Source organism: Symphalangus syndactylus, chromosome 13 (genome assembly GCF_028878055.3).
Source record: "Symphalangus syndactylus isolate Jambi chromosome 13, NHGRI_mSymSyn1-v2.1_pri, whole genome shotgun sequence".
Taxonomy (NCBI): Eukaryota; Metazoa; Chordata; class Mammalia; order Primates; family Hylobatidae; genus Symphalangus; species Symphalangus syndactylus.
In genome coordinates, this window is record NC_072435.2 from 46,404,766 (window position 1) to 46,527,992 (window position 123,227).

At 42.5% G+C, this 123,227-nt stretch overlaps 3 protein-coding genes across 11 annotated transcripts; 2 read left to right on the forward strand and 1 right to left on the reverse strand.

Annotated features, from left to right (window-relative positions):
* The first annotated feature begins 9,208 nt into the window (after positions 1-9,208).
* LOC129459430 (small ribosomal subunit protein uS9-like) lies at positions 9,209-9,696 on the forward strand. The gene has a single exon (XM_055236155.2). It carries the CDS (start codon positions 9,212-9,214, stop codon positions 9,662-9,664), a length of 453 nt encoding a protein of 150 aa, XP_055092130.1. The 5' UTR covers positions 9,209-9,211; the 3' UTR covers positions 9,665-9,696.
* A 35,159-nt stretch (positions 9,697-44,855) lies between these two features.
* On the reverse strand, positions 44,856-46,116 carry LOC129459313 (endogenous retrovirus group K member 5 Env polyprotein-like). The gene is given in 2 exon segments (XM_063616432.1): positions 44,856-45,017; positions 45,019-46,116. Coding segments are annotated over 2 exon segments (1,065 nt in total). The 5' UTR covers positions 46,051-46,116; the 3' UTR covers positions 44,856-44,984.
* A 26,970-nt stretch (positions 46,117-73,086) lies between these two features.
* Positions 73,087-101,510, forward strand: LOC129459400 (zinc finger protein 486). 9 transcript variants are annotated; one of them, XM_063616370.1, is made up of 5 exons: positions 73,087-73,263; positions 81,292-81,418; positions 82,914-83,009; positions 96,315-97,492; positions 99,019-101,510. In XM_063616370.1, the coding sequence occupies exons 1-4, from the start codon at positions 73,234-73,236 to the stop codon at positions 97,451-97,453; spliced, it is 1,392 nt and encodes a 463-aa protein (XP_063472440.1). In that variant the 5' UTR covers positions 73,087-73,233; the 3' UTR covers positions 97,454-97,492; positions 99,019-101,510. The 9 variants fall into 9 exon arrangements, with proteins under 9 accessions (XP_063472440.1, XP_055092097.1, XP_055092092.1 ...); XM_055236117.2 differs by lacking the exon at positions 99,019-101,510 and adding an exon at positions 79,711-79,853 and having other exon boundaries at positions 73,140-73,263; positions 96,315-98,331; XM_063616371.1 differs by lacking the exons at positions 73,087-73,263; positions 99,019-101,510 and adding exons at positions 75,148-75,266; positions 79,711-79,853 and having other exon boundaries at positions 96,315-98,331.
* Positions 101,511-123,227: the final 21,717 nt, after the last annotated feature.

Genomic DNA, 123,227 nt, shown 5'->3' on the forward strand with positions numbered 1-123,227 from the left:
AGGCATGAACCACTGTGCCCAGCATATTATATTTTATTTTTGAGACAGTCTTGCTCTGTTGCCCAGGCTGCAGTGCAGTGATACAATCTCCACTCACTGCAACCATCCTCTCCCAGGTTCAAGCAATTCTTGTGTGTCAGCCTCCCAAGCAGCTGGGATTACAGGCTCATGCCACCATGCCCAGTTAATTTCTGCGTTTTTAGTAGATACAGGGTTTCACCATGTTCTCTAGGCTGGTCTCATGCTCCTGACCTCATGTGATTTTCCCACCTTGACCTCTCTGTGTTGGAATTACAGGAATGACCACCAACCCTGACCTGTTCAATTTATTTGGAATTTTTAAAATTAATTACTTTATATGCTTTTTATAGTTGCTTTTGAAATTTTTTTCATTGGGCCATGTTTCTCTAATATTTTGTGTACATTGTAATCTTTGATTGAGATTTGGACATTGACAAAAAGCTACCTGTTACAATCTTTTTATAATATAGCTTTGTCCTGGTGTAGTCTGAAATCAATAGTCTTGGCTAGAGATTCTGGGAATTTCTCAAACATGTTCTTAGGATGTGTCTTGTCTAATTTTGTGTTTATTGTTTAGTTAAATTGGCTTATTAATTTTTTTTTAATAATCAGTAACCACTTGCTGCAGCCATTCCTTGTTTGGGTTACTGCAGTTTCTCTGCTTCTCTAACATTTATCTTTAGATTCAGTAGACTCAAACTGTCATTCCAATGTATATCACCACTTCTTTCAGCGTTTTATGTCATGGGAGACATTAACCAGTATCTAAAAAGCACATAGAAGCCAGAAATAAAGATGTATGTGCCAATGTTTTTCTTTTTTTAAAAAAAAAAAAACAAGAGTTGGCAACTTACATTTGTGTGTGTATGTGTGTGTGTGTGTGACAGAGTGTCACTCTGTTCCCTAGGCTGGAGTGCAGTGGCATGATATTGGCTCACTATATTCTCTACCTCCACAGTTCAAGCAATTCTCCTGCTTAAGCCTCCCAAGTAGCTAGGATTACAGGTACCTGTTACCATGCCTGGCTAATATTTTGTATTTTTAATAGAGACGGGGTTTCACCATGTTGGTCAGGCTGGTCTCAAGCTCCTGACCTCAGGTGATCCACCTGCCTCGGCCTCCCAAAGTGCTGGGATTAAAGGCATGAGCCTGGCTGGAAACTTTCTTCCTTTCTTTCTTTCTTTCTTTCTTTCTTTCTTTCTTTCTTTCTTTCTTTCTTTCTTTCTTTCTTTCTTCTTTCTTTCTTTCTTTCTTTCTTCCTTTCTTTCTTCTTTTTCTTTCGTTTTTCTTTCTTTCTTTCTTTTATGAGATAGTCTCGCTCTGTTGCCCAGGGTGGAGTGCAGTGGTGTGATCTTGGCTCACTGCAATCTCAACCTCCCAGGCTCAAGCAATTCTCTGCCTCAGCTTCCCAAGTACCCAAGTAGCTGGAATTTGCCCACCACCATGCCTGGCTAATTTTATTTGTAAATGTAACCTATATTTATCAGAATCTAGCAACTGAAGTAATGTGTTTTATTGTTTCTTTCAGTTATGTGTTTTAATTTTGCCCAAGACCTTTGTCCAGAGCAGAGCCTAAAAGATTCCTTCCAAAAAGTGATATTGAGAAGATATGAAAAACGTGAATATGGCAATTTAGAGTTAAAAAAAGGTTGTGAAAGTGTGGATGAGGGTAAGGCACACAAAAGAGGTTATAATGGACTTAACCAATGTTTGACAACTACCCAGAGCAAAATATTTCAATGTGATACATATGTGAAAGTCTCTCATATATTTTCAAATTCAAACAGACATAAGAGATACTGGAAAAAAAACCTTTCAAATGTATAGAATGTGGCAAAGCTTTTAACCAGTCCTCAACCCTTACTACAGATAAGAAAATTCATACTGGAGAGATACCCTGCAAATGTGAAGAATGTGGCAAAGCCTTCAACAGGTCCTCACACCTTACTTTACATAAGATAATTCATACTGGAGAGAAACGTTATAAATGTGAAGAATGTGGCAAAGACTTAAATTATTCCTTTACCCTTACTGCACATAAGAGAATTCATATTGGAGAGAAACCCTACAAGTGTGATAAATGTGGCAAAGCCTTTATTTCATCCTCAATCCTTTATGTACATAAGTCATACTGAAGAGAAACCCTACAAATGTGATAAATGTGGCAAAGCCTTTATTTCATCCTCAATCCTTTATGTACATAAGTCATACTGAAGAGAAACCCCACAAATGTGAAGAATGTGGCAAAGCCTTCAAGTTCTCCTCAATCCTTAGTACACGTAAGAGAATTCATACTGGAGAGAAACCCTACAAGTGTGATAAATGTGAAAAGCATTTATTTCATCCTCACTCCTTTATAAACGTAAGTCATAGTGAAAAGAAACCCTACAAATGTGAAGAACGTGGCAAAGCCTTCAAGCACTCCTCAATGCTTACTACACATAAGATAAGTCATGCTGAAGAGAAACCCTACAAATGTCAAGAATGTGACAGTCTTCAAGCGCTCCTCAGCCCTTAGCACACATAAGATAATTCATACTGGAGAGAAACCCTACAAATGTGAAGAATGTGGCAAAGACTTTAAGCGCTCCTCACAGCTTACTAGTCATAAGTCATGCTAGAGAGAAACCCTACAAAGGTGAAGAATGTGGCAAAGCTTTTAACTTGTCCACAGACCTTAATACACATAAGAGGATTCATATTGGACAGAAAGCCTACCTAGTGAAGAACATGGCAAATCTTTGAAATGTTCCTCAACCCTTAATAAACATAAGATAATTCATACTGGAGAGAAACCCTATAAATGTGACAACTGTTGGAAAGCCTTTGACCACCCCCAACCCTTACTAAATATGAGAATTTATATGAAACATAACTCCTACAAAAATAAAGAATGTGACAAATCATTTTAAGGAAGTTCTCAACCCTTATTACACATAATTCATACTGGACAGAAACTCTACAAGTGTGAAAAATGCAGCAAAGCCTATAACAAGTTCTCAATTTTTTTTTTTGAGAAGGAGTTTCATGCTTCTCACCCAGGCTGGAGTGCAATGGCACGATCTCTGCTCACTGCAACCTCTTCCTCCTGGTTCAAGCCATTCACCTGCTTCAGCCTCAAGAGTAGCTGGGATTGCAGGTGCCCACCACCATGCCCAACTAATTTTTGTATTTTTAGTAGAGACAGGGTTTTGCCATGTTTAACAGGCTGGTCTCCAACTGTGATTCGCCCACCTTGGCCTCCTAAAATGCTGGGATTACAGTCATGAGCATCCACTCCCAGCCACAAGTTCTCAGTTCTTAAGAGACATGGAGATAATTCATGCTGAAGAGGAGCTCTACAAACCTGAAAGATGTGACAGTGCTTTTACCACCACCTCCAACTTTTCTGTACATAAAGATGATTATACTAGTGTGAAACCCTAGAAATAATAGAAAATTTGACAAATCCTTTATATGATTGCAACACTTGATTTTAGGTAAGATAATTCACACTGGCAAAACTCCTACAAGTGTGAAGAATGTGGCAAAACTTTTTAATCAGTGCATACACCTTATCTCACAGGAAAGCTAGTATCGTTGAGAAAAATTTTACAATTATAAAAAATATGGAAAACCCATTAATGCCTACTCGCATCTTACCCAACAGAAGGTGGTTCACAGTTAATAAAAGTATTTAAAGTGCAATTACGTTCAAAAAATCTTCCAGAAAATAAAAGCCTTTAAAGTGAAGAAGAGTATTCTGAAGACAACCATTACACATATAGAGGGGGCTGTAGTAGCTTTACTTGCATCACAGAATTCATTGCACACATTTGTACTAGAGGAAAACCCTGAAGCAGTTGCTCCAGCTTTGTTCAACAACAGGGAATTTTGTTAGAGAAGAATCTTGCAAATGTAATGAATTTGGAAACATATTTTTTTTTCAAAAACTACAGCTTAGAAAACACCAGAGGGTTGATACTAAAATATATGTTTGCAGAAACAGTAAATATAAAAAATATTTAATTCAAAATGAATTCCATGTAAATATCAGAGAATTTACAGTAGAATAACTAAGGCACTGACACTTCAGACATTACACTAAATCAGTGTTGAGTATAAAAAAGAATGCACAACAAAAATTGTTAGATAATTTATATATGACTTTAAAAGGTTTTTTGAAGTATTGTAATTATATTGAAAGTATACTTGCTTTCTTGAAAAAAATTTTTTGAAAAGTGAATAATGATGTAATAGAGCTTTCAAATTTATGCTGTTATTTTATTTCTTTTTTTTTTTTTTTTTTTTTGAGACGGAGTCTTGCTCTGTCGCCCAGGCTGGAGTGCAGTGGCGCAATCTCGGCTCACTGCAAGCTCCGCCTCCCGGGTTCACGCCATTCTCCTGCCTCAGCCTCTCCGAGTAGCTGGGACTACAGGCGCCCGCCACCATGCCCGGCTAATTTTTTGTATTTTTAGTAGAGACGGGGTTTCACCGTGGTCTCGATCTCCTGACCTCGTGATCCGCCCGCCTCGGCCTCCCAAAGTGCTGGGATTACAAGCGTGAGCCACCGCGCCTGGCCTATTTTATTTCTATTGTATTCACATGTGAAAGCATGTGATCAATTGTTGCTGCATCAGAGATATTACAGATTCTTTATGGGGCATTCTTTATAACCTTTTCTGTTAAAGAGAAAGGATATTAAAATGTAAGATGCATGATGAAAATATAAGTGGAGAGTCTCTTTGTATTTGACCTATATTAAGTAATGTATAAGGTAGTGTTCAGAGTAATACTTTTCTACATTATAGTGAGAGAAATTGTGAATTATAGTTAAAGGTATATTAAATTACTGTATTTTACTAATTTTACTTTTTTTTTTTTAGATGGAGTCTCACTCTGTTGCCCAGGCTGGAGTGCAGTGGTGCGATCTCAGCTCACTGCAAGCTCTGCCTCCCAGGTTCACGCCATTCTCCTGTCTCAGCCTCCCATGTAGCTGAGACTACAGGCACCCACCACCATGCCTGGCTAATTTTTTGTATTTTTAGTAGAGACGGGGTTTCACCATGTTGGAGAGGATGGTCTCAATCTCCTGACCTCATGATCCACTTGCCTCGGCCTCCCAAAGTGCTGGGATTACAGGTGTGAGCCACCGCGCCTGGCCTAATTTTACTTTTATGTAATGAAATACACTACATTTAAAAATCGTTAGATTGTGTGTGAAGTTAATTTTGTTGTGTCCATTTATTTTTTTTTTGAGATGGAGTCCGCTTTCTCACCCAGGCTGGAGTGCAGCAGTGTGATCTCGGTGTGATCATTGCAACCTTAACCTCCCAAGTTCAAGCCATTCTCCTGCCTCAGTCTCCCAAGTAGCAAGGACTACAGGTGCATGCCACCATGCCTGGTTAATTGTTGTATTTTTAGTAGAGATGGGGTTTCACCATATCAGTCAGACTAGTCTTGACCTCTTGAGCTCAAGTGATCCACCTGCCCCGCCTTCCCAAAGTGCTGAGATAGGCCTAATTTTATTTTATTTTTTACCATATTAAGACTATTTTGAATTTAATGAAGCCATATTATGCCACTAACTTTAACCTATCCCACCTTACTCAAGGGTGTAGGTAAAAGATGGTAGCAGTATACTATTTGGTATATAGTGGAATAATATCATTAGTAATCACTTTGCCAGTGGCTTTAAACTGTAATTGAGTTGAAGAATATTTTTCCCATAGGTTAAATTTTTATTCTTACAGAAATTTATTCTTAGTATTTGTGGGTATATAGTATGTGCATATGTTTATGCTTTATATGGCATATTGTGATTCAGGATTACAATATGTAGTAATTACATTAGGGTAAATAAGGTATCCATCACCTCTAGCATTTATCCTTTGTATTACAAACAGTGTAATTATACACTTGTAGTTATTTGAAAATGTACAATTAAATTTTAATTGACCACAGGGTTATTTTTATGGTCATAATAAAAACTATACAGAAATATAAAAAGAATATGGTCAGATGCAGTGCTCATGCCTGTAATCCCAACCCTTTTGGAAGCCAAGGCAGCTGGATTGCCTGAGGTCAACATTTCAAGTCCAGCCTGGCCAACACGGTGAAACCCTGTCTCTACTAAAAATACAAAAATTTGCCAGGCATAGGAGCACCTACGTGGAGGCTGAAGCAGGAGAATAGCTTGAACCTGGGAGGTGGAATTTACAGTGATCCGAGATTGCACCACAGCATTCCAGCCTAGGCAACATTTCTGAGTCCTGAAAAATTATTAATAAATATTTGTTATGTTACACAGTTTTCTATAAACTTGTGGTCTCTCTGCCTGCAAACACAGAGTTTTAGTTTTAATTTTCGTAGAGAGAAATATACACATATCACTCTGAAGGTAAACCTTAGGTGTAAGAAAAATATAAAGTGAGTATGTATGTTTGTGTGAGTTTGTGTTGGTACATATTTTCAGAAGAAAAGCACAATTATTGAAACAAAACAACTTATTTTAATTTGGTGAATAACAGAAAACGCCTTCAAAATGTTGAAAGCAAATCTATACTTTCTGCTTTGTATTGAATTTATTAATGTAAAATTTTATGGCTTATGTTTCCAATTCTTTCCAGAATCTGCCTATTGAAGCACAGGCAATTTTGTCTCCATATATAACACTCTTGAGTACAACAATAAAAGTCCTCTTCAAACAAACAAAAAAATTATTTATAACACTTATTTTAATGAAAATGTAACCAAAATTATATAATTGGATATATTTTTGTTGTTCTATGTGTGTGCAAATGTATAAATTGGTACATAAAGAAAAAATAATTTAAGCCAGAAAAAAAGATGTTAGCTAATATTTGTAATGAATAAAACTGGAAAGTAGTTAATTATTATTTGCACATGATGTCTTTGTTTATGTAGATAACAAAACAGCAGAAAGGCTATTTTAAAATTTTACTCAAGTGGGTAGGTAACATTCTAAGATAATAGCCTGGATTCCCAGTCTGTTGCACACCTGCTGTGTAATACTTTCTTATTGAGTGTAGAAACATGTGTGACTGTGGTGGGAAATCACTCATGAAATTAGGTTACTCATGTGTTGCCTTTGTGTTATCAAAATGGAGATTATCCTGATTGTGCTAAACTTAATCAGAGGTGCTTTTGAGAGAAAGAGACACATCACAGAAAAACACCCCTGCTGGCCTGAAAGTAAGTGACTTCTAGGTGGAATATGTTGCAAGCTGCTTATGGTGGCCACATGGCAGAAAACATATTTGTACATTGTTATCATTCCTGCTCTTCTGCATGTTGCTTCCAGTAGGGAGAATATAAGGATCCTATGACAGGGAAAAAAAGAGAGTCTCATTCACGCAAGAAATAATCACCTCTCACCTGGGATAGCTTAAGAGAAGCAGGAGACCACAACAGAACCACATTAATGGGAGGAAATGGTAACCTGGGTAAAAGTGCTCTCTGGCATTATGGAACTACATTTAGTAAGCTGTAGTGAATGATCAGCCTCTAGGATACCAATAGTCTACCAACAATGCTGAACTCATTCTAATTCAATCAGCATGTCTGCATTTACACTATCCATTACAGAAATACCATGAAGACCAGTGGGTAATGTCCTAGAATTGAACTTATTTCAAATCATACCTAATTGTTTGTTTTCACATTTGAAAAACCTTAAGAACAATGAATTCACAAATAATTAACTTCTAATAATAGAGGATTCTACTATACTGTAATACAAGATTAAAGTGTAAACACCTTAATATGAAGATTTCTTGAATGCATGATTTGTTATGTAGTTTCTTTTAAATTAACATGATAAAAGTAACAAATAGATAAAACATTTGAAATAGATAAAATTAATAAAAACCACATCTTTTCAACAGCTTGGCATAATTGCCATGCTTTTGGAAATGGCCAGATGACTAACAAGAAACAAAAACAAGATTTTGACTTTCCTCAGTCATTGTTTTTGACCTTCTGAAATCTAAAATTCAGGCCAAAGTGTTGAAAGGGAGTATTTTATAGGTGGCTTCCTTGGGTTTCCAATACAATGAAGGGAAAATTTTGATAGGCTGGAAAATGCACACTATATACACACATTGCTCTTCTCTGATTTGCTTTAACATTGAAAAATTGAAGATCGTAAATTTAGTCTCAATTAGAGTAAATTAACAAAAGATTTGTTTTTCAAAAAGCAAATGTATAAAATTAATGGGTAACAGATGCCATTAGCTGCTAAAAAATAGTATGACTAAATTCAGTAAGTATCTAGCCATGCAAATAACAGCCCAATTAAATGAAAACCTTAATAGGTGCATGTGGAAAGCATTGCTGTGCAGTGTGGTGCCTCCACTCAGCATTTTCTTCTGCCTCTTCACAGAGAAACCAATTTCCCCTGAGTGACTCAGGGTGCCTACTGGGAACTGAGAATGCTGTGCTCAGAGTGATTAATGAAAACATGGTTAATACACTTCTTCCATATGATAATAAAATGATATAAATCTTACTCTGCCTCAGAAAAGCTTTTAGTAAAAGATTATAGTATTCAATTTAGGTTCACGAAAAATTTTAATATTCCAGATAATTCAGACACTTAAATGTCAATGAAATCCCATAAAACATATTTGAATAAGATAAAGTCTTCTTAGCTAAGAATTTTATATTACTGGTAAATTTAGAAAAAAACAGAAAACCAGCACTTTAAACCAAATAACTGTGTTTCACACGAGTCGCATCCAAACAAGTGCGCTTCTTGATCATTGTTAAAATAGCAATAGCGCCGCGTGCTTTCCTGGGAACTGCTGGCCTGTTTTCCACTGATACGAAGTGGAGAAGGCTTTGAAATAGCAAAGGAGGGTGACATAAATTGAATACTTATATGAAATACAATTTTAATTAAAAATAGCATTTGATGTTGTATAACTATAAGTGAGACTATTAGTGTGATGTCATATTCTTAATTATATTGGCAAAACAACCATTCACAGTATTCTTATTTAAAATAATATGTTTTGTCTGCTGTATATTGCTAGCTTTTGGTTAAATATTACCGGAGCTCAATAGCAATCAACAAAATGAATCCTTATTTTACCGCAAGCATTAGTGATGCATATGCCTGTTTTTCTTAAAGTTCATTATCTTTTTGCCTTTTTTGGTTGCAGCGCTGCGCGGTGAGCTTCTCTAGTCCATGCTCGCAGCCATGCAGTCCAAGGGCCCGCTGCCGTCGGTGCAAGTCTTGGGACGCAAGAAGACAGCCACAGCTGTGGCGCACTGCAAACGCCGCAATGGTCTCATCAAGCTGAGCCGGCGGACCCTGGAAATGATTGAGCCGCGCACGCTACAATACAAGCTGCTGGAGCCAGTTCTGCTTCTTGGCAAGGAGCGATTTGCTGGTGTGGATATCCGTGTCCGTGTGAAGGGTGGTGGTCACGTGGCCCAGATTTATGCTATCCGTCAGTCCATCTCCAAAGCCCTGGTGGCCTATTACCAGAAATATGTTGATGAGGCTTCCAAGAAGGTGATGAAAGACATCCTCATCCAGTATGACCGGACCCTGCTGGTAGCTGATCCCCGTGGCTGCGAGTCCAAAAAGTTTGGAGGCCCTGGTGCCCGTGCTCGCTACCAGAAATCCTACCGATAAGCCCATCATGACTATCAAAATTCACCTGTATAATAAACAGTTTTTGAGAGATTTTAAAGTTTCAAGGAAAAAAAAATTCATTAGCTTTTTATGAAGGATTTATACTTTTTTTTTCAGTGAGCTGTTTATTGCTGAGAAGTGGCTGTCCTGCCAGAAAACTGCTATTCTCAGCTGTAACCACATTGACTAATAGTGAGTGGAAATGAAGTGGATAAAAAGCAAATGTGTCTTCTCTGTATCTTTTTTCATTTATTGGCTGAAGAACGGGAGGATGCGGAAGATGGAAGGAAATATAATCCCTGAAAGATCATGAAGAAGCTTTCCTAACTAGACAAAAACCTCATAGGGGATTTTTTTTTTCATCATTTTACTCTCTGCTTCTATGCGTTTAAATGTTTTTCTTTTTGAGACACAGTCTCGCTCTGTTGACCAGGCCAGAGTGCAGTGGCGTGGTCTCGACTAACTGTTACCTCCACCTCTTGGGTTCAAGCGATTCTGCCTCAGCCTTCCGAGTAGCTGGGATTACAGGTGTGTGACACCATGCCTGACTAATTTTTGCATTTTTAGTTGTAGTGGGGTTTCCTCATGTTGGTGAGGCTGGTCTCGAGCTCCTGACCTCGCGATTTGTTCACCTTGGCCTTCCAAAGTGCTGGGATTACATGCGTGAGCCCCTGCGCCTGGTGAGTTTAATTTTTTTTTTTTTTTACACTTTACATAGAAATAGGATTATGTGGACTGGGCACGGTGGTCTGTAATCTCAGCACTTTCAGAGGCTGAGGTGGGTGGACCACTTGAGGTTAGGAGTTCGAGGCCAGCCTGGCCAACATAGCAAAACACCGTCTCTACTAAAAATATAGAAATTAGCCAGGAGTGGTGGTGTGTGCCTGTAATGCCAGGTATGGGGGAGGCTGAGGCAGGAAAATCACTTGAAACTAGGAGGCAGAGGTTGCAGTGAGCCGAGATGGTACCACTGAACCATCACGTGCCTAGGCAAAACTCCATTTCAAAAACAAAACAAAAGCAGTTTTTGTGTTTTTCTGTGCTGGCTTATTTTACTTAGCATAATATCGTTCAGGTTCATTAATGTTGTTGCAAATAACAAGACTTTCTTATTTTTAAGGACTGAATAGCATTGCATTGTGTACATACACCACATTTTCTTTTTCCATTCACCTATTGATGGACACCTAGGTTGATTCAATACCTTAGGTATTGTGAGTAATCTGCTTCTTTCCTTCTCTTTTGTTTTGTTTCAGATGAAGTCTCATTCTGTTGCTCAAGCTGAAGGGCAGTGCCGTGATCTTGACCCACTGCAACCTCCGCCTCCAAGGTTCAAGCAATTCTAGTGCCTCAGCATTCCAAGTAGCTGAGGTTACAGATGTACACCACCAAACCCGGCTAAATTTTGTATTTTTAGTAGAGGCAGGCTTTCACCATGTTGACCAGGCTGATTTGTTTGTATATTTCTTTCTTCCTTTCCTTTTTTATTTCTAGAAGCATTTTAATTTTAAAATATAAATTATGACATGTAAAAGCCTTCATTTCTCTGTTTTTGATTACTATTATGGCTGATGAAAAAAATAAGTTTTTTTGAAATTTCCTGGATAAACGTTATTACTTCATATTAACATAACTTGAGACAGTGTAAAAATGAAAATGAACATTTGATAGTAAAACTGCAATTATCTAGCTCCTGGTAGTCATTTAGTCTCTCACCCGCTCTTTAGAACTTCCACCAAGACAAGACCTCTATTTTTTTTTCCAAGAGCGTATGATGTAAAATCACACTCTTATCTTTTTGTCTTTGTGGCAGAAGTTGGATATTTATGGTAATGAAAAAAAAGTCTAGGTCTCCTTTTAGTAGACAGATGGTGATGATGGAAACAAATATAATGGTACATCGTACTTGGCCACATTTCAAATGGGTGATAGTGAACATTCACTGAAGTGTCATACGTGGCTCTTATTTGCCAGGTCAAATCTTGTTTGCAAGGAAGGCTCAGCCAACTGTTGTCAAGCATTTCTGGCAGTTCCTAGATACATGAACAAAACCTCACTAGGCTGGTTTACTGAGACCAGAATTAAAAACACCCAGGTGCCAGGTTATTAAAAACATTTTTACATTTATGGAAAAAAAATGTGATGTGGTGTGTGGCTTGGTTTGAATAAATCTTCACTGAGCTAAGTAGCTGATTGAATTTACCTAACCTGAAGGAAAAAAAAAAAAAAGAAAAACTACACTGAAAAAACACACTAACATGGAACTGCAAGACAGTGATAAGAAAAATGTTTACTCATAAACTCTGGTATGCAACATCGAGGTATCATTAAGAAAATTTGTCAGTTTGGACATGGTGTCTCATGTCTGTAATCTCATCACTTTGGGAGGCCAATGCAGGTGGATCACCTCAGGTCATGAGTTCAAGACCAGCCTGGCCAATGTGGTGAAACCCTTCTCTACTAAAAATACAAAAATTAGCTGGGCATGGTGGCACATAACTCTAATCCTAGCTACTTGGGAGGCTGAGGCATGACAATTGCTTGAACCTGGAAAATGGAGGTAGCAGTAAGCCAAGATCATACCGCTGCACTCCAGCCTGGGTGACAGAGCGTGTCTCTGTCTTAAAAAAAAAATATATATATATATATACGTATATATATATACAGTCTAGGTAACTGCAATATGTAACTGTTACCGTATACTCATCAAATGCAGATCTTTTGAATCATTGGCATGCACTGTGTGGCAGTAAAATTTCAGAGAACATGCAGTATATTTATAAATAGAAGATTCTAATGAGAAACTTTCAACAAGTAAGCCTTTAAAAGAAACTTGAGTTACTTTTTATGTTTTAAATATATGCTATTCTTACACAAAATGAAACTGCTGCAATCCAACTTTAGAAGCAAAGAATAGTCTTACATTGTTAAATATGGAAAATATATATATAACTATTTTACAGAATAGGGTTAGAACCTCTGATATGTAAAACAAATATTAGGAAAAAAACTATGGTATTATTTGGTATAGGCTGAAGTAAGTAGATGAAAATTCTATAATTCCTTTTTGTCTGCAGCAAACTTAAATTTATAAGTAATTATTTTAGTAAATATGGAGTGCGTACTAATTATCTAATTTACTTCAGGCATAAATTCTAGCATATTGTCCTAAATGTCTGAATCTAAAATTACAGACAAATTTGATGGAGAAAATAGAAAGTAAAAATGTATAGGGAGAGTGACATCAGTAAGATGAAAAGACTAAAAGTGCTCATTTTCTTTTTTTTTCTTCTTATTATTATTATACTTTAAGTTTTAGGGTACATGTGCACAATGTGCAGGTTTGTTACATATGTATCCATGTGCCATGTTGGTGTGCTACACCCATTAACTCGTCATTTAGCATTAGGTATATCTCCTAATGCTGTCCCTCCCCCCAAAAGTGCTCATTTTCGTATCCCCTTACAACAAAACAATGTCAGCCTTCCCTGACAAAAATGCCTTTATTAGAGAACAACACATTATGGCTCACACCTGTAATGACAGCTACATGGTACATTAAGGTTATGGAACTGCTTCAGGCCAGGATTTCGAGACCAGCCTGGGTTATGTAGCAAGACGCCATTTCCAAAATAAGTGTCTCTAAGAGAGATCTGAGATCCAGGGAGGGAGTTGTGAAACGCTGTTAAAGCTTAAGATTGAGAAGTGTTCTATTCAGAAGGCAGGCCCTTATTTAGGTGGGAAACTATAGGACCCCTCTTACTGGCTACAGACCAAGACAGGGTTCACCCAACTTGGTCCCAGTAAGAATTCAGAACTTACTCTGTAACCATCCCAAATTCCTCCCAAGCACAGTCTGGCAGAGGTCCTGCCATTCCAGAGACTTGGAGAAAGGTACTCATTTACAGCCATGTAGGCAGGCCTGCAGACCTTGGCCTTTACTGTGGTCCTTGAAGCAGTTTAATTACTCAGTTTCAGTTACCTGAGCCACAGTTCATGGCCAGTTCTGCCTACATAGAAACCCACCCAATTACCTCAGGAAATGCTCTCTCATATGCAGTGAAAGCCACACTCATCCACATCCTGATACAAGGCCCACCATATGCAGACCCGACTGCAAAAACATGCCCTAGCGTCTGCCCTACAGAGCAAAGTCCTGAAGGATATGCAGTCTGTCCAAAAATAAAATGGGAATTACAACAACCCAAGCCCCTGTAACAAGCCAACTAAAGGTGGACCCTAGTACAGACCCAGCAGCCTTGTGACCAAGCTACAACCCCTCTTCACTACAAATTCAGAGAGAATCTCATCACCCTAAGGGCCCAACAAAAGAAGATCTTTACCTTCTAAAATCAGTTTATGAAAGCTTGAAGAGGTGTTTGTTCCACCAAATTCAGACACCAATACAAAACTATATTGTGCCCATTGTCAATGCTTCTATTTTAATGCAGCACTGGAAGTATGTGGCAGAATAATTAGTCAAAGAAATAAAAAAATCCAGGCCGGGCACGGTGGCTCACGCCTATAATCCCAGCACTTTGGGAGGCCGAGGCAGGTGGATCACAAGGTCAGGAGTTCAAGATCAGCCTGGCCAACACAGTGAAACCCTGTCTCTACTAAAAATACAAAAAATTAGCTGGGTGTGGTGGCAGACACCTTTAATCCCAGCTACTCAGGAGGCTGAGGCAGGAGAGTTCCTTGAACTTGGGAGACAGAGGTTGCAGTGAGCCGAGATCATGTCACTGAGCTCCAGCACGGGCAACAGTGTGAGACTCCGTCTCAAAAAAAAAATAGAAATAAAAATAAAAAAGAAATAAAAAAATCAATTGAAATTGTAAAACTTTGCTGTTTGTAGATCATACAATCTTATATTTAAAAAATACAAACTACAACCTGTCTAAACTAATCAATACACTCAGTAAATTAGCAAAATATAAAATTAATGTACAATTATATATATGGTTTCATACACTTAAAACAAACTATCTGATAAAACAGAGAAAGAGGCTGGGTGCAGTTGCTCACACCTGTAATCTCAGCACTTTGGGAGGCCAAGGAGGTTGGATCATCTGAGATCAGGAGTTTGAGACCAGCCTGGCCAACATGTTGAAACCCCATTTCTACTAAAAATACAAAAATGAGCTGGGTGTGATGGTGGCAAGCTGCAATCCCAGCTAGTCGGGATGCTGAGGCAGGAGAATCACTTGAACCCGGGAGGCAGACATTGCAGTGAGCTGAGATAGAACCATTGCACTGCAGCCTGGGCAACAGTGCAAGACTTTGTCTCAATAAATAAATAAATAAATAAAAGTAGAGGAAGGTAAGCATCTTAAATAATAAAAATAATAATAAAATAATTGTCACAGGACGAGCTGCAGACAAAACTCTTTAGACACTGGGTTAAAGAAGGAAGAGGTTTTAATTCGGCCTGGAGCATCGGCAGACTTGTGTTTCAAGAACCAAGCTCCCCAGAGACTTTATTCAGCTGGAGTGTCAGCAGACTTGCCTCTCAAGAACCGAGCTCCCCGAAGAAAGAGTTCCTGGCCTTTTTAAGGGCTTACACCTCTAAGGGGTCTACATGACAGGATCGTGATAGATTGAGCAAGCATGGGGTACGTGACTAGGTGGGGGTAAGTAAGGCAAGTATTTCTCCATGCCATTGTCTGTGATCTATAGAGAGCACAAGCGATTAGGGTGGGGGCTAATCTTTACCCTACAGGCCTGGCCAGAGGCACGGATCTGTCTGTTATTTTTCATTTTTTACTTCCTCCTTTTCTTTGGAGAGAGGAGACAGTAAGAGAAATGGCCTCTCTCCTCACAATAAAAAATAATAAAATAAAATAAAGTAATTATAAATAAAAATAAAATAAAAATAAAATATAATACAATAATAATAAAATAATGAATTTTTGAGAAAAAATTAAAGAGGTAAAAATTTTTATAATAGAAAAATCAATGAAAAAAGTAGAGAAGATTCAAATAAATTTTAAAATATTTTATGTCCATGGATTGAAAGAATAAATGTTATTAAAGTGAGATATTATCCAAAGTGATTCAATAAACTTCCTATCAAAATTGCAGTGTTTTTTTTTTTACAGTAATGGAAAATACAATTCCAAAATTTACGTGAAACTAAAATAAACTTTGAATAGCCAAAGCAATCTTGAGGAAAAAGAACAAAGCAGAAGGATATCATAACTTATAATTTCAAACTATATTTCAAGACTATATAAGAAAAACAGAATGGACTGTGCAGAAAAATGAACAAAAAAATGCAACAGAAACTACTACTCTCACACATTTTAGACCTGATGAAGAAAAAAACTTAAAAAAATAGTTTTGGTCTCCAAAAGTGTGCAGATATTTGTGTACTCCCCAAACAATGGAAAAGCAGCCAGATCGTGCAGTCTCTTATACGCCATGAAGAGGACTTTGGCTCTCACTGTGAACTTGAAGAAAGCTCACCAGAAGAAAAGTAGAATCCTTAGAGAATTTAAAATCATAAGACAGAAGAGAGAAAAAATAAAAATAAAAATAAAAATAAAAATAAAAATAAAAAAAGCTGCCCAGGAACTATTTCCTTTGGAACACAGCTTCCCAAATCACACTTTATGGACTGGCGTTCTCTTTGACCTTGAGACCTCTATCTGTGTCATCTGTGTATTCATTTTCACTCGCACCTACCTGGGGGTTTGGCAATCATCTCATGTCTCTTCATAGTTAGAGGTTTTTTTCCTTCCTCCAGACAGGTGATCAGGTCTGGCTTAGAGACAATAATACCTGTTTTATTAAAAATAAATAACATGGGCACCTGTAGTCCCAGCTACTCGGGAGGCTGAGTCAGGAGAATGGCGTGAAACCAGGAGGCGGAGGTTGCAGTGAGCCAAGATTGCGCCACTGCACTCCAGCCTGGGCGACAGAGTGAGACTCCGTCTCAAAAAAATAAAATAAAATAAAATATAAATAAATAAATAACATGAATCTTGCTCATATTCTCCAATTACAAGTTAGTAATGTGCTCAGCAGAGGGGATGTAATAAAATATCCTAGTAAATTAATACCAAAATACTAATTTATAACAAATTTTAAAATATTTAGAAAACATTTTCAGTTTGTAGGTTTCTTAATTTTGCTAGCTGGTACTACTGAATCAAAAATTAATGGTTGAAATTAGATTTTCAGGTGGGGGCAACAATATTTTACGCCACTAAATTTCTGGAATTACCACTAATTTAGAGTGAAAAAACAGCTCAACTCAGCAATGTGGAACTTTTGGATTAAGATAAAACATAAAACATTAAGATAAATTCATTTCTAAATGAAAAAATTCTGAAGGTTTTCTGGAAAAAGGGGATCTGAAACTCTTTCATGCAAAGAATAAATGACTAAAAAGCAAAGCTGGCAAAACTTATACCCCTTTCGAGAAGCAATTGTTAGCTTGCTATTGGGCTTTGCTGGAAACAGAACACCCCTGTTTCAACCATGATGTCTTTATGAGGCCTGAAATTCCTACTATGACTTGGGTCATGAATTCCCTCAAAACTCACCAGATACGGCACGCCCAAGAAAGTAGCATCATAAAATGGAAATGGGCCGGGCGCAGTGGCTCACGCCTGTAATCCCAGCACTTTGGGAGGCCGAGGTGGGCGGATCACGAGGTCAGAAGATTGAGAGCATCCTGGCTAACATGGTGAAACCCTGTCTCTACTAAAAATACAAAAAAAAAAATTAGCTGGGCGTGGTGGCGGGCACTTGTAGTCCCAGCTACTCAGGAAGCTGAGGCAGAAGAATGGCGTGAACCCGGGAGGCGGAGCTTGCAGTGAGCCGAGATTGCACCACTGCACTCCAGCTTGGGCGACAGAGCAAGACTCTGCCTCAGAAAAAATAAAATAAAATAAAATAAATAAATAAATAAATAAATAAATAAATAAAATAGAAATGGTACATACAAGACCAGGCTAAGCCAAAACCAAAAGTGTTTCTTTTTTTTTTTTTTTTTGAGATGGAGTCTCACTCTGTCACCCAGGCTGGAGTGCAATGGCGTGATCTTGGATCACTGCAACCTCTGCCTCCCGGGTTCAAGCCATTCTCCTGCCTCAGCCTCCCAAGTAGCTGGAATTACAGGCATCACCACCATGCCTGGCTAATTTTTTGTATTTTTGGTAGAGATGGGGTTTCACTATGTTGGCCAGGCTGGTCTCAAACTCCTGACCTCATGATCCGCCCACCTCAGCTTCCCAAAGTGCTGGGATTACAGGTGTGAGCCACTGCGCCTGGCCTCAAAAAGGGTATCATTTTTACACGAGGATGTACAAAACTTGCCAGCTCAGGAAACCACTGAGGAAGTCCTGCAGATAGAGAAGGAAACCCCCCTTGCCCAATGGGAAACTCCTTTAAAGAACTAAGCCCAGAGGATCGGAAACATGCTTCGTTTACTGATGGATCCACCAAATGCACTGTTGGGACCCAATGCTGGAAGGCTGTGGCTTATAATCCTGTTAAAAACAGGATTCCTTCTGATGAAGGAAGGGGTGGGAGCAGCCAGTTAGCTGAACTAGTAGCTATCCTCCGAGCTATTCAGGAGGAAGCCAGAGGGATTTGTCACTTGTATACCAACACTTGGTCAGTAGCAAATGGTCTTACCTCCTGGATGCTCCAATGGTAATGAAACAAATGGTTAATTGGGAATAAAGAGGTTTGGGGAAAACAATACTGGGAAGATGTCTGAATCCTGGTGCACACACTACCATTATCACTGCTTTCCATGTTGATGCTCATGCAACTCTGCTTTCTCTTGATAGACTATTTAATCACTAGGAAAATCAACAGGCCAAAATTTTTTTTTTTTTTTGAGACGGAGTCTTGCTCTTTCGCCCAGGCCAGAGTACAGTGGCACGATCTCGGCTCATTGCAAGCTCTGCCTCCCAGGTTCAAGCCATTCTCCTGCCTCAGCCTCCGGAGTAGCTGGGACTACAGGTGCCCGCTACCACACCCGGCTAATTTTTTGTATTTTTAGTAGAGACGGGGTTTCACCGTGTTAGCCAGGATGGTCTCGATCTCCTGACCTCATGATCTGCCCGTCTTGGCCTCCCAAAGTGCTGGGATTACAGGCGTGAGCCACCGTGCCCGGCCCAAAATTTTTATTATAACTGCAAACTTGAATGCGGATGAATGGATTACAACGTGTTTCAAGCCTTGCAATGACAGGCATTATAATGTATGGTGGTATAATGCATAGTGAATACTGGCCTAGATGCCTCTAATTTAGCAGCCTAAATGCTCCATTTAAAAGATACAGAATGGTAGAATGGTTAAGAGTTTACCAACCAAATATCTGCTGTCTTCAAGAGAGTCACCCAACACATAAAGACTCACATAAAGTTAAGGTAAAGGGTTGGAAAAAGATATTCCATGCAAAGGTACCCCAAAAGCAAGCAGTAGTAGCCATTCTTACATCAGACAAAACAGGCATTAAAGCAAAAACAGTTAAAAAAAAGACAAAGAAGGACATTAATATAGTAATAAATGGACTAGTCCAATGCGAAAATATCACAATTCTAAATATATATGCACCTGACACTGGAGCTCCCAATTTATTAAGCAATTACTACTAGACCTAAGAACTGAGATAAATGGCAACACAATAATAATGGGGAACTTCAATACTCTACTGGCAGCACTAGACAAGTCATCAAGACAGAAAGTCAACAACAACAAAAGGACTTAAATTACACCCTAGAACAAATGGATTTAACAAAAATATTTACAGAACATTCTACCCAACAACTGCAGAATATACATTTTATTCATCAGCACATGAAACATACTCCAAGATAGACATATGATAGGCCACCCCTAGTCACCTGCCTTGTAACTATCTTTCCCAATGAAACTACTCACCCTGCCACTCCGGCTCTCTTTAAAATAGCCAATTGGAATTAGCTTTGAGTGTGCAGTCCAATTCTACCCAATGGGAAAAAACACAGCAGTAGGGACTAGCAGTGTTAGGGATAAGACCCCCTTCCCCTCCTTTGTCCAAGTGTACTCTCACCATTGTTCCATCTGTGAGACGCACCCTTCTATAGAAGTAAATTTGCCTTGCTTAGACGTTCTCTGTTTGAGTGCTCGTTTTCTCTGTGACTCCGATCAATTGTTTACAACACGCAGTCGTAAAAATGTTCCCTTTGTGGCTGTTGAACATGGAAAGATGTGGATATTCAAGGTTTCTATTGGGGAAAACTGTGGTCCTTAGTAAAGATGGAGAACATGTAATGTTGAGGATCCATCTGTGTGTTCCATTAGCTCTATTGCAGAACAGGATTAAGAAAATGCTTATTTAAATGGGATGGCATTTACTACCCAGAAAGTTCTGAAAAAAATTATTAGGAGATACCTGCTCTCTAGGGTGCTAAATGAAGCCTACTTAAAATTATTACTAAAAATTACTGAACATAGGAGATATCTGTACTTTGAAGTTTGCATAACACATTTCTTTATGGTTAAATTCAGATTTTATTTACTTTGTGAGAGGAATATTTCAACAGTGATGCTGTGTTCTTCTGTGCATTAGCACATCATAAAAATTTGTCCTAGTGCAGTTAATGGTTAATGATTCACTTGGTGAAATTGCTCTCTGATAGATTTTTTTCACTATAATTATTTTTCTCTTCATTATTAAGTATCTTTATACAGATGATGTGCATAAACCATCACATTTAATCTGGCAGCTGTCTTTTTTCTTATTTTTTTTTTACATATTTATCTTTGAAAAATGAAGATGGGTGCAGCACACCAACATGGCACATGTATACATATGTAACAAACCTGCACGTTGTGCACATGTACCCTAAAAGTTAAAGTATAATAAAAAAAAGAAAAATGAAGGTATTATTTTTGTTTACAGGCCACAAAAACTGGCAAAAACATAGGCTCTTCCACTTAGTGGATATTGGACAAAATATCCTTCTTGGGCCAAAAACATTGACATTATTGGCGAGCTTGTTAGAATTCCAAAAAACCAGACGTTATTCCAGATCTTCTAGGAAAAAAAAAAACCTGCATAATAAGGTCTTCAGCTTATTGTAGATATTAAAATTTGAGAGGTGCCTTCTAACTCAACATGTCTTTTCTGTCTGAAAAATATTCACATCTCATTCTGTATGATGTAAATATAGCCCTCAAAAATGTACATATTCGTGTTCATGTCCTTAATTTTATACTTTATTATCTAGAAAAATATCATAAATAAACTGATGTTGTGGATCTTATGCTGCTGTTTTTTCTCAGAGTTAGAGAGTACATTACAGAATATTTCTGTGTTGAAAATTATTTTATTGGATAATTTTAGTCAGTCCTGTAAGTCAGAACCTGTTGTCTTTACTCTCTCATTTCACCTTAAGTTAAATTAAAATTCTGCTCATAGACACTTGGTAAAAATGTGTGTGTGGGCCGGGCGTGGTGGCTCAAGCCTGTAATCCCAGCACTTTGGGAGGCTGAGGAGGGCAGGATCACGAGGTCAGGAGATCGAGACCATCCTGGCTAACACGGTGAAACCCCGTCTCTACTAAAAATACAAAAAAAATTAGCCGGGTGCGTTGGCAGGCGCCTGTAGTCCCAGCTACTTGGGAGGCTGAGGCAGGAGAATGGCGTGAACCAGGGAGGCGGAGCTTGCAGTGAGCCGAGATCGCACCACTGCACTCCAGCCTGGGGGACAGAGAAAGACTCCATCTCAAAGAAAAAAAAAAAATGTGTGTGTGGGTGTGTGTATGTGTTTATCAGGGTCCATTGCAATTTAGAGATGTGGCCATAGAATTCTTTCTGGAGGAGTGGCATTGCCTGGACGCTGCACAGAGCAATTTGTATACTGATGTGATGTTAGAGAACTACAGAAACCTGGTCTTCCTTGGTGAGAATAACTTGAATACATAATTCATAATATACCTTAAAGGTTTTATTTCTCCTCATTGTGGAATGTTTTTTTAGTAATTTTTTCTTTGCATAAAAGAGTTTCAGATGCCCCCTTTTCCAGAAAATATTCAGAATTTGTTAATTTAGGAAATAATTTCTTCAAGATATTTCATCTTAATCCAAACTTCCCACATTCCTGAGTTGAGCTGTATTCTTCACTCTAAGTCGGTGGTAATTCCAGAAATTTAGTGGCATAAAATATTGTTGTCCCCACCTGAAAATCTAATTGCTACCACCAATTTTTGATTCAGTAGTATACCAAGTAGTAAAATTTAAAAACCTACAAGCAGGGCCAGATGCAGTGGCTCACGCCTGTAATCTCAGCACATTGGGAGGCCAAGGCAGATGGATCACCTGAGGTCGGGAGTTCAAGACCAGCCTGACCAACATGGAGAAACTCCTTCTCTACTACAAATGAAAAATTAGCCAGGCATTGTGGCACATGCCTGTAATCCCAGCTACTCCAGAGCTGAGGGAGAAGAATCACTTGAACCTGACAGGCAGAGGTTGCAGTGAGACGAGATTGCGCCACTGCACTATAGGTTGGGCAACAAGAGCAAAACTCCATCTCCAAAAAAAAAACTTACTACAAGTTGAAAGCATTTTCTAAATATTTATAAATTTCTATTTTGAATTAGTATTTTCATATTAGTTTCCTAGAATATTTTATCACCTCCTCTCTGCTGAGCACAGTACTAGCTTGTAATTGGAGAATATGAGCAAGATTCATGTTATTTATTCTTAATAAAACAGGTATTGTTGCCTCTAAGCCAGACCTGATCACCTATCTGGAGCAAGAAAAAAAACTTTGACTATGAAGAGACATGAGATGATTGCCAAACCCCCAGGTAGGTGCAAGTGAAAATGAATACAACGGATGACACAGTAAGAGGTCCCAAAGTCAAAGAGAGAGCCAATCCATAAAGTGTGATTGGGGAAGCTGTGTTCCAAAGGAAATAGTTCCTGGGCACTTTTTTCTTCTTTTTTTAAATTTTGCTGTCACAAAGGGACATTGGATTCTACTTTTCTTCGGGTGAGCTTCCTTCAAGTTCAGTGAGAGCCAAAGTCCTCTTCATAGCATATAAAAGACTGCACAATCTGGCTGCTTTTGCATTGTTTTGGGGACACACAAATATCTGCATGATTTTCAGAAACTAAAACTATTTTTTAAGTTCTTTTTTTGCATCAGGTCTGAAATGTGTAAGAGTAGTAGTTTCTGTTGCATTTTTTTTTTGCACAGTCCATTCTGTTTTATTACTATATAGTCTTGAAATATAGTTTCAAATTATAAGTATGATATCCTTCTGCTTTGTTATTTTTCCTCCAGATTGCTTTGGCTATCAAAGCTTATTTTAGTTTCATGTAACTTTTAGGGTTTATTTGCCATTACTATTAAAAAAAACCACTGCAATTTTTATATGAAGTTTATTAAATCTATAGATCACTTTGGATAATATGGCAATTTAATGATATTTATTCTTTCAATCCATAGACATAAACTCTTTTAAAATTTACTTGGATCCGGTCTAATGTTTTCATTATTTTTATTATAAACATTTTTTATCTTAATTTTTTCTCAGAAATTTATTACTTAATGCTATAGTAAATTAGATTTTTTCTTCCTCTATTTTATCAGATAATTTGTTTTAAGTGTATGAGACCATACATATATTTGTATGTTAGTTTTATATTTTGCTAATTTACAGAGTGTATTTGTTAGTTTAGGCTGGTTTTAATGTACTGTGTATGGTTTTTCAAACATATGATTGTATGATCTACAAACAGCAAATTTTACTTATTTTTCTTCAATTTTAATGGATTTTTTTATTTCTTTGACTAATTCTTCTGCCACATACTTCCAGTGCTACATTAAAATAGAAGCATCAACAATAGTTTTGCATTGGTGTCTGAATTTGATGAAACAAACACCTCTTCAAGTTTTCATAACTGATTTTAGAAGATAAAAATCTGCTTTTGTTGGGTCCTTAGGGTGATGAGATGCCCTCTGAATTTGTAGTGAAGAGGGGTTGCAGATTGGTCACAAGGCTGCTGGGTTTTCACTAGGGTCCACCTTTAGTTGGCTTCTTACAGAGGCTTGGGTAGTTGTAATCCTCATTTTATTTTTGGACAGACTGTATATCCTTCAGGACTTTGCTCCGTAGGGCAGACACTAGGGCATGTTTTTGCAGTCAGGTCTGCATATGGTGGGCCTTGTATCGGGATGTGGATGAGTATGGCTTTGACTGAGTACCAGAGAGCATTTCCTCAGGTAACTGTGTGGGTTTCTATATAGGCAGAACTGGCCATAAACTGTGGCTCAGGTAACTGAAATTGAGTCACTGAACCACTTTAGGGACCACAGTAAAGGCCAAGGTCTGCAGGCCTGCCTACATGGCTGTAAATGTGTGCCTTCCTCCAGGTCTCTGGAATGGTAGGACCTCTGCCAGACTGTGGCTGGGAGGAGTTTGGGATGGTTATAAAGTAAGTTCAGAATTCTCAATGGGACAAAGTTGGGTAAACCCTAACCTGGTCTGTAGCCAAGAAGAGGGTTCCTTTAGTTTCCCACCCGAATGAGGGTCTACCTTCTGAATAGAACAATTCTCAATCTTAAGCTTTAACAGCGTTTCCCAACTGCATCCTTGGATCTCAAATCTCTCTTAGAGGCCTTTATTTTGGAGATGGCGTCTTGCTACATAACCCAGGTTGGTCTCAAAATCCTGGCCTGGAGCAAAAAGGAATTATAGGATTTTCGTCTACATTTTTCAGCCTATATCTAAATAATAACATTTTATTTCCTAACATTTGTTTTACATATCAGAGGGTCTAACCCTATTCTGAAAAAAATATATATTTTTCTTTTTTTATTAATTTTTTTTGCACACAAAAACAATAAACATTTTCTAAAAATACCTACAAACAAAAAGATGCGTATCAAACATATTAGGAAGGTTGCACATGGGAAATCGGGGAATAAAAATGGGGGGTGGGAGTTAAAACAAATGAGAGAGGGACTTTATGTGGATCAGTGATAATAACTCAATCCTCTATTTGACAAAGAAGAGGGAGAAGGAAGAGGAAGAAAAAGAAAGTGGGATAAAGGATCAGAAAGGGAGGAAAATAGAAAAAATTAGAGTATGACTCCAGGGTAGACCTGTTTTGTTGTCACTGAGTTGGTTGGTTGGTTTGTCTGTTGTATTCTTCATGTTTCGCCAAGTTGGCCAGACTGGTCTCGAACTCCTAGCCCGAAGTGATCAACCCGCCTCGCCCCCCAGAGTGCCGGGACCACAGGCGTGAGCCACCACGACCAGCCCCTACATTGCTTCTGGCCTCCGTGGTAGACCTCCCAGACGGGGCAGCCAGGCAGAGACGCTCCTCACTTCTTCCCAGACGATAGGTGGCCGGGCAGAGGCACTCCTCACTTCCCAGACGATGGGTGGCCGGGCAGAGGCGCTCCCCACTTCCCAGACGATGGGTGGCCGGGCAGAGGCGCTCCTCACTTCCCAGACGATGGGTGGCCGGGCAGAGGCGCTCCTCATTTCCCAGACGGGGCGGCCGGGCAGAGGCGCTCCTCACTTCCCAGACGATGGGTGGCCGGGCAGAGGCGCTCCTCACTTCCCAGACGATGGGTGGCCGGGCAGAGGCGCTCCTCACTTCCCAGACGGGGTGGCCGGGCAGAGGCGCTCCTCACTTCCCAGACGGGGTGGCCGGGCAGAGGCGCTCCTCACTTCCCAGACGATGGGTGGCCGGGCAGAGGCGCTCCTCACTTCCCAGACGGGGCGGCCGGGCAGAGGCGCTCCTCACTTCCCAGACGGTGGGTGGCCGGGCAGAGGCGCTCCTCACTTCCCAGACGGGGCGGCCGGGCAGAGGCGCTCCTCACCTCCCAGACGATGGGTGGCCGGGCAGAGGCGCTCCTCACCTCCCAGACGATGGGTGGCCGGGCAGAGGCGCTCCTCACCTCCCAGACGATGGGTGGCTGGGAAGAGGCGCTCCTCACTTCCCAGACGATGGGTGGCCGGGCAGAGGCGCTCCTCACTTCCCAGACGGGGTGGCCGGGCAGAGGTGCTCCTCACTTCCCAGACGGGGTGGCCGGGCAGAGGCGCTCCTCACTTCCCAGACGATGGGTGGTCGGGCAGAGGCGCTCCTCACTTCCCAGACGGTGGGTGGTCGGGCAGAGGTGCTCCTCACTTCCCAGACGGTGGGTGGCCGGGCAGAGGCGCTCCTCACTTCCCAGACGGTGGGCGGCCGGGCAGAGGGGCTCCTCACTTCCCAGACGGGGCGGCCGGGCAGAGGCGCTCCTCACTTCCCAGACGGGGCGGCCGGGCAGAGGCACTCCTCACCTCCCAGACGATGGGTGGCCAGGCAGAGGTGCTCCTCACCTCCCAGACGGGGTGGCCGGGCAGAGGCGCTCCTCACTTCTTCCCGGATGGGGCGGCCAGGCAGAGGCGCTCCTCACTTCTTCCCGGACGGGGCGGCCGGGCAGAGGCGCTCCTCACTTCTTCCCGGACGGGGCGGCCGGGCAGAGGCGCTCCTCACTTCCTCCCGGACGGGGCGGCCGGGCAGAGGCGCTCCTCACTTCCCAGACGATGGGTGGCCGGGCAGAGGCGCTCCTCACTTCCTCCCAGACGGGGCGGCCGGGCAGAGGCGCTCCTCACTTCCCAGACGATGGGTGGCCAGGCAGAGGCGCTCCTCACTTCCCAGACGGAGTGGTCGGGCAGAGGCGCTCCTCACTTCCCAGACGATGGGTGGCCGGGCAAAGGCGCTCCCCACCTCCCAGACGGGGCGGCGGCCGGGCAGGGGCTGCAATCCCAGCACCCTGGTAGGCCAAGGCAGGCGGCTGGGAGGCGGAGGCTGCCGCGAGGCCAGCCCACGCCACCGCACTCCAGCCCGGGCAACACCGAGCACCGGGTGAGCGAGACTCCGTCTGCAGTCCCAGCACCTCGGGAGGCCGAGGCGGGCAGAACACTCGGCATCAGGAGCTGGCGACCAGCGTGGCCAACATGGCGAACGCGTGCCTGCAGCCAAAGGAGAAAAAGCAGGCAGCGGTGGCGCGCGCTGGCAGTCCCAGGTCGGGCAGCAGGGAGCCGAGGAGATTGCAGCCTGGGCCACAGAGGGAAAGGAAAGAAAGAAAGAGAAAGAAAGGAAGGAAGGAAGGAAGGAATATTTTTCTATATTTAACAATGTAAGGCTATTCTTTGCTTCTAAAGTTGGATTACAGCAGTTCTATTTTGTGTAAGAATAGCATGTATTTAAAATATAAAAAGCAACTCTAGTTTCTTTTAAATGCTAATTTATTACAAGTTTCTCATTAGAATATTCTCTTTATAATTTTACTGCATATTCTCTGAAATGCTACTGCCACAAAGTGCATGCCAATGATTCAAAATACCTGTATATAATGAGTACATAGTAACAGTTAAATATTGCAGTTACCAAAATAAATTTTTGTTGTTGTTGTTGTTTGTTTTTTGAGTAGTTACCTTCTCTCACACAGGCTGGAGTACAGTGGTTCGATCTTGACTCACTGCAACCTTCACCTCCTGGATTCAAGCAATTCTCATGTCTCAACTTCCCAAGTAGCTGGAATTACAGGCATGTGCCACCATGCCTGGCTAATTTTTGTATTTTTAGTAGAGATGGGGTTTCACCATGTTGGCCAGGCTGGTCTTAAACTCCTGGCCTCAGGTTACCTGCTCACATTGGCCTCCCAAAGTGCTGAGATTACAGGCATGAGCCATTGTGCCCAGCCTGACAAAGTTTTTAAAATGATACACTGACGTGGCATACCAGATTTTATGAGTAAACATTTCTCTTATTATTGCTTTGACGTTCTATATTAATGTGTTTCCTCAGTGTACATTCCTTTTTTTTTTTTTGAAATGGAGTCTCCGTCTGTCACCCAGGCTAAAGTGCAGTGGTGCAATCTCAGTTTACTGAAAACCCCGCTCTCCATGTTCAAGCCATTCTTCTGCCTCAGCCTCCTGAGCAGCTGTGACTACTCACCACCACTTGCTAATTTTTGTGTTATTATTAGAGACGGCATTTCACCATATTGGCCAGGCTGATCTCGAAATCCTGACATTGTGATCTATCTGCCTCAGGCTCCTAAAGTGCTGGGATAATAGTCATGAACCACAGTGCCCCGCCTCAGTGTAGGTTTCTTAACATCAGTTTATTGTGTCTGTTGGTTTTACTTATGTAGTATAATTTTAGAGATTTTGCAATTCTTTTTGTATGCTGTAAGTCAATTTGAGGTTTAACTAAGAGATAAATTATGCATCTCTATCACAGTCAGATTACATATGTATGTGTGTTTATCTATAAATATGACCCCAATTTTAGTTACGGCTTATCTCATATTCTTTCTTAGCTGATTTCCCATGGTAGTTGTATCTTGTCTAAGTGAGTAGTCATAGAGATAGTCTTATTTTCACCATGTGTTTAATGATTAAAATATATTTTATTTTGTGAGAGAAACATTTTTGTGATTTGAAGGTAATTTTCAAAAAGATTTATAATTCTGGATGTTTTTTAGTTTTTCTTTAAAAACATTGTTTTAAAAACACATAACATAAAATTTACCATCTTAAATTTATTGAAGTGTACATTTCAGTGCCAGGTGTGGTTGTGGCTGTCATCTGTAATCCCAGGACTTTGGGAAGCCAAGACAGGATTCCTGGAGCCCAAAAGTTTGAGACCAGCCTGGGTAACATATGGAGACAACTTTCTGTAAGAAAAATTTAATAATAGCCAAGTATGGTGGTGTGCAGCTGTGGTCCCAGCTACATGGGAGATTGATGGGGAGTCAAAATTGTGCCTCTACACTCCAGCTTGGGTGACAGAGTGAGACCCTGTCTCAAAAAAAAAAAAAGCTGTTTATTTCAGGCACGTTAAGTGTATTCACATTGTTATTCAAAAGACTTCTAGAAACTTTACATCTTGTCAAACTGAAACTCAATACCCATTAAATAACAACTGCTCATTTTACCCTCTCTCCAGCCCTTGACAGACAAACCTTCCACTTTCTATTTTTATGATTTTGACTACTTAAGATACCTCATGTAAGTGGAATCATATGGTATCCATAATTTTGTGACTGGATTAATTCAGGTGACATAATGTTCTCAATGTTCATCTTAAAATGTGACAAGATTGTTCTTTTTAAGGTGGAATAATATTCCATTTTATGTATATGTTACATTTTTTGATATGTTTATAAATCAAGAGACATTTGGGTTGCTTCGGTTTTTTGGCTTTTATGAATACTGGCATAATGAAGATGGATTTCAAATATGTCTTCCAGGTCCTGTGTTGCTTTTTATTTTTTTAGATGGAGTCTCATTCTGTTGCTCAGGCTGGAGTGCAGTGGTGTGATCTCAACTAACTGCAACCTCTGCCTCCTGGGTTCAAATGACTCTCCTGCTTCAACTTTATGAGTAGCTGGGATTATAGGCACCCACCACCATGCCTAGCTAACTTATTGTATTTTTAAAAGAGATGGGGCCAGGGTGGTCTCAATCTCCTGACCTAGGTGATCTGCCCGCCCTTAATCTCCCAAATTGCTAGGATTACAGGCTTGAACCACTGGGCCTGGCCTTTGTTACATATTTTGGATATAGGTTTATAAATAAGGAACATTTATAACATTTTAAAATAATGGTTGCATCTTTGTTTGCCACTAACATTCAACATGGGTTTCATTTTTATTGCATCATCAAGAGATTTGGTGTTTTTTAAAAAAATTATAATGGCTATTCTAATGGGTGTGAGGTGATTTTGTTTGTCATTGTGTTTTTTTTTATTTCTCTACAAATTGGTAATTTTGTGTGTCCCATCAAATGCTTTTTCTCAACCTTATCTAATGAAAATTTTGTTCATTTCTAAATCAAGTTATTCAACTTTACTGTTTTTTTTTTTTTTTTTTTTGAGATGGAGTCTCACTCTGTCACCCAGGCTGGAGTGCAGTGGCGCAATCTCGGCTCACTGCAAGCTCCGTCTCCCGGGTTCACGCCATTCTCCTGCCTCAGCCTCCCGAGTAGCTGGGACTATAGGCGCCCACCACCACGCCCAGTTAATTTTTTTGTATTTTTAGTAGAGACGGGGTTTCACCGTGGTCTCGATCTCCTGACCTCGTGATCCACCCGCCTCAGCCTCCCAAAGTGCTGGGATTACAAGCGTGAGCCACCGCGCCCGGCTTTTACTGTTTAGTTTTAAGGGTTGTTTATATATTTTGAATATTAACTCCTTTCACATGTAATTTGAAAATGTTTTCACGCATTTTCTAAGGGATGTTGTTACTCTTGAATTCTTTCTTGGTATGCAGAAATGTTGAAGTCTAGTGTAGTTAAACTTTTCTGTCATTTCATTTGTTTCCCATGCATTTAATTTTGGATCTAAGAAAATGGTGCCAAGACCAATGTTACATATTTTTCCCATATTTTTTCTAAAAGATTTGTTAGTATTTTTATGTATTTTATTTAAAAAATATTTTTGTATCATTCAAGGAAATAGTACAACTTTATTTTATCAGCATTGATTTCAGTTTTCAACACCATTTAATTTTTATTTTTTGGAGATAGAGTCTTGCTCATTCATCCAGGCTGGAGTGTGGTGGGATGATCTCGTCTCACTGCAACCTCCATATCCTGGGCTCAAGTGATTCCCCTGCCTCAGCCTCTGAGTAACTGAGATTAAAGACACACATCACCATGCCCATCTAGTTTTTTTTGTATTTTTAGTAGAGATGGAGTATCACCATGAGGGTTAAGCTAGTATTGAACTCCTGAACTTAAGTGATCTGCCCACCTCGGCCTCCCAAAGTGCTAGGATTACAGGCATGACGCCCAGCCTCAACATCATTTTTTGAAGAGATTATTTTTCTCTATTTTATGCTCATGGCAACTTTGTAGAATATCACTTGATCATATACAGAAGGGTTAATTTCTGAGCTCTATTCTGTTCTTTCATCAGTTTAACTTTGTGTCAGTATCACATTGTTTATGTCCTGTAGCTTTTAACCATAGTTGTATTGACGTCTTTGAAAAATGAAAATTTTTGACCCCTGAGCAAGAGTATGTTGAAGAGTGTTTCATATTTTCATAGTTTTGAATTTGCCAGTTTGACTTTTGCTTTTAGTTCCTAGTTTCATTTAGTTTTTGTTAGAAAACACAGTGTATAATTTTAGTCTTTTAAAAATGATTGTTGTTGTTGTTTTGAGACAAGATCTTATCATCACCAAGGCTGGAGTGCATTGGCATAATGTTGGCTCACTGTAGCCTCAGCCTCCTGGGCTCAAGTGACCCTTTCACCTCAGTTTTTTGAGTAGGTAGGACTGTAGACATGCACTACCATGTCTGGCTAATTGTTTGCTTGTTTGTAGTGTTAGGACTTCACTATGTTGCCCAGGGTGGTCTTAAACTTTTGGCACCAATGGATCTTCTTATCTCAATCTCCCAAAGTGTTAGGATTATAGGCAAAAGCCACTGCACCCAGTCAGTATTTTTGAATTTAACAGAACTTGGTATGTTTCAGAACAGAATACACCAGATGCAAATAGGAATATTGTATATGATCTTGGTTTTGACTGGAGAGTTTTGTATGTGTCTGTGAAGTCTAGTTGGTCTATAATGTGGTTTGGATGTCCATGTTGCCCAAACCTCATGCTTCAATATAAATGCTCAATGTTGGATGTGGGATCTGGTGGGACATGTTTGTGTCATGGGGGCAAATCTCATGAATGGCATGGTACCTCCTCTTGGTAACCAAAAAATTTACATTCTATTAATTCAAATGAGAGCTTGTTCATTACAAGAACCTGGCTTCTTAACCTCACACTTGCTCTGTCTCTTACCATATAATATGTCCAGTTACTCTTTACCTTCCATCATGATTTTAAATTTCCTGAAATCCTCACCAGAAGCAGATATGGGTACACACTTCTTATACATTCTGCCAAACTGTGAGCCAAATAAATTTTTTTTATTAAAAATTATGCACTCTCAAGTATTCCTCTATATGTAAAATAATGAATATAGTCTATAATGTTATCTAAATTTTGTTTCTTATTTTTATCTGAATTTTCTATTTATTATTGCAAATGGAGTCTTGATGTCTACAATTTTTATGTTGCCATGTATGTCTTGCTTTACATTTGTCAGTATTTTCTTTATATATTTTGGATCCCTGATGTTATATACACATATACATATGTAATGCCCAACCTTGTTTTTACTAACCCTGTTTTTAGAGTCTCCCTTTTCCTTTAATCACCTAGCCTTGTTTCCACCTGAATTGACTCTCCCTTAGCTAAGAGAGCCAGACAGACTCCATCTTGGCTCTTTCACTGGCAGCCCCTTCCTCAAGGACTTAACTTGTGCAAGCTGACTCCCAGCACATCCAAGAATGCAATTAACTGATAAGATACTGTGGCAAGCTATATCCGCAATTCCCAGGAATTCGTCTGATTGATAATGCTCAAAGCCCCTAGTCTATCACCTTGTAATAGTCTTGAAGCCCCTGCACGTGGAACTGTTTATTTTCCTGTAACCATTTATCCTTTTAACTTTTTGCCTACTTTATTTCTGTAAAATTGTTTTAACTAGAACCCCCTCCCTGGCCAACACGGTGAAATTCCATCTATACTAAAAATACAAAAAATTAGCCAGACGCAGTGGCAGGCACCTGTAATCCCAGCTACTCAGGAGGCTGAGGCAGGAGAATTGCTTGAACCCATGAGGCAGAGGTTGCAGTGAGCCAAGATCACAGCACTGCACTCCATCCTGGGCAATAGAGCGAGACTCAGTCTCAAAAAAAAAAAAGATGGTACATAAAACCTTTAAAGTTCTCCTATAAAATTAAAAAAATGTAAATCCACATAAATCTGTTATAGAAACACCATATAAATGAGGTCAGGAGTTCAAGACCAGCCTGACCAACATGGTGAAACCCCGTCTCTACTAAAAATTACAAAAAAATATTTAGCAGGGCATTGTGGTGGGCACCTATAATCCCAGCTACTCGGGAGGCTGAGGAAAATTGCTTGAACCCAAGAGGCAGAGTTTGCAGTGACCCGAGACCAGGCCACTGCACTCCAGACTGGGCAATGGAGAGAGACTCCATTTCAAAATAATAATAATAATAATAATATAATAATAATAATTTTAATATCAATAACTGGAAAATATAGAGGCAGAGGTTTTTTTTTTTTTTTTTGAGATGGAGTCTTGCTCTGTCACCCAGGCTGGAGTGCAGTGGCTCAGTCTCGGCTCACTGCAAGCTCCGCCTCCCGGGTTCATGCCATTCTCCTGCCTCAGCCTCTCCGAGTAGCTGGGACTACAGGCGCCCGGCTAATTTTTTTTTTTTTTTGTATTTTTAGTAGAGACGGGGTTTCACCGTGGTCTTGATCTCCTGACCTCTTGATCCGACCACCTTGGCCTCCCAAAGTTCTGGGATTACAAGCGTGAGCCACCACGCCCAGCCTAGAGGCAGAGTTTTTGTATTCAACTGAAGTTGTTGTGAGATTAAAATATATTGTTTTAACTTTAAGATGTATGTAATTTCCAGTTTTCAAGATTATCACAAAGATTTATAGAAAGTATGCAAGGGAAAATAAAATATAATCAAAGCATGGCAGTACAAAATTAAATGAAAATTAAGAAAGTCAGGCCGGGCACGGTGGCTCATGCCTGTAATCCCAGCACTTTGGGAGGCCAAGGCAGGCGGATCATCTGAGGTTGGGAGTTTGAGACCAGCCTGACGAACATGGAGAAACCCCGTCTCTACTAAAAATACAAAATTAGCCGGGCATGGTGGTACATGCCTGTAATCTCAGCTACTTGAGAGACTGAGGTATGAGAATCGCTTGAACCTGGGAGACGGAGGTTGCGGTGAGCAGAGATCGTGCCATTGCACTCCAGCCTGGGCAACAATAGTGAAACTCTGTCTCAAAAAAAAAAAAAGAAAATTAAGAAAGTCAAACAGGAAATGAGAAAAATATAACTACTAGAAACACATAAAACAATATCAATATAACTGGTAATAACAACTTCATTCCTTTAAGCAGTTGTTTCAAATATGAATTAAACTACTTAATAAAATGAAATGTAATCTTAAGAATTTGCAAGGCCAAGGGAGGCTGTTCACTTGATCCCAGAAGTTCAAGACTAGCCTGGGCAACATGGCAAAACTCTGTCTCCAGAAAAAAATACAAAAAAGCTAGCTGGGTGTGATGGCACATACTTTTAACCCAGATACCTGAGAGGCTGAAATGAGAAGATCATCTGAGTTTGGGAGGTTCAGGCAGCAGTGAGCCATGCAAATCAGCCTGTTTGACAAGAGTGAGACCCTATCTCTAAAACAAATGAGGCCGGGTGCAGTGGCTCATGCCTGTAATCCCAGCACTTTGGGAGGCTGCATGGGCAGAACATTAGGTCAGGAGTTTCAGACCAGCCTGGCCAACATGGTGAAACCTGCCTCTACTAAAAATACAAAAAATTAGCTAGACATAGTGGCATGAACCTGTAGTCCCAGCTACTCAGGAGGCTGAGGCAGGAGAATTGCTTGAACCCAGGAGGCGGAGGTTACAGTGAGCCAAGATCGCATCACTGCACTCCAGCCTGGGTGACAGAGCAAGACTCCATCTCAAAAATAAATAAATAAATAAATAAAAATTTAAAAAATAAAATATCTGAAATAGAAAATAGAGAATAAAAATGTATAGGGAGAGTGACATCAGTAAGATGAAAAGATCAAAAGTCCCCCATTTTCATATTCCCTTTTAGCAAAAAATTGCCAGCCATCCCTGAGAAAAATGCCCTTATGACAGAACCAGGCGTTATGGCTTACATCTGTAATGACAGCTACATGGTACATTAAGGTTGGAGAACTTCAGGCCAAAATTTTGAGACCAGCCTGGGTTATGTATCAAAACTCTGTCTCCAAAATCAGTGCCTGTAAGAGAGATTTGAGATCCAGGGATGCAGTTGTGAAATGCTGTTAAAGCTTAACATTGAGAAGTGTTCTACTCAGAAGGCAGACCCTCATACAGGTGAAAAACTACAGGATGCCTGTTCTTGGCTACAGACAGCATAGGGTTCACCCAACTTAGTCCCACTGAGAATTCTGAACTTACTCTGTAACCATCCCAAACTCCTCCCAGCCACAGTCTGGGATAGGTCCTGCCCTTCCAGAGACCTGGAGGAAGGTACCCATTTACAGCCATGTGGGCAGACCTGCAGACCTTGGTCTTTACTGTGGTCCCTGAAACAGTTCAATGACTCAGTTTCAGTTACCTGAGCCACAGTTTATGGTCAGTTCTGCCTATATAGAAACCCACGGCCAGGCGCGGTGGCTCACGCTTGTAATCCCAGCACTTTGGGAGGCTGAGGCGAGCAGATCACGAGGTCAGGAGATCGAGACCACGGTGAAACCCCCTCTCTACTAAAAATACAAAAAAAATTAGCCGGGCGTGGTGGCGGGCGCCTGTAGTCCCAGCTACTCAGAGAGGCTGAGGCAGGAGAATGGCGTGAACCCGGGAGGCGGAGCTTGCAGTGAGCCGAGATTGCGCCACTGCACTCCAGCCTGGGCGACAGAGCGAGACTCCGTCTCAAAAAAAAAAAAAAAAGAAACCCACACAGTTACCTGAGGAAATACTTTCTGGTACTCACCCAAAGCCATACTCATCCACATCCTGATACAAGGACCACCATATGCAGACTCGACTGCAAAAACAGGCCCCAGTATGTGTTCTATGGAGCAAAGTTCTGAAGATTTTGCAGTCTGTCCAAAAATAAAATGGGAATTACAACTATCCAAGCCCCTGTAACAAGCCAACTAAAGGTGGACCCTAGTGCAGACCTAGCAGCCTTGTGACCAATCTGCAACCCCTCTTCACTACAAATTCAGAGAAGATCTCATCACACTAAGGGCCCAACAAAAGTAGATCTTTACCTTGTAAAATCAGTATATGAAAACTTGAAGAGGTGTTTGCTCCATCAAATTCAGACACCAATACAAAGCTATATTGTGCCTATTGTCAATGCTTCTATTTTAATGTAGCACTGGAAGTACGTGGCAGAAGAACTAGTCAAAGAAATAAAAAAATCTATTGAAATTGAAGAAAAATAATTAAAGTGCTGCTGTTTGTAGATCATGCAATCTTATATTTAAAAAAAACCATAAACAGTACATTAAAACCTGTCTAAACTAATAAATACACTCAGTAAATTAGCAAAATATAAAATTAACATACAAGTATATGTATGGTTTCATACACTTAAACTATCTAATAAAATAGAGGAAGAAAATAATCTTATTTATTTATTTATTTATTTTGAGACTGAGTCTCAGTCTCTCACCAGGCTGGAGTGCAATGGCGCGATCTCGGCTCACTGCCCCAATGACAATGAAATAAATGGTTAATTGGGAATAAAGGGCTTGGGGAAAGCAATACTGGGAAGATATCTCAATCCTGGCACACAATACCATTATTACTGTTTTCCTTTTTTTTTTTTTTTTGACACGGAGTCTAGCTCTGCCAGCAGACTGGAGTGCAGTGGTGCAATCTAGGCTCATTGCAACCTCAGCCTCCCAGGTTCAAGTGATTCCCCTGCCTCATCCTCCCAAGTAGCTGGGACTACAGGCACATGCCACCATGCCCAGCTAATTTTTTGTATTTTTAGTAAAGACGGGATTTCGCCGGCTTAGCCAGGATGGTCTCGATTTCCAGACCTTGTGATTTGCCTGCCCTCAGCCTCCCAAAGTGCTGGGATTACAGGCATGAGCCACTGCAAAAATCTTATTTTCTAAAGCATTATATAATAAATTTCTGAGGAAAAAATTAACCAAGGAGGGAAAAAGTCTTTACAATAAAGAAAAAATAAAAAAATTAGAGAAGATACAAATAAATTTTAAAATACTGTGTCTATGGATTGAAATAATAAATATTATTAAAGTACTATATTATCCAAAGTAATCTATAGATTCAATAAACTTCCTGTCAAAATTGCAGTGATTTTTTTTCACAGTAATGGAAAATACAATTCTAAAATTTACATGAAACTAAAATAAACTTTCAATTGCCAAAGCAATCATGAGGAAAAAGAACAGAGCAGGAGGATATCATACTTAAAATTTCAAACTATATTTCAAGACTATATAGTAATAAAAAAAGAATGTACTGTGCAGAAAAATGAACCAAAAAAATGCAACAGAAACTACTACTTTCACACATTTCAGACTTGATGCAAAAAGAGAACTTAAAAAAAATAGCGTTAGTTTCTCAAAATCATGTGGATAGTTGTGTCTCCCAAAAACAATGGAAAAGCAGCCAAATTGTGCAGTCTCTTTTTTTTTTTTTTTTTTTGAGGCGGAGTCTCACTCTGTCACCCAGGCTGGAGTGCAGTGGCATAACCTCGGCTCACTGCAAACTCTGCCTCTTGGGTTCAAGCGATTCTCATGCCTCAGCCTGCCTAGTAGCTGGGATTACAGGCACCCACCACCATGCCTGGCTAATTTTTGTATTTTTAGTAGAAACAAGGTTTCACCATATTGGCCAGGCTAGTCTCAAACTCCTGACCTCAGGTGATCCACATACCTCAGCCTCCCAAAGTGCTGGGATTACAGGTGTGAGCCACCACGCCCAGCCTGTGCAGTCTGTTACATGCCATGAAGAGGAATTTGGCTCTCCCTGTGAAGCTGAAAGAAGCTCACTGAAAGAAAAGTAGAATCCTTATTTAAAAGCATCAGAGAGAAGATGCCCCTTTGTGAGAGCCAATTAAAAACAAACAAACAAACAAAAACAGCTTTCCATGGATGATTTCCTTTGGAACACAGCTTCCCAAATCACATTTAAGGACTGACTTTCTCTTTGACCTTGGGACCTCTTATCTGTGTTGTCTGTTGTATTCATTTTCTTCTTTTTTTTTTTTTTTTTTTTTGAGATGGAGTCTTAATCTGTCACCCAAAATGGAGTGCAGTGGCATAATCTCGGCTCACTGCAACCTCTACCTTCTGGGTTCAAGCGATTCTCCTGCATCAGCCTCCTGTGTAGCTGAGGTTACAGGCGCATGACACTATGCTTGGCTAATTATTGTATTTTTAGTAGAGACGTGGTTTCACTGTGTTGGTTAGGCTGGTTTCAAACTACTGACCTTGTAATTCACCTGCCTAGGCCTCCCAAATTGCTGGGATTACAAGCGTGAGCCACTGCACCCAGCCTGTTGTATTCATTTTCACTCTACCTATCTGGGGGTTTGGCAATCATCTCATGTCTCTTCATAGTCAAAGGTTTTTTTTTCCTTGACAACAATACCAGTTTATTAAAAATAAATGCCATGAATCTTGCTCATATTCTCCAATTAGAAGCTAGTAATGTGCTAAGCAGAAAGGATGTAATAAAATAGTCTAGTAAATTAATACCAAAATACTAATTCATAATAGAAATTTCTAAATATTTAGAAAATATTTTGGCTTTTTCGGTTTCTTAATTTTACTACCTGGTACTACTGAATCAAAAATTGGTGGTGGCAATTAGATTTCCAGGTGGGGGCAACAATATTTCATGCCAGTAAATTTCTGGAATTACCACTAATTTAGAGTGAAGAATACACTCAACTGAGGAGTGTGGAAAGTTTGGATTAAGATTAAACATCTTGAAGAAATTATCTTCTAAATGAAAGAATCCTGAAGATTTTCTGGAAAAAGGGCATCTGAAACTCTTTTATGCAAAGAATAAAGTACTAAAAAACATTCCACAAAAAAGGGAAATAAAATTTTTAGGGTATATTATGAATTATATATAAAAGTTATACTCACAAAGGAAGACCAAGTTTCTGTAGTTCTGAAACTTCACATCCCTATATAAATTCCACTGTGCAGTGTCCAGGCAATGCCACTCCTCCAGAGAGAATTCTATGGCCACATCTTTAAATTGCGATGGTCCCTGAAAAACACACACACACATTTTTACCAAGTCGCCATGGGTGGAATTTTTAATTTGACTTAAGGTGAAATGAGAGAGTAAAGACAATTGTTCTGACTTGTAAGACTCACTAAAATTATCCAATAAAATAATTTTCATCACAGAAATATTATCTAATGTATTCTCTAACTCTGAGAAAACACAGCAGCATAAGATACACAACATTAGTTCATATGTGATATTTTTCTAGATAATAAAGTATAAAATTAAAGGCATGAACATGAACATGTACATTTTTGAGTGCTATATTTACGTCATACGGAATGAGTTGTGAATATTTTTCTTTTTTTTTTTTTTTTTTTTTTTTGAGACGGAGTCTTTCTCTGTCCCCCAGGCTGGAGTGCAGTGGCGCGATCTCGGCTCACCGCAACCTCCACCTCCTGGGTTCACGCCATTCTCCTGCCTCAGCCTCCCAAGTAGCTGGGACTACAGGCGCCCGCAAACATGCCCGGCTAATTTTTTTTTGTATTTTTAGTAGAGACGGAGTTTCACCGTGTTAGCCAGGATGGTCTCGATCTCCTGACCTCGTGATCCGCCCGCCTCGGCCTCCCAAAGTGCTGGGATTACAGGCTTGAGCCACCGCGCCCGGCCGAGTTGTGAATATTTTTCAAAAGGAAAAGACAAGTAGAGTTAGAAGGCACCTCTCAAATTTTAATATGTGCAATAAGCTGAAGACCTTCCCATGCAGGGTTTTTTTTTTTATTTTTCCCCAGAAGATCTGGAATAAAGTCTGATTTATTTATTTATTTATTTATTCATGTATAATTTTTTTTGAGATGGTGTTTCATGCTTGTTGCCCAGGCTGGAGTGCAATGGTGCAATCTTGGTTCACCACAACCTCCACCTCCCAGATTCAAGCAATTGTCTTGCGTCAACCTCCTGAATAGCTGGGATTGCAGGAATGTGCCACCATGCCCGGCTAATTTTTTTTTGTTTTGTATTTTTAGTAGAGATGGGATTTTTCCATGTTTGTCAGGCTGGTCTCAAACTCCTGACCTCAGGTGATCTGCCCACCTCAGCCTCCCAAAGTGCTGGGAATATAGGCATGGGCTACCACATCCGGCCAATTTTTTGAATTTCTAACAGGCCCATCAGTAATGCCAATGTTTTTGGCCCAAGAAGGATATTTTGTCAAACATCCAGGAAGTGGAAGTGTCGGTGTTTTTCCCACTTTTTCTAGCCTGTAAACAAAGATAAGAGTCTTCATTTTCCAAAGAAAAATATGTAGAAAAAAATAAGAAAAAAGGACAGCTGTCAGATTGAATGTGATTGTTTATGCATGCCAGCTGCATAAACATACTTACTAATACAGAGAAAAATAATTAACTCTATAGTGAAAAAAAATTAGCTATTTCACCAATTGAATCATTAACTATTAAATTCACTAGGACAAATTTTTATTATGTGCTAATGCACACAGAAGAACACAGCATCACTCTTGAAATATTCCTCCCCAAAAAAGTAAATTATAGTCTGAATTTATGCAAACTTCAAAACACAGATAACTCCTATGTTCTGTAATTTTTAGTAGTAATTTTAAGTAGGCTTCATTTAGCACCCTAGAGAGCAGGTATCTCCTAATAATTTTTTTCAGAACTTTCTGGGTAATAAATGCCATCCCATTTAAATAAGCTTTTTTTTTTTTTTTTTTTTGAGACAGAGTATCGCTCTTGTCACCCAGGCTGGAGTGCAATGGTGCAGTCTCGGCTCACTGCAACCTCCACTTCCCGGGTTCAAGAGATTCTCCTGCCTCAGCCTCCCGAGTAGCTGGGATTACAGGCATGTGCCACAATGCCCAGCTATGTTTTTGTTTTGTTTTGTTTTGTTTTGTTTTTTGTATTTTTAGTACAGATGGGGCTTCACCATGTTGGTCAGGCTGGTCTCGAACTCCTGACCTCAGGTGATCCACCTGCCTCAGCATCCCAAAGTGCTAGGACTACAAGGTGTGAGCCACTGTGCCCAGCCTAAATAAGCATTTTCTTAATCCTGTTCTGCATAGAGCTAATTGAACACACAGATGGAGCCTAAACATTACATGTCCACCATCTTTACTAAGGACCACAGTTTTCCCCAATAGAAATCTTGAGTATCCACTTCTTTCCATGTTCAACAGCCATAAAGGGAACATTCTTAATGTTATGGGTCATAAATTCTTGCTGAGAATTTTGCATGGCATATAAGAAGCTATGACGTTGAGAATGTAGAGAAGGCTCTGGGATATAGGAAAGAAACATTTTTCAGAGACCCTTGACTATCATAAGAATTTTAACAAGTAGTTAAACCAAACTCATTAGGGAGCAAAAACACAAGCAGAGAAGGAAAGCTTTTTGAGTAGTAAATTCATGGCAGTCCAGGAGGCAGAGTGGACCCAGTTCTTCATCTGACACCTGTTTACCTGAAGAAAAGCCATTTTTTTCTTTCTCATTGTCCTCTGGAATTTTTTCTCAGATGAGATTCTCTGAACAAATTACACCCCCAGCTTGAGGATATGCCTTTAAAAGTGTCAGTACCACATGTTTACCTGCTAGCATGACATCAACTGGCAGAAAAACAAAGACAGAAAAAGTCCACCCATTTCTGTCCTTTAAAACAAAGAGACTCAGAAACAATGAGCTGCTCCATGAAAATAAAAATGTAAGTATCTCTTTTGCTGTCCTCAGTTGCCCTCCTCTGCCACAGACACCAGTAATTTCTGCTACAGTAATGGAAATATGCACCACACTGACTTGTCCCTACCAAAATCAAACAGAACAGGCCCTGTGACCACCCTTTAGTGCAAAGGTGGAACTTAACTCTCATGAATGTATTTTGAAGCAATCATACTTGATTCTGACCTCACCTTAGAGCCATATGAGGCCCTTCATTAAAACAACATGGATGCTTCCACCCAGAAAAATAAACAGAAGCTGTGGGGAGGCATAAGAGGTTTCTGCAAATTGGCCTTGTGATCCTAATGAGAAGCCTGGGCTGATAATCACTAAGCTAACTGTTGCCTCTCAAGCTTTAACGAGCTTATCAATCACTTGGTAATTTTGGCCACAAAATTCTGGAGGCTTGAAAAGGGTCTAGGAATGGTTGTTTTATACAAGTTCCTTGTCAATGCTGATGTTGCTCTCCCTGGGCTCATTATTAGCATTAGTCAGAGAAGCAGGCACAGCTCAGGGTCCCTTACCCTTAGCACTTTTGTCACAACCAAATACTTCTGGCACAAATAAGGACAACCCATCTCCATCCTAAAGTTTTATATTATTTGCTGGCTCTTTAAAGTTTACAGATGAAACAGAGACCTGGAATCTACACTTTGATTAGCAGCAATTACAAAAGGATTTGTAAAGACAACAAGAGAGGGACAGAGAGTGGGCTGATACAAAGTTGTCTGTCAGAAATTTTTATTTATTTAAAGAAGTAACTTTGATTATTGATTAGATATATATCATTATGGTTTAGGGTATGAAATATAATGTCCAATATGGCACTATTATTTTAACTTATAGCTAATTGTGGCAATAGCAAACATTTTCAAGAGATGAATAAATAGTTCAAAGTGGGAGAAAGACATAACTGCACTTTCATTTTAATGTCTCTCAGAGTTTGATAACCAGAAAGACTTGCGTTTTTCAGATAAAAGTTTTTTATTTCGCAAATCTCAAGACCTGGATTCAAAATTGGGAGCTACAGATTTAGGGCCTGAATGGCTGGAGTTGCAGCAGGTGTTAGCTGCACATTTGTGGGCATTTTGGCAAGAGGAGGAAGGGGAAAGTGGAGATTCTCATGTCTATATGTCTACTCAATGCACACATGCTACTCTGATTGGGTTTCTGGGCTCCATAGTCACTGAATCACTTTCAGGCTTGAAGATACAAGAATCATTGAAAGAGGTAAAATGATTGATTGCTGTCCTGTGAAGTTTGTAGAAATTTGGTCTAGCTTCTCTAGAAATGACTGTAGAGGACTGAAGGGGTGGCCCGCCCCTCCACACCTGTGGGTGCTTCTCGTTAGGTGGGACGAAAGACTTGAGAAAAGGAATAAGACACAGAGACAAAGTGTAGAGAAGGAAAAGCGGGGCCCAGGGGACCGGTGCTGTGCTTACAGAGGACCCACACCGGCACCGGCCTCTGAGTTCCCTTGGTATTTATTCACAATTATCTTTACCATCACCGGTGCTGTGCTTTGAGATGTATATGCGAACCTCTCCATAAACCTTTTAGCAGTATTGCTCCAGCAAGCCCCATCTTATTCCTAAAGGCGGTTTTCACAATTATCTTTACCATCACCGGTGCTGTGCTTTGAGATGTTCCATCGCCCAGGGACGGGCAGAAGACAAATGTTTTTCTTTTTCTCTAGATTAAAGAGAATGGTGATGACCTTTAACCATAAGCAGCCTTTAGGCACTTGTTTAACAAAGCACATTCTGCACCACCCAAAATCCTTTTAACCTTAAGTCATCACAGCACATGTCTCTTGCAAGGACAAGGTTGGGGGTAGGGTCACAGATTAACAGCATCTCAAATACAGAACTAAATGGAGTCTCTTATGTCTACTTCCTTCTATATAGACACAGTAACAGGCTGATCTCTCTTTCTTTTCCCCACATTTCCCCCTTTTCTTTTCAACAAGACTACCATTGTCATCACGATACAGAGATTACATACTTCACAAGGTAATAGAATATCACAAAGCAAGTGGAGGCAGGATGAGTTCACAGGTCGGTGTTAAAATTGAAATTAAAATTGCCAACGAAATTTTTGGGCACGCATAGTCATTGATAACATTTTATCAGGAAATAGGGTTTGAGAGCAGACAACCTGACTGGCCAAAATTTATTAGGTGGGAATTTCCTCATCCTAATAAGCCTGGGAGCACTACAGGAGGCCGGGGCTTATTTCATCCCTTCGGCTTCAACCGTAAAAGGCGGCACGCCTCCAAGGGGGTCGTTTATAGGCCTACCCTCAGAGCGCATTCTCTTTCTCAGGGATATTCCTTGCTGAAAAAAAGAATTCAGCGATATCTCTCCTATTTGTGTGCAAAAGGAGAAAAGATATGGCTCTGTTCCGTCCGGCTCACCGGCGGCCAGTTTAAGGTTACCTCCCTTGTTTCCTGAACACCACTGTTATCTCGTTCTTTTTTTTCAAGATGCCCAGTTTTCGTATTGTTCAAACACACGTCCTCTACAATTTGTGTAGTTAAGGCAATCATCACAGGATCCTGAGGTGACATATATCCTCCTCAGCTTACAAAGAAGATGATGGGATTAAAAGATTAAAGTAAAGACATAAGATATTACAAAAGTATAAAGTTTGGAAAACTAATAAAATGTCCATGAAATCTTCATATTTTATGCTTTTCTGCTGTGGCTTCAGCCAGTCCCTCAGTTCAAGGTCCCTGACTTCCCGCAACATTCTCCCTCCCTTTTCCTCTATATAAATGTGCCATGGCGATGAAGGCTTGTTCGTTCTCTCGATTTTGGCGCAGGATTCTTCGACTGGTCCGGCACACTAAAAACAAACCGATCAAACAGAGACACATAATTCCAAAATTTACTGCAGTAGTTTCCAATAGACTGAATCCAAGTCGTGGGGTTTAATCCATAAAGACTTTTTGCCACTTGATCTAACGCCTCAGCTCCAGGCACAATATTTAAGTGACTCTGAGAGGCTTCAAAAATTTGTTCTTTTAATTTAGAAATGTCTAAAGTGAGATTATCTTCTCTTCCCTGTAAATGGCGTCTTACCATGTCCCAGTGATGTCTAGACTCATTATAAACTTGGGGTGTAATACAAAAATCTGACGTATTCCAGTCACACTGTAACTGGAAACGATGTTCCAAACTCATGAGCCTATCTCCCATCCAAATGACAGTTTGTCTAAGGTCATTAATTTGATTAGCCAATTTTTGATCGATACCAGATTGTGAATTCCACAACCTTGTGGAATTCTTTTGCCAATTGTCAACAAAGCTTACTGTCTGAACAGAAGAGTGCAATGCGACTCCTGCCACAGCGGCTGTAGCTGTGACTGCAATCAATCCCATAATCACTGCAATTAAAGTAAAAATGAATCTTTTGGATCTATTTAAAATGCCTTTTAATACTTCAGTCAAAATATGAATGGATGGCGAGGCCTCCCATGGTCGATCCATGGACACAGGGATCCACACGCCTTCTCTTGCTCTCACAAGCAGAATACGGTGCTGCCAATCAAAAGTTGAATCAATGCAAGTAAACAATCTGCAATTTTCACATGTTATAGTTTGGGAGTCTGGTTTAATAACTACATTTCCTATGACTAACATATAAGGGGGTTTTACACAACTTAGTAAAGGAACTGTTAGACTGGAATTTAGGTTGATAGAGTAAAATGTTTTATAATCTCTTGTTTCTATAGTTTGGTTCCCAGACCAAATTCTAAGGTGGTATGTAGCCACAGTAAGCCTCCATAATTCTGGATGTTCAGGACCAAAAACCGGACTTACTATTTTTGGTCTTGGAGTAGAGGTTCCCTTTTCTCCCCATTTCCAAGGGTAGAAAGACTGAAATTTCTTGTACCTATGTTTGTCTAAATTTTTTGTTAAGTCACTATCAACAGTTGGACTCACTAGTGAATTGGGACAGAATTGAGTTTGTCCTGTGCAATCGTGGTAGAATTGACCTCGAGGTGCCCAATCTATAACAGTTCCAAATGTGTTGTTTTGTAAAATCACGGCACTATCGGCCACACATTCTTCCCAAACTAAATCTTTTGTTTTTATGGAAATCTCTTTGGGGCAAGGTCTTCCTTTTGGCCTAAATATTAATGATCTTTGATAAGAGAAGTCTTGTAAATAGTTTACCTGTGGTTTGAGTGACATACCGCTTACCATATGATAAGTAAATCTACTGGTGGGATTGAGAGTAGGTACTTCTACCAACCAATTTTGGATAGCAGGCATTAAACATCCTGGTGCTCTCCCGAGACATATAGGAGGATAACGATACCCAATGGAAATATTTATCATCATTCCTTCTTCCTCCGGTTTTGCAGGGCAACGATCATCTGTGGGACCAGCTACCCACACACTATTATTAACATATACTTCAATGGGATTATCCATCCAAGTGACTGCCCGAATTAAGGGCGGGAAAGGCACATAGGCCCAGTAGGTATAATTAGCTGCAGCTGCTCCTGCAGGCATGGGGAGACTTACCACCGTTGATACAACCATTAAAGCTGCAAACAGCATTTTTTCTGAGGTTTGTGTCACCTTTGTGCTAGCTAGGCTTTTTCTAGCTAACAGTGTCAGCTTCTTTAACTGTGCCCAGGTTGGCAGCTCCGCCTTCTTGGTGCGTGGTGACTTCATCTGTTTTTCTAATATCACCACTTGATTCATCCTGCGAATCAATGGTGCCTGATTGCGGTGTTTCCGTCTCCGTGGAGGCGCTTTCCTTTGCATCTCCGATGGGTTCATTGTAGAACTTCAAATGTCTAGTGGGTATCCAAACAGGAAGCTGATTTTCTCCTGGTGAAACACAAGCAAAACCTTTTCCCCAGGTTATCACCTTCCCTATCTCCCATGTCCTATTTTTGTTGTCTTTCCACCAAATCAGTTTTCCTTCATGTGGACTGTTCTTTTTACCCGTAAGATGTTGTTCTGCAGAAGTAGTAGTCTGATCTCTATAAATGTTTAAAAAATTTAAAGTATAGAGTGCTAGATTAAGCTGCATCTGAGGAGAGGTACACTCCTTACTGTCTCCCCCTTTTTTTTGTTTAACTAACTGAGTTTTGAGTGTTCTATTAGTTCTTTCAACTATGGCCTGTCCTTGGGAATTATAAGGAATTCCTGTTGTATGTGTAATATTCCACTGATTTAAGAATTTTTGGAAAGCTGCCGGGCGCGGTGGCTCAAGCCTGTAATCCCAGCACTTTGGGAGGCCGAGGCGGGCGGATCACGAGGTCAGGAGATCGAGACCATCCTGGCTAACACGGTGAAACCCCGTCTCTACTAAAAATACAAAAAATTAGCCGGGTGTGTTGGCGGGCGCCTGTAGTCCCAGCTACTCGGGAGGCTGAGGCAGGAGAATGGCGTGAACCCGGGAGCCGGAGCTTGCAGTGAGCCGAGATCGCGCCACTGCACTCCAGCCTGGGCAACAGAGCGAGACTCCGTCTCAAAAAAAAAAAAAAAAAAAAAAAAAAAAAAAAAAAAAAAAAAAAAAAAAAAAAAAAAAGAATTTTTGGAAAGCTTTACTACAATAACCTGGTCCATTGTCAGTTTTAATTTTTTCTGGAACTCCCATCACAGCAAAACAAGATAATAAATGTTTTTTAACATGGGAAGTACTTTCTCCTGTCTGGCATGTTGCCCATATGAAATGTGAATAAGTATCAACTGTTACATGAACATATGATAATTTTCCAAATGAAGGTACATGGGTAACATCCATTTGCCATAATGCGTTAGGACACAGACCTCTGGGATTAACTCCTGCCTCTTGGGTGGGCAGATGTAGTACTTGACACTGGGTACAATGTTGTACAATATTTTTTGCCTGTTTCCACGTGACATCAAATTTGTTTTTTAACCCTGCTGCATTTACATGAGTCAAAGCATGAAGTTCTTGTGCTTTTATGAATGCAGAGGATACCAGTAAGTCAGCTTTTTTATTTGCTTCAGTTAAAGGTCCTGGTACATTAGTATGTGCTCGAATATGAGTAATATAAAATGGGAAATTCCTTTTTCTTACAGTTTGTTGTAACAAATTGAACAGCTGGTTTAACTGATCATCCATGCTATATTTAATTAGAGCTGTCTCAACATCCTTTGTAGCCTGTACTACATATGCAGAATCTGATATAATATTAACAGGTTGATTAAAATCTTCTAACACTGTAATGACTGCAATCAATTCTGCCCTCTGAGCTGATTGATATTGAGTTTTGATTACTCGCTCCTTTGGCCCTGTGTAAGCCGCTTTTCCATTGCTGGAACCATCAGTAAATACTGTCAGAGCATTTTCTAAAGGTTCATGTCTGGTAATTTTAGGTAAGATCCAAGTAGTCAATTTTAAAAACTGGAAGATTTTTGTTTTTGGGTAATGATTATCAATAATTCCTACAAAATCAGCAAGGCCAATTTGCCATGCACCAGAATTGATAAAGGCTTGTTTAACTTGTTCCTTGGTTAAAGGAACAACTATTTTGTCTGGGTCATTACCACACAATTTTATTATTCGTAATCTTGTCTGACCAATTAATGTAGCTATTTGGTCCAAGTACAATGTAAAAGTCTTAATTGTACTGTGAGGAAGGAATGACCACTCCACAAGATCAGTATTTTGAACAATGATGCCTGTTGGAGAATGTGCAGTGGCAAAAATTAAAAGTTGGAGTGGAGCTAAAGAATCTATTCTATTTATTTGCGCTGACTGAATTTTTTCTTCCACTAATTTAATTTCTTTTGTTGCCTCTGGGGTTAATATTCTTTTACTATTTAAGTCTGGATCTCCTCTTAGGATAGAGAACAAATTTGACATGGCATAGGTAGGAATGCCTAGAGTTGGCCGAATCCAATTAATATCGCCTAACAATTTTTGAAAATCATTTAGTGTTTTTAACGTGTCCTTTCTTATTTCTATTTTTTGTGGCTTAATTTTTCTATTTTCTATTTGCATCCCCAAATAATGAAAAGGATCAGAGGTTTGGATCTTATCAGATGCTATTGTTAATCCTGCGTTGGCAACCTCTGCTTGCAGAAATGTGTAACAGTCAATTAATTTGTCTCTTGTTTCTGCAGCACATAAAATATCATCAATATAGTGAATGATATAACAATCTGAAAATTTGTCTCTAACTGGTTGAAGGACTTGACCTACGAAAGTTTGACAAATAGTTGGACTATTAAGCATTCCCTGAGGTAATACTTTCCACTGAAACCTGGTGGCTGGTTCTTTATTATTTATGGCTGGTATAGTAAAGGCAAATTTTTCACAATCTTGCTCTGCCAGAGGAATGGTAAAAAAGCAATCCTTAAGATCAATTATAATTAAAGGCCAGTCTTTTGGGATCATGGCCGGAGAGGGCAATCCAGGTTGGAGAGGCCCCATGGGTTGAATTACAGCGTTTATGGCTCTTAAGTCCATTAACATACGCCATTTGCCTGACTTTTTCTGAATTACAAATACAGGAGAATTCCAGGGTGAGAATGAAGGCTCAATGTGTCCCTTTTCTAATTGTTCCTTTGCTAATAAGTGTAAAGCCTCCAGTTTTTGCTTTGGTAGCGGCCACTGATTTACCCATACCGGTTTTTCTGCTTTCCAAGTTAATGGAATGGGTTTAGGAGGCTCTACAGTGGCTGCCCCTAAAAAGGATACCCTATTCCTTTTCTTTGTTGATTTTTCTCAGTCTCAATTGGGACTTTAATGCCATTTTCATTTTTTCCTAATCCCTTCCCTGGTATATATCCCATCTTAGTCATGATTCTTTGACTCATGGGGCTGTATAATGGAGCGGGCATAATGATTTCTGCACCCCATTGTTGTAACAAATCTCGACCCCATAGATTAACAGGAATTGAAGTAATCATTGGCTGAACAGTACTTTCTTGATTATCCGGCCCTAAACAATGTAAAATCATTGTACTTTCATACACTTCTGAAGCTGTGCCTATGCCGACAAGTCTTGTTACAGCCTTTTGTTTAGGCCAATTTTTTGGCCACTGATTTAAAGCAATTACAGAGATATCTGCCCCTGTGTCTACCAACCCTTCAAACTGTTTTCCTTGAATAATGACCTTACACACAGGTCTGCTCTCAGAGACCAGACTTGCCCAGTATGCAGCCTTTCCTGCCAGATCAGTGCTTCCGAACCCTCCTGTTCTTTTTATCTCACTGTTTCCAATTTTAATATAAGGTAGGAGTAATAATTGAGCGATCCTGTCTCCTGGACTGGCACTCCAAGGAATTGAGGAACTAATAACCAATTGAATTTCGCCTTCATAGTCTGAATTAACCACACCAGTATGAATTTGAACTCCTTTTAGATTTAAACTTGATCTTCCTAAGATTAGTCCTACAGTCCCCTCAGGCAATGGGCCATATACCCCTGTGGGGATTTTTTGTGGAGGCTCCCCTGGAAGCAGAGAGACTGCTTGTAAAGTACACAAATCTACTGCTGCACTGCCACTTGTGGCAGGGGATAATTGTTGTATTGTGATAACTGGCTTAATCCCTGAGACACTTGCGACAGTGGGGGTTGTTGTTCCTGAAAACCCTGAGGAACAAAGGGTTGAATTTGGAATGCCCCAGTTTGTTGCGGGGCCTGAGGCTGGCCCCTCCTCTCGTTTCCCCACAGTGGTTGCCCATTTTTATCAAATTTAGAACGACATTGATTACCCCAATGTTTTCCCTTTTTACATCTTGGACATAGGCCAGGTGGCCCTTTATCTGTTGTTGTAGTAGCTTGAGTAGTTACATTTGGCTTATTTGTGACTAGGCAATTCTTTAGATGACCAATTTGACCACAATTATAACATTTTCCCCCAAATGTTTTCACTTGTCTTCCTAAAGCAACTCCTGTGATTGCCTGAGCCATAAGCATAGCTTTATGCATAGCTCTTCCAATTCCATCGCATGCTTTAACATACTCTGAGATTACATCTGATCCTGCGGGAACCCTTCCTTTTAATGGCTTAATGGCTGATTGACAATCCGGATTGGCGTTTTCATATGCCATCAACTCCACTATGACTTTACGGGCATTCTCATCGGTAATTGACTTTTGAGCAGCATCTTGAAGTCTTGCTACAAAATCAGGGTATGGCTCTTTAGAGCCTTGTCTTATTGTATTAAAGGAAGGGCAGGCGGTTCCTGGGTCTTGGATTTTCTCCCAGGCCCTAAGGCAGATAGCCCTGATTTGCTCAATGGCCTCATTTGGCATTATTGCTTGTTGGTCAACAGTGCTCCAATTTTGACCTATTCCTAATAGTTGATCTGCATCTATGTTAATTGGAGGATTGGCAGTCCTATTTCTTCGGACCTGTACTTGTGCCCCATCAATCCACCAAGTCTTAAATTGTAAAAATTGAGAGGGTGAGAGTGATGATTTTGCCAGAATCTCCCAATCATAAGGAATGAGTCTATGTCCATGAGCAATGGAATCTAATAATGTTCTCATGTAAGGAGAGTTGGGTCCATACTGTTTTACTCCTTCTTTCATCTCTTTTAGCATTTTTATAGAAAAGGACTGATATCTGGCTTCAGCTACAGGAGGCTCTCCCTCTTGGGCCCCTTCTCCAGGTGGTCTTGCTTCTAATATTACTGGGAATTGCCACGCCTCAATATCTCCCTGTTTTCTTGCCTCATCAATAATTTTATGTATTGCACTACCCTGTGTACTAGGCGGTGCTGTAGGATTAAGTCTCATGGTGGGCGGCTGAGGATATGGCACCCTGCCCTGTGGCACTGGAAATGCTCCTGGCTGTCCATATAGATTTTCTGGAGGCTGCTGATACTGCAGTTCAGCTGGCGGCCAGTATTGATAGGCTACAGGCGGCTGGATCTTACTTTCTACCTGCTGATATTGTGGACACTGTATTTGGATTGGCATTGCCGTGACAGAGACTCTATCTTTTCCTACTTGATCTTTTTTTGGAGTTTCTACTTGTTTAACCTGCATTTGAGGTTCTAAGGTTGCAGGCATCTGAGCTGTTGTAAGAGGAGTTGGCCCTCGTGGTTTAGACTCTGATGGCTCTGTCAATTCTGGATCTTTTTCCTCTAATTTTAACGTTTCAGGATATATTACCTCCTGTAATTGATTATTGTCAACATTTTGCGTTGACCGAGCCATTACCGGCTCTGCTACACATTTACAGTGTGAACTTTCTTTTCTTTTCTGGGACTCTATCCCTGCCTCTTTTTCACAATCTACTGCACAGCTTTTAGGGACATCGGAAACTGGAACGCTATCTTCTTCTGTTTGCAGCGGTTCTAAAGCTACTTTAATAATGACCCAATCATTCCATACTGTAAGTGGAATGATTTTACCTTCCCTACTTGCTTGTTTTAATTCTTTGCCAATTTTTTCCCAATCTTTTAGATCTAAAGTTCCCTGTTCTGGAAACCATGGACAAAACTGTTCTATTGTTTGAAAGAGTGTATTTAGATTTTTGGTAGACACTTTAACTCCCCCTCTTTTTAAGAGAATTTTTATAAAGCTGCGATAAGAGGCATATTTACTTTTAGTTTGCCCCATTGTTACCCTAGGTTCTTCCGAGCGCACAAGCTTACCGCAAGGCTGACTGTAGACGTACTCGGGAGTCTCTCGTCGACTTGTCCTCAATGACTACGCTCCAGCGTACCTTCACCTTAGAGAAAAGCGCCTCCACGTTGGTCGCCAGATGAAGGGGTGGCCCGCCCCTCCACACCTGTGGGTGCTTCTCGTTAGGTGGGACGAAAGACTTGAGAAAAGGAATAAGACACAGAGACAAAGTGTAGAGAAGGAAAAGCGGGGCCCAGGGGACCGGTGCTGTGCTTACAGAGGACCCACACCGGCACCGGCCTCTGAGTTCCCTTGGTATTTATTCACAATTATCTTTACCATCACCGGTGCTGTGCTTTGAGATGTATATGCGAACCTCTTCATAAACCTTTTAGCAGTATTGCTCCAGCAAGCCCCATCTTATTCCTAAAGGCGGTTTTCACAATTATCTTTACCATCACTGGTGCTGTGCTTTGAGATGTTCCATCGCCCAGGGACGGGCAGAAGACAAATGTTTTTCTTTTTCTCTAGATTAAAGAGAATGGTGATGACCTTTAACCATAAGCAGCCTTTAGGCACTTGTTTAACAAAGCACATTCTGCACCACCCAAAATCCTTTTAACCTTAAGTCATCACAGCACATGTCTCTTGCAAGGACAAGGTTGGGGGTAGGGTCACAGATTAACAGCATCTCAAATACAGAACTAAATGGAGTCTCTTATGTCTACTTCCTTCTATATAGACACAGTAACAGGCTGATCTCTCTTTCTTTTCCCCACAGAGGACTATAGATAACAAATAGGCTGAGACACAATTCTGCCTGCATATTTAGGGAACAGCATGCACTGTGCTGTGCAAGTGTCTGTTGACTGGAAGTCTGAGAGGGAAAGTCCCCTCTAGAGTAAATTCTGGTTGGCCCTTATGTGTTTATATCATGTCTGGTAATTCTAGACAGTGTTTGGAAACAATAATTAAAAGAAAAATTTTCTCCAGTCCCAGAGAAACTCCACAATAATAGAAGAGAAAGAAAATGCTTTTATTACACAATTAAACTTGAATGTGACACCCATATACTCAATCTGCTTAAGAGACTGCAAAGACAGAAGGATGGTCACCATAATTAGTTCACAATTAGAAGAATTTCCAGCACCATGTCATATATAGTTCATCCTAAATTCACCTGGAGATTGAAGAGGCCATCTGTGTATGCTGATTGCTTATATTCAATGATGATAAACTTTTCATATCCTCATAACAGGAGGTAGTTAATAGCTTGAAGCCAGGTGTCTGCTGAAGCTAGGCTTTCACTCTGCTACAAAAATGGTTGAATAGTGTTCTATCTTTTTGGCTATTTACATTTTAGAGCCATGTCTCTGTACTCCCTGTCACTGAGCTACAGCACTCCTGCTTGCTTTCTCCTGGCTGCTACTGTCTTCCCTTGACCTCTGCCATCTGCCACTGAGGCACAGACCAAACCACAGCTCACATTTTATGCGAATCCCATTTGCCACAGCAGCACTCTAGTGTCACATCAGAGAGGGAAGCCTGAGCTGCAGGAGGAGAGCCAGCAGGCCTCCTGGGTAGAATTACACCTTCACAATAATCAAAATAAGACCAATGTTGCAATCTCAGGTTCTACTTATAATGGTGACAAGGAAATAATACTGCTGAATTTCCAGCATGAGTCCAAATAGAGATAGCTCCAAAAGTTCTTTCTGTGACAGCCCACCTCATTGAGACACCATGGAATACTAATCGGGCTTCTGAAACAAAGCATTGGAGAGAAAAACAGATCTCCATCTGGGCAAGATGATTTTGAGACAAGAAATTTAAAACGATTTTAAAAAAAGCTCAGAATAGATATAAGATTGACTAAGTCAGCCAGAAAATACTCCCCTAAAAGAAATTTCTCTCTAAACACCTAATGTGCACAGCTACTCTCAGCATGAGAAACATGAGCTTTATGAAGAAAGGCGGCAGATTTTAAGAAGAATTTTATAAAAGTTTCTTTTCCATCTCTGCTGCTCTCTCATGTCCTAGCCATTGAATGGGGGTTCTATATTGAAATACATCTGACAACTTCCAACAACACTTTTTGATGAAGAAATAGAATCTGACTGTGTTCATATAGTGGAATATATTAGAGCTTGCAATATAGCTAACTGAACAGCTATTATGGTGTTTGGGTGGCCACATCACCTGTCTTTATTTGTCCGGTAATAGCAGCATTCCAATTTAGGGAAATAAAAGATACCAAAATTGTGTTTACTTTTAATTATTCCTATTGAATAAAGTAATAAGCATGTCATACTGATATCTATCATAACAATAAATTTTGTTTGGATATTATATTAGATATAAATATTTAAGTATGAATAATTTTAATGAACTAGTCATAATGTATGTAGCATTTTTAAAAATTGTAACTATACTTCAGTTAAAACACTTTATAGTTCAAAAGTATAAATAACAATATTAAAATAACAATTTAAGTGATTCATTCAAAGTAAGTATTGGGGCTTTATATTCATACTATTGTAGAAAATACTGCTTATGGCTCATGCCTGTAATCCCAGCACATTGGGAGGCTGAGGTGGGTAGATCACCTGAGGTCAGGAGTTCCCGATCCCATCTTTACTAAAAATATAAAACTTACCCAGGGTGGTTGTGCATGCTTGTAATCTCAGCTACTTGGGAGGCTGAGGCAGGAAAATTGCTTGAACATGGGAGGAAATGGTTGCAGTGAGCCATGATCATGCCACTGCACTCCAGCCTGGACAAGAGAGTGAGACTCTGTCTCAAAAAAAAAAAAGAAAATACTATTTAATTTTTATGAATGCAGGTTTTCTGCAAACACTACACATAACTATGCTAATTGTTCAGAAGTAATAAATAGAAAGCAAGGCACAACTACAGACTCCACTGTTCAATTTATGCACTGAACTATTCTTGCTTTTGCAGTGTAAGTACTTCTGCCTGCAAATACTGGATAATTACCTTGGATCATCAGATTTCTATCAAAGAAACTTGGTATCTTTTAGTCTTTATCATTTTGTATTGCTAAATTTATCTTTGTGTTAAGCTTCTGTGTGCTCTTAAAATGAGGTTTTATCTAAACAAACCTGTGTCTACTTTAAAAGACTAAACATGAAAAAACTAAACTTTTCGGAACCAAAAACAAAGCAATAAATCTGAAGTACTAGATAAAGATAGTCTGGAGTGAGATTTATTTAGCTCTTTTTTTTTTGAGATGGAGTCTTGCTCTGTCGCCCACGCTGGAGTGCAGTGGCATGAACTCAGCTCACTGCAAAAGCTCTGCCTCCTGGCTTCATGCCATTCTCCTGCCTCAGCCTCCCAAGTAGCTGGGACTACAGGCACCTGCCACCATGCCCAGCTAAATTTTTGTATTTTCTTTAGTAGAGAAGGGGTTTCACCGTGTTACCCAGGATGGTCTCTACCTCCTGACCTCGTGATCTGCCTGCCTTGGCCTCCCAAAGTGCTGGGATTACAGGCATGAGCCACCGCACCCTGCTCTTATTTAGCTCTTAATATGATTTACATATATTTCAAAAAAGCAGAGAAAAATATCTACATATAATCTAAATCCCTTAAGAAAAGAGAGAATAGCAAAAAAATTTTTGGAACTTTTTTTTTTTTTGAGACGGAGTCTCGCTCTGGAGTGCAGTGGCGCAATCTCGGCTCACTGCAAGCTCCACCTCCCGGGTTCACGCCATTCTCCTGCCTCAGCCTCTCCAAGTAGCTGGGACTACAGGCGCCCGCCACCACGCCCGGCTAATTTTTTTGTATTTTTAGTAGAGACGGGGTTTCACCGTGGTCTCGATCTCCTGACCTCGTGATCCGCCCGCCTCGGCCTCCCAAAGTGCTGGGATTACAAGCGTGAGCCACCGCGCCTGGCTGGAACTTTTTAGAGTTTTGAGCTCTTGGACATCTGAATTTTGCACACTATATGCACTTGAAAGAATGTTAATGGGGAGGCCTACAGTTTCAGCAAGAAACTGTAGTTATCTTTACCGGTTTAATATATAAGATGAAGGCCAGGAAAAGCCAAATGGAAAAAATGCATAGAACAAATAAAAGAGATGGAAAAAGATGAAACACATAATCCTAAAAAATATTTGTGATTAATAAAATTATCCATCCTAAGCCGGGTGCGGTGGCTCACGCTTATAATCCCAGCACTTTTGGGGGCCGAGGCGGGCGGATCACAAGGTCAGGAGATTGAGACCATCCTGGCTAACACATTGAAACCCTGTCTCTACTAAAAATACAAAAAATTAGCTGGGCATGGTGGCAAGCACCTGTAGTACCAGCTACTCGGGAGGCTGAGGCAGGAGAATTGTGTGAACCCAGGAGGCGGAGGTTGCAGTGAGCCGAGATGGTGCCACTGCACTCCAGCCTGGGAGACAGAGCGAGACTCTGTCTCAAAAAAATAAATAAATAAAATAAATAAATAAATAAATAAATAAAGTCTCCATCCTTTGTGTGCTCCAGGAAATTTATGGAAGGAAACACCATTCCCATTATGACTTAAGTGGTGCTCTCTTTTCTTACCTAAAACACAGGCTGACACACACTCTGCACATTTTCTCGTTTTTTTTTTTTTTGAGATGGAGTCTCGCTCTGTCGCCGAGGCTGGAGTGCAGTGGCCCGATCTCAGTTTCCTGCAACCTCTGCCTCCCGGGTTCATGTCTTTCTCCTGCCTCAGCCTCCGGAGTAGTTGGGACTACAGGCGCCCAACACCACACCCAGCTAACTTTTTTTTTTTTTGTATTTTTAGTAAAGATGGGGTTTCACCGTGTTAGCCAGGATGGTCTCTATCTCCTGACCTCGTGATCCGCCCGCCTCGGCCTCCTAAAGTGCTGGGATTACAGGCGTGAGCCACCACACCCAGCCGTTTCTCCTTTTTGTTATTTAAAAAAATCAGCCGAATTTGTCTTCAGTGGTCGAAATAAAAGATAACCTTTTTTTTTTTTTTTTTTTATGATGGAGTCTCACTCTGTTGCCCAGGCTGGGGTGCAGTGGCGTGATTGTGGCTCACTGCAACCTCCGCCTCCCAGGTACAAGTAATTCTCCTGCCTCAGCCTCCCGAGTAGCTGGGATTACAGGAGCCCAAAACCACACCTGACTTTCTGTTTTCTGGGCTTTTTCTGAGACAGAGTTTCACTCTTGTTGCCCAGGCTAGAGGGCAATGTTGCAATCTCAGCTCACCACAACCTCCACCTCACTCCTGCCTCAGCCTCCCAAGTACCTGGGATTACAGGCATGCACCACCATGCCTGGCTAATTTTTTGGTTTTTTTTTTTAGTAGAGATGGGGTTTCTCCATGTTGGTCAGGCTGGTCTTGAACTCCCAACCTCAGGTGATCCTCCCGCCTCAGGCTCCCAATAATTTTCATATTTTTAATAGATACAGGGTTTCACCATGTTGACCAGGCTGGTCTCAAACTTCTGACATCAGATGATCTGCCTGCCTCGGCCTCTCAAAGTGCTGAGATTACAGGCGTGAGCCACCAGCCTGGCTTAAAATTAAATATTTTTAAATTAAACTTTACTTAAGTTTATCTCCCTCCTCAAGCTCCTGAACTTTGAGCTACCCTCAGTCTGAGTCAACATACAACCCCATTTTACGTCTCTCCCAAGAACATGCTGATTTCAGGGTAAGACATCCTCTGATCTAAAATCTGACTTTTTCACCCCTCATTTGCCATTCCCTTCCCACCTCGTTTCTAGTCTTGTTTGCTCCTTTCAGGGAAAGAAAGATCTTTTATGCCTACATCTTTGCAAGCCATAAAGATCTTGTAGTTAGTTGGTATTTCCTTCTATTGCAATACTTTTTTGGAATTCAATTTTTTTTTTTTTGAGACGGAGTCTCGGTCTGTGGCCCAGGCTGGAGTGTAGTGGCGTGATCTCGGCTCACTGCAAGCTCTGTCTCCCGGGTTCATGCCATTTTCCTGCCTCAGCTTCCCAAGTAGCTGGGACTACAGGTGTCCGCCACCACGCCTGGCTAAATGTTTGTATTTTCTTTAGTAGAGACGGGGTTTCACCGTGTTAGCCAGGATGGTCTCGATCTGCTGACCTCGTGATCCGCCCACCTCGGCCTCCCAAAGTGCGGGGATTACAGGCGTAAGCCACCGCGCCCGGCCTGGAATTCATTTTTTTTTTTTACATAAATCTAATGTTTTTATTTTACAAAGTTTAGAAATTGCCTCAAAAAAATAAAAACTTCATCATCAGTAAGAGCTTCCCAGTTTCCTTTCATCTTAACTGCACCTGCCTGTGGGACCCCAGCTTTCCAGGGTTCTGTAGCTTCTCTCAGGATAAAGGCTTCTTCTATGGCTGGGGTGAGCAGGCTGAGACATCTGCATGGGTGGCTACTCAGAAAGAACTAACTGGGCCTTTAATAACTTCCTCTTGCAGGCTTAATATTAGCCTTAGCTTGGAGCCACTAGGTTCAAGCTTTAATTTCCATGTCAGAGTTATTCACTTGGTTTTCAAAACTAAGTGTTTGAAAAATCCAGTGAAATTACTCACAGCTTTTACGTAAGAAAAGGAAATTTTAAGGTGCTTACTTTTTTTTTTTTGAGACAGAATCTCGCTCTGTCACCCACGCTGGAGTGTAATGCCTGGATCTCGGCTCACTGCAACCTCTACCTCCTGGGTAAAAACTATTCTTCTGCCTCAGCCTCCCAAGTAGGTGGGACTACAGGCATGCTCCAACACACCCAGCTAATTTTTGTATTTTTAGTAGAGACAGTGTTTCACCATGTTGGGCAGGTGGGTCTCAAACTCCTGACCTCAAGTAATCAACCAGCACTGGCCTCCCAATGTGCTGGAATTACAGGCGTGAGCCACTGCACCTGGCTAAGGTGCTTGCATTTTATGCCTCCATAAGAAAAACAAATATATCTACTTCTTTCAGACAATATATGTATTACTTTATTATTTATATTAAAAAATAGTGTAGTAAAAAATTAGTCATATGGGAACACTTCTAGAAGTTACCACATTTCATCACATACAATTTAGCACTAAACTCAGAAATCAAGACAACAGGATATAGAATGGAGATATTCACTGTCACAAATTTACCCTGCAAAAAGAGGAACTGATGTTTTGATGAATCTGTGTAACTCATCAATTATCTACCACATTTTCCTATGAAAATATATTCATTGTCTAGAGCCAAAATGGAAGAGAGATTTTCCCTATTTTTTCCCTTGGTAGCTAGCATTATAAAGCTAAGGCTTAGAATTCTGTTTGAAATCACTAAGACATAAAAACCACACCTGAGAAAATTCCTAAACTCACTCTTGGAAAGAAAAATGTAAACAAGAGGTATTAACAAATGGAATATATGATTAAATATTAATTTTTTGAAACGCATCTCTTTTATTTTCTTTGTAAATATTTTCTTACCTTTCAAGCCCTACTAATAAAATGTAAATTACAGTTAAAAAACTGATGCAGGTGGGTGCCATGGCTCACTTTAAAGACAGCACTTTGAGAGGCCAAGGCAGGCAGATTAATTAAGATTAAAAGTTTGAGCAGGGTGCGGTGGCTCACGCCTGTAATGCCAGCACTTTGGGAAGCCTAGGTGGGCGGATCACCTGAGGTCGAGAGTTTGAGGCCAGCCTGACCAACATGGAGAAACCCCATATCTACTGAAAATATAAAAATTAGCCGGGAGTGGTGGCACAGCCCAAGGCTGAGGCAGGAGAATCTGGGAGGCTAAACCTGGGAGGCAGAGGTTGTGGTGAGCCAAGATCATGCCATTTGTACTCCAGCCTGATCAACAAGAGCAAAACTCCATCTCAAAAAAAAAAAAAAAAGAAAAAAAAAAAAGACTAAAAGCTTGGGACCAGCCTGGTCCATCTCTACTAAAAATACAAAAACTAGCCAAATACAGTGGTGCACACCTGTAGTCCTAGCTACTCAGGAGGCCGAGGCATGAGAATCACTTGAACCCAGGAGGCAGAGGTTGCAGTGTGCCGAGATCTAGCCACTGCATTCCAACCTGTGCAACAGAGTGAGACTGTCTAAAAAAAAAAAAAAAAGCAGAATCAACAACAAAAACACCTGAGGTCAAAATAAGTGAACAAATCTTTTCAAGGTACAGATCCAATCACCCACCCCATCCTGTTCACATGCTCAATAACCACCCTCCCAGGAGACAAAGCGCTATACACTAGTGAGTGCCCCAGGTGCATTTTACTTTGTAAGTTTTTACGCCATCTCACTGGGGTCATTTTCTTTTGTCTTTTGAAGTGTTTTTTCACAAACTTTTTACTATTTTTCTTTCACTCCTCCCAAGAGCATCCAGGGGACAGAAATTATCTGTTTTCCCCTCAATACCAGCATCTGATTGGATGACCAACAACGTGTCTCCAAGAAATGGAAGTTAGGTTGGGTGAAGACAATCTTCATGTCTCAAGGGGCTAGCTTTTCAAAAAAAAAAAAAGTATACGGGGAGATGACTTTCAGCCCCAAGGCTGCCACCTGCTCCCTTGAGAGGCAACACTCTATACTTCAGGTGGTCCTAAGGGAGAAAATGACCCAAGAGCTAATATCCGCTAGATATTTTAGCAGACATAGCCATAGTGGGTATCTTTGTTTATCCCCAGAAAGTACTAAAACCCAGGCCCAGAATAAAACTGAAGGTTAGCAGAGGTCACATCACCCTATAATGTTTCCAGAGGGTAATCTGAACCTAAAAACATTCTGGTAAGTTCTCTGGAAAAATAAAAGAAAAAAGGCACAGATATTTTTTACAATACAGTGTCAGAGGGTTATTCTTTGCTTTCTTCTCATGGGAAACATTTAAAAACAGAAAACAAATCTTTTCAATAGTGCTATGCAATGCTTTAAACAATGATTGAGGAACATGGGGTACACTTGAGGCCCTGCTGGGGACACATGTGAAAAATGCCAGGGAAAATCAGTCCCTTGTGGATTGTGAAAATAATTGAGCGGCAGGCAATTAGACTGAGAAGGCTCTAGTCCCCGGATTCCTACTTGTAAAAAAATGTAAACTCAAGTGGATTTGTTAATAAATTACTATATTTGGGGAAACAAATTTCAGGCTTAAACAACTATAAACTGCCACATAAGCTCTGATTACATAACCAGGAAATTTCCACCTTGATTATACAAATTAAGAAGCTAGGTAAGTATACCTAACCAATTGTTGAATTTGGTTTTCTTCATCATTGATTTTACAAACGTCTTTCTTTCGAAGTGAGGAGAGCCTCTGCCCGGCCGCCCATGGTCTGGGATGTGAGGAGCACCTCCGCCCGGCGGCCCATCGTCTGGGAAGTGAGGAGCGCCTCTGCCCGGCCGCCCCGTCTGGGATGTGGGGAGCGCCTCTGCCCAGCCGCCCCATCTGGGAGGTCTACCACGGAGGCCAGAAGCAATGTGGGGGCTGGACGTGGTGGCTCACGCCTGTAGTCCCAGCACTCTGGCAGGCCGAGGCGAGTTGATCACTTAAGGCTAGGAGTTCGAGACCAGCCTGGCCAAACATGGCAAAACATATGAAAAATACAACAGACAAACTAACCAACCAACCCAGCGACAACAAAACAGGTCTACCCTGGAGTCATACTCTAATTTTTTTCTATTTTCCTCCCTTTCTGATCCTTTATCCCACTGTTTTTCTTCCTCTTCCTTCTCCCTCTTCTTTGTCAAATAGAGGATTGAGTTATTATCATTGATCCATACAAAGTCCCTCTCTCATTTATTTTCTTTAATTCCCACCCCCCATTTCTATTCCCCGTCTTCCCATGTGCAACCTTCCTAATATGTTTGATATGCATCTTTTTGTTTGTATGTATTTTTAGAAAATGTTGTTTTGTGTGCAAAAAAAATTAATAATAAAAAATAAATAAATAAAAAAATAAAGTAAAAAAAAAATGTCTTTCCTTCAAGCCCCTCCCATGGACCACAAACTACAAACTATAGCTGGGTGCTCTACAATTCTTGAATCACTCTTTGATTAATTATTTGATTTTTTTGCAGTGACTCCCATAATTTACTTTTTTCTAGATAGAGTCTTGCTCTGTTGCCCAGGCCGGAGTGAAGTGGCGCGACCTCAGCTCACTGCAACCTACGCCTTCCGGGTTCAAGCGATTCTCTCACCTCTGCCTTTGGAGTAGCTGGGACTACAGACATTCACCATCACACCCAGCTAATTTATGTATTTTTAGTAGAGACGGGTTTTCCCCATTTTGGCCAGGCTTATCTTGAACCCCTGACCTCAAGTGATGCACCTGCCTCGGCTCTACAAAGTGCTGGGATTACAGGCGTGAGGCACTGCGCCAGGCCCCATAAATTTTTTTTTTGAGACAGAGTCTTGCTCTGTTGCCCAGGCTGGAGTGCAGTGGCACGATCTTGGCTCACTGCAACTTCCGCCTCCCGGGTTCAAGCTATTCTCCTGCCTCAGCCTCCCAAGTAGCTGGGACTACAGGCGCCCGCCACTATGTCTGGCTGATTTTTGTGTTTTAGTAGAGACAGGGTTTCACCATGTTGGCCAGGATGGTCTCAAGCTCTTGACCTCGTGATCCGCCCGCCACGGCCTCGCAAAGTGCTAGGATTACAGGCGTGAGCCACCGCACCTGGCCACCCGTCCACACAAATTTTTAATAAGAGAAAACAGAATCTGTGAACCCCACAGAGCAAAGCTCTTCCCATTCATGAACCCACACTCCGAGTCAGGATTCTCCCCCGAAGACCCTCCTGTGGTCCGCGCACAATCTGGAAGAGACGCGGCGCTCTCGGTGCAGAGCTGCCCTGAGAGGGTTTCAGGCCAGGGCACAGTCACTGCGCAGGGAAGAGACAAGACACCCCTGGACCGGCTGTCGGCGCAGCCGCCATCTTAGGGCTGAAGGGGACTGAGGCCAAGCTGGGCAAGGAAAACGTGTGGCACAGATTGTGGAGCCGACTGAGGGGAGGCCTGAGTCCTGCCGCAGCCACCTCTCACCAGTTCCAACCAGCTCCTCCCGCTCACTCGGGATGTGGGACCGGCATTCTCACTATTTCTAGGCTTCCAAGAGGTCCTGGCGTCTTAGCTGTGGATCTCCCAATACCTGCAGGTCACAGGGCCACAGAGGTTGGGCCTCTAGGAGCAGAGGACACAGAGCAGTGAAGAGGAGACCCAGAGCTCAGGCTGCAGCCAGAGACAAAGGCCGCAACCAAACACTGAAGACGTCCTGTTCGCTCCAGCTGCGTGCCTGATTGGACGGTTTCCAGCCCAGCGTTTCTGATTGGATAATGCTTAAGGCCCCCGCCCCCTCAGACCCTGAGTAACAGAAAATGTGATGAGGGCTGAGAGAAAAAAAAATCACAGCCTAAGCTGCAGACTTTTTCAGGCAGGGCTTCCTCCCTGAGCTGAGCCAGGCCCATGGGAAAATTCTTTTTTTTACTCTCTCTCTTTTTGAATATATTCAAAAGGTGAACAGAAGTATTTTGCTGTCATATTAATAATACATAAAATTTTTGTTCAAGAGAAAATCAACTTTTACTTTGGTAATAGTGTATTATCTATACTAAAGCTAATTTTAATAAACCTTATAAATAAATCAAATTTGTCATTTTTGACTACTCCAGTTTTACATATATATTTTGTAATCTCTTGTAATTTTTAAAAACTCTTTACATTTTATTTTTATCCAAATTCTTTTTATTTTTTCGATTTGAAACAACCTTTAAGTAATTTCAAACTGTTATAGGAGATAGAAAGACGTCATTTAGGGCCAGGTTTGCTGGCAAGTGCCTGTAATCCCAACATTTTGGAAGGCCAAGGTGGGTGGATCACTTGAGGTCAGGAGTTCAAGACCAGCCTGGCCAACATGGTGAAAACTCATTTCTACTAAAAATACAAATAATTAGCTGGGTGTGGTGTTGCACACCTGTAGACGCAGCTAGTCTGGAGGCTGAGGCAGGAGAATTGCTTAAACCCAGAAGGCAGGTTGTGTAACTGCCCAAGGGGTTCACCTTGCCCTATGCCTAGACAGAGCTGATTCATCAAGACTGGGTAATTTGTGGAGGAAAAGTTAAATATTAAATTTGAACTTAATTGAACGTGGACACACTCAATAGTCACCAAGTTCTCAAAGAGGTCGTGTGAGCCCCTTGAGGCATTCATTCAGTGCTGTTTCAGAGAAATCTCTATTTCAATGTATTTCTATACATCAGTTGTTGAAAAACAATAGACAATCACAAAAACAAGTTGACAGTTTTGTGTTCCTTGGCCCCAGTTGCAAATGGCTGTCATGACTGGGCCTTATGCCAAACAACTCGTTACAAAAGAGCTAGGGTATCAGACTGTGCTGAAGCTTCATTAGACCCTCCTCCTCTGTGCAGGAATGAGTGGCTGACTCTGGAGCCCAAGCTATTGCTTCCGTCTGGTGGTGAATCCTCCATAGTCTGGTGAGTGTAAATATATATATCTCTTTTCCTTTCTCCTCTTCCCATTGCAGTTTGCATATTATATCAACATGTTTGTTATATCAATCTGGTTATTACATTGATTTGCTTATTATATTATTTGCTAATTATATCTGCATTTCCATTTACGTGGCATAAAGCTTATTTACCCTTAAAGATATTGTGTGTGTGTCTTTTCTTCTCCTCTTGAACGTTTCCCACACAGAATATTTTTGGCATCACAAACAGGATTCGAAAACCAAACTGTGCCACTTTTTGGCCACAAGGACAGGGCTGGAAACTTGAGGAATTCCCAAATCCAGGGATGGGAACTCCCCAATGTCACTGTCAGTTCCTACAGGATTGAACGAAGGGGGACGAATGCAGAAATGAAGACAAAGACAAAAGATTTGTTTTTTTGTATTTTTTTTTTATTAATTTTTTGCATACAAAAACAATAAACATTTTCTAAAAATACATACAAACAAAAAGATGCGCATCAAACATATTAGGAAGGTTGCACATGGGAAGTCGGGGAATATAAATGGGGGTGGGAGTTAAAATAAATGAGAGAGGGACTTTATATGGATCAGTGATAATAACTCAATCCTCTATTTGACAAAGAAGAGGGAGAAGGAAGAGGAAGAAAAAGAAAGTGGGATAAAGGATCAGAAAGGGAGGAAAATAGAAAAAATTAGAGTATGACTCCAGGGTAGACCTGTTTTGTTGTCATTGAGTTGGTTGGTTGGTTTGTCTGTTGTATTCTTCATGTTTCGCCAAGTTGGCCAGACTGGTCTCGAACTCCTAGTCCGAAGTGATCAACCCGCCTCGCCCCCCAGAGTGCTGGGACCACAGGCATGAGCCACCACGTCCAGCCCCCACATTGCTTCTGGCCTCCATGGTAGACCTCCCAGACGGAGCGGCCAGGCAGAGGAGCTCCTCACTTCTACCCAGACACGGGGCGGCCGGGCAGAGGGGCTCCTCACTTCCCAGACGGGGCGGCCAGGCAGAGATGCTCCTCACTTCTTCCCAGACGATAGGTGGCCGGGCAGAGGCGCTCCTCACTTCCCAGACGATGGGTGGTCGGGCAGAGGCGCTCCCCACTTCCCAGACGATGGGTGGCCGGGCAGAGGCGCTCCTCACTTCCCAGACGATGGGCGGCCGGGCAGAGGCGCTCCTTATCTCCCAGACGATGGGTGTCCGGGCAGAGGCACTCCTCACTTCCCAGATGGGGCAGCCGGGCAGAGGCGCTCCTCACTTTCCAGACGATGGGTGGCCGGGCAGAGGCGCTCCTCACCTCCCAGATGATGGGTGGCCTGGCAGAGGCGCTCCTCACCTCCCAGACGATGGGTGGCCGGGCAGAGGCGCTCCTCACCTCCCAGACGGGGCGGTCGGGCAGAGGCGCTCCTCACTTCTTCCCGGACGGGGCGGCCGGGCAGAGGCGCTCCTCACTTCTTCCCGACGGGGCGGCCGGGCAGAGGCGCTCCTCACTTCTTCCCGGACGGGGCGGCCGGGCAGAGGCGCTCCTCACTTCCCAGACGGTGGGTGGCCGGGCAGAGGCGCTCCTCACTTCCCAGACGATGGGTGGCTGTGCAGAGGCGCTCCTCACTTCTTCCCGGATGGGGCGCCCGGGCAGAGGCGCTCCTCATTTCTTCCCGGACGGGGCGGCCGGGCAGAGGCGCTCCTCACTTCTTCCCGACGGGGCGGCCGGGCAGAGGCGCTCCTCACTTCTTCCCGGACGGGGCGGCCGGGCAGAGGCGCTCCTCACTTCCCAGACGGTGGGTGGCCGGGCAGAGGCGCTCCTCACTTCCCAGACGATGGGTGGCTGTGCAGAGGCGCTCCTCACTTCTTCCCGGATGGGGCGCCCGGGCAGAGGCGCTCCTCATTTCTTCCCGGACGGGGCGGCCGGGCAGAGGCGCTCCTCACTTCTTCCCGGACGGGGCGGCCGGGCAGAGGCGCTCCTCACTTCTTCCCGGACGGGGCGGCCGGGCAGAGGCGCTCCTCACTTCTTCCCTGACGGGGCAGCCGGGCAGAGGCGCTCCTCACTTCCCAGACGGTGGGTGGCCGGGCAGAGGCGCTCCTCACTTCCCAGATGATGGGTGGCTGTGCAGAGGCGCTCCTCACTTCTTCCCGGATGGGGCGCCCGAAAAGATTTGTTTTAAAAGAAGGGGTCAGGCAGGGTGCGGTGGCTCATGCCTGTAATACCAGCACTTTGGGAGGCTGAGGCGGGCGGATCACGAGGTCAGGAGATTGAAACCATCCTGGCTAACGAGGTGAAACCCCATCTCTACTAAAAATACAAAAAAATTTAGCCAGGTGTGGTGGCAGACGCCTGTAGTCCCAGCTACTCGGGGGGGCTGCGCAGGAGAATGGAGGGAACCCAGGAGGCAGAGCTTGCAGTGAGCCGAGATCGCACCACCGCCCTCCGGCCTGGGTGACAGTGCGAGATTCGGTCTCAGAAAAAAAAAAAAAAGAAGGGGCTGGGGGCTCCTTGCTTCTAGTGAGCAGAAGGCAGCCCTGAGTTTCTACAGGCCTTAGTATTTATTAGGTAGAATCAATAGGGAGGGAGAGGTAATGGTTGGTCAGCTGCTTGATTTATCACAGGTACATATAATTGCTTTCTTTGTACAACAGGCTTCAGATGTTCCTATAGATAACCACAAGGAACACTGCGCCTGGGGCGTATCTGCCTTCAGCACCCCTTCTGGCAGCAGATGCAGTTTGTCAGTTTTCCAACATCCTGCTTTCATGAGAAGAGTTTTCTGTTTGCTCATATAGCCTCCAGTGGTATACTGAGTTGGTCAGGACCCCCACTTCCTCTGCGTCCAACACCCCCAGTTCTCCTTTTTGGTGATTGAATGGTTCAGGGAAAGTGGCCTTTGTAAGAATTGAGAATCTAAATTAGTGCAACTTAAACCATTGACTGTGCATGTGAGAGGAGAGAAAGACCCTCTCACCTTGTTTTATATTGTTTTATATTCAGTAAAAACAACAAGGAAATAAAACCAAAGACAGGCAGCCCGGCACCAGGCCTGAAACCAGGCCTGGGCCTGCCTGGCCTAAACCCAGTAGTTAAAAATCAACTTATGATTTAGAAGCTGATGTTATTCATAGATTCCTTATAGTGTATAGAAGAACATGGTGAAACTCCCTGCCCTGTTCTATTCCTCCCTGACCACTGCTGCATGCAGCCCCTGTCATGTACCCCTTGCTTGCTCAAATCAATCACGACCCTTTCATGTGAAATCTTTAGTGTTAGGCAGGGCACGGTGGCTCACGCTTGTAATCCCAGCACTTTGGGAGGCCAAGGCAGGTGGATCACGAGATCAGGAGATTGAGACCACAGTGAAACCCCATCTCTACTAAAAATACAAAAAATTAGCCTGGCGTGGTAGCGGGTGCCTGTAGTCCCAGCTACTCGGAGAGGCTGAGGCAGGAGAATGGCGTCAACCCGGTAGGCAGAGCTTGCAGTGAGCCAAGACTGCGCCACTGCACTCCAGCCTGGGCGACAGAGCAAGACTCCATCTCAAAAAAAAAAAAAAAAAAAGAAATCTTTAGTGTTGTGATCCCTTAAAAGGGCAGAAATTGTGCACTCGGGGAGCTCAGATTTTGAGACAGTAGCTGGCCGATGCTCCCAGCTGAATAAAGCCCTTCCTTCTACAACTCAGTGTCTGAGAGGTTTTGTCTGCAGCTCATCCTGCTACATGTGAAGTGCTGCAGGGGATTCCAGTCACCAAAGGAGATGCTGAGGGGATCTCCCCGAGTGAATGGTGTTTGCTTACTGCTTATAAGTTAATGTATCAAGATAGGGGATAGTTGCTACAAGAGAAATGAAAGCTGGAAAGAAAAATGCTAATTTGACTTCCAGACTGACCCTGGCCCAATGCCAGGCCTATGTCTTGACTGTTCAAACTCAAAAATATCAGCCTATTGATGAAAAAAGCAGCTGTTCCAATGGCCCCGTCAGGGTGAAATTGAAGAACTAGTCAGTCAGGGTTTGGAGCAAGTAAAAACACAGCTCCTATCTCAAGGATGGGAATTAACCTTAGTAAAATTCAAGGACAAATTGTAAAATTCCTTGGTATCCTGCACAAACTATAAAATTCCTTGGCATCTTTTGAAATGCAGGGAAATAGTCCCTTTTACCAAAGACTAAGGCTAAAATACTAAAAATTGCAACCCCTACCACTAAAAAGGAGGACTAGAAATTTATTGGCTTGTTCGTATTCTGGAGACATTATATTCCCCACTTGGGTAACATATTACAACCTTGACATGCAGTCACTAGAAAATGCTATGACTTTCACTGGAGAGAGAAAGAGAGCATGGCTTTTGAACAAGCTAAACAAGAAGTGCAACTGGCCCTGGATCTATGGCCCATATGGGATGGGCCAGTAGAACTGCAAGTAACTGTCCTAAATCAACATGTTAATTGGAGCCTTAGGCAGAAACAAGATGGGAAGAGGGTACATTTTGGGTTTTGAACCCAGAAACTGCCAGAGGCCGGCAAAGCTTATACCCCTTTCAAGAAGCAATTGTTAGCTTGCTATTGGGCTTTGCTGGAAAAGGAACATCTCTGCTTCAACCATGATGTCTTTATAAGGTCTGAAATTCCTATTATGACTTGAGTCATGAGTTCCCCCAAAACTCACCAAATAGGGCATGCCCAAGAAGGTAGCATCATAAAATGGAAATACAACATAGAAGACCAGGCTAAGCCAAAACCAAAGGGGTTATCATTTTTACATGAGGATGTACAAAACCTGCCAGCTCAGGAAACCACTGAGGAAGTGCTGCAGATAGGGAAGGAAACCCCCCCATCCCCCCCCCCCCCCCCGCTCAGTGGTGCAGTTCATTTAAAGACCTAAGCTCAGAGGATCATAAACATGCTTGGTTTACTGATCAATCCAGCAAACACACTGGTGGGACCCGATGCTGGAAGGCTGTGGCTTATAATCCTGTTAAAAACGTAAGCATTTCTGATGAAGGAAGGGGTGGGAGCAGCCAGTTGGCTGAACTAGTAGCCATCCTCCAAGCTATTCAGGAGGAAGCCAGAGGGATTTGTCACTTGCATATCAACTCTTGGTCAGTAGCAAATGGTCTTACTACCTGGATGCTCCAATAGTGACAAAACAATTGGTTAATTGGGAATAAAGAGGTTTGGGGAAAAAAATACTGAGAAGATATCTGAATCCTGGTGCACACACTACCATTATTGCTGTTTTCCATGTTGATGCTCATCCATCTCTGCTGTCTCTTGACAGAGTATTTAATCACCAGGAAGATCAACAGGCCAAAATTTTTATTACAACTGAAAACTTGAATGTGGATGAATTGATTACCTGTTCAAGCCTTGCAATGACTGGCATTATAATGTGTGGTGGTATAATTGATAGTGATTAGTGGCCTAAATGTTCCACTTAAAAGATACAGAATGGTAGAATGGATAAGAGTTTACCAACCAAATATCTGCGGTCTTTAAGAGACTCACCCAACACATGAAAACTCACATAAAGTTAAGGTAAAGGGTTGGGAAAAGATAGTCATGCAAATGTACCCCAAAAGCAAGCAGTAGTAGCCATTCTTACATCAGACAAAACAGACATTAAAGCAAAAACAGTTAAAAATAAAAAAAGACAAAGAGGGACATTATATAATGATAAAAGGACTAGTCCAACAGGAAAATATCACAATCCTAAATATATATGCACCTTACACTGGAGCTCCCAATTTATTAAGCAATTACTACTAGACCTAAGAACTGAGATAAATGGCAACACAATAATAATGGGGAACTTCAATACTCTACTGACAGCACTAGACAAGTCATCAAGACAGAAAGTCAACAACAACAACAAAAACAATGGACTTAAACTATACCGTAGAACAAATGGACTTGACAAATATTTACAGAACGTTCTACCCAACAACTGCAGAATATACATTTTATTCATCAGCGTATGAATCATTCTCTAAGACAGACATATGATAGGCCACAAAACAAGTCTCAATAAATTTAAGACAATCAAAATTATATCAACTGCTCTCTCAGACTACAGTGGAATAAAAGTGAAAATCAACTCCAAATAAACCCTCAAAACCATGCAAATACATGGAAATTAAATAAATACATGGAAATTAAATAAAAATAAAATTTAGGATCAACTTGTTTCTGAATGATTGCTGTATGAAATCAAGATGGAAATTTAAAAATTCTTTGAGCTGAAAGATAATAAAGACACAATCTATCAAAATGTCTGGGATACAGCAAAAGTGGTGCTAAAAGGAAAGTTCACAGCATCAAGTGCCTACTAAAAAGTCTGAAAGGGCATAAGTAGACAATCTAAGATAACACCTCAAGGAACTAGAGAAACAAGAACAAGCCAAAGCCAAACCCAAACCCAGTAGAAAAAAAGAAATAACAAAGATCAGAGCAGAACCCTAGGGGAAGGGGTGGCTGCAGTCTCTGTGGACCAGCAGACTTAGGCTTTCCTCCTGCTAGTTTTGAAGAATTTGAGCAGCCCAGATGAGTAGATTTTCCCCCAGCAAAACACCCCCCTCCACCAAAGGACAGTCAAAGTGCTTCATTAAGTGGGCTCTGCTTCCCGTGCCACCCAACTGGATGAGACCCTTCAACAGGGGTTGTCAGACACCCTATAGCGAAGCGATTCTACTGGCATCAGGTTGGTGCCTCTTGAGGTCAGAGATCCCAGAGGAAGGAGCGGACACTCTTCTTTGCTGTTCTCCAACCTCCTTGAGTGACATCTCCAGGCACAGGAGTGAACCAGATGAATAGGTCCTGAAGTGAACCCCCAGCAAACTGCAGCAGCACTACAGAAGATGGACCTGACCACTGAAAGAAAAACAAACAGAAAGCAACAACGCATCAACAAGAAAAAAATTTACCCACAAAAACCTCATTCAAGGCCACACATGGTGGCTCACACCTGTAATCCAATACTTTGGGAGGCTGAGGCGGTGGGCAGAGCACTTGAGGTCAGGAGTTCGAGACTAGCCTGGCCAACATGGTGAAACCTCGTCTCTACTAAAAAATACAAAAAAATAGCCAGGCGTGGTGGTGCATGCCTGTAGTCCCAGCTATTAGGTAGTCTGAGACATGAGAATCACTTGAACCTGGGAGGCAGAATTTGCAGTGAGCCGCGATCATGCCACTGCACTCCAGCCTGAGTGACAGAGAGAGAGAGACTGTTAAAAAAAAAAAAAAATCCAAGGGTCAGCAGCCTCAAAGATCGAAACCAGACAAACTCATGAAGATGAGAAAGAATCAACAAAAAACTGCTGAAAGGCCAGAGTGCCTCTTCTCTTCCAAATGATCAAAATGTCTCTTCAGCAAGCTACAGAACAGGACAGAGGATGAGATGCCTGAATTGACAGAAGTAGGCTTCAGAAGACGGTTAACAACAAACTCTGCTGAGCTAAAGAAACATGTTTGAACCCAATTTGAAGAAGCTAAGAACCTCGATAAAATGTTAGAGGAACTGCTAACTAGAATAACCAGTTTGGAGATGAACATAAGAGGATGAGATGCATGAATTGACAGAGTAGGCTTCAGAAGACAGTTAATAACAAACTCTGCTGAGCTAAAGAAACACGTTCGAACCCAATTTGAAGAAGCTAAGAACCTTGATAAAAGGTTAGAGGAACTGCTAACTAGAATAACCAGTTTGGAGAGGAACATAAATGACCTGATGGAGCTGAAATGTTTGGCATGAGGCCCAGTCACCAGGGCCCTTTGCGACTGGGCTCAAGGAACACAAAAACGTTATCTTGTTTTTCAATAACAACATATAGGAATAGACTGAAACAGAGATTTCTCTGAAACGACATTACATGAATGCCTCAAGGGGGTCACACATCCGGTTCTGAGACTTGGTGACCATTGTTTGTGTCCATGTTCAATTTATTTCAAAATTAGTATTTAACTTTTCCTCCACAAATTCCCCTGTCTTGATGAACGGGTTCTGTCTAGGCAAAACGCCTGTCTTTATGAATCAACTCTGTCTAGACAAAAGGCAAGCTAAACCCCTTGGGCTGTTACACAACCTCCGCCTCCTGGGTTCAAGCGATTCTCCTGCCTCAGCCTCCGGAGTAGCTGGGACTACAAGTGCGCACCAGCACACCCAGCTAATTTTTTGTATTTTCAGTAGAAATGGGGTTTCACCATGTTGGCCAGGCTGGTCTTGAACTCCTGACCTCAAGTTATCCGCCCACGTTGGCCTCCCAAAGTGCTGGAATTACAGGCGTGAGCCACTGTGCCTGGTCTAAATGATTTCTATTTCCTGTAACAATTTGAAATTACTTAAAGGTTGTTTCAAATTGAAAAAAAGAATGTAGATAAAATATAAAAAGTTAAAAAAATTACAAGAGATTATGAAATATATGTGTAAATCTTGAGAAGTCAAAAGTGACAAATCTGATTTATATACAAGGTTTTATTAAAATTAGCTTTAGTATTGATAATACACTATTACCAAAGTCAAAGTTGATTTTCTCTCGAACAAAAATTTTATGTATTATTAATATGAGAGCAAAATACTTCTGTTCACCATTTGAATACATGCAAAAAGAGAGACAGTAAAAAAGATACAGAATTTTCCTATGCTCTAGGGTGGGCCTGGCTCAGTTCAGGGAGGAAGCCCTGTCTGAAAAGGCTGCAGTTTAGGCTGTTACTCTTTCATCGCTCAGCCCAGCATCTGATCACATCTTCTGTCACTCAGGGGCTGAGTGGGCAGGGCCTTAAGCGTTATCCAATGAGAGACGCCGGGCTGGAAACCGTCCAATCAGGCAGGCAGGTGGAGCAAAGAGGACGGCTTCCGGGTTTGGCGCGGCCTTTGTCTCTCGCTGCATTTGGAGCTCTAGGTCTTCTCATCACTACTCTGTGTCCTAGAGGCCCACCCTCTGTGGCCCTGTGTCCTGTAGGTATTGGGAGATCCACAGCCAAGATGTCGGGACCCCCTGGAAGCCTAGAAATGGTGAGAGTGCCTGTTCGACATCCTGAGAGAGGGGAGGGACTGGTTGATGGGAAGTGGCTGTGGAGGGACTCAGGCCTCCCCGTAGTCAGCTCCACAATCTGAGTCCGGAATTCTCCTTACCCAGCTGGGTCCCCTCCAGCCATAAGATGGCGGCTGCGCTGACAGCCGGTCCCGGGGCGTCCTGTCTCTTCCCTGCGCAGTGACTGTGCCCTGGCCTGGCACCCTCTCTGGGCAGCAGCTCTGCACCCGCAGCTTCAGGTCTCTCCCAGATTGTGCGGGAACCACGAGAAGGTCGTCAGGGGAGAATCTTGACTCGGGGTGCGGGTTCACGATTCGGAAGAGCTTTGGTCCATGGGGTTCACAGTTTCTCTTTTCTCCTGTTAAAAATTTACGAAGCCGGGCGCGGTGGCTCACGCCTGTAATCCCAGCATTTTGGGAGGCGAAGGCGGGCGGATCACTTGAGGTAAAGGGTTGCTAGGACAACTAAGTTCCTCTTCAAAGACTCAACTTCCTGGTCAGAAGTTGTAAAAGTTGTAAATCAACCCTACCCCTTTTTCTCCCTTTTCCTTTTCTCGCAAATCGCGCGTTTATCCTATTTGGAAAAAGTTTGGGTCTAAGCTAACCGGGATCAGCTTAGATTGTGCGGTCTGACCCCAGCCAATAGGGGAAGGACACAAAAACAAAAACTACGTTGGGGTTAAAAACCCCTTCCTGGTCGGGCGCGGTGGCTCACGCCTGTAATCCCAGCATTTTGAGAGGCCTAGGCAGGAGGATCCTGTGGTCAGGAGTTCTAGATCATCCTGGCCAACACGGTGAAACCCCATCTCTACTAAAAATACAAAAATTAGCCAGGTATGGTGGCAGGAGCCTGTAATCCCAGCTACTTGGGAGGCTGAGGCACGAGAATTGGTTGAACCCAGGAGGCGGAGGTTGCAGTGAGCTGAGATCGCGCCATCGTACTTCAGTGTGCGCGACAGAGCAAGACTCCTTCCCAAAAAAAAAAAAAAAAAAAAGGGCCGGGCGCAGTGGCTCACGCCTGTAATCCCAGCACTTTGGGAGGTCGAGGCAGGCGGATCACCTGAGGTTGGGAGTTCGAGACCGGCCTGACTAACATGGAGAAACCCTGTCTCTATTAAAAATACAAAATTAGCTGGGCATGGTGGCGCATGCCTGTAATCCCAGCTACTCGGGAGGCCGAGGCAGGAGAGTTGCTTGAATCTGGGAGGAGGAGGTTGCGGTGAGCCGAGATCGCGCTATTGCACTCTGGCCTGGGCAACAAGAGAGAAACTCCGTCTCAAAAAAAAAAAAAAAAAAGTAAGACTCTTAAAATTTTCTTCCTTTATGTAAACACTGTGTTTGAGTAATTTCACTGGATTTTTCAAACAGTTTCAAAAACCAAGGGAGTAACACTGACATGGAAATTAAAGCTTGAACCTAGTGACTCCAAGCTAAGGCTAATATGAAGTCTGCAAAAAGAGGGAGTTAAAAAAAATTTTTTTTTTTTTTTGAGACAGTCTCGCTTTGTGGCCAAGGCTGGAGTGCAGTGGCGGGATCTCGGCCCACTGCAACCTCTGCCTCCCGGGTTCAAGTGATTCTCCTGCCTTAGTCTCCCTAGTAGCTGGGATTGCAGGCACATGCCACCATGCCCGGCTAATTTTTGTATTTTTTAGTAGAGACGGGGTTTCTCCATGTTGGCCAGGCTGGTTTCGAACTCCCGACTTCAGGTGATCTGCCTGCCTCGGCCTCCCAAAGTGCTGGGATTACAGGCATGAGCCACCACACCCAGCCAAAACGTTTCCTTTCTGTTCTATTATTGTGGAGTTTTTCTGGGGCTGTAAACATTTGTTCTTTTTTTTTTTGAGACGAAGTCTCTCTTGTCCCCCAGGCTGGAGTGTGATGGCATGATCTTGGCTGGCTGCAACCTCTGCCTCCTGGGTTCAAGCGATTCTCCTGCCTCGGCCCTCTGAGTAGCTGGAATTACAGGTGCCTCCCACCAAGCCCGGGTAATTTTTTTTGTAATTTTAGTAGAGATGGGGTTTTACCCTGTTGGCCAGGCTGGTCTAGAACCCCTGACCTCAGGTGATCCACCCGCCTAGGCCTCCCAAAGTCCTGGGATTGTAGACATGGGCCACCATGCCCAGTGAAGAAAATTTTTTTTTTTTTTTTTTTTTTTTTTGAGACAAAGTCTTGCTCTGTCACCCAGGCTGGAATGTGCTGTGGTGCCTTCTTGGCTCACTGCAAGCTCCACCTCCTGGGTTCATGCCATTCTCCTGCCTCAGCCTCCCGAATAGCTGGGAATACAGGCTCCCGCCACCACACCCGGCTAATTTTTTATATTTTTGGTAGAGATGGGGTTTCACTGTGTTAGCTAGGATGGTCTTGATCTCCTGACCTCATGATCTGCCTGTCTCGGCCTCCCAAAGTACTGGGATTACAGGTGCGAGCCACCGCGCCTGGCCAAAGAAAATTGTTCTTCTAATTATTGTTTCCAAACACTGTCTAGAATTACCAGACATGATACAAACCCATAAGGTGCCAACCAGAATTTACTCTAGCGAGGACTTTCCCTATCAGGCTTCCAGTCAGTTCACACTTGTGCAGCAAAGTGCATGCTGTCCCCTAAATATGCAGGCAGAATTGTGTCTGTTATCTATAGTCCTCTACAGTCACTTCTAGAGAGGCTAGATTAGATTTCTACAAATTTCATAGGGCAGCAATCAATCATTTTATCTCTTTCAATGACTCTTCTATCTTCAGACTTGAAACAGATTCAGAGACCATGGGGCCCACAAACCCAGTTAGAGTAACGTGTGTGCATTGAGTAGACTTGTTGACAAGAGAATCTCTACTTTCACATTCCTTCTCTTGCTAAAATGCTCACAAATGTGCAGGTAACGCCTGCTGCTCCTCCTGCCATTCAGGCCCTAAATCTACAGCTCTATATTTTGAATCCAAATCTTGAGATTTGGGAAATAAAAAACTTTTATCTAAATAATGCAGGTTCTTTTGGTTATCAAACTCAGAGATATGTTAAAATGAAAGTGCAGTTATGTCTTTCTCCCACTTTGAACTATGTATTCATCTATTGAAACTGTTCACTATTGGCACAAGTAACTATAAATTAAACTAATAATGCCACATTAGACACTATATCCCATACCCTAAAACATAATGATAGATATCCAATCAATAATCATGTTATTTATGTAAATAAACATAAACTTTTGACAAACAACTCTGCATCAGCCCACTTTCTGTCCCTGTCTTGTCTTTACATATCTTCCTGTAAATGCTACTAATTGAAGTGTAGATTCCAGGCAACTTGAATCTTTGCTCCCAGGTTATAACCCTTAAGCTTGACCCAAATAAACTGTCTACTTATATTCATGTTGTGTTACCTTTTTTTTTTAATGTAGACTTATTATTTAGGATGTGTTAGAGCAGCCTCTATGAGGAGATCTCTCTTTTGACTGTACTCCACTTGGTGTAACATGAAAGGATGGAGAGCCAAGTCGATCCTACCTAGAATCTGCAGATAAGGTCTGCCCTCTGCCTGGGATTTAAAAAAAAATGCCAGACTTTGGATAGAGAATGTACAGAAAATTAACAAAAGTCATTTTCTGTATTGTAAGTTGTCAAGATATCTTACAGCCTCCATTTGGGAGTGTGGCATTTTGAGATTTTTCACATCTTGTTCATTGACCTGCTACAGTTATGTGAGAGGCTCCAGGAGGAAATAGAATCTGATGGCAGAATCTGTTAGTGTAAATAAATATCTCAAGAGTGAGAGATCAGGCTGCAAAATATCCAGAGCCATGACCACAACTATATTTACCTGTAAAATGTGATACTGAAGTAGAGTGTTTTTGTTCTTTCTCTTATCCAAGAGCTAGCAAATCAGGACAGATGATCCAGATTCTGGAGCTCCACCAAGGCAGTTCTATTTTCTACTCAGAATCAGCCTGAGTCTCTCCAGCCTGGCTTAGGGCATTGAGCCATCAGCCCTGGTTCACTAGGAATTCCCTCACAATCACCTAGGTGTCTTTGAGGCATTTGAGGATGTCCAGAGCAGAATTGTGTTAGGCTGACAAGAGTGGTTAATTCTGCTTCTGTCTCAGTGTAAGAGAAGTGAGTCATCCTGTGTTTGTTCATGCCCTCATACAAGAGGTGTCTTTGGTTGGTACCCAGATCAGAGTTTCTCCAGTTTCCTGGTACTTGGATGATAAACAAGGAGGAGATCTGGAGACCCAAATAGATAAACTAGTAGCTTCCATTTCATATGGCCATTAAAAAATACATGAAGCAGCCATGGTTCCTACAACCCAGAGACTTTTAGTCTAGACCAACAACTGGATAAATAATTGAATTATGCAACATATGGTTGGCACAATACATAGATGTGTCCAAAACCTTGGGTTTTATTTAGGCCACTTTATGCTGTTATGACTTCTGAATTCTACATCTGAAGGGATATCTATGAACAGAATAATTGTTATTATAATTTTTTTTTCTTTAGTCAGAATCTCACTGTGTTACCCAGGCATGAGTGCAGTGACACGATCTCAGCTCACCGCAATTTCTGCCACTTGGGTTCAAGCGATTCTCCTGCCTCAGCCTCCAAAGTAGCTGGGATTGCTGGCCCCAGCCACTGTGCCCAGCTATTTTTTGTATTTTTAGTAGAGGCAAGGTTTCACCATCTTGGTCAGGCTGGTCTTGAACTCCTGACCTCGTGATCCACCCACCTTGGCCTCACAAAAAGTTGGGATTACAGGTGTAAGGCAGTGCACCCAGCTGTAAAATTTCTACTTTTTTTTTTTTTTACCTTCTAAAGTGTACATTTTGATTTACTAATAATATTACCCTAGAAAACCTTAAGGGATTTGTTTAAATTGTGTATTAATATATAGTGTAAAGTTGACAGGGCAGTGGCTAGAAAATATTAAAATTATAGGAACTCTGGGATTTAAGTTTCTTTTAGGTAAGCTTAGAAAAAAACAAAACTGGAAGTACCCCAGTGACATAGAGAACAGAATTCTACATAAGGTCTTCACACTGCCTGAGACCTGATCAGATTCATGCTTTTTGGAGGCTTTATTTAGGTCTGACCCTACCCTGGAGTCTTGCCTTACAGAACTGATTAGTAGAGATCAGAGTTTTGGCTGGTGAATCCTGCTGCCTTTCTAGAGCTGCTGCTCACAATTTCCTGAATCCCAAAAGCAGATGAAAGGGAAAAATAAAGTACGTATTTTAGGGTCTTAGTTTTTAAATTTTCTGTTAAAACCAGTGTTTGCAGAGACATTCTATTTAGCAATTTGTTTTCTATTCGTGCAGATCCAGTAGTTGCTCCACAAGTCACAGAAAAGTAAATATAAACAATAAAATTTTCTCTAAATTACATTAAACTCTTCCTTTCTATCTCTTTCATCTGTCTATATTTCGCTTTTATTCTTTATGGTGTTTAAAAAAATTGATGACAGAGAAACAGAAGAAGAAATAAAAATGCTGCACACTTTACCTAAATCCTAAAGTTTATTAAACCCTTAGTACCAGCTTTCAGGGTGTTATGAGAAGTAAATCACAGAATGTGTTATGCCCAGCACAGTGCTCTGTATCATTCTCTTGAGCACATAGTACCTGCTTAATAAACATTGCATTAGTACATGTTGTTTTTTAAATACAGACTTATTCTGACATTGCTGCCTTCAGTTTCCTCTGTAAACTTTAGAGAGCCAGCAAAGCATATAAAACTTTAGGGTAGAGATGCCTTCTCCTTATTTGTATCGGAAGTATTTGGTTGTGACAAGAGTGCTAAGTGTAAGGGACCCTGTGCTGTGCCTGTTTTCTCTAACTAATGCTAATAATGAGCCAAGAGAAAGCAACTTCAGCATTGACAGGGGACTTGTTTAAAACACCCATTCATGGATACTTTTCAAGCCTCCAGAATCACATTACATAAAGTGGAGCCAAAATTACCAAGTGATTTATAAGCCTATTAAAGCTTGAGAGGCAATGCTTAGCTTAGTGATTATCAGCCCAGGCTTCTCATTAGGATCACATGGCCAATTTGCAGAAATCTCTTGTGCCCTCGCCACAGCTTCTGTTTATTGTTCTGGGTGGCAGCATCCATGTTGTTTTAATGAAGGGCCTCATGTGACTCTAAGGTGAGGCCAGAATCAAGTATGAGGGCTTCAGAATACAATCATGAGAGTTAAGTTCCACCTTTGCGCTAAAGGGTGGTCACGGGGCCTGTTCTGTTTGGGTTTGGTACAGACAGATAAGTGTGGTGCATATTTCCATTACTGGAAATTGCTGGTGTCTGTGGCAGGGAGGGCACCTGAGGACAGGAAATGAGAAACATTGCTATCTTCGTGGAGCAGTTCATTGTTCACTGAATCTCTTCTGTTTCAAAGGACACAAATTGATGGGCTTTTTCTGTCATTTTGCCAGTTGATGTCATGCCAGCAGGTAATCATGTGCTGCTGATACCTTTAAAGGCATGCTCTCAAGATGCAGGTGTAATTTTTCCAGAGAATCTCATCTGAGAAGGAATTCCAGAGGAGAAGGAGGAAAAAAAAATGGCTCCTCTTAAGGTAAACGTGTCTCAGATGAAGAGCTGTGTCCACTCTGCCTCCTGGACTCCCATGAGTTTAGTACTCACAAACCTTCACTTCTCTACTTGTGTTTTCCCTCCCTGAGTTTGGTTTAACTACTTAAAATTCTTATGATAGTCAAGGGTCTCTGAAAAATACTTCTTTCCTATATCCCAGAGTTTTCTCTGCGTTTTCTATGTCATAGCTTCTTATATGCCATGCAGAATTCTCAGTAAGATTTTATAATCTGCAATATTAAAAATGTTCCCTTTGTGGCTGTTGAACATGGAAAGATGTGGATACTCAAGATTTCTGTTGGGGAAAATTGTGGTCCTTAGTATAGATGGAGAACATGTAATGTTGAGGCTTCATCTGTATGTTCCATTAGCTGTATGCAGAACAGGATTAAGAAAATGCTTTTTTACATGGAATGGCATTTATTATCTAGAAAGTTCTGAAAAAAATTATTAGGAGATACCTGCTCTCTTGGGTGCTAAATGAAGCCTACTTAAAATTACTACTAAAAGTTACAGAACAGGAGTTATCGAAAACTTTGAAGTTAGCATAAAACATGTTTCTTTGTGGTTAAATTCAGATTTTATTTACTTTCTTTGGGAGGAATATTTCAACAGTGATGCTGTTTTCTTCTGTGTGCATTAGCACATCATAAAAATTTGTCCTAGTGCAGTTAATGGTTAATGATTCAGTTGGTGAAATAGCTCTCTGACAGATTTTTTTCACTATAGAGATAATTATTTTTCTATTCATTATTAATTATGTTCATGCAGCTGATATGCATAAACCATCACATTAAATCTGGCAGCTCTCTTTTTTAAAAATATTTTTCTTTGGAAAATGAAGGCTCTTATCTTTGTTTACAGGCTAGAAAATCTGAAAAAAAACATAGGCTCTTGCACTTACTGCATGTTTGACAAAATATCGTTTTTGGGACAAGAACATTAACATTATTGGTGAGCTTGTTAGAAATTCAAAAAATCAGACTTTATGCCAGATCTTCTGGAAAAAAAAAAATCCTTCATAAGAAGGTCATCAGCTTATTGTACATGTTAAAATTTGAGAGATGCCTTCTAACTCAACATGTCTTTTCTGTCTGAAAGATATTCATAACTGATTCTGTATGATATAAATATAGCACTCAAAAATGTACATGTTCATGTTCATGCCCTTAATTTTATACTTTGTTATCTAGAAAAATATCATTATATGAATTAATGTTGTGGATCTTAGGCTGCTCTTTTTTCTCAGAGATAGAGAATACATTAGAAAATATTTCTGTGTTGAAAATTATTTTATTGGATAATTTTAGTCAATCCTATAAGTAAGAACCAGTTCTCTTTACTCTCTCATTTCACCTTAAATTAAAAATTCCACCAATTTGGCAACTTGGTAAAAATGTGTGTGTTTGTGTGTTTTTCAGGAACCATTGCAATTTAGAGATGTGGCTGTAGAATTCTCTCTGGAGGAGTGGCATTGCCTGGACACTGCACAGCAAAATTTATATAGGGATGTGATGTTAGAGAACTACAGACACCTGGTCTTCCTTGGTGAGGATAACTTAAATACATAATTCATAAAAAAAACCCGAAAGTTTTATTTCTCTTTTTTGTGGAATGATTTTAGTAATTTATCCTTTGCATAAAGAGTTTCAGATGCCCTTTTTCCAGAAAATCTTCAGAATTTGTGTATTTAGAAAAGAATTTCTTCAAGATGTTCCATCTTAATCCAAACTTTCCACGTTGCTGAGTTGAGCTTTATTCTTCACTCTAAATTAGTGGTAATTTCAGAAATTTAGTGGCATAAAATAGTGTTGCCCCCACCTGAAAATCTCATTGCCACCACCAGTTTTTGATTCAGTAGTACCAGGTAGTAAATTTAAAAAGCCTACATGCAGGGCCGGGCGCAGTGGCTCATACCTGTAATTCCAGCACTTTGGGAGGCTGAGATGGGCAGATCACCTGAGGTTGGGAGTTTGAGACCTGCCTGACAAACATGGAGAAACCCCATCTATACTAAAAATACAAAATTAGTCGGTCATGGTGGGGTAGTCCTGTAATCCCAGCTACTCCGGAGGCTGAGGCAGGAGATTCCCCTGAACCCAGGAGGCAGAGGTTTTGGTGAGCTGAGATCGAGCCATTGCACTCTAGCCTGGGCAAGAAGAGCAAATACTGCTCTAATTTTGATAGGAAGTTTATTGAATCTATAGATCACTTTGGATAATGTGGCAATTTAAAAATCTATTTGGATCTCCTCTTTTTTTCATAGTGTTTTTATTGTAAAGATTTTTTACCTTCTTAGTAATTTTTTAAAGAAATTTATTATTTAATGGTATAGTAAATAAGATTTTTTTCTTTCCCTATTTTATCAGATAGCTTAAGTGTTTGAGACCATACACATACTTGTGTGTTAATTTTATGTTTTGCTAATTTACTGAGTGTATTTTTCAGTTTAGAAAGGTTTTAAGGTACTGTTTATGTTTTTTTTTTCTTTTTTTGAGATGGAGTCTCACTCTGTTGCCTAGGCTGGAGTGCAATGGCATGATCTCAGCTCACTGCAACCTCTGCCTCCTGGGTTCAACCAATTCTCCTGTCTCAGCCTCCTGAGTAGCTGGGACTACAGGCACGTGCCGCCGCACGTGGCTTTTTGTATTTTAGTAGAGATGGGGTTTCACCATGTTGGCCAGGCTGGTCTCGAACTCCTGACCTCGTGATCCACCCATCTTGGCCTCCCAGAGTGCTAGGATTAGAGGCATGAGCCACTGCAACCGGCCCTATTTATGGTTTTTAAAGTACTGCTTATGGTTTTTTAAATATAAGATTGTATGATCTATAAACAGCAACTTTTTAATTATTTTACTCCATCTCCAAAAAAAGAAACCTTAAAGTTGAAAATATTTTCTAAATATTTAGAAATTTGTTATGAATTAGTATTTTGGTATTAATTTATGAGAATATTTTATTACATTCTTTCTGCTGAGTACATTACTAGCTTGTAATTGAGGAATATAAGCAAGATTCATGCTATTTATTTTTAATGAAACAGGTATTGTTGTCTCTAAGCCAGACCTGATCACCTGTCTGGAGCAAGGAAAAAAACCTCTGACTATGAAGAGACATGAGATGATTGCCAACCCCCCAGGTAGGTGCGAATGAAAATGAACACAACAGACAACGCAGATAAGAGGTCCCAAGGTCAAAAAGAAAGCCAGTCCTTAAAATGTGATCTGGGAAGCTGTGTTCCAAAGGAAATAATTCCTGGGCAGCTGTTTTTATTTATTTATTTATTTAATTTTTCTCTCACAAAGGGACATCTTCTGTCTCATGCTCTTAAATTCTCTAAGGATTCTACTATTCTTTCGGTGAGCTTCCTTCAAGTTCACAGTTAGAGCCAAATTCCTCTTTATGGCTTATAAGAGATTGCACAATCTGGCTGTTTTTCCATTGTCCTGGGGACACATGAATATCTGCATGATTTTGAGAAACTAAAACTGTTTTTTAAGTTGTCTTTTTGTATCAGATCTGAAATGTGTGAGAGTACTAGTTTTTGTTGCATTTTTTATTCATTTTTTTCTGCACAGTCCATTCTGTTTTTATTACTATATAGGCTTGAAATACAGTTTCAAATTATAAGTATGGTATCCTTCTGCTTTGATCTTCTTCCTCAAGATTGCTTTGGCTATCAGTTATTTTAGTATCATGTAACTTTTAGAAATGTATTTTCCATTACCATGAAAAAAATACCACTGCAATTTTGATAGGAAGTTTATTGAATCTATAGATCACTCTGGATAATATGGCAATTTTAAAATTTATTTGGATCTTCTCTAATATTTTCATAGTTTTTTTTGTTTTTTGTTTTTGAGATGGAGTCTTGCTCTGTTGCCCAGGCTGAAGTGCAGTGCATGATCTTGGCTCACTGCAAACTCTGCCTCCTGGGTTCAAGCAATTCTCTGCCTCAGCCTCCTGAGTAGCTGAGATTACAGGTGCATACCTCTATGCCTGGCTAATTTTTTTTTTTTTTTTTTTTTTTTGAGACGGAGTCTTTCTCTGTTGCCCAGGCTGGAGTGCAGTGGCGCAATCTCGGCTCACTGCAAGCTCCGCCTCCCGGGTTCACGCCATTCTCCTGCCTCAGCCTCCCGAGTAGCTGGGACTACAGGCACCCACCAACACGCCCGGCTAATTTTTTTTTTTGTATTTTTAGTAGAGATGGGGTTTCACCATGTTGGCCAGACTGGTCTTGAACTCCTGACCTCGTGATCCACCCACCTCAGCCTCCCAAACTGCTGGGATTACAGGCGTGAGCCACCCTGCCCGGCCCGTAGTTTTTTTATTGTAAAGATTTTTTGCCGGGCACAGTGGCTCACGCTTGTAATCCCAGCACTTTGGGAGGCCGAGGCGGGCAGATCATGAGGTCAGGAGATCGAGACCATGGTGAAACCCCGTCTCTACTAAAAATACAAAAAATTAGCCGGGCGTGGTGGCGGGCACCTGTAGTCCCAGCTACTCGGAGAGGCTGAGGCAGGAGAATGGCGTGAACCCGGGAGGCGGAGCTTGCAGTGAGCTGAGATTGCGCCACTGCACTCCAGCCTGGGCGACAGAGTGAGACTCTGTCTCAAAAAAAAAAAAAAAGATTTTTTACCTCCTTTTTTTTTTCTAAGAAGTTTATTACTTAATGCTGTGGTAAATAAGATTTTTTTCTTCCTCTATTTTATCAGATAGTTTGTTTTAAGTGTATGAGACCATACATATACTTGTATGTTAATTTTCTATTTTGCTAATTTACTGGGTGTACTTATCACTTTAGACAGGTTTTAATGTACTATTTATTGATTTTTAAATATAAGATTGTACGATCTACAAACAGCAACTTTTTACTTATTTTTCTTTAATTTCAATGGTTTTTTTTATTTCTTTGACTAATTTTTCTGCCACATGCTTCCAGTGCTACATTAAAATAGAAGCATTGACAATGGGCACAATATAGTTTTGTATTGGTGCCTAAATTTGATGGAGCAAACACCTCTTCAAGTTTGGTTTTTTTTTTTTTTTTTTTTTTTTTGAGACAGAGTCTCACTCTGTTGCCCAGGCTGGAGTGCAGTGGTGCAGTCTCAGCTCACTGCAACCTCCACCTCCCGGGTTCACGCCATTCTGCCTCAGCCTCCTGAGTAGCTGGGACTACAGGCGCCCACCACCATACCTGGCTAATTTTTTTGTATTTTTAGTAGAGACAGGGTTTCACCTTGTTAGCCAGGATGGCCTCGATCTCCTGACCTCGTAATCCACCCGCCTTGGCCTCCCAAAGTGCTGGGATTACAGGTGTGAGCCACCATGCCTGGCCTTCAAGTTTTTATAAACTGATTTTAGAAGGTAAAGATCTTTTGTTGGGCCCTTAGGGTGATGAGATGCCCTCTGAATTTGTAGTGGAGAGGGGGTATAGCTTGGTGACAAGGTTGCTGGGTCTGCACTAGGGTCCACCTTTAGTTGGCTTGTTACAGGGGCTTGGGTAGTTGTAATTCTCATTTTATTTTTGGACAGACTGCATATCCTTCAGGGCTTTGCTCAGTAGTTAAGACACTAGGGCATGTTTTTGTAGTCAGGTCTGCATATGGTGGGCCTTATATCTGGATATCGATGAGTATGGCTTTTATTGAGTATCAGAGAGCATTCCCTCAGATAACTGGGTGGGTTTCTATATAGGCAGAACTGGCCATAAACTATCTTGTTTAAGTGAGTAGTCATGGAGATAGTCTTTTTTTCACCATGTGTTTAATGATGAATATATATTTCCTTTTGTGAGAGAAATACTTGTTTGATTTGAAGGTAATTTTCAAAAAGATTTATAATTCTGGATTTTTTTCAGTTTTTCTTTAAAAAAATTGTTTTAAAAACACATAACATAAAATTTACCATCTTAATTCAAGTGCACATTTTCAGGGCCAGGCATGGTTGTGGCTCCCATCTGTAATCCCAGGATTTTGGGAGGCCAACACAAGAGGATCCCTGGAGCCCAAAATTTTGAGACCAGCCTGGGAAAGATATGGAGACCCCTCTTTATAAAAATAATTTAATAATTGCCAGGCATGGTGGTACGCAGCTGTGGTACCTACTACTTGGGAGATTGAGGAGGAGTCAAAGTTGTACCACTACACTCCAGCTTGAATGACAGAGTGAGACCCTGTCTCAAAAAAAAAAAAAAAAATGCTGTTCATTTCAGGCATGTTAAGTATATTCTCATTGTTATGTAAAAGACTTCTAGATACTTTACTTCTTGTAAAACTAAAACTCAATACCCATTAAATAACAACTGCTCATTTTACCCTCTCTCTCACCCTTGACAGGCAAACCTTCCACTTTTCTATTTTATGATTTGACCACTTAAGATATCCGTAATTTTGTTACTGGATTAATTCAAGTGACGTAATATTCTCAATGTTCATCTTAAAATGTGACAAGATTGTTCTTTTTAAGATGGAATAATATTCCATTGTATGTATATGTTACATATTTGATATGTTTATAAATCAAGAGACATCTGGGTTGCTTCAACCTTTTGGCTTTTGTGAATACTGGTGCAATAAACATGGATTTTCAAATATGTCTTCCAGGTCCTCTGTTGCTTTTCTTTTTTTCTAGAGATGGATTCTCTGTCACCCAGGCTGAAGTGCAGTGGTGCGATATCAGCTCACAGAAACCTCTGCCTCCTGGGTTAAAGCAATTCTGCTTCAGCCTCCCAAGTAGCTGGGATAACAGGCGCCCACCAACACACCTAGCTAATTTTTTGTATTTTTAGTAGAATGGGGCTTATTATGTTGGCCAGGCTGGTCTCAAACTCCTGACCTCAGGTAATCTGCCCACCTTGGCCTCCCAAAATGCTAGGATTACAGGCTTGAGCACCTGGGCCTGGCCTGTGTTATGTATTTTGTAAATAGATATAACAAGTGAGGAACATTTATAACATTTTTAAATAATGGCTGCATCTTTGTTTTCTAGAAACAAGCAACATGGGTTTCATTTTTATTGCAACACCAACAGATTGGGTGTTTTTAAAAAAATTTACAGTGGCCATTCTAATGGATATGAGGTGATTTTTTTTGTCATTGTGTTTTTTTTATTTCTCTCAGTAATTTTGTGCATTCTTTCTAATGCTTTTTCCCATTTGTGTAGTTTTTTGATGAAAATTTTTTTGGTTCATTTTTAAATTAAGTTATTCAACTTTATTGTTTAGTTTTAAGAGTTGTTTATTTATTTTGAATATTAACTTCACATGAAATTTGCAAATGTTTTCATCCATTTTCTAAGGGATGTTGCCACTTTTGAATTTTCTTTCGATGTACAGAAATTTTGATGTCTAGTGTATTTAAACTTTTCTTGTATTTGTTGCTTATGCATTTAATGTCATATCTAAGAAAATGGTGGCAAGACCAATGTCATGTCTTTTTCCTGTATTTTTTCTAATAGATTTATTATTTTCTTTATGTCTAAGTATTTTGTTTAAAATATATTTTTGTATCATTCAAGGAAATAACCCAACTTTATTTCATCAGTGTTGATATTCAGTTTTCAACATCATTTTTTGAAGATATTACTTTTCTCTATTTTGTACTTATAGCAACTTTTTGAAAGACCATTTGATCATATATAGAAGGGTTCATTTCTGAGCTCTTTAACTGTAGGTTGTATTGACATCTGTGAAGAATAAAATTTTTTGACCTCTGAGCAAGAATATGTTGAAGAGTGTGTTTTATATTCACATATTTTTGAATTTGCCAGTTTGCCTTTTGCTTTTAATTCCTAGTTTCATTCAGTTTTTGTTAGAAAACACACAGTGTATAATTTTAGTCTTTTAAAATTGATTTATTGTTGTTTTAAGACAAGATCTTACCAACACCGAGGCTGGAGTGCAGTGGCATAATTTTGGCTCACTATAGCCTCAGCCTCCTGGGCTGAAGTGATCCTTTCACCTCTGTTTTCTGAGTGGCTTGGACTACAGTCATGCACTACCATGTCTGGCTAATTGTGTGCTTGTTTGTAGTGTTAGGATCTCACCATGTTTCCCAGGCTGGTCTCAAACTTTTGGCCCCAATGGATACTCTTACCTTGGTCTCCCAAAGTGTTAGGATTATAGGCAAGAGCCACTGCACCCAGTCAGTACTTTTAAATTTAATAAAACTTGGTATGTGTCCTAACAGATTAAACCAGATGCAAATAAAAATATTGTGTATTATCTTGGTTTTGACTGGAGAGTTTTGCATGTGTCTGTGAAGCCTTGTTGGTCTATAATATGGTTTCCATGTTCATGTTCTCCAGACCTCATGCTGCAAAATAAATCTTCAATGTTGGATGTGGGAACTGGTGGGACATGTTTGTGTCATGGAGGCAAATTTCTCATGAATGGCATGGTACATCCTCTTGGTAACCAAAACTTTACACTCTATTAATTCAAATGAGAGCTGGTTTCATTAAAAGAACCTGGATCCTTCACCTCACACTTGCTCTGTTTCATTAACATATAGTATGTCCAATTACTCTTTACCTTCCACCATGATTGTAAATTTCCTGAGACCCTCACCAGAAGCAGATGCTTGCACACACTTCTTATAGTCTGTCAAACTGTGAGCCACATAAATTATTTTTCTTTAAAAATTATTCACTCAGCTGGGCACGGTGGCTCTGCCTGTAATCCCTGCACTTTGGGAGGCTGAGGCGGGCGGATCACGAGGTCAGGAGATCGATACCATCCTGGCTAACATGGAGAAACCCCGTCTCTACCAAAAATATAAAAAGCTGGGCATGGTGGTGGACACCTATAGTCCCAGCTACTGGGGAGGCTGAGGCAGGAGAGTGGTGTGAACCTGGGAGCCGGAGCTTGCAGTGAGCTGAGATCGCTGTACTGCACTCCAGCCTGGGCGACAGCGAGATTCCATCTCAAAAAAAAAAAAAGAAAAAATTATGCACTCGGCTGGGTGTGGTGGCTCACACTTGTAATCCCAGCACTTTGGGAGGCTGAGGTGGGTGGATCACGAGGTCAGGAGATCGAGACTATCCTGGCTAACACAGTGAAACCCCATCTCTATTAAAAATATAAAAAAATTAGCCGGGTGTGGTGGTGGGCGCCTGTAGTCCCAGCTACTTGGGAGGCTGAGGCAGGAGAATGGCGTGAACCTGGGAGGCGGAGCTTGCAGTGAGCTGAGATTGCATCACTGTACTCCAGCCTGGGTGACAGAGCAGGACTCTGTCTCAAAAAAAAAAAAAAAAGAAAGAAAAAGAAATTATGCAGTCTCAAGTATTCCTCTGTATGCAAAATAATATGGTCTATAATGTTGCATAAGTTGTCTCTTTCTCATTTTTTTCTCTGAATTTTCTATTTATTGTTGCGAATGGGGTCTTGATGTCTACAATTTTTATGTTGCTATGTATGTCTTGCTTCACTTTCGTCAATATTTGCTTTATATATTTTGGAGCCCTGATGTTATGTTTATATATACATATAGATAGATAAATAATATAGTTACAGATTCCTGTTAAATTAACTCACTTTACCATAATATAATATCATTCTTTGTCCAATGGTAGTACTTGACCTATAGCATATTATGTTTAATATAATTATGACCACCCCAATTGTGGTTACTATTTTTATGAAATACACATTTTTTTCCTTCTGTTAATTTCAGCCTATTTGACTCAATGCTACAATGAGTCTCTTGTAGGCAGCATACTGTATGCTTTTAAAGAAACCACTGAGGCATTCTATAGCTTTTCCTTCATATGCATTTATTTATTTATGTATTTATTTTGAGACAGAGTTTCACTTTTGTTGCCCAGGCTGGAGTGCAATGGTGTGAGCTCACTGCAACCTCCACCTCCCAAGTTCAAGTGATTCTCCTTTGTCAGCCTCCTAAGTAGCTGGGATTACAGGCACCTGTCACCATGCGCAGCTAATTTTTTTGTATTTTAGGTAGAGATGGGATTCCACCATGATGGCCAGGCTCATCTTAAACTCCTGACCTCAGGTGATCTGCCCGCCTCTGCCTCCAAAGTGCTGGGATTACAGGCATCAGCCAACACGCCCGGTCTCATTTAACTTTGAGATAGGGTCTCACTCTGTCAACCAGGCTGATTTGCATGATTCACTGCTGCCAGAACCTCCAAAACTCAGATGATCCTCTCATTTTAGCCTCTCAAACAGCTGGGTTACAAGTATTTGCCATCATAGCCATCTAGGTTTTATTTTTTGTAGAGACAGAGTTTTGCCATGTTGCCCAGGCTGGTCTTGAACTCAGGATCAAGTGATGAGCCTACCTTGGCCTTCCAAAGTCCTAAGATTACATTTGATTTTATTAAGTAATATAATTAATTTATATTTACAATGAATAAAGAAACAAAGTTGTCATTAGCAGTTAGATTGTTATTGTTTTATGTGTTTCTAGTAGTTATATTTTTCTCATCTCCTGTTTTACTTTCTTAATTTTCATTTTATTTTGTACTGGCATGCTTTCATTATCTTCTTTTGCATACTTTCTATAAATATTATCTTTGTAATCATCTTGAAAACTGGAGATTACATACATCTTGAAGTTAAAACAATATGTTTCAATCTCATAACTTCAATTGATTACAAAAACTGCCTCTATATTTTATGGTTTGTTATTGATATAAAAATTATTTTATATGGTGTATCTATTAACAGATTTATGCAGATTTACATAATGTTTCTTATATTTTATTTAAAAACTTAAAAGTTTTTATGTACCATCTTTTTTTTTTTTTGAAACTGAGTCTCACTCTATTGCCCATGATGGAGTGCAGTGGTGTAATCTTGGCTCACTGTAACCTCCACCAGGCACGGTGGCTCATGCCTGTGTTCTCAGTACTTTGGGAGGCCGAGGTGGGCGAATCAGAAGGTCAGGAGTTCGAGAGCAGCCTGGCCAACATGGTGAAACGCTGTCTCTACTAAAAAATACAAACATTATCCGGGCATGCTGGCAGGTGCCTATAATCCCAGCTCGTCAGGAGGCTGAAGCAGGAGAATCGCTTGAACCTAGAAGGCGGAAGTTGCAGTGAGCCAAGATCACAATGCTGTACTCCAGCCTGGGCAACAGAGCGACACTCCATCTCACAAAATTAAAAAAAAATATGTCTCCACCCACCGTCTGGGAAGTGAGGAGCGCCTCTGCCCGGCCACCCACCATGTGGGAAGTGAGGAGCGCCTCTGCCCGGCCACCCACCGTCTGGGAAGTGAGGAGCGCCTCTGCCCGGCCACCCACCGTCTGGGAAGTGAGGAGCGCCTCTGCCCGGCCGCCCCGTCTGGGAAGTGAGGAGCGCTTCTGCCCGGCCACCCATCGTCTGGGAAGTGAGGAGCGCCTCTGCCCGGCCGCCCCGTCTGGGAGGAAGTGAGGAGCGCCTCTGCCCGGCCGCCCTGTCCGGGAAGAAGTGAGGAGCGCCTCTGCCCGGCCGCCCCGTCCGGGAAGAAGTGAGGAGTGCCTCTGCCCGGCCGCCCCGTCCGGGAAGAAGTGAGGAGCGCCTCTGCCCGGCTGCCCCGTCTGGGAAGTGAGGAGCGCCTCTGCCCGGGCGCCCCGTCCGGGAAGAAATGAGGAGGGCCTCTGCCCGGGCGCCACATCCGGGAAGAAGTGAGGAGCGCCTCTGCCCGGCCGCCCCATCTGGGAGGTGAGGAGCGCCTCTGCCCGGCCACCCATCGTCTGGGAGGTGAGGAGCGCCTCTGCCCGGCCGCCCCGTCTGGGAAGAAGTGAGGAGCGCCTCTGCCCGGCCGCCCCGTCTGGGAAATGAGGAGCGTCTCTGCCCGGCCGCCCCGTCCGGGAAGAAGTGAGGAGCGCCTCTGCCCGGCCGCCCCGTCCGGGAAGAAGTGAGGAGCGCCTCTGCCCGGCCGCCCCGTCCGGGAAGAAGTGAGGAGCGCCTCTGCCTGGCCGCCCCGTCCGGGAAGAAGTGAGGAGCGCCTCTTCCCGGCCACCCATCGTCTGGGAGGTGAGGAGCGCCTCTGCCCGGCCACCCATCGTCTGGGAAGTGAGGAGCGCCTCTGCCCAGCTGCCCCATCTGGGAAGTGAGGAGTGCCTCTGCCCGGCCACCCATCGTATGGGAGGTGAGGAGCGCCTCTGCCTGGCCACCCATCGTCTGGGAAGTGAGGAGCGCCTCTGCCCGGCCACCCATCGTCTGGGAAGTGAGGAGCGCCTCTGCCCGGCCACCTATCGTCTGGGAAGAAGTGAGGAGCGTCTCTGCCTGGCCGCCCCGTCTGGGAAGTGAGGAGCTCCGCTGCCTGGCCGCCCAGTGTCTGGGTAGAAGTGAGGAGCTCCTCTGCCTGGCCGCTCCGTCTGGGAGGTCTACCACGGAGGCCAGAAGCAATGTGGGCGCTGGACGTGGTGGCTCACACCTGTGGTCCCGGCACTCTGGGGGGCGAGGCGGGTTGATCACTTCGGGCTAGGAGTTTGAGACCAGTCTGGCCAACTTGGCGAAGCATGAAGAGTACAACAGATAAACCAACCAACCAACTCAGTGACAACAAAACAGTTCTACCCTGGAGTCATACTCTAATTTTTTCTATTTTCTTCCCTTTCTGATCCTTTATCCCACTTTCTTTTTCTTCCTCTTCCTTCTCCCTCTTCTTTGTCAAATAGAAGATTGAGTTATTATCACTGATCCATATAAAGTCCCTCTCTCATTTATTTTAACTCCCACCCCCCATTTCTATTCCCCGAGTTCCCATGTGCAACCTTCCTAATATGTTTGATACGCATCTTTTTGTTTGTATGTATTTTTAGAGAATGTTTATTGTTTTTGTATGCAAAAATTAATAAAAAAAAAAATAAATAAATAAATAAAAAATATGTCTTTTGATTGGAAAGATGATTATATATATATTTAAATCATTTTCTGAAGTAGAAAAAGTTACTGTTATTTTTATTAAATGTTGTATTTGATTCTTGTATCTTCGTCACTCGTTTTCTTTTTTGTTTTTTTTTTATTTTTGTATTGATATGCTTTCAGTTTCTTTCTTATTTTATTTTGTGTATCTATACAGCTATTATCTTAGTGGTAACATGGGGGATTACATGAAACCTCTAAAAGACACAACAATATATTTGAATGTGGTAAAAAAATTAACCTCAGTTACATACTGAAATTCTTCATCATTACATTTGCCTTCAACTTTGTTATTGATTTTGCTAATTATATTTTTTATTTTTATATTTTTTTATTTTTTTGAGACGGAGTCTCGCTCTGTCGCCCACGCTGGAGTGCAGTGGCGCAATCTCGGCTCACTGCAAGCTCCGCCTCCCGGGTTCACGCCATTCTTCTACCTCAGCCTCTCCGAGTAGCTGGGACTACAGGCGCCCGCCACCACGCCCGGCTAATTTTTTTGTATTTTTAGTAGAGACGGGGTTTCACTGTTGTCTCGATCTCCTGACCTCGTGATCCGCCCGCCTCGGCCTCCCAAAGTGCTGGGATTACAAGCGTGAGCCACCGCGCCGGGCCTTTATGTTGTATATTTATTAACAGATGTTAACAATATTTCTATACTTTTATCTTTTAAATTTAGAGAGTAATTAAAAATGTTTTCTGTACCATTATGACAATGTTAAGTAAGAAATTCCATTTTTGTGTATTGGATATCTTTTCCAGAAAGTTACGTATTTTCATAGATTATCTGTTGTTTTCTTGCATTATGTTATTTTCAGTGGAAGAAACTCCTTTTAGCATCTTTGACGTGTATGGTTTATGCAGTGCCAATATACTTTCTCAGGATTTGGTTATTTTGGAAGCACTTGTTTTATTTGGTAGTACAATTTTCTGATGGCATTATTCCCATTTGACAGCTTTTTTAAAAAAATTATTATAACTTTAGCTATATCTCAGTTTTTTTCTGATGTGCAAGAATGTTTTAAATAAATTCACTGGTGCCAGTTGCGGTGGCTCATGCCTATAGTCCCAGCACTTTGGGAGACCAAGGTGGGCAGACCACCTGTGGTCAGAAGTTCGAGACCAGCCTGGCTAACATGGTGAAACCCTGTTTGTACTGAAAATACAAAAAATTAGCCAGGCATGGTGGCACACGCCTGTAATCCCAGCTACTCAGGAGGCTGAGGCAGGAGAATAGCTTGAACCCAGGAGGCAGAGGTTGCAGTGAGCCAAGATTGCATCATTGCACTCCAGCTTGGGCAACAAGAGTGAAACTCTGTCTAAAAAAAAAAATTCCCTGGTTATCTCATGAGACTGCTTATAAATGGAGCATCATTTTTATCTTGCAGCACCCAAAATTCTATTCTTATATGTGATTTTTGAAATTTTGCTTATATGTATGTTTGTTATAAATATATTTGTGTGTATCTAAGTTTGTTCAGCTTTTTCATATTTACATCATATTTTCTTTTAATAAATTTTTCAGTTTTTTGTATTTTTTATATCCACAATTTTTGTTTTTTTGGTATTTTAGTATTTCTTTTTATTCTCATTTTTCTGATCTTCAGTAGTTGGGTTTCTATTTTTTTCTTATACAGAGTCTTTTTCTGTCACTGAGGCTGGAGTGCAGTGCTGTGATCTCAGCCAGGCTGATCTTGAACTGCTGACCTCAAATTATCCACCCACCTCAGCCTCCTAAAGTGCTGGGTTTACAGGCATCAGCCACCACACCTGGCCTTTTTAATTTTATTTTTGAGACAGTGTTGCTCTGTTGCCCACGCTGCAGTACAGTGGTACAATCTCCACTCACTGCAACCTTTCCCACCCGGATTCAAGCAATTCTCCTGTGTCAGCCTTACAAGTAGCTGGGATTACAGGCACGTGCTACCATGCCCAGCTAATTTTTGTATTTTTAGTAGATACAGCATTTCACCATGTTGGCCAGGCTGGTCTCAAACATCTGACCTCCTGTGATTTTCCCACCTTGATCTTCCAGTGTGTTGGGATTACAGAAATGAGCCACTAACACTGGGCTGTTCAATTCATCTGGAATTTTAAAAATTACTTTATATACTTTTTATGGTTGCTTTTGAAAATTTTATAATTTTTTCGGTGGGGCCATGTTCTAATATTTGGTATACATTATAATCTTTGATAGAGATTTGGAAATTAACAAAAAGCTACCTGTTACAATCTTTATAATATAGCTTTGTCCTGGCATAGTCTGAAATCAATTGTCTTGGCTAGAGATTCTGGGAATGTCTCAAACATGTTTTTAGGATGTGTCTTGTGTAAAATTTTGTGTCTATTATTTGGTTAAATCAGCTTATTCGTATTTCTTCTTAATAGTCAGTAATCACTTGCTACAGCCATTCCCTGTTTGGGTTACTGCAGTTTCTCTGCTTCTCTATAATTTAGACTTAGCAAACTCAAACTGTCATTCCAACGTACATCACCATTTTTTTCAGCATTTTATGTCATGGGACACATTATCTGGTGTCTAAAAAAGCCCCCAGAATACAGAAATAAAGATGTATGTGCCAATGTTTCTTGTTTTTTAAAAAAGAAACTAGGAGTTGGCAATTTACATTTTTGTGTGTATGTGTGAAACAGAGTCTGAATCTTACCCATTCTGGAGTGCAGTGGCATGATCTTGGCTCACTACATTCTCTGCCTCCACAGTTGAAGCAATTCTCCTGCCTCAGCCTCCCAAATAGCTGGGATTACAGGTACCTGTAACCACGCGTGGCTAATTTGTTTGTATTTTAGTAGAGATGGGGTTTTACCATGTTGGTCAGGCTGGTCTCAAACTCCTGACCTCAGGTGATCCTCATGTTTTGCCATCACAAATTGCTGGAATTACAGGCATGAGCTATCATGCCTTGTTGGCAATTTACTTTAAAAAAAATTTTTTTTTTGAGATGGAGTCTTGCTCTGGCCCCAGGCCGGAGTGCAGTGGTGCAATCTTGGCTTACTGCAACCTCCGTCTCCTGGGTTCAAGAAATTCTCATGCCTCAGCCTCCTGAGCAGTTGAGATTACAGCTGCCCATGACCATGATTGGCTAACTTTTTGTAATTTTAGTAGAGATGGGGTTTCACCATCTTGGCCAGGCTGGCCTTGAACTCCTGACCTCAAGTGATTCACCCACATCAGCCTCCCAAAGTGCTGGTATTACAGACGTGAGCCACTGCACCAGGTCGGCAATTTACTTCTAAAGGCACAATGTTATACTGGAGAGCAGGAAGAGCTGTTGCATATAAGTAACAGACTTTTCTTTATCTTCTATGTGACTGTTTGCATTGTGCTCACCTGGGGACTTTCACACACTTAACTCATTTATAAATTTTTTACAAATGTATTTTGGTCAGTATGTTTTTGTTACCTTTATATGTCCAGGAAGAAATTACAGCTTGTGGCATTTTGCTATGTCATCTTGCTTATGTAGTTCGTATAATTTTATAGGTTAGATTTGTAAAGTATATTTATCTGAGTCTAGCAATTGAAGTAACGTGTTTTTATTGTTTCTTTCAGTTATGTGTTCTCATTTTGCCCAAGACCTTTGGCCAAAGCAGAACATAAAAGATTCTTTCCAGAAAGTGATAATGAGAGAATTTGAAAAATGTGGACATGGCAATTTACACTTTAAAAAAGGCTGTGAAAGCGTGGATGAGTGTAAGGTACACAAAAGAGGTTATAATGGACTTAACCAATGTTTGACAACTACCCAGAGCAAAATATTTCAGTGTGGTAAATATGTGAAAGTCTTTCATCAATTTTCAAATTCAGAAAGACATAAAAGAAGACATAGTAAAAAAAAACCTTTGAAATATGTAGAAGGTGACAAAGCTTTTAATCAGCCCTCAACCCTTACTACACATAAAAAAATTGATATTGGAGAGAAACCATACAAATGTGAAGAATGTGGCAAAGCCTTCAACCGGTCCTCACACCTTACTACACATAAGATAACTCATACTAGAGAGAAACCCTACAAATGTGAAGAATGTGGCAAAGTCTTTAAGTACTTCTCTACCTTTACTACACATAAGAAAATTCATACTGGAGAGAAACCCTACATTTGTGAAGAATGTGGCAAAGCCTTTAAGTACCCCTATACCCTTACTACACATAAGATAATCCATACTGGAGAGCAACCCTACAAATGTAAAGAATGTGACAAAGCTTTTAACCATCCTGCAACTCTTTCTTCACATAAGAAAATTCATACTGGAGAGAAACCATACAAGTGTGATAAATGTGGCAAAGCCTTTATTTCATCCTCAATCCTTAGTAAACACGAGAAGATTCATACGGGAGAGAAACCCTACAAATGTGAAGAATGTGGCAAAGCCTTCACCCGTTCCTCACACCTTACTATGCATAAGATAATTCATACGGGAGAGAAACCATACAAATGTGAAGAATGTGGCAAAGCTTTTACATGGTCTGCAGGCCTCCATAAACATAGGAGAACTCATACTGGAGAGAAACCCTACAAATGTGAAGAATGTGGCAAAGCCTATACTACATCCTCAAATCTAACTGAACATAAGACAACTCATACTGGAGAGAAACCTTACAAATGTAAAGAATGTGGCAAAGCTTTTAACTGGTCCTCAGACCTTAATAAACATAAGAGAATTCATATTGGACCGAAACCAAGAACGTGACAAAGCCTTATTTTATTATTATTATTATTTTTTTGAGAGGTAATTTCACTGTTGTTTCCCAAGCTGGAGTGCAATGGTGTAATTTTGGCTCACCACAACCTCCACCTCCTGGGTTCAAGTAACTCTCCTTAGTAGCTAGGATTACAGGCATGTGCCACCACACCTGGCTAATTTTGTATTTTTAGTAGAGATGGGATTTCTCCATGTTGGTCAGGCTGGTCTCAAACTCCTAACCTCAGGTGATCTGCCTGCTTTGGCCTCCCAGAGTGTTGGGATTACAGGCATGAGCCACTGTGCCTGGCTGACAAAGCTTTTTAAGGAAGTTCTCAGCCCTTACTACACATTAATTCATACTGGACAGAAACCCTACAAGTGTGAAGAATGTGGCAAGCCTATAACAAGTTCTCAATTCTTTTATTTTTATATATTTATTTTTTGAGATGCAGTTTCACTCTTGTGACCCGGGCTGGAGTGCAATGGCATGATCTCGGCTTACTGTGACCTGCACCTCCTGGGTTCAAGCCATTCTCCTGCCTCAGCCTCCCGAGTAGCTGAGATTACAGGTGCCCACCACCATGCCCAGCTAATTTTTGTATTTTTAGTAGAGATGGGCTTTTGCCATATTTGCCAGGCTGGTCTCAAACTCCTGACCTCAGGTGATCCACTGGCCTTGGCTTATTAAAGTGCTGGGATGACAGGCATTAGCCTCACTTCTCAGCCACATGCTCTTAATTCTTAGACATGGCGATAATTCATGGTGAAGAGGAACTTTACAAACCTGAAAGATGCGACAGTGCTTTTCCCAACACCTCCAACTTTTCTGTGCATAAAAAAATTATACTACTGTGAAACCAAATAAATGTATGAAATGTGACAAAGCCTTTGTGTGGTTGCCACACTTTATTGTAGGTAAGGTAATTCATAATTCCAAAATACCTACAAGTATGAAGAATGTGGCAAAACGTTAAATCATGCTTACACCGTATTTCACAGGAAAGCTATTATCCTTGAGAAAAATTGTACAAATATAAAGAATATGGAAAAGCCACTAATGCCCATCACATCTTACTCAACGTAAGAAGGTTCATAGTTAATAAAAATAAAAGAGCAATTACTGTGAAAAAATATTTCAGAAAATATAAACCTTTAAGGTGAAGAAGAGTATTGATTCTGAAGGCAAGCATTACAAATATAAAGGGGTTTGTAGTACCTTTGCTTGTATTACAGATCTTATTGCCCACATTTTGTATTAGAAGGAAACCCTAAAGCGGTTGCCAAGCTTTGTGCAACATCAGGGAATGTATATTGAAGAAGATTCCTGCAAATGTAATGAGTTTGGAAACACTTTTTAGATAAATTGTTTGTGGCCGGGCACAGTGGCTCATGCCTGTAATCCCAGCACTTTGGGAGGCCAAGGTGGGAGGATCACCTGATGTCGGGAGTTTGAGATCAGACTGACCAACACGGAGAAACCCCGTCTCTACTGAAAATATAAAATTAGCCATGCGTGGTGGCACATGCCTGTAATCCCAGCTACCCAGGAGGCTTGAACCCCGGAGGTGGAGGTTGTGGTGAGTCGAGATCATTGCACTCCAGCCTGGGCAACAAGAGCGAAACTCCATCTCCAAAAAAAAAAAAAAAATGTATTTGTGTATAACTTTAAAAGTAGATTTTTGGAAGCATTGTAATTACATTAAAAGTATACTTGTTCCAGCTGGGCATGGTGGCTCACGCCTGTAATCCCAACACTTTGGGAGGCCAAGGCAGGTGGATCACGAGGTCAGGAGTTCAAGACCATCCTGGCCAAGATGGTGAAACCCTGTCTGTACTAAAAATACAAAAATTAGACATGTGTGGTGGTGGGCGCCTATAATCCCAGCTACTTGGGAGGCTGAGGCAGAGAACTGGAATTGCTTGAACCCAGGAGGAAGAGGTTGCAGTGAGCTGAGGTCACACCATTGTCCAGCCTGGGCGACAGAGCAAGACTCCATCTCAAAAAAAAAGTATATTTGTTTCCTTAAAAAAATTTTTCTGAAAAGTGAATAATGATGTAATACAGCTTTCAAATTACTTTATGCTGTTACTTTTTTCTTATTGTATTCACATGTGAAAGCATGTGTTCAATTTTTGCTGCATCAGAGATATTAGAGGTACTTTTTTATTAATTGGGCATTTATGACCTTTTCTATAAAAGTAAGGACATTAAAATGTAAGATGTCTGATGAAAATATAAGTGGAGAGGCTCTTTGTAGTTAACCTATATTAAGTAATGTATAGGTAGGTGTTCAGAGTAATACTTTTCTACATTATAGTGAGAGAAATTATAGATAAAAGTATGTTAAACTAAATTAATATATTTTACTTATTGTACTTTTATGTAATAAAATGCAGTACATTTAAAAATTGTTAGATTATGTGTGAATTTAATTTTATGTTTTTTACCATGTTAAGACTATTGTGCATTTAATGAAGCATTATTATGCCACTAACCTATCCCACCTTACTCAAAGGTGTAGGTAAAAGATGGTAGCAATATACTGTTTGGTACATAATGGAATAACGTCTCCAGTAATCACTTTGCCAGTGGCTTTAAACAGCAAGTGAATTTAAGAATATTGTTCCCATTGGTTAAATTTTTATTCTCTTTTCTTATTGAAATTTATTATTAGTATTTGTGGGTATATAGTATATGTATATATTTATGCTTTATATGGCATATTTTGATTCAGGCCTACAATATGTAGTAATTACATTAGGGTAAATAAGGTATCCATCACCTCTAGCATTTATCCTTTGTATTACAAACAGTGTAATTATATACTTTTAGTTATTTTAAAATGTACAATAAATTGTTATTGACTACAGGGTTATTTTTATGAACATAATAAAAATTATACAGAAATATAAATAAAATACAGCCAGGCCCAGTGGCTCATGCCTGTAATCCCAATACTTTGGGAGGCTGAGGCAGGTGGATTGCCTGAGGTCAGGAGTTCAAGACTAGCCTGGCCAACGTGGTGAAACCTCGTCTACTAAAAATAAAAAATATAGCTGGGCATTGTGGTGCATGCCTGGAGGCTGATGCAGGAGATTCACTTGAAACTGGGAGCTGGAGGTTGCAGTGAGCTGAGATTGCACCACTTCACTCCAGCCTGGGTGACAAACTCAATCTCAAGAAAACAAGAAATAGAAATCATACATATACTGAAAAATTATTAATAAATGTTTGTTATATGGTTTTCTTTGAACATGTGGTCTCTGCCTGCAAACGTAGACTTTTAGTGTTAATTTACATGAGTTATATATACACATATTACTCTGAAGATAAACCTTAGGTGTAAGAAAATTATGGAGTGTGTTTGTTTGAGCATGAGATTGTATGTATTTTCAGAAGAACAATTATTGGAACAAAACAAATTATTTTAATAAGGTGGCTAATAAAAAACTAAGCACCTTGAGAATGCTGAAAGCAAATCTATGCTTTCTGCTTTGTCTTGAATTTACTAATATAAAATTTTATGGCTTATGTTTCAAATTTTTTTCAGAATCTGCCTATTAAAGTACAGGCAGCTTTGTCTCCAGAAACAACACTCTTGAGTACAACAATAAAAGCCCTTTTCAAACAGAAAACAAATAATCATAGTTAACACTTATTTTAATGAAAATTCAACCAAAATTAAATTATTGGATATATTTTATTGTCCTATGTGTGTGTGAATATATAAAATGGTGCAGAAAGGAAAAATAAGCCAGAAAAAAAGATGTTAATATTTGTAATGAATAAAACTGGAAATTAGTTAATTATTATTTGCAGGTGATATCTTTGTTTATGTAGATAACAAAAGCAGCAGAAAACTTTCACGGAGTCTCTCTCTGTTGCCCAGGTGGGGTGGAGTGCAGTGGTGCGATCTCGGCTCACTTCAAGCTCCGCATCCGGGGTTCATGCTGTTCTCCTGCCTCAGCCTCCCGAGTAGCTGGGACTACAGGCGCCCGCCACCATGCCCAGCTAATTTTTTGTATTTTTAGTAGAGACGGGGTTTCACCGTGTTAGGCCAGGATGGTCTTGATCTGACCTCGTGATCCACCTGCCTTGGCCTCCCAAAGTGCTGAGATTACAGGCATGAGCCACCGCTCCCGGCCAAAACCTTTTTTTTTTTTTTTTTTTCAAAAAATTATAAATAGAAGATTCTAAAGAGAAGCTTTTAATAAATAAGCATTTAAAAGAAACGGGTTACTTGTTATGTTTAAAATATATGCTATTCTCACACAAAATGAAACTGCTGCAATCCAACTTTAGAAGCAAAGAATAGCCTTAAATTGTTAAACATAGAAAATATACTTTGCAGAATAGGATTAGGCACTCTGATATGTGAAAGAAAATATTAGGAAATAAACTATGTTATTCTTTAGATATAGGCTGAAGAAAGTAGATGAAAATCCTGTAATTCCTTTTTGCCTGAAGCAAACTTAAATTTATAAGTAACTATTTTGATAAATATGGAGTTCCTACTAATTATGTAATTTACTTCATGCATAACATGCAAATTCTAGCATATTGTCCTAAATATCTAAATCTGAAATTACAGACAAATTTGAAACAGAAAATAGAAAGTCAAAATGTATAGAGAGAGTGACATCAGTAAGATGAAAGATTAAAAGTGCCCTAATTTTATATTCCATTATGGCAAAAAACATCAGCTATCCCTGACAAAAATGCTTTTATTGGCCGGGCATGCTGGCTGATGCCTTTAATCCTAGCATTTTGGGAGGCTGAGATGGGCAGATCACGAGGTCAGGAGTTTGAGACCAGCATGGCAAACATGGTGAAATCCTGTCTCTACTAAAAATACCAAAAAAAAAGGTGGTCGTGGTGGCACACACCTGTAATGCTAGCTACTCAGGAGGCTGAGGCAGGAGAATTGCTTAAATTCGGGAGGCAGAGGTTGCAGTTGCGGTGAGATGGCACCGCTGCACTCCAGCCTGAATGAGAGAGTGAGTCTCAGAGAAATAAATAAATGCCTTTATTAGAAAACCAGGCATTATGGCTCACACTTCTAATGACAGCTACATGGTACATTAATGATGGAGAACAGCTTCAGGCCAGGATTTCGAGACCAGCCTGGGTTATGTAGCAAGATGTCATCTCCAAAATAAGTGCCTCTATGAGAGATTTGAGATCCAGGGAGGGAGTTGTGAAACTCTGTTAAAGCTTAAGTTTGAGAAGTGTTCTATTCAGAAGGCAGGCCCTCATTCAGGTGGAAAACTACATGACCCCTGTTCTTGGCTACAGACCAGGATAGGGTTCACCCAACTTGGTCCCACTAAGAATTCTGAACTTACTCTGTAATCATCCAAAACTCCTCCAGCCACAGTCTGGCAGAGGTCTTACCATTCCAGAGACCTGGAGGAAGGCACACATTTACAGCCATGTAGGCAGGCCTGCAGACCTTGGCCTTTACAGGGGTGCCTGAAGTGGTTCAGTGACTCAGTTTTAGTTACCTGAGCCATAGTTCATGGCCAGTCCTGCTTACATAGAAACCTACAGAGTTACTCGAAAAAATAATCTCTGGTACTCACTGAAAGCCATACTCACCTACATCCTGACACAAGGCCCACCATATGCAGAACCAACTTCAAAAACATTCCTTATGTCTGCCCTATGGAGCAAAGTCTTGAAAGATTTGCAGTCTGTCCAAAAATAAACTGGGAATTACAATTACCCAAGCCCCTGTAACAAGCCACCTAAAGGTGGACCCTAGTGCAGTCCCAGCAGCCTTGTGACCAAGGTACAACCTCTCTTCACTACAAATTCAGGGGGGATTTCATCATCCTAAGGGACCAACAAAAGAAGATCTTTATCTTCTAAAATCAGTGCATGAAAACTTGAAGAGGTGTTTGCTCCATCAACTTCAGACAGCAATACAAAACTATACTGTGGCCGAGCGCGGTGGCTCACGCTTGTAATCCCAGCACTTTGGGAGGCCGAGGCGGGCGGATCACGAGGTCAGGAGATCGAGACCACGGTGAAACCCCGTCTCTACTAAAAATACAAAAAATTAGCCGGGCGTGGTGGCGGGCGCCTGTAGTCCCAGCTACTCGGAGAGGCTGAGGCAGGAGAATGGCGTGAACCCGGGAGGTGGAGCTTGCAGTGAGCCGAGATCGCGCCACTGCACTCCAGCCTGGGCGACAGAGCGAGACTCCGTCTCAAAAAAAAAAAAAAAAAAAAAAAAAAAACCAAAACTATACTGTGCCCATTGTCAACGCTTCTATTTTAATCTAGCACCAGAAGTATGCGGCAGAAGAATTAGTCAAAAAAAATTTTTTAATCCATTGAAATTAAAGAAAAATGATAAAAAGTTGCTGTTTGCAGATTATACAATTTTATATTTAAAAAACCATAAGCAGTATATTAAAACCTGTCTAATAAATGCACTCAGTAAATTAGCAAAATATAAAATTAACATACAAGTATATGTATGGTTTCCTTCACTTAAAACAAACTATCTGATAAAATAGAGAAAGAGGCTGGGTACAGTGGCTCATGGCTGCAATCCCAGAACTTTGGGAGGCCGAGGCGGGTGGATCATCTGATGTCAGGAGTTTGAGACCAGTGTGGCCAAAAAGGTGAAACTCTGTCTCTACTAAAAATATAAAAATTAGCTGGATGTTATGGCAGGCACCGGCAATCTCTGCTAATTGGTAGGCTGAGGCAAGAGAATTGCTTGAACCCAGGAGGTGGAGGTTGCAGTGAGCCCAGATTGTGCCACTGCATTCCAGCCTGGGTGACAGTTGGAGACTCCATCTCAAAAGGAAAAAAAAAAAAATAGAGGAAGAAAAAAATCTTATTTACTATAACATTAAATAATAAATTTCTGAGAAAAAAATTAACCAAGGAGGTAAAAAGTCTTTACAATAAAAAAATCAATAAAAAATTAGAGAAGATCCAAATAAATTTTAAAATATTTTATGTCTGTGGATTGAAAGAATAAATATTAAAGCACCATATTATCCAAAGTGATTTATAGATTGAATAAACTTCTTATCTAAATTGCAGTTGTATTTTTTTCACAGTAATGGAAAATACAATTCTAAAATTTACATGAAATTAAAATAAACTTTGAATAGCCAAAGAAATCATGAGGAAATGGAACAAAGCAGAAGGATACCATACTTATAATTTCAAACTATATTTCAAGACTATATAGTAATAACATAGTGGACTGTGCAGAAAAATGAACAAAAAAATGCAACAGAAATAACTACTCTCACACATTTCAAATCTGATGCGAAAAAAACCTTAAAAAATAGTTTTAGTTTCTTAAAATCATGCATATATTTGTGAGTCCCAAAAACAATGAAAAAGAAGCCAGACAGGCCGGGCGCGGTGGCTCACGCTTGTAATCCCAGCACTTTGGGAGGCCGAGGCGGGCGGATCACGAGGTCAGGAGATCGAGACCACGGTGAAACCCCGTCTCTACTAAAAATACAAAAAATTAGCCGGGCGTGGTGGCGGGCGCCTGTAGTCCCAGCTACTCGGAGAGGCTGAGGCAGGAGAATGGCGTGAACCCGGGAGGTGGAGCTTGCAGTGAGCCGAGATTGCGCCACTGCACTCCAGCCTGGGCGACAGAGCGAGACTCCGTCTCAAAAAAAAAAAAAAAAAAAAAAAAAAAGCCAGATTGTGCAGTCTCTTATATGTCATGAAGAGGAATTTAGCTTTCAGTGTAAACCTGAAGGAAGCTCACCGAAAGAAAACTAGAATCCTTAGAGAATTTACAAGCATAAGGCAGGGCTGGGCATGGTGGCTCACATCTGTAATTCCAGCACATTGGGAGGCCAAGGTGGATAAGTCACCTGTTTTCAGGAGTTCAAGATCAGCCTCACCAACATGGAGAAACCCCTTCTGTACTAAAAATACAACATTAGCCGGGCATGGTGGTGCATGCCTGTAATTCCAGCTACTGGGAAGGCTGAGGCAGGAGAATCGCTTGAACCCGGGAGGCAGAGGTTGTGGTGAGCCAAGATCATACCATTGCACTCCAGCCTGGGTAACAAGAGCAAAACTTCATCTCAGAACGACAACAAAAAAAAGCATAAGACAGAAGATACCCCTTTGAGAGAGCAAAATTAAAAAACAAAAAACAGCTGCCCAGGAACTATTTCCTTTGGGACACAGCTTCTCTAATCACATTGTAAGGACTGGCTTTCTCTTTGACCTTGGGACCTCTTATCTGTGTCATCTATTGTATTCATTTTCACTTGCAGCTACCTGAGGGTTTGGCAATCATCTCATGTCTCTTCATAGTCAAAGGTTTTTCTCCTTGCTAAAGGCAGGTGATCAGGTCTGGCTTAGAGACAACAATATCTATTTCATTAAGAATAAATAACATGAATCTTGCTCATATTCTCCAATTACAAGCTAGTAACGTGCTAAGCAGACAGGATGTGATAAAATATTCTAGTAAATTAATACCAAAATACATATTTATACAGAAATTTCTAAATATTTAGAAAATACTTTCAATTTGTAGGTTTCTTAATTCTACTACCTGGTACTACTAAATCAAAAATTGGTGGTGGCAATTAGATTTTCAGGTGGGGGCAACAATATTTTATGCCGCTAAATTTCTGGAATTACCACTAATTTAGAGTGAAAAATACAGTTCATCTCAGGAATGTGGAAAGTTTGGATTAAGATAAAACATATTGCCGGGCGCGGTGGCTCACGCTTGTAATCCCAGCACTTTGGGAGGCCGAGGCGGGCGGATCACAAGGTCAGGAGATCGAGACCACGGTGAAACCCCGTCTCTACTAAAAATACAAAAAAATTAGCCGGGCGTGGTGGCGGGCGCCTGTAGTCCCAGCTACTCGGAGAGGCTGAGGCAGGAGAATGGCGTGAACCCGGGAGGCGGAGCTTGCAGTGAGCCGAGATTGCGCCACTGTACTCCAGCCTGGGCGACAGAGCGAGACTCCGTCTCAAAAAAAAAAAAACAAAAAACATATTGAAGAAATTCTTTTCTAAATTAGCAAATTCTGAAGATTTTCCAAATAAACGGGATCTGAAACTCTTTTTTTTTTTTTTTTTTGAGACAAAGTCTCACTCTGTTTCCCAGGCTGGAGTGCAGTGGTGCAATCTCGGCTGACTGCAAAGTCCGCCTCTCTGGTTCAAGCAATTCTCTGCCTCGGCCTACTGATTAGTTAAATTACAGGCTCCCTCCACAATGCCTGGCTAATTTTTTTTATTTTTAGCAGAGACGGGGTTTCACCATCTTGGCCAGACTGGCCTTGAACTCCCTACCTCGTGATCCACCCGACTCGGCCTCCCAAAGTGATGGGATTACAGACGTGAGCCACCGCGACTGATCCTGAAACTCTTTTATGCAAATAATAAATTGCTAAAAAACATTCTATAAAAAAAAAGAAAGAATATACCCTTGTGGGATATGATGAGGTTTCTCTTCAAATAATCTGATCAATCTTTTATTCTTTAATAATTCATAGTACCCCCCACCATTTTCCTCCTTTTTTCCTCTTTTTGCCTTTGTTAGATACCCAGGCACACCACAGTACCAGACGTTATCAGTACCAGCTCACATTCCTTTCCTTATTTGGAAAGAGGACTAACTTTCTAGCTCATTACAGACACCCCTTTCCCTTTGTCTCCATTTTCTTTTACATGCTCACTTACCTAAAAAAAAAAAAAAAAAAAAGTCAAGTGTTTAGCCAGCCGGGATTAGTTTAGATTGTACGACCCGACCCCAGCCAATGGGGGAAAGGTAGAGGAGTACGACTTGCGTCAGGAATAAAGTCTCTCATGCCCCTTTGTTCAGGTGTGCTCTCATGGCAACTGGACAAGGAGGCATCCTTCTGGGCAGAAGTAAAATTGCTTTGCTAAGAATCCTTTGTTTGAGTGTTCAATTTCCTTAGGATTTTGAGGGTTATTCCTAACAGTTCTGGCGCCCGACTTTGTGGCTCAAATATTCTCCTTTAGGAAGGGAGCCTTTGGTCACCCCACCCAGAGTGGATGCATCCTACTGTCTAGTTGCAGTGGCCCTAGGGTGAGGGAGATCAAGACACACCCGTTGTGATTAATAAATGTGGATTATCAGCAAAGCAGGTAGGAGAGGCTTGCAAGACCATGGCAATAAGAGGACTAGGTAATTCTTGTGCACAGAATAAGGTAGGAGACTTCATGAAGGCGACAAAGTATATCCTGGGTGGATGGGATAATTTGGAGGTTGAGAGTGTGTGAATGGGGCTATGTACTGTGGTGGTGTGGAGTGAGTGAGTCCTCTCTGCGGTCTCGTGCTGCAATCTATCAACTAGAGGTGGGAGCAAACAGAGTAGACAAAGAGGAACGGGGAGGGTAGAAATCCCAAACAGATTGGATTGGGGCCTTTTCCCCAAAGCCTCAGTAAGCCTCCAGGAAGGGGGAGGGTAGAAATCTCTAACAGGAGTGGTTGGGCCCCCCACAACCAAATAATCCCTAAGATGGGGAATGTTTCAAGTAAAACAGGAAAATTAAAGTGTCTCCAGAGTGATGAAATTCCTTCTGATAGCCCCTTAGGGCTTATGCTAAAGTATTGGAAAGATAATGAGAGAACCAAGTATAAACGAAAATAGCAGACGATAAGATATTGTTGTTTTATTTGGGCTTGAGAACCCATCCTTAAACCCTCACTTTTCTGGCCAAAATTTGGGTCTAATGAGCGGCGGATTTGTCAGCTCTTAATCGAACATGTTAATGATAACAGCCCTGTTTCCCAGGAAGCGATCAATTACGCCCTCTGCTGGCATCAGGGACCAGTTCTCCTTTACCCTTTAGACTCCGGAGGGAGAAAGTCAGAAGCCAACTCTTCTAAAAGGGAAGAAGTTCCCATGCCTAGACAGCCCACACCTAACACGTGGGATCCTCTAAATCATCTTCCTTCGTTCAGCACCCCTAATCCCGACCCTCCGGTTCCCGTCTCAGGTCCCTCCCCTGTTTGCGTCACTCTTCCGGCTGCCCCTAATCCTGTCCCTCCGGTTGCGGTTTCAGGTTACTCTACTCCCCAGCCACTTCAGGTTATGCCCCAGCCTGTGCCATCCCTCCGGCTGTGCTTTCAGGTTACTCCCCAGCCGCTTCAGGCCACACCGCAGCCTGTGCCGTCCCTCAGGTTGCGGTTTCAGGTTACTCCCCAGCTGCTTCAGGTTACGCCCCAGCCTGTGCCGCCTCTCCGGCTGTGGTTGCGGGTTACTTCCCAGCTGCTTCAGGCAGTGCCCCAGCCTGTTCTATTCCCCCAGCTGCTGCTGTGGATCCATCCTCTGCTTGTGGTACTTCTGCTCATATTGCCCTCCCTCCTTATAATCCCAACTCTGCAGAATTACCATCTTGTGAGCCTGCCCCCTCCCAACCTATTTAGTATCCATCCCTCTTTAAAGGGGCTTCAACGTGAAATAGAGCAATGTAAAAAAGATATTCAAAACTTTCCATTTCCCTCCACACCCAAAGAGCCAGACCCAACTTTCTTTCCTTTAAGAGAGGTACCACAAGGCGGGGGTGGCTATTGGCTTTGTAAATGCTCCCTCGACTAGTTCAGAGGTCTGGAATTTAAAAAAAGGAGCTTAAGCCATTACTGGATGACCCTTATGGAGTAGCAGATCAAATTGATCAATTTTTACGGCCTCAGATATGCACTTGGGCAGAGTTGACATCCATCTTGGGCATCCTCTTTTCAGGGGACGAATGAAGTATGATTCAGAGGGCTGCTATGGCGGTTTGGGAACGTGAGCAGCCACCCGGTCAAAATGTTCCTCCTGTGGACCATAAATTTCCCACCCACGACCCTCAGTGGGACAATAACAATGCAAATCACTGAGAAAACATGCAGGATCTAAGGGAGATGATAATAAAAGGAATTTGAGAATCAGTACCCCGAACTCAGAATCTTTCTAAAGCATTTGATATTCAACAGGAAAAAGATGAGGGACCCGCTAAGTTCTTAGATAGATTGAGGGAGCAAATGAGACAATAGTCAGGTCTTGATCTGGAAAATCCCCTTGGACAGGGAATGTTAAAACTTCACTTTGTTACTAAAAGTTGGCCAGAAATTTCAAGAAAATTACAAAAAATAGAAAATTGGGAGGACCGTCCCCTGAGTGAACTGCTTAGGGAGGCTCAAAAGTTATATGTCTCCTTCCTTCCTTCCTCTTCCTTCCTCCCTCCCTCCCTTCCTTCCTTCCTTCCTTTCTTTCCCTCTCTGGCCCAGGCTACAATCTACTCGGCTTGCTGCTGCCCGCGCCGCGGACTGCCTGGGACTGCCGGCGCCCACCACCGCTGCCTGCCTTTTCTCCTTTGGATGCAGGCACGCGTTCGCCATCTTGGCCACGCTGGTCGCCAGCTCCTGACGCCGAGTGCTCTGCCCGCCTCAGCCTCCCGAGGTGCTGGGACTACAGACGGAGTCTCGCTCACCCAGTGCTCGGTGTTGCCCGGGCTGGAGTGCGGTGATGTGGTCTGGCCTCGCGGCAGCCTCTACCCCCCGGCCGCCTGCCTTGGCCTGCCAGGGTGCTGGGATTGCAACCCCTGCCCGGCCGCCGCCCCATCTGGAAGGTGGGGAGCGCCTCTGCCCGGCCGCCCCGTCTGGGAAGTGATGAGCGCCTCTGCCCGGCCACGCACCGTCTGGGAAGTGAGGAGCGCCTCTGCCCGGCCACCCACCGTCTGGGAAGTGAGGAGCGCCTCTGCCCGGCCACCCACCGTCTGGGAAGTGAGGAGCGCCTCTGCCCGGCCACCCACCGTCTGGGAAGTGAGGAGCGCCTCTGCCCGGCCACCCACCGTCTGGGAAGTGAGGAGCGCCTCTGCCCGGCCACCCACCGTCTGGGAAGTGAGGAGCGCCTCTGCCCGGCCACCCACCGTCTGGGAAGTGAGGAGCGCCTCTGCCCGGCCACCCACCGTCTGGGAAGTGAGGAGCGCCTCTGCCCGGCCACCCACCGTCTGGGAAGTGAGGAGCGCCTCTGCCCGGCCGCCCTGTCTGGGAAGTGAGGAGTGCCTCTGCCCGGCCACCCACCGTCTGGGAAGTGAGGAGCGCCTCTGCCCGGCCACCCACCGTCTGGGAAGTGAGGAGCGCCTCTGCCCGGCCGCCCCGTCCGGGAAGAAATGAGGAGCGCCTCTGCCCGGCCACCCCGTCCGGGAAGAAATGAGGAGTGCCTCTGCCCGGGCGCCCCGTCTGGGAAGTGAGGAGCACCTCTGCCCGGCCACCCACCGTCTGGGAAGTGAGGAGCGCCTCTGCCCGGCCACCCACCGTCTGGGAAGGGAGGAGCGCCTCTGCCCGGCCACCCACCGTCTGGGAAGCGAGGAGCGCCTCTGCCCGGCCACCCACCGTCTGGGAAGCGAGGAGCGCCTCTGCCCGGCCACCCACCGTCTGGGAAGTGAGGAGCGCCTCTGCCCGGCCGCCCCGTCTGGGAAGTGAGGAGCGCCTCTGCCCGGCCACCCCGTCTGGGAAGTGAGGAGCGCATCTGCCCGGCCGCCCCGTCTGGGAAGTAAGGAGCGCCTCTGCCCGGCCGCCCCCGTCCGGGAAGAAGTGAGGAGCGCCTCTGCCCGGCCACCCATCGTCTGGGAAGTGAGGAGCGCCTCTGCCCGGCCGCCCCGTCCGGGAAGAAATGAGGAGCGCCTCTGCCCGGGCGCCCCATCCGGGAAGAAGTGAGGAGCGCCGCTGCCCGGCCGCCCCATCCGGGAAGAAGTGAGGAGCGCCTCCGCCCGGCCACCCATCGTCTGGGAAGTGAGGAGCGCCTCTGCCCGGCCACCCACCGTCTGGGAAGTGAGGAGCGCCTCTGCCCGGCCACCCACCGTCTGGGAAGTGAGGAGCGCCTCTGCCCGGCCACCCACCGTCTGGGAAGTGAGGAGCGCCTCTGCCCGGCCACCCACCGTCTGGGAAGTGAGGAGCGCCTCTGCCCGGCCACCCACCGTCTGGGAAGTGAGGAGCGCCTCTGCCCGGCCACCCACCGTCTGGGAAGTGAGGAGCGCCTCTGCCCGGCCACCCACCGTCTGGGAAGTGAGGAGCGCCTCTGCCCGGCCACCCACCGTCTGGGAAGTGAGGAGCGCCTCTGCCCGGCCGCCCTGTCTGGGAAGTGAGGAGTGCCTCTGCCCGGCCACCCACCGTCTGGGAAGTGAGGAGCGCCTCTGCCCGGCCACCCACCGTCTGGGAAGTGAGGAGCGCCTCTGCCCGGCCGCCCCGTCCGGGAAGAAATGAGGAGCGCCTCTGCCCGGCCACCCCGTCCGGGAAGAAATGAGGAGCGCCTCTGCCCGGGCGCCCCGTCTGGGAAGTGAGGAGCACCTCTGCCCGGCCACCCACCGTCTGGGAAGTGAGGAGCGCCTCTGCCCGGCCACCCACCGTCTGGGAAGGGAGGAGCGCCTCTGCCCGGCCACCCACCGTCTGGGAAGCGAGGAGCGCCTCTGCCCGGCCACCCACCGTCTGGGAAGCGAGGAGCGCCTCTGCCCGGCCACCCACCGTCTGGGAAGTGAGGAGCGCATCTGCCCGGCCGCCCCGTCTGGGAAGTAAGGAGCGCCTCTGCCCGGCCGCCCCCGTCCGGGAAGAAGTGAGGAGCGCCTCTGCCCGGCCACCCATCGTCTGGGAAGTGAGGAGCGCCTCTGCCCGGCCGCCCCGTCCGGGAAGAAATGAGGAGCGCCTCTGCCCGGGCGCCCCATCCGGGAAGAAGTGAGGAGCGCCGCTGCCCGGCCGCCCCATCCGGGAAGAAGTGAGGAGCGCCTCTGCCCGGCCACCCATCGTCTGGGAAGTGAGGAGCGCCTCTGCCCGGCCACCCACCGTCTGGGAAGTGAGGAGCGCCTCTGCCCGGCCGCCCCGTCTGGGAAGTGAGGAGCGCCTCTGCCCGGCCGCCCCGTCCGGGAAGAAGTGAGGAGCGCCTCTGCCCGGCCACCCCGTCCGGGAAGAAGTGAGGAGCGCCTCTGCCCGGGCGCCCCGTCCGAGAAGAAGTGAGGAGCGCCTCTGCCCGGCCGCCCCGTCCGGGAAGAAGTGAGGAGCGCCTCTGCCCGGCCGCCCCGTCCGGGAAGAAGTGAGGAGCGCCTCTGCCCGGCCGCCCCGTCCGGGAAGAAGTGAGGAGCGCCTCTGCCCGGCCGCCCCGTCCGGGAAGAAGTGAGGAGCGCCTCTGCCCGGCCGCCCCGTCTGGGAGGTGAGGAGCGCCTCTGCCCAGCCACCCATCGTCTGGGAGGTGAGGAGCGCCTCTGCCCGGCCACCCATCGTCTGGGAGGTGAGGAGCGCCTCTGCCCGGCCACCCATGGTCTGGAAAGTGAGGAGAGCCTCTGCCCGGCTGCCTCATCTGGGAAGTGAGGAGTGCCTCTGCCTGGCCACCCATCGTCTGGGAGGTGAGGAGCGCCTCTGCCCGGCTGCCCATCGTCTGGGAAGTGAGGAGCGCCTCTGCCCGGCCACCCCGTCTGGGAAGTGAGGAGCACCTCTGCCCGGCCACCCCGTCTGGGAAGTGAGGAGCGCCTCTGCCCGGCCACCCACCGTCTGGGAAGTGAGGAGCGCCTCTGCCCGGCCGCCCCGTCTGGGAAGTGAGGAGCGCCTCTGCCCGGCCGCCCCGTCCGGGAAGAAGTGAGGAGCGCCTCTGCCCGGCCGCCCCGTCCGGGAAGAAGTGAGGAGCGCCTCTGCCCGGGCGCCCCGTCCGGGAAGAAGTGAGGAGCGCCTCTGCCCGGCCGCCCCGTCCGGGAAGAAGTGAGGAGCGCCTCTGCCCGGCCGCCCCGTCCGGGAAGAAGTGAGGAGCGCCTCTGCCCGGCCGCCCCGTCCGGGAAGAAGTGAGGAGCGCCTCTGCCCGGCCGCCCTGTCGGGAAGAAGTGAGGAGCGCCTCTGCCCGGCCGCCCCGTCCGGGAAGAAGTGAGGAGCGCCTCTGCCCGGCCGCCCCGTCTGGGAGGTGAGGAGCGCCTCTGCCCAGCCACCCATCCTCTGGGAGGTGAGGAGCGCCTCTGCCCGGCCACCCATCGTCTGGGAGGTGAGGAGCGCCTCTGCCCGGCCACCCATGGTCTGGAAAGTGAGGAGAGCCTCTGCCCGGCTGCCTCATCTGGGAAGTGAGGAGTGCCTCTGCCCGGCCACCCATCGTCTGGGAGGTGAGGAGCGCCTCTGCCCGGCTGCCCATCGTCTGGGAAGTGAGGAGCGCCTCTGCCCGGCCGCCCATCGTCTGGGAAGTGGGGAGCGCCTCTGCCCGGCCACCTATCGTCTGGGAAGAAGTGAGGAGCGTCTCTGCCTGGCCGCCCCATCTGGGAAGTGAGGAGCCCCTCTGCCCGGCCGCCCCGTGTCTGGGTAGAAGTGAGGAGCTCCTCTGCTTGGCCGCTCCGTCTGGGAGGTCTACCACGGAGGCCAGAAGCAATGTGGGTGCTGGACGTGGTGGCTCACGCCTGTGGTCCCGGCACTCTGGGGGGCGAGGCGGGTTGATCACTTCGGGCTAGGAGTTCGAGACCAGTCTGGCCAACTTGGCGAAACATGAAGAATAAAACAGACAAACCAACCAACCAACTCAATGACAACAAAACAGGTCTACCCTGGAGTCATACTCTAATTTTTTCTATTTTCCTCCCTTTCTGATCCTTTATCCCACTTTCTTTTTCTTCCTCTTCCTTCTCCCTCTTCTTTGTCAAACAGAGGATTGAGTTATTATCACTGATCCATATAAAGTCCCTCTCTCATTTATTTTAACTCCCACCCCCATTTCTATTCCCCGACTTCCCATGTGGAACCTTCCTAATATGTTTGATACGCATCTTTTTGTTTGTATGTATTTTTAGAAAATGTTTATTGTTTTTGTATGCAAAAAAAATTAATAAAAAAATTAACTTTTTATGTTAAAAAAAAAAAAAAGTTATATGTCAGAAGAGAAGAGGAAAAACAAAAACAAAAGACAAAACTTGTGTTATCTACCTTCCAGCAGATGGCTCCAAATCCATATATCTCTCAGCAGGGCTTCCAAGGTGCCAGAGATTATAAGGGGCCTAGACCCGTCTTAAGAGGACCCAAGCCTCCATCTGGAGGGCCAAGGTCCTCAACTAATAAGTCCCCTAAGGAGTGCCAGGCGCGGTGGCTCACGCTTGTAATCCCAGCACTTTGGGAGGCCGAGGCGGGCGGATCACGAGGTCAGGAGATCGAGACTGCGGTGAAACCCCGTCTCTACTAAAAATACAAAAAATTAGCCGGGCGTGGTGGCGGACGCCTGTAGTCCCAGCTACTCGGAGAGGCTGAGGCAGGAGAATGGCGTGAACCCGGGAGGCGGAGCTTGCAGTGAGCCGAGACTGTGCCACTGCACTCCAGCCTGGGCCACTGCACTCCAGCCTGGGCGACAGAGCGAGACTCCGTCTCAAAAAAAAAAAAAAAAAAAAAATAAGTCCCCTAAGGAGTATAGAGGCGCAAGGGCAGAGAATGCTAAGACTGAGAAGGGAGAAGGACAAGATAGATGTTACCAGTGTGGAAAAACACGCCACTTCAAGAAGGAGTGTCCTGAACTAGAGAGAGAGAAACTCTCACTCATGACTTTTGAGGAACAATAGGGGAGTCAGGGGCCCCACTTCTTTTGAGTCCCACCAGGAGCTCTTGATAAATTTGGAGGTGGGACCTAAATGTGAGTTTATCACCTTTCTACCTAATCAGTGCAGGTAAATGAAAAATAGGACTTGAAAGAGAATTGTTTCCCTACCCTTGCCTCAAACTAAACAAAAACTCAGGAAATTTTTAGGACTAATTGGATATTGTCATTTATGGATTTGACTCATATGCATGAAAGAGTAAACTTCTATATGAGAAACTTGCCCAGTGGAAGGCTGATAATTTCTTGTGGACTTCCCAAGAAATCCAGCAAATTGAGGAACTGAAAGGGATGCTCATAGCCACCCTATTCTAGCTCTACCCTCCCTAGAAAAGCCATTTCATCTTTTCATTAATGTAAATAATGGGATAGCCGTAGGAATTCTCACCCAAGAACATGGAGGCCGCTGACAGCCCATGGCCTTCTTGTCAAAGGTCTTAGACCCACTCACTCATAGGTGGCCCCAGTGTATCCAATCCATCGCAGCTACAGCAGTATTATCAAAGAAAGTAGGAAGGTAACCTTTGGAGGAAAGTTAACAGTAAGCCCGCCCCACCAAGTTAGAACTATATTAAATCAGAAAGCAGGGAGGTGGATCACTGACTCAAGAATTTTAAAATATCCTCCCTCCCTCCCTCCCTCCTTCCTTTCCTTCCTTCCTTCCTTCCTTCCTTCCTTCCTTCCTTCCTTCCTTCCTTTCCTTCCTTCCTTTCTAGCTTTCTTTTCTTCCCTCTGTGGCCCAGGCTGGAATCTACTCAGTTCGCTGCAGACTCCCTACCTCCGGCTCCCATGATTCTCCTGCCCCGGCATGCGGGCTGCCTGGGATTGCCAGGGTGCACCACCACCGCTGCCTGCTTTTTCTCCTTTGGCTGGAGGCGCGGTTTGGCCATGTTGGCCAGGCTGGTCTCCAGCTCCTGACCTCGAGTGCTCTGCCCGCCTCGGCCTCTTGAGGTGCTGGGACTGCAGACGGAGTCTTGCTCACTTGGTGCTCAGTGTTGCCCGGGCTGGAGTGCGGTGGCGTGGTCTTGGCTCGCTGCAGCCTCCACCTCCCAGCTGCCTGCCTTGGCCTCCCAGGGTGCTGGGATTGCAGCCTCTGCCCAGCCACCAACCCATCTGGGAGGTGGGGAGGGTCTCTGCCTGGCCACCCATCGTCTGGGAAGTGAGGAGCGCCTCTGCCCGGCCGCCCCGTCTGGGAAGAAGTGAGGAGCGCCTCTGCCCGGCCGCCCCGTCTGGGAAGAAATGAGGAGCGCCTCTGCCCGGCCGCCCATTGTCTGGGATGTGAGGAGCGCCTCTGCCTGGCCACCCATTGTCTGGGATGTGAGGAGCCCCTCTGCCCGGCTGCCCATTGACTGGGAGGTGAGGAGCGCCTCTGCCCGGCCGCCCCGTCTGGGAAGAAATGAGGAGCGCCTCTGCCCGGCCGCCCATTGTCTGAGATGTGAGGAGCGCCTCTGCCCGGCTGCCCATTGTCTGGGATGTGAGGAGCGCCTCTGCCGGACCGCCCCTTCCAGGAAGTGAGGAGCTCCTCTGCCTGGCCACCACCCCGTCTAGGAAGTGAGGAGCACCTCTGCCCGGCCGCCCCATCTGGGAGGTCTACCTCGGAGGCCAGAAGCAATGTGGGGGCTGGACGTGGTGGCTCACGCCTGTAGTCCCAGCACTCTGGGAGGCCGAGGCGGGTTGATCACTTGAGACTAGGAGTTCGAGACCAGCCTGGCCAACATGGCGAAACATATGAAAAATACAACAGACAAACTAACCAACCAACCCAGCGACAACAAAACAGGTCTACCCTGGAGTCATACTCTAATTTTTTCTATTTTCCTCCTTTTCTGATCCTTTATCCCACTTTTTTTCTTCCTCTTCCTTCTCCTTCTTCTTTGTCAAATAGAGGATTGAGTTATTATCATTGATCCATACAAAGTCCCTCTCTCACTTATTTTCTTTAATTCCCACTCCCCCATTTCTATTCCCCGTCTTCCCATGTGCAACCTTTCTAATATGATTGATGTGCATCTTTTTGTTTGTATGTATTTTTAGAAAATGTTTATTGTTTTGTGTGCAAAAATTAATAAAAAAAAGAAAAAAAGAATTTTAAAATATGAGGCTATCTTACTGGAAAAAGATGATTTAATATTAATTGAGAATATCGTACCTAGATTTAGACTAATAGAAAATATTAGTCTACTACTACTGATAATTCACTTAATCAAGCAAGATTTTTTTTTTTTTTTTTTTTTTTTTTTTTTTTTTTTTTGAGATGGAGTCTCGCTCCGTCACTAGGCTGGAGTGCAGTGGCACGATAATCCAGCAAGATTTTTAACAGAGGATCCAAACTTAAAATGAGAGCATGTATGTTTAGATCTGATTGACTACCATACAAAAGTTTGATCAGACTTAGGAGAAACTCCCTTCAAGACAGGGTGGCACTTATTCATAGAAGGGTCTTCCCAGGTAATTGAGAGGAAAAGACATAACAGGTATTCAGTGATTGATGGAGAGACGCTTGAAGAAGTAGAATCAGGAAGGCTGCCTAATGATTGGTCTGCCCAAACATGTGAACTGTTTGCACTCAGCCAAGCTTTAGGACATTTACAAAGCCAAAGGTATACTGACTGTAAGTATGCTTTTGCCAACAAGGAACTATCTATACTGACTGTAAGTATGCCTTTGGGGTGGCACACACATTTGGGAAAATTTGGATGAAGAGGGGTCTTATCAATAGTAGAGGCCAAGATTTAGTTCATACAGAGCTAATTGCTTGTGTCCTCAACAATCTCCAATTGCCAGAAGACATAGCTATTGTGCATGTTGCAGGGCACAAAAGGGGCCTTCGTGTCTGTAGTTCTCTAACATCACATCCGTATATAAATTCCACTGTGCAGTGTCCAGGCAATGCCACTCCTCCAGAGAGAATTCTATGGCTACCTCTCTAAACTGCAATGGTTCCTGAAACACACACACACACACATATGCACACACACACATACACACACACATATTTTTACCAAGTCGCCATTGGTGGAATTTTTAATTTGATTTAAGGTGAAATGAAGGCCGGACGCGGTGGCTCACGCTTGTAATCCCAGCACTTTGGGAGGCCGAGGCGGGCGGATCACAAGGTCAGCAGATCGAGACCACGGTGAAACCCCGTCTCTACTAAAAATACAAACAAAAATTAGCCGGGCGTGGTGGCGGGCACCTGTAGTCCCAGCTACTTGGAGAGGCTGAGGCAGGAGAATGGCGGGAACCCGGGAGGCGGAGCTTGCAGTGAGCCGAGATTGCGCCACTGCACTCCAGCCTGGGCGACAGAGCGAGACTCCATCTCAAAAAAAAAAAAAAAAGGTGAAATGAGAGAGTAAAGGGAAGTGATTCTGACTTATAGGACTAAAATTATCCAATAAAATAATTTTCAACACAGAAATATTCTCTAATATATTCTCTCACTCTAAGAAAAAAAGAGGAGCATAACATCCACAACATCATTTCATATATTTTTCCATATAATAAAGTATAAAATTAAGGGCACAAACATGAACATGTACATTTTTGAGTGCTATATTTACATCACACAGAATGAGTTGTGAATATTTTTCAGATGGAAAAGACATGTTGAGTTAGAAGGCACCTCTCAAATTTTGTTTTGTTTTGAGACGGAATTTTGATCTAGTTGCCCAGGCTGAAGTGCAGTGATGCGTTCTTGGCTCACTGCAACCTCTGCCTCCCAGGTTCAAGCGCATCTCCTGCCACAGCCTCCTGAGTAGCTGAGATTACAGGCTGCACCACCATCCCTGGATAATTGTGTATTTTTAGTAGAGATGGGGTTTTCTCTATGTTGGCCAGGCTGGTCTTGATCTCCCAAACTCACGTGATCTGCCCGCCTCAGCCTCACAAAGTGCTGGGATTACAGGCATGAGCCACCGCACTTGGCTGATTTTTTTAATTTCTAAGAAGCTCACCAGTAATGCCAATGTTTTTGGCCCAAGAAGGATATTTTGTCAAACATCCAGTAAGTGGAAGAGCCTGTGTTTTTCCCAGTTTTTTAGCCTGTAAGCAAAGATAAAAGCCTTCATTTTCCAAAGAGAAATAAGTAAGAAAAAATAAGAAAAAAGGACAGCTGCCAGATTAAATGTGATGGTTTATGCACATCAGCTGCATAAAGATACTTAATAATGAAGAGAAAAATAATTAACCCTATAGTGAAAAAAATCTGTCAGAGAGCTATTTCACCAAGTGAATCATTAACCATTAACTGCACGAGGACAAATTTTTATGATGTGCTAATGCACACAGGAGAACACAGCATCACTGTTGAAATATTTCTTCCCAAAAAACCTAAATTATAGTCTGAATTTAACCATAAAGAAACATCAGTTTTATGCAAACTTCAACATCCAGATAACTCCTATGTTCTGTAATTTTTAGTAGTAATTTTAAGTAGGCTTCATTTAGCACCCTAGAAAACAGGTATCTCCTAATAAGTTTCTTCAGAACTTTCTGGGTAATAAATGCCATCCCATTTTAATAAGTATTTTCTTAATCCTGTTCTGCATAGAGCTAATGGAACACACAGCTGGAGCCTCAACATTACATGTTTTCCATCTTTACTAAGGACCACAGTTTTCCCCAATAGAAATCTTGAGTATCCACATCTTTCCATGTTCAATAGCCACAAAAGGAACATTTTTAATATTGCAGATCATAAATCCTTGCTGAGAATCCTGCGTGACATATAAGAAGCTATGATGTACAGAATGCAGAGATGGCTCTGGAATATAGGAAAGAAATATTTTTCAGAGACCCTTGACTATCATAAGAATTTTAACAAGTAGTTAAATCAAACTTATTAGGGAGGAAAAATACAAGTAGAAAAGTAAAGGTTTGCAAGTACTAAACGCATGGCAGTCCAGGAGGCAGAGTGGACACAGGTCTTCATCTGACACAGGTTTACCTGAAGAAAAGCCTTTTTTTTCTTTCTCCCCTTCTCTGGAATTCCTTCTCAGATGAGATTTTCTGGACAAATTACACCTGCATCTGAAGGATATGCTTTTAAAGGTGTTTACCTGCCAGTATGACATCAACTGGCAGAAAAAGACAGAAAAAGTCCACCCATTTCTGTCCTTTAAAACAGAAGAGGTTCAGGAAAAATGAGATGCTCCATGAAGCTGAAAATATAAGTTTCTCCTTTCCTGTCCTCAGGTGACCTCCCCTGCCAGGGGACACTAGCAATTTCTGCTACAGTAATAGAAATATGCACCACACTGACCTGTCCCCACTAAACCCAAACAGAACTGGCCCTGTGACCACCCTTTAGTCCAAAGGTGGAGCTTAACTCTCGTGAATGTATTTTGAAGGCCTCATACCTGATTCTAGCCTAACCTTAGAGTCACATGAGGCCCTTCATTAAAACATGATAGATGCTTCCACCGAGAATGATAAACAGAAGCTGTGGGGAGGTCACAAGAGATTTCTGCAAATTGGCCATATGATCCTCATGAGAAGCCTGGGCTGATAACCACTAAGCTAAGCATTGCCTCTCAAGCTTTAACGAGCTTATAAATCACCTGGTAATTTTGGCCCCACTTTATGTAATGTGATTCTGCAGGTTTGAAAAGGGTCCAAGAGTGAGTGTTTTAAACAAGTCCCCTGTCAATGCTGTTGTTTCTCCCCCTTGGAGCATTATTAACATTGGAGAAAGCAGGCAAAGCCCAGGGCCCCTTACGCTTAGCACTCTTGTCACAACCAAATACTTCTGGTACAAATAAGGACAACTCATCTCCATCCTAAAGTTTTATAGTCTTTGTTGGCTCTTTAAAGTTTACAGAGGAAACAAAAGGCAGCAATGTCTGAATAAGCCTGTATTTAAAAAACAACATGTACACATGTACTAATGCAATGCTTATTAAGCAGGTACTATGAGTACCTGATACAGAGTAAGACAAAGAGCACTGTGCTGGTCATCCCTCATTATGTAATTTAATTCTCATAACACCCTGGGAGCTGGTACTAAAGGTTTAATAATTTTTAGGATTTAGATAAAGGGCCCAGCATTTTTATTTCTTCTGTTTCTCTGCCATCAAATTTTTTTAAAAACTGTAAATAGTAAAGCTAAATATAGGCAGATGAAAGAGATATAGAAAGGAAGAGTTTAATGTAGCTCAGAGAAAATTTTATTCTGTTTATATTCACTTTTTTGTGACTTGTGGAGCAACTACTGGATCTGCAGGAATAGAAAACAAGTTGCTAAAGAGAATGTCTCTGCAACCACTGGTTTTAACAGAAAATTTAAAAACTGGCTGGGTGCAGTGGCTCACGCCTGTAATCCCAACAGTTTGGGAGGCCGAGACAGGTGGATCACCTGAGGTCGGGAGTTCGAGACCAGCCTGACCAACATGGAGAAACCCCATCTCTACTAAAAATACAAAATTAGCCAGGCATGGTGGCACATGCCTGTAATCCCAGCTACTTGAGAGGCTGAGGCAGGAGAATTGCTTGAACCTGGGAGGCAGAGGTTGCAGTGAGCCGAGATCGTGCCACTGCACTCCAGCCTGGGCAACAAGAGCAAAACTTCATCTCAAAAAAAAAAATAAATAAATAAATAAAATAAAATTTAAAAACCAAGGCTCTACAATATATACTTTATTTTTCCCATTTATCTGCTTTTGGATTTCAGGAAATTGTGAGCAGCAGCTCTAGAAATGCTGCAGGATTCACCAGCCAAAATTCTGATAACTTCTAATTAGTTCTATGAGGCAAGACTCCAGGGTAGGGTCAGACCTAAATAAGGCCTCCAAAAAGGGTGAATCTGAACAGGTCTGGGACAAGGTGAGGACCCTATAGAATTCTGTTCTCTATGCCACTGGGGTACTAACAGTTTTGGTTTTTTCTAAGCTTACCTGAAAGAAACTTAAATCCCAGAGTTTCTGTAATTTTAATTTTTTCTAGCCACTGCCCTGTCAACTTTATACTATATACTAATATGCAATTTAAACAAATCCCTTCAGGTTTTGTAGGGTAATTTTATTAGAAAATAAATACCACGCACTTAACAACATAAAAGAAATAGATTTTATATGGCCGGGTGCTGTGGCTCATGCCCATAATCCCAGCACTTTGGGTGGCTGAGGTGGGTGGAACACAAGGTCAGGAGTTTGAGACCAGTCTGATGAAGATGGTGAAACCACATCTCCACTAAAAATACAAAAATTAACCAGGTGCAGTGGCAGGCCCCTGTAATCCTAGCTACTCGAGGGACTGAGGCAGGAGAATTGCTTGAACCTAGGTGGCAGAGGTTGCAGTGAGCCAAGATTGTGCCACTGCACTCCAGCCTTGGTGACAGAGTAAGATTCCATCTCAAAAATAAAAAAGAAATTATAATAACAATTTTTCTGTTCATAAATATCCCTTCAGGTGTAGACATGAGAAGTTACAATAATATAAAGAAATAGCCTAAATAAAGCCTAAGATTTTGGGCATATCTATTTATTGTACCAACCATATGATGCATAATTCAATTATTTATCTGGGTGCTAAGCTAGACTAAAAGTTTCTGGATGGTAAGAACCATGACTGCTTCATGGATTTTTTTTAATAGCCATATGAAATGGAAGCAACTAGTTTATCTATTTGGGTCTCCAGATTTTCTCCTTTTGTATAATCCAAGTACCAGGAAACTGGAGAAACTCTCATCTGGGTACCAACCAAAGACACCTCTTGTATGAGAGGATGAACAAACACAGGATGACTCATTTCTCTTACACTGAGACAGAAGGAGAATTAACCATTCTTGTAAGCCTGACATAATTCCGCTCGGGACATCCTCAAATGCCTCAAAGGCACCTAGGTGATTGTGAGAGAATTCTCAGTGACCCGGGGCTAATGTCCCAATGATTAGCCAGGCTGGAGAGACTCAGGCTGATTCTAAACAGAAAATGGAACTGTCCTGGTGGAGCTCCAGAACCTGGATCACCTGTTTTAATTTGCTAGCTCCATGGCATAAAATATTTTTTTGGAACTTCTTAATTTTTTTTAACTCTTGGACATCTGAATTTTGCATACTGTATGCACTTGAAAGAATGTTTATGGGTGAAAATGCGGAAGAGGGAAATATGTTATAAAAAATCCATGAATGAACAAGACCTATGCAACAGAATAGAGAGCCCAGAAATAATGCCACCCTCCTACAACCATTAGATTTTTGCCAAAGCTGACAAGAGGAATGTGG

Bases quoted from the DNA above. Each gene is read 5' to 3' on its own strand.
- LOC129459430 (XM_055236155.2), top strand. From the start codon at position 9,212: ATGCTCGCAGCCATGCAGTCCAAGGGCCCGCTGCCGTCGGTGCAAGTC.
- LOC129459400 (XM_063616370.1), top strand. From the start codon at position 73,234: ATGTCGGGACCCCCTGGAAGCCTAGAAATG. The intron at 73,264-81,291 runs GTGAGAGTGCCT...TGTGTTTTTCAG, and splicing joins CCCCTGGAAGCCTAGAAATG to GAACCATTGCAATTTAGAGA. The intron at 83,010-96,314 runs GTAGGTGCGAAT...TGTTTCTTTCAG, and splicing joins GATGATTGCCAACCCCCCAG to TTATGTGTTCTCATTTTGCC.